Source organism: Gossypium arboreum, chromosome 13, assembly GCF_025698485.1.
Source record: "Gossypium arboreum isolate Shixiya-1 chromosome 13, ASM2569848v2, whole genome shotgun sequence".
Lineage (NCBI taxonomy): Eukaryota > Viridiplantae > Streptophyta > Magnoliopsida > Malvales > Malvaceae > Gossypium > Gossypium arboreum.
In genome coordinates this window covers 6,914,855-7,059,033 of record NC_069082.1, presented here as the reverse complement: position 1 = coordinate 7,059,033, position 144,179 = coordinate 6,914,855, and the positions used below count along the sequence as shown (strand labels likewise).

Below are 144,179 nucleotides of genomic sequence, written 5' to 3'. Positions count from 1 at the left end.
TCGGATGGCGAGGTCAATGAATGTAGAATTATATTCACGACGTCTTGAAACGTTTCGAGTTACGGAGACCATCGGTCGTCGACCCGGTGTATCACCTTGGTTCTATTTCACAAAAGGATTCTTATTGCTTCTAGGCCTAAAGCAACAAGCGTGTTTTGAATATTACTTTAAATTGCCTCTGAGAAATACAGGGATCTCTTACACAGTCTCAACTCCCAAGTATGTAAGGGTAGACGCTTGGAAAATTCTATCCTTGGTTCTCTCTTCGGATATGTCGTTAATGTTCAGATTCCCCAATATTCCTTCTAGGCATTTGATCTCTTCATAAAATTCAATTTCTTTATTATCCATCAGGTCTTGCACTAGGGCCCTGAACTTGATGCATTCTTGGATCTCATGCCCCTCTCTATTATGGAGCTCATAATAGTTCCTCATCCCTTCAGATCTTTCCTCTGAATCCAGTACGATTAATCCTTCTTCTACCATTTTTTTCCAAACCCCTCTCAATGGGGTTTTCACTTCTGCTATATTCATCTTGATTCTTGTAACACCCCTAACCCGAATCCGTCACCAGAATAGAGTTACAGAGCATTACCAGAGTTACCGATTTATTTATCAGATATTTCATTTCATCTAACGTTCATATTTGGAACCAATTAAAATCAAACATATTGTCCCTTAACGTATTTATTTTTCTCGATATGTTATACTTGAATTTATTACTCATCTTAATTTAATTAATTTCCTTGTATCAACGTATCAAAGATAATCACCTATTTACATGTCATGATAAATATTATTCTCTTGCCATTTCTTCATAAACATAAATCAGGTAATTCATTATATCGATATTTCATGCATTTAAAAATACAATTCAAGTTACACTAACTTACCTCGTTACTTGTTCATGTTTATAATTTCATTAATCCGATATCTTTTTTTTTTCACGTTCAAGTCTCGTATTCGAGTCATCCGGATCTTTATAAAGAAATTTGATCGTCATTTTCATTTATTTCATGTTCTAATACATTCAATGATGCTCTAAAAAAATTACCATTTTACCCTAAACTTTTTAATTAATGACAATTTTATCCTTAGGCTAAAAAAATAAAATTCTTGCAATTTAATCCTTATTTTCAGTAGTTATTCTCAAACAAATTGATAACAACCCATGAATTCTATAAAATATAAAAATTTTCTATAATTTCAATAATTTTCAATTTAATCCTTAAAATATTTACACTATTAGTCCTTTAACTTTTTATATTTACACTTTAATCCCTCAAATTTTGAGTATTTACTCTTGGGCCATAAAACTTTTCTCACTTTTACAATTTAGTCCTTTCTTGAATCAATATGTCATAATATACTTCCTAGTGACATAACTCAATTTTTCCTCTTCTTGTCACTTTATTTCCTTATTTTACTATATTAATGATAATATATTACTGTAGAAATTTTCAGGGTGTTACATTTCTCTCCCCCTTAAAAAAAATTTCGTACTCGAAATTTCCTTGTTTTCTTTTGATCATGAACTTCATTATTTCCATAATTCTATAGCTCTTTTGTGCACATATTTTTCTAGTTTATCATTTATATCCATTCCCTATCCTTTCATTTCACAAGCGAACATACTTTATAACGAAAATTGCTTACCTTTTTATAAGAAGCCCAATAGACTAAACAGAACACTTAGGATATACGGAACAAATATAGAAGTGTATTATTATGCACTATTAATCAGAGAGCACTTGGTGAGTACCAACGTGCTATTATCGGATAATGCGCTAAAGTCTCTTAATGGTATACCACTAATATCTTAGTAGATCTAATCTCGTCTACTTGGGCAAATTACATTATGCACGCATATCACTTTTACACTTTTAGCATAATGTTTTTACATACTTTACAATTTAATAATTGTGCTAATAACCTGTATGTTCATAGCTTCTCTTTCTTTAATACATGTAGTATATTTCAAAATTCACTAATAATCTTTATCATGTACTTCATATATCACTTTCTAATTCCAATTTCACTTTCAATTCATTCATAACTCAATTTAATTTCCATTCAATTCAACAATAACACTACCTCATACTTTGTAACGCCCCAATTTTCAGGAATTCTGTAAATGTTGGCATAGGTTTAATTATGTTTGTGGGCCTCTAGAAGGCCCAAGCTTAAGATAGAACCCGGTAATTTTAATTAATATTTGTTCCATAAGAAAAAGGGAGTGAAATTATGAAATAGGACCTATGTGAAAATGTTTGAAAATGCTATAGGCTAAATTGAAATGGCCAAATAAATAGGAGTGCAAAATAGGAGGATTTGCATGGCAAACCTCCCATTTTACATGAAGTGGCTAGCCATCATGTTGTTGTAGACAATATGAGCACTTGATATCCATAATTCATGGTACAAATTGATAATGGGTTAGGTAAATGTTCCATGATAATGGATTAGGTAAATATTCCATGATAATGGGTTAGGTAAATGTTCCATGATAATGGTTTAAGTAAATGTTCCATGATGGGCATTTCATGTCTTTTGTATTAAAGAATTAAATAGATGAAATATAAAATTTTATTAAAAGAAAAAGGGGTGAAAAGAACAAAGTTTTGTCCATCTTTGTTCATCATAGCCGAAAGTTAGAGAAGAGAAAGGAGAGGAGAAAGCTCTTGAATGTTTGGTCACTTGGGGAAGAAAATTGAAGGTAAGTTCATGGTAGTTTGCTTTTATTTTGAGGTTCATGAGTTCTTCTTGATTCTACCTTAACTCTTGAAGCATATTTTGGTTTTTAGTTGTGTTGTGAGCATTTGGTCATGAATTAAAATGAAGGAAATGGTTGTTGTTTCATGTTCTTTTGATGAAAAATGGAAGATAGGTGAAGTTGAGCCAAACAAATGAGCATGCATGTGCCTTAGATGCTAAGGGGAAAAATCGGCTAACATGTTGTGCTTTAAAATGATGAAATGGAGAATATACTTAAGTAAACTCATAGATATGTGATGATTGATTGGTGATATACATGTTTAAATAACATGCATGCAAGTTATGTGTGAAAGAGTGATTTGGTAATAAATCTGCTTGGGACAAAGCAGCGATAATGTGACTTTGGAAAATCACTATAAATTGTGAGAGATGAGTTAGAAGGTGAATAAATTATGTAATTAAAGCTTAATGAGTCTAGTTTCAAATGAAATAAACGAGAACATATTTTTAATTCTGTACAATGAGAAATTTGATTCGTAATGAGGAGTGGTCAGATTAGTCAAACAGTGAAACATGGGACACTTTAAGAAAAATCTGGTATTGATTGGCCAAACCAAAAATTCTGAAAATTTTATGGATAGAAGATATATGAGTCTATTTTCAAGGAAAATTAACGGCACTTGATTCGGAGTTTCGTAGTTCAGTTATAAATGATTTAGTGACTGTTACTTAGGAAGACAGCTTGCAGTGAAATTATGATTATGTGGTAAACATTGACAAAAATTTGTTAATGAGTTGCTTATTGATTTCTTATAAGCTTACTATGATCTGTAGGTGTGGTTGGCTGAATATTGTAAGGGATTAATACGTAGTTTGTATTTGAATAGTTAGATTAACGTGTTAGTAATCCAATTGTAGGCGGTTCGTGTGTGGATCTCGTCGACATATCGCCAAAGCAATGTGTGTAACTAACACCCTCTTTCTTAGTCTGGATCGGCAAAAGTTGAAAAGTCGAAATGCCGAAAATCGGTATTTTGTAGATTTGCGAGTGTCGAATGCTCGTGAGGTAAATCGATTAATGTTTTTGGTAAACTACAAAATTTGGACTGCAAAGTGCATGATTTACGTGCCTCGATATTTTTGGGCTTAATGGGCCAAAATTGGAATGATGGGCCAGCAGCCCAATTCGTAAGAACCCTCGATGCGTGATTCTGTTAGTACATGAAAAGTAGGAATATGCATGAAAAACCCTAAAATAGATAAATTACTGAAATACCTTTAAAAGTAGAAAATTTACGTTTTACCCTTAGTAGATAAATTACCGAAATACCCCAGGGTTAAATTGACCTAAATGCATGTTTGATTGTTGTTATTTATCGCATGCCATGTTGTTATTATCGATGCATGGGACTGGGATATTGACGGAGGAAGTATGAAAGTGGCTTGTCCACGTCTTGGAGGCTTTGCCTCAATTCTTTGATAATCGAGCAACAAGGTCAGCAATGTGGAATGTTGAATTTGGGTGGGTTGAGCTATTCCCACATGGAGTGTATGGCTGGTACAGGTGGAGTGTAGTGGTTGGTGGGTTAAGTAGTCTCCCAAATGGGCTTGCATATGTTTCTTGATGTTGCATGTATTTTGAAATGGGCCTATGGGCCATCTTTATCTCTGAATAAGGGGCTAAGGCCCGGTTTATTATGTCTGAAAAGGGCTAAGGCCCAGTACCACTGTTACCCAAATGGGCTTGCATATGTTTCTTGATGTTGCATGTATTGTGAAATGGGCCTATGGGCCATCTTGTTATCTGAATAAGGGGCTAAGGCCGGTTTATTATAATCTGAAAAGGGCTCGGCCCAGTACCACTATTACCCAAATGGGCTTGCATATGTTTCTTGATGTTGCATGTATTTTGACAAGCTGTTACTGAATGGGCTTAGGCCCAATGGGCTTGAGTGACTTGGGCTTTGAATGGGTTTTCCTTACACGAGTTTCCCAAACTCACCCTTTTATTTTCATCTCGCAGAAATCCCCAACCATAGTGGGCTTAGAGTGTGAGAGAATTGGAGTGGCCACCGTTCGAAAGTTTGATTTTCTTCGGTGAACTGGACATCCTTTTAATTACGTTTGAGGTTTTGGGCTTTTAAATGTAATAAGGCCGCTTATTTATTTTGATGGTTTTATATGTTTTATTAAGATAGGTAATATTTATATTTAATTGTTGAAATTGGATAGCTTTAAGTAGCGTTTTCAAAAGCGATAATTGTTTTCAAAATAACACGAAAACAAGCAAAGCTTCCATAATGAAGATATTTTCTAAAATTAATCACTTTTTCTAAAAGGACTTAATCAAATCAGTTTCCTAGAAATATACATGACGTTAAGGTATGGCAATGGTGGTTTGCATGTCTAGGATTGGATCCGAAGGAGTTTGGTACTTAGCGATCGATGGACTCACCTCCTCTTTTAGGTTTCCTACCGGTGCATGACTTCCATTCACTTTAACCTATAATGAAATTATCTTTTAAAACACTAAGTAAGTTTTTCTAGATCAACAATATAAAATGTTTTGAACGCTTCGATGTGGCATGTCGGATTCGGTCATAACGTCTGGGCCGGGTTTTGGGTGCTACATACTTCGCTTACCATATACATAATTTAAATTTAACATTTAATAATAAATAATTTGAATTATATTAATACAACCGTCATATTGAGTATGTCTATACTCGGTGGTATTACATAATTCAAATTATAAAACTATAATAAATAATAGACATCAAACATGTAACAATATAAGTCATATGTGTTAATTTATGCTTTAATTTCATATCTCAACAATAGTCTTTCATCAAATGGCATTATATATCATCTATATTATCTTTAATCAATTCATGAACCTTTGGTTCAAGCTTTCAATCTCATATCTCAAATTCAATTTACATTTCAATTCATAATTCCACTTTTTCATACTTTCAATAGTTCAATCGTTTAAATTCATTTGATTTTCTCATTTCATTTATTCAACTGATTTCAATATCAATAATTCAATATTTTAGCAAATTCATGAACCTTAAGTTCAAGCTCCAAATCTCACATTTCATTTCAATTGAGAATTCAACTCATAAATTCTTTCTCATATTTTTTTTAATAGTACGATCGATTAAATTTATTTAATTTTCTCATTTTAGTTATTCACCCTATTAACAATTCGGACTTTGACGGATACAGGGATTCCAACCCAAACACACCAATACGGCACATTGTGCCTAAAAGCAGTACATAGTACCGAGCGATGTCGATAATAGTAGCGATAATAGTAATAATAATGATAACGATATTCAACACACAAAGTGCTGAATCGATATGATATAATAATAATATTCGACACACAAAGTGTCGCATCGGTAACGGTAACAGTAACAATATTCGACACACAAAGTGCAGAATCGGTAACAATATCAGTAACAATATTCGAGACATAAAGTGCAGACTTGATAACGGCAACAGTAACAATATTCGACACACAAAGTGTCAAATCGGTAACAGTAACAGTAACAATATTCGACACACAAAGTGTCGAATCGGTAACAGTAGCAGTAGTGGTAACAGTAACTAGCACAGAAGTGCCTAAAATACGGCACATAAAGTGCCCGATTGGTAAAGTCGATAAATTCCATACTCTTCCAATCCTATGGCATGCCAATTATATCCGACTAGCCCGACAAGTTAATAGGGAATTTAATTCTTATTTCTATTTTACTTAATATTCCTATTTACCCTATTAACAAGACTAGGACTTTGGCGGATATCTGATTCAACCAAACACACCGGTATGGCACTCGTGCTGAACACTTCAAATCCTATGGCATGCCAACTATATCCGACTCGGTCCGACTAGTTAATAGGGTATTCAAATCATTTTTCTATTTCAAATTCGCTTTGAATTTAATCACAATTTCTCATATTTCAATATCCAACCAATACACATTTCAATTAATCATAATTCCATTCCATTCAATTTCAATTCAATTCAATTCAAATTCACTTTTCCACTTTCTAATCAGCATACAATTCAATTCCAATACATATTTCGATATTCACATATAATCATACTTGATTCAATTTTAACCACTTTTCAATCAATATACAATTCACATATTTACACATATTCATAATTTAATTTATTTTATTCAATTCATATTTTTTTTATTTATTGTCCAATCAAATTTAAAATCATTAATTTCTTTTCAATCAATATACATTTCAAATAACCACATTCAATTCAATTTGATTAAATTCCAATCACTTTTCACATTTCAAATCCATTCATTTCCATATCATCAAATCAAAGCCATTCCAATATTAACTTCTCATGTATTCTATTTGTTTCACTTTTCCAATCAATTTACATTTTAATTTCAATTTCAATTTTAATTCAATAACAATTCACTTCAAACTTCACTTTCCAACAACATACTATCAAATATTTATCTCAATTTCATTCAATTCAATATTGATACTTACCTTAAAATTTTTACTTACTATACACATAAATTTAAATATAACATTTATTCATACTTTTATGAGTTCGGACTCATCATAATCATCTTTTACTCATATACTTGAGTATCGCTTTCAACATTATCGGAATTAGCTCGGTTGGGAAACATATCTATCTTTAAGTAAAACAAATCTCATTAGAGTTATAAGATATCACACTATCACAGGTTATGCCAAGTATTTATAGACTTCACATGTGCTATATTCGGTCCGAGAATCGACTAAACTTTAGCTCTGATACCACTAACTGTAACACCCCTAACCCGAATCTGTCACCGGAATAGAGTTACAGAGCATTACCGGAGTTACCGATTTATTTATCAGATATTTCATTTCATCTAACGTTCATATTTGGAACCAATTAAAATCAAACATATTGTCCCTTAACGTATTTATTTTTCTCGATATGTTATACTTGAATTTATTACTCGTCTCAATTTAATTAATTTCCTTGTATCAACGTATCAAAGATAATCACCTATTTACATGTCATGATAAATATCATTCTCTTGTCATTTCTTCATAAACATAAATCAGGTAATTCATTATATCGATTCTTCATAAACATAAATCAGGTAATTCATTATATCGATATTTCATGCATTTAAAAATACAATTCAAGTTACACTAACTTACCTCGTTACTTGTTCATGTTTATAATTTCATTAATCTGATATCTTTTCTTTTTCACGTTCAAGTCTCGTATTCAAGTCATCCGGATCTTTATAAAGAAATTTGATCGTCATTTTCATTTATTTCATGTTCTAATACATTCAATTAATGCTCTAAACAAAATTACCATTTTACCCCTAAACTTTTTAATTAATGACGATTTTATCCTTAGGCTAAAAAAATAAAATTCTTGCAATTTAATCCTTATTTTCAGCCGTTATTCTCAAACAAATTGATAACAACCCATGAATTCTATAAAATATTAGAATTTTCCATAATTTCAACAATTTTCAATTTAATCCTTAAAATATTTGCACTATTAGTCCTTCAACTTTTCATATTTACACTTTAATCCCTTAAATTTTGAGTATTTACTCTTGGGCCATAAAACTTTTCTCACTTTTACAATTTAGTCCTTTCTTGAATCAATATGTCATAATATACTTCCTAGTGAAATAACTCAATTTTTCCTCTTCTTGTCACTTTATTTCCTTATTTTACTATATTAAAGATAATATATTACTGTAGAAATTTTCAGGGTGTTACAATTCTCTTCTCCGCATTCTCGATGATCGCATTTACCCCTTTCATCTGAATGGTTAGGTAATGAATTTTCTGCACCAGATGGATCATTGAATTTTACAATAGCCATTTTGATGAGTTTTTCGATTATCTTTTTGAAAGCGATGCAGTTCTCGATCGAGTGTTCCGTGATTCCCGCATGATATTTGCATTGGGCATTCGTGTCGTACCACTTGGGGAATGGAGGTTGCATTGGTTTTAGGTAGAAAGGGGATACTACATGTGTGTCAAAAAAAATTGGTACAATTCCCTATACGTGATTAGGATAGGTGCGAACTGGAGTTTTTCTGAGTTCGGTTTTGGATTGGGTTTTTGCCTTGGGGGACCTGATGGCTAATAGTTGCCGTCCTTAACTAGCTTACGGTAATTGGCTTTTAATAGCCCTTTTTATACATACTCGCATTATTCCCTTTATTTTCCCTCTTCGTCGGGGCCTTTAAAGTATTGATTTGGGAGCTCCACTTTCGTCTTTTCCGTTTGTAACGATCTTCAAATCATTTTGAGAGCTCCATTCTCGCCTTTTTTGTTTCCGCCAGTCTGATGTTAATGGACACCCTTTGTGGATACACGTTTGGTTGTGGTTGGGTGTTTGTTAGGGTAAAGCCTGGAGGATAAGGAGGGTCCTCGTTATTGTCTCTAGAATTGACCATAGGGCTCTTTCTTTTTTCTAACCCTCCAGCCAGCAACGGGGTTAACTGGCTCATCACATTTCTTTCTAATTCTAGTATTTGATCCCTCATATCTTGTTGAATTTTGGTCAATTGCTCTTGCATCTGTATTTGCATTTGCTCTAATCTCTTTAACTTTTGGTCCATGGTTTTTATTTTTCTTCGCAAGTACCGTAACGATGCTTAGTCGATAGACTTTTGTTGGTTTCCAGATTAACTGAAATAATTTTACTTAATTAGGGTTCTTTTGTGAAAATCTAATACATATGATGCAATGTAATGCAGATGCATGAGATGAATGCAAAAAGAAAGAGTGACATTGATTCTGAATTCAATTATATTAGAACAACTTTTCTAGAAAACAAATCTCTTTACATAAAGCGGAAACATATACAGCATTGCCATCATACTCTAGGCGAAGACATCGAGTTAAGATCAAATCTCGCGAACTTTTCAATGGATGCCTCTACTAGCTCCTTTTTGTTTGATTTAGGCTGCGACCCATTACTCACTCATCCCCGTGAGGCCTGTTAGTTTCTTTAAGAAAGTTGACGGCTCCCGAATAATATTTGTCGGGTTGAATTCTCGAGCAGTGAAGCGTAGTCGTATATTCCTCCACGGACTATCAGCCTTCTCTCGTTGACCGTATTATATTCTACTTTATCAAGAAATCTATTTTCCATGACAAGCTCTCTTTTTAGCAACTAAATGTGAATCAACACATCTTTTCTATGATGATGCAATACAATCATAAACAAAACACGTCAGTACAGAAGAAATAAACAACAAATAGAGCACCTATTCGGGTGACTACTAGGGTTTGGTGTGGTTCTACCTAGGCCAGGCTCTTAGGGCTTATTATATGGGGTTCGGTTCTAAGATAAGGGTACTTGAACCTGTAGATTACTCGTCCTCACCCATTATAGGCTCATACGGACCAAGTTCAGTTCAGAGGAATACATTTCCCTATAGCTGCACGGAGATGAAAATGTCACGAAGACATAAGTATGAGTGTATCCCGAAAGCAATCCACTATCCTGCACGGAGGTGAAGACCTCACGAAGGAATAGTTTCTCACTCCCGCTTAAAAGGTATAGCCGAGCAGATATGCAATATGATACACGAAAGTATACTGAGATACTCGAACCAAAAGTAAACATATCAAATGACACAAACCTCAAAAATGAAATGAAAAGATCGTAATTTTAAATCAAATTTCTAGTTTTCAACAAAAGGACCGAAAATAATCAATTTATGGCTTGACTCTCTTATTGGTCCCTAGCGGAGTCACCAAGCTATCGTAACCATTTTTTGAAAAGGTCGAATTTTTATTAAAAAAACGAGAATGAAAACAATTGCCACTAATCATTTTTTATGAGGTGTGATCGGATTACCTCCTAATTTGATTGTTTTAATAAAATGTTTTGATTTACTAAAACAACGATTTTGGTCTACGAAATTCAAGAAAAAATGGGTTCGGGAGTCGGTTACGCACGAGGAAGAGTTAACACCCTCGTAACGCTCAAAATTGGTACCTACTTGATTAATTAAAGTCTTAATGTCGAAAGTTGAAAACTAAAAAAAAAATCAAAATACGATCTCTCTTGGTATTAATGCTAATTTTTACAAAAAAATTGCTTGAATAAATCGAAATAAATGTTAAAGACCTTCCCGTCTCGAAGTAGCAAAATGCCATATCCCGTAAGTTAGGATACGACACCTTAAACTTTTGAGAATAAGCTCGCCTTTTATTTTTTACTTGAAATCTTATGTATTTTAATTTTCTTAAGGATATTCGATTATTCAAATTCAACGAGAAAATCGAAACCCCGTAAGTTAGGATACAATTTTTTCGAATCTTCTAAATATAGAACATTTCCTCATTTTGAAAATTTATTTTCATGCATTGAATAAAAATTAGTGTAACACTTACAATGGTTTACATGTTTAATTCGGGCATCGTCTAAAAAAGAGGACAAATGTATTTGAACATAGTGTATAATACAATGATGGTGAAATAATGCGATGGCTATAGGTAGGACATTTATATTAGAATGATAAATGACAAGTAAATGCACAAATACTATAGCAATAATAATATGAATACAATGATAATGAGAAAATCAATTTACGACATCACAACATAATAAGTAAGGTAACTAAAAAACGAAAATGAAGGGTGCTTGATGAATATAAATGATGTCCAATATTAATAAAAAAATATGATAAATTGATGGATAGGTAAAACAAATATCATTAAATCGAAGTATTAAGAAAAATAAATAAATAAATAAATTGATAAAACAAATGTAAATAATATCAATTTAAATTTTTAAGAGTAAAAAAATGAATAAATAGATAAAACGAATGTAAACAATATTAGACTTAAGCATTTGAAAAATGAAAGAATAGTGGATAAATAAGTAAAATGATAAATGAATATACATAATATTAAATTTAAATATTTTAGAAGTAGAAGAATGATAAATAAATGAGTAAATAAATAAAATATGTAATATTGAATTTGGATATTTAAAAGTAAAAAAAGAAAAGAAGAAGCTAATAAACAAATCCACAATCCAATTTTAAGCACATATAAAAAGGAGTAATAAAAGTAAAAATAATAAAGCAAAATGAATAAAATACCCAATAAAAGAAAATAATAAGAGAATAGTTTTAAATATAAACCTAAAAAAATAAAATAATAAGAGAATAGTTTTAAAAAGGAGTAATAAAAGTAAAAATAATAAAGCAAAATGAATAAAAATACCCAAAAAAAGAAAATAATAAGAGAATAGTTTTAAATATAAACCTAAAAAATAAAATAATACAAAATAAGCTAGCAAGTAAATAAATAAAGAGCTAAAATGAATAAAGGATCCGATTGCTACTCAAATTAAATTAACGGGATAAATTGAGATATAAAAAAACAATAAATGACTAATCCGAAAGGCACAATAACAAACAAGGACTAAATGGGCAAATAACTCGACTCCTTAGGATACGTGTCCTTTCCTTTGCAGGTTAACAAACTTGGGACTAAATTGAAATGCGCAAAAAATTACGGGGCAAAATTACAAAGCTAAAAGAAATTAACAGGATTTAATTAAAACATGGTGAAAAAGCGGAGGGACTTGTCGCATAAATATCCCATTTACAAAGAAAACACGTCGATCTTGGCTCAAGCTGGTTGAAAAAATAAAAAGTCCCATTTTTCGGGTTTTTCGGGTCCCCGAGCGTAAAGACGTCGTTTTTCATCTGAAACGACGAATCTGGGCCACCCTCGGTGGTGCAAAACGCCAGAAAAGGTGAGTTTTTGGCTCATTTTTACTCTTTGTTCATTTCTTTCAAAACTAAAAGCAAAAATCAAACGAGAAAAAAAAATAAAATAAAATAAAAAGGCAACCTTTAATATGTTGAATGTTTCTCTCTTATTTCGAAATCGTGTATCCCTATTACATTCTCTGCTTGTGGCTTTTATAGCCGCAAGAAATACAATGCTTTCTTTTTTTGCTACTGTTTTTCTCTTTCTCTGTGTTGGCCTTTGTTTTCGTGCAGTGCAGTGCAGGGCAAGGCGTGGACGCGTCTGAAGAAGTGCGGAGAGTCTTGTGGCGAGGAAGAGCGGCAGCGACAGGTAGGGTTAGGTTTTTAGTTCTCTAAAAAATTAATATTGTGGGTTTGTAATTTGGGCTTAGGTTTTTTAATTTGGGCCTGATATTTAAATGGTTTGTAAATGGACATTTGGACCTTTTTTATTTATTTGGTTTTTATTTGTTTTTGTATGGTTTATGGGCCAGAGTAGATTGGGCCTATTACACTATTGATTTCTCAATATGCAAATCCACATTACTTTTATGAATAATGAATTTGGATTTAGATATCCATTATCCAAATTAACTTTATTTTTTCGGATATCTAAACTCATTATCTACTCTCTTTTTTTCTCTTTTGCAGATATCCATTATCCAAGTGTTGGAAAAAATGGTAAACACATTGTAGTCTGCAGACCTTAGATACAACATTATTGAAAAAAACATAAATCATAAAACAAACATGAAAAAATTAAATATAAAAAATATAAAATTTACAGAAGCAACGAAGAAGTGGAATATAGAAGTTTTAGGTAATATTTTGAAGAAGAAACGTACAATTTTAGCTCGGCTCAGTGGAATCCAGAGGAGTATGGAGAACTATCGATCAAGGAAGCTTGTTAATCTCGAAAAAGAACTTCAGATTGTGTTGGAAAGGGTTCTTGATAATGAAGAACTGCTGTGGAAGCAGAAATCTCGTAGTAATTGGTTGACGCTAGGTGACCATAACACTAAGTACTTTCATTCTAAGCTAATAATAGGCGGCGTGTTAATCAATCAGATTAATGCTCTGAAGTTAGAAGATGGAATGTGGTGCTATGAAGAGGAGAGGTTAAAGTATGAAGCTATATCCTTTTATTCGGTAAGGCGAATGTTCCCTACAGTGGAAGTTGAAATTATTGAAGCACTTGATTGAAAAGTGACTAAATAAAAAGTTCATAACGCTTTATTTGATACGGCACCTCTTAAGGCCCCAGGAGTTGATGGTCTACATGCTCAATTTTATCAGTCACAGTGGAATGTGGTTGGGGAATCTTGAGTTTCACTAGTCAGGAAGGTATTTGAGAATGGTACGTTAGAGAGTTTTTTTAATAAAACTTTGCTTGTTCTTATTCAGAAAGTTGTGGGTTCGGAATCTATTACGCAGTTCAGACCTATAAGCTTATGCACGGTTCTGTATAAAATTATTACTAAAGTAATTGTGAATCGACTTAAACCTCTGATGCCAACTTTGATTGCTGGTAATCAAACCAGTTTTGATGGAGGACGAAATATTATGGACAATGTGGTTATCCTTCAAGAGGTGATACGCTCTATGAGGATTCGCAACGGGCAGAAGGGATGGATGGTGGTCAAAATAGATATGGAGAAAGCTTACAATCGATTATGGTGGGATTTTCTCAAAGACACTCTTGAAGATGTTCAACTGCCTAAGAAGTTTGTCCGTATTATTATAAAATGTGTTTCAACATCATCTATGCAGATTTTATGGAATGGAGGGCTAACTGATGAATTCTATCCTTCAAAGGGTGTACGACAAGGAGATCCAATCTCGCCTTATTTATTTGTTTTGGCAATGGAGAAGCTTGGTCATGCGATTAATTTGGCAGTCTCAGAAGGGACGTGGAAGCCTATTAAGTTGGGAAGGAATGGGCTGAGTCTCTCTCATTTATTTTTCAGTGACGACTTAGTATTATTTGGAGAAGCAAATGTGGATAATTCTCGATGTTTTAAGATGATTCTTGAGTAATTTTGTTTGTATTCTGGTCATAAATTCAATCCTAGTAAGTCAAAAGTTTGTTTTTCGGTTAATACGGAAGAACCAGTTCGTAATATGCTTACGACTGTTTTAGGATTTCAGGTGGAAGTTGACCTGGGCACATACTTAGGGGTACCACTATTCCATACAAGAACTACTAAGAGAACCTTTCAATTTGTCGTTGATAATGTTCAGAAAAGATTTAATGGTTCCGATGGTAAAATGTTGTCGTTTGCAGGAAGAGTGACGTTGGCGAAATCAGTATTGTTAGCTATTCCAGGGTATTTTATGCAGTTTGCTATGATTCCAATAGGGGTGTGTGAGAAGATTGAACAGATAGTCCGACAATTTGTTTGGGGATTGACGAGTAGTGGAAAGAAAGTGTCCTTAATTAAATTGGAAAAGTGTCCTTAATTAAATTGGACTATTGTTGTCAAGAGCCAATGAAATGAGGTATTGGTTTAAGGAAATTAGTGCCTAATAATATCTTTTATTTGATGAAGCTTGCGTATCAAATTGTGACAAAGTCGAATGAATTGTGGGTACGTGTGTTGCGTAGTAAGTATAAAATGGTGGAAACTTGTTCCCAGTCGATTAGTAGAAAAGTATGTTCTTACGTTTGGCGCTCGTTGGCAAAAGTATGGGAACAATTTTGCCAGAGACTGTATTGGAGTCTAGGAAATAGCAAATTTGTTAGCTTTATAAAGGATATTTAGATTCCTAGGTTAGGGCCACTGTTTGATCATTTGCTTCCTAATATAGAAGTGTCGGTACATATGAAGGTAGTTGACTTTGTTGATGTTAATGGTTGTTGGAAGTGGTCGAAATTAAATAACATGTTTTGTGCAGAGGTTAAGGAATACATAGCTGCTTGCCACCTACCTAATGATACATTTGGGAAAGATGTATGTCTATGGCAGGCCACTGACAATGGTAAGTTCACTGTTAAGTCTGCATATAATAGTATTGTTATGAATGATTCTTTGCATGAGCTCAATGGGTGGATGGAAATATGGGGAAATTTCTTGCTTCCTAGAATTAAGCATTTTCTTTGGCTTGCTAAGCATAGGAAAATTCTCACAAACTGTGAAAGGGTACGAAAACAGATGACTAATGACTGATAACTGATGATGCAAGTTGTTTAGTATGTGGGGATGTGCAAGATACTGGCCTACATGTTTTAAGAGATTGTCGAGCTACTGCTGAATTGTGGAAGAGGATACTTTCTATGGATAATGTTCCTAGCTTCTTTGGGAAGGAGATGAACGAGTGGTTGTCTGCTAACCTTAGAGATGAGTTTAGAATGGGAGTTGGAAGGGTTGAGACAGCAGCTATGTTTGGGGTAATGTGTTAGATGTTGTGGAAAAATAGGAACAATTTTGTTTTTCAACATGTGAGAAGCAAAGCTGAAGAGATAGTAAGGGCTGCTGAATACTTTACTGTTAATCTATGTTGTAGCGACGTAAAATTTTTGCTTCCAGCCGCTAGTTGAGGCGATGATTTGAAAATTTGAAAACTGACTTTTGATTTTATTAAAAAGGGGAGTCGCCACCGATATTTTTTCTAGGTGTGATCGGACACCTAATAAATCATCTTTTTTTAGAAGAGAAAATTTATTCTTGAACAAAAATGAAGGCCGAATTTGAGTTTACGCGAAAATCCAGAGAAAAATAGGGTTCGGGAGTCGGTTACGTACGAGGAAGGTATTAGCACCCTCGTGACGCCCAAAATTGGTATCAAATTAAACATGTGTTGTCTTGATTTTCAAAAATACGAATTCAATTTGACATTTAATCGTGATCCGATTGAAAAACGAGAATTTTTAATTTTTTATTTTTTTAGAAGGATGTTCCGTTTTTAATGCGAGCCGACAAATTTCACCCAACATAGCGATGAAATCGATGACTTAATGTTAAATCGGTTCATTGCCTTATTTATTGAAATTAGTAAAAAAAAAACATGAATAAAAAAAGTCTTTAAAGTATTGAATAACAAAATGATATAAAATGGGCGGGAAACAAAAAATAAAAGAGTTAGAAATACATCGAAGCACATAATAAATACGACAATAATATTAAAAACAATAACAATGCATGCGATATTAAAAGTAATAATAGTATCAAACACGAAATAAAAACAATGAATATATATACATAATAATGATATTAAGAGTATGTACGTAATATATATATATATATATATATAAATAGTAATAGTGTTAGAAATATACTATATATAGTATTTGAAATATATACATAAAATAGTAAAAATATATAACTAGTAATGTTAAAATATATACATAATAATATATATAAAAATAAATATTGAAAAATGTATGTACATAACATATATGAAAAATATATACATAATATAGTAGTAAAATATTTACATAATGTGTACATATTAAATAAAAAACGACTACTAATACTATATAAATATATACATATATATATTGAAAATTTATATATAATAATGATATTAAAAGTATGTACAAAATATATCATATACCAAATAGTACATTAAAATAAAATAATAACCAACAATAGTGAAAATAATAAGTATAATAATAAACATAATGATATATAAAAATAATACTATATATAAAAAGTATATATATACACGTATAATAAAATATATACTAATATTAATAATAAATATAATAGGGTAAAAAATAGATATAATAATAACATGTACATAATACGGTATTTAAAAAATATATATATAATATAGTATTAAAAAATGTATACATAGTATGTATACTAGGAATAATAATAATAGTAAAACAACCATTAATAATGCTACATAAATAGATATATAGTAATAGTATATACATAATATAGTTATTAAAATATATATGTAAGATAATATGAAAAATAAAAAATATATAAATAATATAGTATTAAAGATGTATACATAACATATAAAAATACAATATTAAATGATATATATACGTAATATATATAAAAAATGTATATATAATATAATATTAAAAATATTTACATAGTATATACATATTAGAGATAATAATAATGTTAAAAACAACTATTAATAATATTACATAAATATATACATATACTCATTAAAGATATATACATATAATAAAACACATGCTAATATTAATGATGATAATAAGGATAATATAAAAATATGTACATGAAATAGGATAAAAACATAAAACTAATAATTCTAACGATATATACATAATATATATAAAAGCATATACGATACACATATATATTAGAAATGATAATAATGTTAAAAACAATTATTAATAATATTACATAAATATATACATATATATATTAAAGATAAATACATAATAATATTAAAAGTATGTACATAATATATATATATATAATATATTAAAGATATGTACATAATATAATAAAATATATGAATAATAGGATATAAAAAATATATACATAATATATAAAAATATAATATTTAAAAAATAATATACATAATATAAGAGTATTTAAAATAATAAATAAAAAATAATGAAGAAATGAGTAAAAATAATATACAAAATAATATAGTAAGAAATTAATCTATTTATAATAAGTACTTAAAACATCTATATGTATATACGTATAATAATGATAAAAAAATAATAATAGTTGTAGCGACGAAAAATTTTGTGGATTCGGGCCGCTAAATGTGGCGATTAAAAACTTTGATTTAAAATAAACCGAGAGTTGCCACCGATCTTTTTTCTAGGTGTGATCGGACACCTATTAGATTTCTTTTTAAAAATCGAGGAAAGGGCCGAGTTAAGGTCTACGTTTAAAGCCAGAGAAAAAAAAATTAGGGTTCGGGAGTCGGTTACGCGCGAGGAAGGTATTAGCACCCTCGCGACGCCCAAAAATTGGCATCTCATAAACAAGTGTTGTCTTGATTTTCAAAAATATGAGTTCAAAGTAATATTTAATCGTGACTCGATAAAAAACGAGAAGTTTTCAATTTTTGATTTTTTTGAGAAGGGTATACCGTTTTAACACGAGTCGATTGACGTTCACCCAACATAGCGATGAAGTCGATGACTTAGTGTTAATTCGATATATTACCTTAATTATTGAAGTAAATGAGAAAAACATGGATAATTTTTCTAGATAATGTGAAGCAAGCTGATATGAAATAAACAAAATAAATGGAAGAACTATAAACATATTTAAAACAAATAACAAATATTACAATGATATTGAAGGACAATACTAACAATGCATACAAGATTAAATGTAATTATAGCATCAAACACGAGAAAATAATGAACATACATACATAAAAACATTAAGAACATGTACGTCAAAACACATATATATAAGCAATGATAACGTTAGAAAGATATCATGTATATTATTTGAACTATACATGAAGTGACAAAAATGTATATCTATTAATGTTAAAGTATATACATAATAATAGGAATAAGAGTATTTACGATAGTATTGAAAATATGTATATGGAAATGTATAAAAATATACATAACAAGTAATATTATTGAAAAATAGATATATAACTTATAAAGAACATATATACTACGTATGTACCCTTAGAAATGATAATAATAATAGGAAAGCTATTTTGTACCCTATATTATACCAGTACACATATATATATAAATGATGATATTAGAAATATGCAATATAATATTAGAAGTATACATGTAATAGTATATAAAAATATAACTAATAATATTAAAAATGTATAAAATATAATATAAAAAACTTATATGCATAACAAAGAAAATACATGTAATATAATATTAAGACATTTACATAATGTACATATTAGGAATAAATAACATCTAATAATGTTAATAATAATATTAAAAATAATAATGAAATATATAAAACAAATATGATATAACAATAATATTAAAATAAAGTAATTAAAATAGTACTATATAAATGTATGAATATAAACATATATAATATCCATATATTAATATTGAAAATAATGCTAAAAACTAGAAATGACAATCATTAGTAATAATAATACTAAAAATAATTAATATATTAACAAAAATAATAGTAACAATATTAGTAATATGTAAAAAGGAAAATAAACGAAAAAGGATTAAATCGAAATAAGAACAAATTTGTAGTAATTTAAAAGAAATAAAGACATAAAGGACCAAAATGAACACGCGTGAAAACAAGGGGGACCAAAAGCGCAATATTTTCTATTATCCAAAACGCAGCGCAGCACCGAGGGACTAAATTGATGAACGGGCAAAACTCTGGGGCCAAATTAAAATATTAAAAACCTGATTATAAAATCATAAGAAAGCGGAGGGGCTGAAAGCGCAATTAGCCCCTCCACTTAAAAACACGCGGATCTGAGTGGGTAGGGTCGGGTCGACCCGATCCAGGGGCTTAAACGGCGCCGTTTCAAGCTAAATGGGAGGGGGACCAAAACGCACCGTTTTGGTCCCCTATATAAGTTAAAAAATTTTGTTTTTTTATTTGGAACAGAAGAAAGAAAAAAAAAAAGGAAGAGGAGGGAGAGAAAAGAAAGAGCGGGGAAAGAAGAGAGGGAGGGGAGCTCGGCCACGGGCCGTCCACCGGACATTGCCGAGCTTCGCCACGCGCTGGCTGGCCACCACCACAGCGTCTTGATGGTGGAAAAGGTAAAAATTTTTACTTTTTTTTATTGTTTTATATATTATGCTTATGTGTTTTTTGTTTATAATATATATAGATAAAAAAAGGTTTAAAATGAAATAAAAAATAGAAAGGAAAATCACCTTATAACACTCGATGCACCGTATTCGTCATGGATTGTTACAATTTTCGTATTTTTCTTTATATTTCAATCTGTTTGTATATATTAGAATCTGTTCTTGTATTGATGAGAATCCAACAACCCTTTACAAAGTATTTTTCTCTGGTTTTTATAACCATTTGCGACTATTAATCTATTATTCTTGTCTTTGCGTTTCTTGCAGGGCATGGCAGATGGTGGAGTGCGTGGTGGCCGACATGGTGGCATGGGGAGCTGCGGCGCCAGGGCATGGGCTAATGTCAGAGGGGCGTGCGGCGCAAGTGGAATTAGGGTTTCTGAGTGCTGAGTGGGATTATTGGGCTGGGGTAGTTGGGCTTCGGGTTTAGTTGTTTAGGCTTAGTGGGCTTATTGGGTTAGGGGTTTTAAGGGGTTTAGTGTTTTGTAAATAGGGTTTTAGGGATTGGGTTTAATGGGCTTAAGTGGGTCTGATATTGTTGTTTGGGTTAGCTAAGTCTAATTGTAATGTATTTGGGCCTGAGTCTTATAAACGGCCCAAAATTGGCCTATAACAGCTGCCCCTCTTTGCTCATTGTCGTGTAACGGGAACAGAGCAAAGACATAAAGAAAGGCCAATTTTGCTCGGTCTTGCTTAGTCTTGACTTCATCGCTCTTCTTGTTCAAATAGTTTCCTTCTAGTCCATCTCATCTTGTAGCTTTGGTTCAATCCACCGCATTTTCTGATATATGTCTTGTAACTTCAATCTTCTCTAATGTAACTTTAAGGATATGAAATTTGCGGCTTCAATCTGCTCTTTTATCACTTCAGTGAGATGAGATTCGTGATCTTCTCTTCTGTAACTCTAGCGAGGCAAGATCTGATATCCTCGATCAGCTCTACTGCAACTTCAAGGAGACCAGACTTGCAACTTTGACCTACTTCACCGCACTTCAGGGTATCCAAATCTGGTGTTTTCCATCAGCTTCAATCTTTAGTCTTTGCTTGGCGTGTGATCTTGAGTTCAACTCATTTCTCGCAATATAAATTGACTCTTTAAAAACGGACATTAAAAACAAAAATTGAAAATACCTCAGCAGGTGAACAGAGGCTCAACTCATTTCTCGCAATATGAGTTGATTTTTTTTTGACAACGGAAATTGAAATTACCTCAGCGTGTCCTGAGGCTCAACTCACCTCTCGCCATATGAGTTGAAATTAAAAATGAAAATTGAAAATACCTCGTCGTGCCCCGAGCTCAACTCACCTCTCGCAATATGAGTTGATTTTAGATTTAATAGGAATTGAAATTACCTCAGCGTGCCCCTAGGTTCAACTCACTTCTCGCGATATGAGTTGATTTTTGAAACATAAATTGAAATTACCTCAACGTGTCTTGAGGCTCAACTCATTTCTCGCAATATGAGCTGATTTTATTGGAAAACATGAATTAAAAAGCAGAAATTGAAAATACCTCAGCGTACCCTGAGGCTCAACTCACTTCTCGTAATACGAGTTGATTTTTGAAACATAAATTGAAATTACCTCAACGTGTCTTGAGGCTCAACTCACTTCTCACAATATGAGCTGATTCTCTTGGAAAACATGAATTAAAAAGCAGAAATTGAAAATACCTCAGCGTGCCCTGAGGCTCAACTCACTTCTCGCAATATGAGTTGATTTTTGAAACATAAATTGAAATTACCTCAACGTGTCTTGAGGCTCAACTCACCTCTCGCAATATGAGTTGATTTTCTTGGAAAACATGAATTAAAAAGCGGAAATTGAAAATACCTCAACAGACTCGAGGCTCAACTCACTTCTCATAATACGAGTTGATTTTTGAAACATAAATTGAAATTACCTCAATGTGTCTTGAGGCTCAACTCACCTCTCTTAATATGAGCTGATTTTCTTGGAAAACATGAATTAAAAGCGAAATTGAAAATACCTCAACGTGCCACGAGGCTCAACTCACTTCTCGCATACGAGTTGATTTTGAAACATAAATTGAAATTACCTCAACGTGTCTTGAGGCTCAACTCACCTCTCGCAATATGAGCTGATTTTCTTGGAAAACATGAATTAAAAAGCGAATTGAAAATACCTCAGTAGACACGAGGCTCAACTCACTTCTCATAATATGAGTTGATTTTTGAAAAACAAAATTGGAGGACAGAAATTGAACATCAAAAATATCAAAACCTGTCATTTGGTAGAATTCAAGTGTCTTTTCATTTGATTCAATGCGACTCTCATTCCAGATTTCTTGCTCTGCTGGAGTACCTGTATATGCCATGCATGATGTTATCATGATATGCACATGTTTGTCTTAAATGCCTTTATGTCTACATGATTATGCAGTGCTCCTTAAGTGTGTTTGTCGTTTGTCTTTTTTCGTCTCGATTCTTGTGATGGTCCGTATTTATTACTTCGGCTCTTTACTTTCTCTTTACACCATGTACACGTCTTCAAGCTTCACGAGTAATCGACGTTTCTCAGATGTCACTCTTTTGCCCCTTGTTGAACTTTGTTATTGCTTTGAGGCTCTTTATCAAATTTTCATCCAGGTAATGCTTATCATTTCTTTTGTTTAGAGTATGTCATTTCACCATTTATCATTAAATAAACACATAATGAGATGCATGAAATTGGTTAGGTAGGGACAAAAGGATATCTCATATTCCTTTATTTCAAATGTGGCAAACAAAGAAAGTTAACCAATGATAGTACAAATGTGCAAAGAAGAGATCGTATTCAACGGATACAAGTGCTTTAGATATTCGACACATGAACTCTTCACGTTCCTCAATCAAGAATCTTTTAGAGTCTGGCTCCTTGCGTAGAAGATTTGAGCTTTCGAGATGCTTCAAATCTCGTAGTCTCACCGTTTGTCGTGACAGTTTAAAACGCCTTGCCTTGTAAGCCGAATATTTGCTTCATTAGAACGCCCTCTTGGGTTTTCATCCTAATCTTTTATGTTTAACCAAAGCGCCCTTTTTGGGTTTTCGCTCTGATCCCTTTTTTTTTTTTAGATGTCCTTTTCGGGTTTTCATCTTAAGCATAATATTTCTTCACTGCATCCGAGTTCATGGATTCGGTAGCTCCTTCCCATCCATCTCGGTAAGGATCAAAGCTCACTTTGAGAATGCCTTTTTTACAACGTATGGTCCTTCCCAATTTAGTGCCCATTTTCCTCGCAGGTCCTTTTGTATTGGGAGAATCTTTCTTAGCACCAGTTCTCCTTCATGGAATTCTCTTGGTCGTACCTTCTTGTCATGGGCTGCGATCATTCTCTTTTGGTACATTTGCCCGTGACAAATCGCCCTTAGACGTTTTTCTTCAATGAGGTTCAACTGATCATATCGAGCTTGAATCCATTCTGCTTCTTCTAACTCGATTCCATCAATACTGCAGAGAGGGATCTCAACCTCGATAGGTAGCACGACTTTCATTCCATAGACTAGAGAGAAGGAGTTGCTCCGTAGATGTTCGCAGATGTGCGATATGCAAACAAAGCAAATGGAAGTTTCTCGTGCCAATCTTTATATGTCTCAATCATTTTCCCAATGATCCTCTTGATGTTCTTGTTAGTCGCCTCAATGACCCGTTCATCTTTAGGCGATAGGGCGAGGAATTATGATGCTTTATTTGGAATCGCTTTCGCACATTTCTTTCATCATCTTATTGTTCAGATTCGTGGCATTATCTGAAATGATTCTTTCGAGCAAACCATACCGGCAAATGATTTCCTTTTTAAAACTTGCAAGCTGCAGTCTTAAATCACGTTGGCAAACGAAGCGCTTCTATCCATTTTGTGAAGTAATCGATAACCACAAAAATGAATCGATGTCCATTTGATGCTTTTAGAGAAATTGACCCTATAACATTCATGCCCCACATAGAAAAAGGCCACGGAGAAGTCATGACGTGAAGGGGCGAATGGGCTATATGAATTTTATCGCCATAGATTTGACATTTGTGACATTTTCTTGCAAAATTGATGCAGTCACTTTCCATCGTCAGCCAATAATAACCGAGTCTCATGATCTTTCTGACCATATTGAATCCATTGGCATGTGTTCCACAGATTCCCTCATGGACCTCTTCAAGTATTTTTCTAGCTTTAACATCATCCAAACATCTCAAAAGTACTTGATCCTTTCCTCTTTTATACAAGATATCCCCATCAAGAACAAATCCCGCTGCCATTCTTCTGATTGTTCTTTTGTCGTTCTCATTCGCTTGTTCGGGATAGCTTTGATTCTTGATATATTCTAAGATATCATGGAACCATGGCCGTCAAATGCGCCTATTTCTCAATGCTACAACAAAGGTGCGTGAACCTCATATATGCTTATTTTGAGGGCATTATTTCGCTTCTTTACTTGCTTTGAACATTGAAGCCAAAGTGGCGGGGCATCCGCCAGATTGGTTCTCTTCTCGTGGAAGTAATGAAAAGTTATTTCTTTGAATTCCGTGATTAATCTAGCCACTAAATCGCTGTACTTAATCAATTTTGAGTCCCTCACTTCCCATTCTCCACGGATTTGGTAAATCACTAGGGCTGAGTCCCCGTACACCTCCAAGATCTCGATGTTTTGTTCGATAGCTGCACGAAGCCCCATGATACAGGCCTCATATTCTGCGATATTATTGGTACAGAAAAAGTTCAGTCTTGCTGTGAACGGGTAATGATTCCCGTCTGGTGACACCAGGATTACTTCAATTCCATGCCCTATCGCATTCGACGCACCATCAAAGCACATCTTCCATGACTTCTCTTTTGATGACTCGGATTCTATTTCTGAGATGCATATTAAGTCTTTGTCTGGGAAATCGAATCTTAAAGGCTCATATTCTTCTGTTGTTCGAGTTGCTAGAAAATCAGCTATTGCGCTTCCTTTTATCGACTTCTGACTTACATAGGCAATGTCATATTCTGAGAGGAGAATCTGCCATCGCGCCATTCTTCCTGATAGTGCCGGTGATTCCATCATGTATTTTATCGGGTCCAGCTTTGAAATTAGCCATATCGTATGGTACAACATGTATTGTCTAAGTCTCCGAGCTACCCAAACCAGAGCGCAACAATATTTCTCAATGGACGAATATTTTGCCTCATATTCAGTGAACTTTTTGCTGAGGTAGTAGATCGCTTTTTCTTTCTTTCCTGACTCGTCGTGTTGCCCCAGTATGCAACCCATTGAACTTTCGAACACAGTCAAATACAATATCAATGGTCTTCCAGGAGTTGGCGGTACTAGCACTGGAGGACTAGACAAATATTGTTTTATCTTATCAAAGGCCACCTGGCATTCCTCGTTCCATTCTCCCGGGTTATGTTTTCGAAGAAGCCGAAAGATTGGGTCGCATTGGTTGGTAAGTTGAGCGATAAATCGGGCGATGTAGTTTAATCTCCCTAAAAATCCTCTAACTTCCTTTTGCGTGCGCGGAGGTGGTAATTCTTGGATGGCTTTTATTTTATCTGGTGATAATACACTAAAATGACGTATTTTTATAAATTAATCATGTGTTTATTTTGAGCTTAAGCCTACTAATTTGAGCTATTTATGTCTTTTTATCTTTTAGGGACTAAATTGGAGGCGAAAAGTAAATTCAAGGGAAAAAGCGTCAATTTGGAGATTAAATGGGCCAATATGCAACGTGGGACAAATATGGTGCCAAAAGTGCGAACATGGAAGGCACAAGGACTTAAAAGCAAATAGAAGAGATTTTATTTTTGGAAGACTCTATTTTCTTTTATTCTATTAGGATAATTAATATTAAGATAATTATTAGGATTATTCAAATTTAGGATTTTATTTTAATTATCTTTGTTTATCTTTAATTAAATGTATTTATCTTTTAGAATTTAAGTTCAATTAGACTATCTCCTAGCACTATAAATAGGGGTGAAGTGACTCTATTGGGAGGATCTTTTTCGTAAACACTCTCCCCAAAAGTCTTTTGTTCTTTCATATTTCTTTTCAATAAAATTTCTTTTCCATATTTTTATTTATTTTTTTCCCACAATTATCATGAGCCACTAAAACCCTTCTAGCCAAAAGTTGTCAATATTTCCCCAAAAAGGTTCTTGAGGCCTAGAATCCGTACTTAGCTTTCTCGCCAAGTATTCATCGTTTCTCACGCACTCGGTGACGCTTCATCTATGGCCCTTAAGAAGTAAGCTTTTCAGATATGCAAAGGCGGCCGTTTTGTATGTATTGGAAGGATTACATAGTCGGTTCGTTAACTTCTCGTCGAGAGGTTGGCGAGCCAAAGAGACAAAATGGCGGGATTCGCCATTGAGAAGCGTTGATCTAGCATAGATTCTTGGCTAGAGTCGGGTTCCTAAAAATCGTAAGTCTAATCTTTGGAGCTGGTGGTCGTGGCGTCCTCTTCCACTATAACTGGCTTACTCGAGTCGAGAAGAATCATCCAAAAGCCAAGGATTGAGCCCAAGGCGGAATGAGACAACCGGAGGCTGGAACTTTCCCAAAAGAATTTCTTTTCTCTTAAAACTCTCTTTATTATTTTATTATTTTCGTAATCATAATTTCAATAAACTTTAAATTCTGTTTTTATTTTATTTTCGCTTCCAAAATCAATTCTTAAATTCATTTTTTATTTTTTTCAAGAACGCAGTTTTCTTGAGCACGATTCGCCTTGATTTCGAGAGACAAGCATTCGTATAATCCGGTCCCGAGGATTCGACCCTACTTCCCATTTACTATTTTTTTTCATTATTTTACGAGGAATAGGATATTTTGGTGCTCTCAACGACGCATCAAATTTTGGCGCCGTTCTTGGGACCAAACAACATACCAATCTTGTTTTTCTTTGTTTTCTATGACCAGATCTGCTCCGGTACTCTTGCGTTTGACTCGAAATCGAAGAGATGCAAAGCTAATCGAAAGGAAACAAAACTAAGGAAAAGCGATCGGTGGTGGTTGGAACTCAAAGTAATCCACCGCCGTAAATTAGAATCGACGATGAAGTAGAGTCTAGGGTTAACGAAAACCCTACTCAAACGTTAGAAAGTAAAGAAGAAGAAGTCGATTCCCCTGAAGAAGTGCTGAACACTAGGGTTGACGAAAACCCTAATTTAACACCTCAACTTATGGCTCAGACAATTCGGCAACTGGCCGAAGCGCCGACAGAACAACCGCCACTATGGATCGCGTATCCTACTATAGATACTGATTTTGAATTAAAGTCGCTTGATTCACTCATCGCCAACTTTCCGTGGGTTACAAAATGAAAACCCCATAAGCATTTAAAAGAATTCCATATGGTTTGTTTGAGTAGGAAACCTCGGGGTAATCGAGGATCAAATTAAATTATGCTTTCCTTTTTCCCTAGTGAATCAAATAGGAATGGTTATTTTATTTACCTCCTGGATCCATTACAACTTGGGTGATCTATCTCGTTTATTTCTTAATGTGTTTTTCCACGCATCACGAGCGGTGAGTTAAGAAGAGAAATCGTGGGCATAAGGCAAAAAGACGCAGAGACTCTATCGACTATTGGGAGCGATTTAAGAAGTTATGTGCAAGTTGCCCACAACACGGTATAACGGAATAGTCTTTGCTCCAGTACTTTTATGAAGGCTTGAAACCCATGGAGATGAATATGGTAGATGCCATGAGTGGAGGAGCGTTAGTCAACATGACTCCACAATAAGCAAGAGACTTAATCTCCACAATGGCTGCGAATTCCCAGCAATTTCGAGCCAATCCTGAACCCCCTAGAAGGGTTCACCAGCTAAGTAATTCTACCATTGAAGATAAACTTGATAGACTTACTAATATTGTGATTCCCTTGTTACGAAAAAATTGAAACCAAATTTTAGTATGTGGAATATGTGCTACACCTGAACATACGACTGATGCGTGCCCTAGTCTGTGTGACGATTCTATGGCCCATTTAGATGCTGTGGGAAATTTTCTTGGGCCACCACAAAGACGATACGACCCTTACGCCAATGCCTACAACCCAGGATGGAGGGACCACCCTAATTTTAGTTATGGGGCTAATCCACGATATAACCAGCCATACCAAAATCGAGCCCCACAACAGTCGCAAGATTCAGGTAATTCTTTAGAAACTTTGGTCAATAAATTAGCAACTAATGTCCTTGATTTTCAACAGCAAGCTCTCAATTTCCAAAGAGAAATGAAGGGTTTTCAGCAGAAAACTGAAGCATCCATAAGGGAGTTGACTACATCAATTGAGAAATTAAACTCTCAAGGAAAACTGCCATCACAAACAGAACCAAACCCGAGGTAGAATGCGAATGCAGTAATGTTACGAAGCGGAAAGATCCTGGAACTAGTTCCTAGCAAGAATCTTGGTCAAGAAATCGCCCAAGAAACTCCAGGAAATGACGAACAGATCCGAGTGAAACCCCCACTGCCGAAAATCCAACCTCCATTCCCAGGACGATTAAATCAGTGTCGAAAAAGTAAGGAAGACAAGGAGATCCTCGAAACATTCAGGAATGTTAAGATCAACTTACCACTGTTAGATGCCGTTAGACAGATTCCGCGATATGCCAAGTTCCTCAAAGAACTTTGCACCAACAAATGAAAACTAACAGGTAATGAAAAGGTAAGTGTTGGTGAGAATGTTTCCGCAGTTCTACAGCGAAAAATGCCGGTTAAATGCGAAGATAGGGGTATGTTTGCTATTCCATGCAAAATTGGTCATTTGGGAATTAAGAAGGCTATGTGTGATCTAGGGGCCTCCATAAATGTAATGCCTTATTCTATTTATGAATCACTTAATGCGGGTTTTTTGACAAAGACAGGTGTTACCATTCAGTTGGCAGACAGGTCTATTGTGAATCCCGAAGAGGTCCTCGAGGACGTATTAGTCAAAGTCAATGGGCTTATCTTCCCGCAGATTTTATGTGATAAAATGGAGGAGGATAACACTCACGGTCTTCGAGACATCTTGTTAGGCGACCTTTCCTTAATCTTGCAAATACTAAGATTGATGTACTGGCGGAACCCTCACGATAGAGTTTGACGGGAGATTGTGAAGTTTAATGTTTATGGCACTATTAGTCACCCAAGTGAAGTCTTGGACGTAAACCGTGTCGACATAATTGACTTATCAGTAGAAAAAACTTTTGAGTCATCTTATGGAGATAAACCAAAAATGATGTTTGATGATTTTGAATCTGTTAATAAATTATTGGCTCTCATGAATACTAAACTTCTACCTCCTGTTGTGCAGGCACCAGATCTGAAATTAAATCCACTTCCTGAACATCTCAAATGCACATTTTTGGAGAATGATGAGACCATTGCCAACTTAAAAGGGATCAGCCCCTTGGAGGAAAATACGGAACCAAAGAAAGAGGCGCAAGGACAATTAAACCCAAACATGGTGGACGTGTTAAAAAATGAGAATTTCCAAGCTCATAAGAACAAAAGAATTCAGCTAGAACAGCCTCAATACTAGTTGAGGCGTCAAGCTAGCGACGTTAAACAAGCGCTTGTTGGGAGGCAACCCAATCTTTCTTTTTATTTTTATTTTTATTTTTATTTTTATTTATTATTTTCTTTTATTTTTATTTTATTTTAGTTAAATATTAATAAATTTCTCTTCTTCCATCTAGGTTAAATGGAGCGAAAATACGAAGAAAGACAGAAAGTGTGCACCAAAACAACCCTATCCATGGTACCAAACAGTTCTATTCCAGCCCAGAATGTCATATCTCTGCACCAAACAGTCTATTTCAGCCTTAGAATCCCAAAACCTGCAGCCAAACACCCTTTTCAGCAAATAAAACCCCAAACCTTACATTTTTTACCCCAAATTTCTCCATAACCGCCGACTCCTTTCTCTTCCACCACCCACCGATTTCTTAGCCACCATGGTGAGAACCCGGCCGAACCAACATTGCACACATCACTCACCCTGTCTCCACCTCTTGCCGCTTCGCCATCTTCTTCTCCACTGTAGCGCCAACCGACGGTAACTACATGGGGAGTTTTTCTAAACTTTTTTTTTTCTTTCTTTTTTTTCTCTCCACCTATTTGTTTTCCTTTTACTTTCACATCGAGGACTATGTGTTTTAAGTGGCGGGGAGGCATTCTTCGTTGTTACTGTTATTATCTGCTATTTTTGCTGTCATATTGTTGTTTGACTTTCATGCATGATTCTTACCTTCTAAGGAAGTTATGATTTTTCCCATAATTGATGCCATCTCCACTGTTTTATTTTTATTAGGCTAAAAATAATTGTGATTAATAGGGTTAATTCTATCTTGCTTTTCGTAAAATTGATCAAGTTTAATATAAAGTGAACACTTAAAATGATTGCATGCTTAATTAATGTTCATGGCTATTAGGTGATTATTAAAACTTATTTTTGACACTTAAATTTTTTTCTTTCCTGAGTTCTCAAGAATTTTAAATATCGTTTAATTTTTAATAAATGTTTTCCATGGTTATGAGTACACTTAAATCGTGGTATCGATCGAGTAACCGGGTAGGGTGCTTGGGTTGTCATTCTACTTGGCGTCAAAAGGTTGTGTGACGTGACAAGTAAAACTCCACTAGCCGAGGTTATGAGTATGGCTCAAATCGTGGATGATGAGTAACCGGGTAGGGTGCTTGGGTTGTCATTCTACTTGGCGTCAAAAGGTTGTGTGACGTGTTGGGTAAAACTCCGCTAACTGGAAATAAATAATTTTAGGAGTATGTTGAGCTGAGTAACCGGGGTGGGGTGCTTGGGTTGTCATCTCTCTTTGCGTCAAAAGGTTTAATATATTTCTAAGTAAATAAATAATAATAAAATTTAAAAAAAAAAGAAAAAAAAAGAAAAAAAGAAAAAAAAAGAAGAAAGAAGAAAAAAATAAGTACTAATAAAGTTGCACTTCGGGGACTAAAGGAGGAAATAATTAAGGTGTCTTAGTAGGTTTGGTAATTTACCTAAATGGCATAACTCAAGTCGATCTTAATTTTTGTGTGAAATAATTGGAATACTTTTTCTGTTTTACTTAAAGCAAGCTTAGAGGTCTCTTTATTTTTCATATGCGTTTTTAACTAATTTTTATGAAACTTTGGAGTGGTATTTCTTTTATGATGAATCTAGCTTTCACAGTTGATAGGAACCATACTTGAGGGCAAGATGGGCTAAGTAGGGGAATTTGATAATACTCTAAAATGACGTATTTTATATATTAATCATGTGTTTATTTTGAGCTTAAGCCTACTAATTTGAGCTATTTATGTCTTTTTATCTTTTAGGGACTAAATTGGAGGCGAAAAGTAAATTCAAGGAAAAAGCGTCAATTTGGAGATTAAATGGGCCAATATGCAACGTGGGACAAATATGGTGCCAAAAGTGCGAACATGGAAGGCACAAGGACTTAAAAGCAAATAGAAGAGATTTTATTTTGGAAGACTCTATTTTCTTTTATTCTATTAGGATAATTAATATTAAGATAATTATTAGGATTATTCAAATTTAGGATTTTATTTTAATTATCTTTGTTTATCTTTAATTAAATGTATTTATCTTTTAGAATTTAAGTTCAATTAGACTATCTCCCTAGCACTATAAATAGGGGGTGAAGTGACTCTATTGGGAGGATCTTTTTCTGTAAACACTCTCCCCCAAAAGTCTTTTGTTCTTTCATATTTCTTTTCAATAAAATTTCTTTTTCCATATTTTTATTTATTTTTTTCCCACAATTATCATGAGCCACTAAAACCCTTCTAGCCAAAAGTTGTCAATATTTCCCAAAAAGGTTCTTGAGGCCTAGAATCCGTACTTAGCTTTCTCCCAAGTATTCATCGTTTCTCACTTTTCTGGTGCCGACGCTTCATCCATGGCCCTTAAGTAAGCTTTTCAGCATATGCAAAGGCGGCCGCTTTGTATGTATTGGAAGGATTGCATAGTCGGTTCGTTAACTTACTGCGTCAGAGGTTAGCGAGCCAAAGAGACAAAATGACGTGGGATTCGACATTGAGAAGCGTTGATCTAGCATAGATTACTGGCTAGAGTCAGGTTCCCTAAAAATCGTAAGTCTAATCTTTGGAGCTGGTGGTCGTAGGCGTCCTCTTCCACTATAACTGGCTTACTCGAGTCGAGAAGGATCATCCAAAAGCCAAGGATTGAGCCCAAGGCGGAATGAGACAACCGGAGGCTGGAACTTTCCCAAAAGAATTTCTTTTCTCTTAAAACTCTCTTTATTATTTTTATTATTTTCGTAATCATAATTTCAATAAACTTTAAATTCTGTTTTTATTTTATTTTCGCTTCCAAAATCAATTCTTAAATTCTGTTTTTTATTTTTTTCCAAGAACGCAGGTTTTCTTGAGCACGATTCTGCCCAAGATTTCGAGAGACAAGCATTCGTATAATCCGGTCCCTGAGGATTCGACCCTACTTCCCATTTACTATTTCTTTTTCATTATTTTACAAGGAATAGGATATTTTTGGTGCTCTCAACGACCGCATCATCTGGATCAACTTCGATACCTCTTTCACTGACAATGAAGCCTAGCAGCTTTCCCGAGGTAGCCCCGAATGTACATTTGGCTGGATTAAGCTTTAGCTGAAATTTTCTCAGCCTTTCGAACAACTTCTTGAGGTTCACTACATGCTCTTCGTCTCCTCGAGATTTAGCAATCATATCATCGACATAGACCTCTATTTCTTTATGCATCATATCATGGAATAACGTTACCATAGCCCTCTGATATGTTGCCCCAACATTCTTTAACCCGAATGGCATCACCTTGTAGCAGAACGTTCCCCACATTGTTATGAAGGTAGTTTTCTCCATATCCTCAGGGGCCATCTTGATCTGATTATACCCCGAGAGTCCATCCATGAAAGAAAACAATGAATGTTTTGCTGTGTTGTCTACCAACGTGTCAATATGTGGCAAGGGAAAATTATCTTTTGGGCTTGCTCGATTCAGGTCACGGTAATCTATGCACATTCGTACTTTGCCATCTTTCTTTGGTACCGGGACTATGTTAGCCACCCATTCTGGATATTTGGAGGCTTGTAGGAAGCCAGCGTCAAACTGCTTCTTGACTTCCTCTTTTATTTTCAACAAGATTTGGTCTCATCCGTCTTAATTTTTGCTTGGATGGGCTTGCATTCGCATTAATGGGAACTTATGGACCACTAAATCTTCATCTAGCCCTGGCATGTCTGGTATGACCATGCGAAAACATCTTTGTATTCATGAGTAAGGTGATCAAACTATGCCTGGTACTCTCTGAAATAGAAGTCCCAATCTTCACTTCTTGTTTCCTCTCTTGATGCCCAAATTTATCGTTTCCACAGATTTTCATGAGGCGAAATCTGTTTATCCTCTTGTTCCACCATTCTTAACAATTCAGAGACGAGACATAATCTTGACATTTTCTTGACTTCAAATTCTCCTAAGCAAACAGCCTTCTCAAAATCAATTTCAAGATTCGTAATGGGCTTATTCATGTCGTCAATATCTGAGCACCTGAAAGTTGAATGGAAAACGAAGCTATAGGGGGACATCCAAGTATTGGAAACAACAAACAAAATGTTATGTCATGGCAATGAGGCAAATGTAAGGATAGGCTATGAAATGAGAAAATGATTATGAAATTAGTGATAACGAGAAAAATCGTGACAAAATGCATCTTCATCGATATTCATTTAAGTGATAAAGAGCGAATGCAAGCTCTTACAAAAGAATTCTATTATATCTAAGGACACAATAGAGGGTTAATGTTTAGCATTACTCTGAAGACTTATAAACTACAAGAAGCTCCTCAACAGTCCAATTGTTCAACATAACACCAGGAGGGCAAAGGCGTATTCTCGAGACATCTTTATTTGCACCAGCTTCTTTGTCAATGACACTTATACTGACGTTCTGAAAACCCCTTTCAATTAACCCCAGCATGTTTCGTGGATCATCTTGTCCAGGGTACAACATTCCCGCAGATGTAAATGTTTTTGACAAATGAAGGTACTCTATCGGTTCCCATTCTGGTTCTCGGCCTAAAGTTCTTGCAATTCTTCTCTCTTGATCCTTCTTCCATTGTCTTCTTCTTTGACGCATATCAGCCTGGAACCCCAAACTGTATCGGGCCTTGTGGTGCACTGGCTTTAAAGCCCTAACTATTCCTTGAAGATGTCTCCCTAAACCTTTTCTCGCACGAGCTCCTCTTCCTACGGTCAACTTGACACCCATTCTAGTATTTTTCGACAGTTTTGTCATCGGAATTCTATTTCCCTCAGCGACGAAAGTGGCATTGACGAATTCGAGGGATCGAAAGGAACATTCCACTGCGTCCTTACTTACTTCCAGGTATGGCGCATCAGCAGAGATAGATGCGACGATGTCTTCTTCACCTCGATCGTGACCAAACGACCATCCATGATAAATTTCAACTTTTGATGGAGGGATGATGGAACTGCTCCAGCAGAATGGATCCAAGGTCTTCCCAAAAGGCAGTTATAAGAGGGTGTAATGTCCATGACTTGGAACTCGACCTCATAGATGTAAGGGCCCACTTCCAAAGGGATTTCGATCTTTCCCATGACTTCACGCCTCGTCCCGTCGAATGCCCTTACCATGGAATGGCAGGGCCTTAAGTAGGACAAATCCATCGGTATTCGGGAAAGCGTAGCCAATGGCATAACATTTAATGCTGACCCATTATCGATGAGTACGTTCGGTATTATGTAGCCCTTGCAGCGAGTCGTGATATGCAGCGCCTTCACCGAGCCTCTACCATTTGGCGGTATCTCATCATCACTAAAAGAGATGAAATTGTCCGCATTCAGATTGTTTACCCATCTATCAAGCTTTTCGACAGATATGTTGTTGGCCACATAAGCTTGATTTAACACCTTCAATAAAGCATTCCGATGTGGTTCTGAATTTAACAGTAGAGATAGAACTGAGATTCGTGCTGGCTGCTTACTCAATTGTTCCACCACACTATACTCGCTGTGCTTAATAAATTTCAAGAATTCTTGAGCTTCTTCCTCATTCATAGGCTTTTTAGTTTCTTGCACGGGTGGAATTTCTTGCTCGACCTCGACTTCGTGCATCACTGCTTTCCCTTTTTGTTTCGAGTCGCTACTTTTCTTTACCGGTTCAACTTCTTTAGAATAGCATCGTCCATTTCGAGTAAAATGACCTACCTCCCCAACATCTTCAGTTGTGGCTTTGGACTTTTCAACTTCTGGTGTAACGATATTAACATCATATCTCCATGGTACTGCTTTGTTATCCTTATACGGGAAAGGAGACGGTACTTCAATTACCATCTGTGGTTTCAATGGCTCTCTCATCGTGTCGTAATAAATTACCAATGGTCGATCAGCACTATAAGGAGGCCCTGATGATTGGCTATCAGAGACGCATACTTCTCTTTCGTTGGCATCTTCCCTCATGTTAAGGACCTTGATCTCCTTATTATCCATCCGATCTTGAAGGAACCTTTTAAAGTCCTCACATGACTGAATGTCATGTCCAACAATCCCGTGAAAATTGCAAAAACTTTGACCTTCTCCTCCAAAAATTCTATCAGAGTGACTGAGCAATCCTTTCTTAACCAATACCTCCCAGATTTTTTGCAGAGGCGTCCTTATTTCTGAAACACATCTTCTGTCCTTCCATTCATCCTCTTTCCCCACTGTGCTCACATTCCCTTCGGTATGATTAGGGAACGGGTTCCCCGTGGCGTTACTGGCACTGTCGAATCGTAGGATACCCGCGTCAATGAGTCCTTGAACTCTTCTTTTGAAAGCAAGACAGTTATCAGTAGAGTGCCCCTGGTTCCCTGCATGGTATGCGCAACTAGCGTTTGGATCGTACCATTTCGGGTATGGAGGTTTAAGAGGTGCCATGTAATGGGGAGATATTAATTGCTTCTCCAGAAGTTTTGGGTACAGTTCCCCATATGATACAGGAATAGGGGTGAATTGCTGTCTCTCGGGATTATGCCTTCTTTGGTCTTGGTTCGCTTCGGTTCGCTTTGGTACCGTGTTCTGTGGGAAAGCGATGACGGGTCTTTGGTTGTTGGTGGCGTATACGGGGTAGGACGGATGTGGTACTTGGTAGTAAGGGGTTTGAGGGGGATAATAGAAATTTGGGGGTGGATAATTTCGAGGTCGGGGTTGGTTAGGATACTGAATTGGGAATGTAACGACTTTCGCCTCCCACCATGTGGGCTTCGCTCCTTCTTCCTTACGGGTGCTGCTTTTCTTGAGCCTTCTGATCCTTCCATTCTACCGCTCTTGACGGCATTCTCTATGAGTTCACCGGATATTACGATATCCGAAAAATCCTTCGTAGTACTTCCCACCACTTGTCATAGAATGGTGCTTTCGAGTATTGATGAAAAGGATCGTTATCTCGGTCTTAGTCGATGGAGGCTCCACTTGGGCCGAGATATCTCTCCATCTTTGCGCGTACTGTCTAAAGGATTCTGCTGGTTTCTTCTCTATCATTTGCAAGGTCATACGGTCTGGCACCATCTCCAATACGTGCTTGTACTGATCGCAAAATGCTGACGCCAAGTCCTTCCAGGATCGAATCTTTTCTCTACTAAGTTGATTGTACCACCGAAGAGCTGACCCTGTTAGACTATCTTGAAAGCAATGTATGAGTAGTTTATCCTCGTTCACATAACCAGTCATTTTTCGACAAAACATGACCAGATGCACCTTTGGACATCTTGTCCCATCATACTTCTCAAAATCAGGCACTTTAAACTTCGGGGGCAAAATAAGATCGGGTACCAAACTGAGTTCTTTGGCACCTAGTGCGGAGAAGACTTCAGTGCCTTCTATCGCTCTGAGTCTTTCCTCTAGACTCCTATATTTTGCGTCATGGTTATCCAATTTCAACTTGGCTACCTCTGTTGGGTCATCCAGATCTGGAACTAGTGGATCAGCAAGACTAGCCCCTGGGTTTGACGCGAATATTCCTTGCCCCAAATTAGTGGGTGGAACAGGTGGCATGGGTCGATGTTCCAAGCCAGTGGGTTCCCCTTGAGTATACCCTCTTTGTGTTGTATATGCGAGCGGTGGAGTGAATCCTGGGGGATAGAGTGGATCCTGATCGTGGTGAATTCTTGATCGAGATTCCTCAATGTCAGGGCTCCGCATGGGTCCTTTTCCTTTAACTAGAGCTGACATCATCTCCATCATCTTGGCCATTTGATCTCTTTGCTCGAGTGATTCCTCTCCAGATCTCACCATTAGGTCTCTCGTCTCTTGTTGCGATTTGGCCAGTTGCTCTTGTAATTCTTTTTGAGCCTTTTCCATCCTTTCAATTCTCTCATTGAATTCAGCTTCCATCACTCTAGCTTGTCGGCGCGTTTTATACTGATGACGTGGTTCCAGTCTTGTGGTATTACACTGCGAATTATATATTTTGTCTTCAGCGACCGAGTATGGGATATGCTATGTATGGATGAATGCACGAATGTCAAAATATTAATATGTTAATTATGCAAGGAATGCAAAAAAATGGTGTTAATTTCAAGGTAGCCCCATATTTAGGCATTTCATTTATCAATATAGTCTATTACACAAAGTTTTCGTTTTTCCAACGGTTACACAAATTTCCTAGCCACATTGCCTTGTTTCTTCACTTGCTCTAAAAACTCTGATATGCTCGATCTTCGACTCGGAGGGAATTGGCAACTGAGAACTTCGGCTTCATCTGATAATTGAACAACTTGCATAGCCGCTTTGCGAATTTCATTGATCAAGAAGTCGAGTTACATTTCTTTTTCTTTGAGAGTTCCTTCATACGAGTGAATGTCCCTATCGTACTGCTCACTCTTTTCTTCTAGAGCCTTCAGGAGGTTATCTAATTATTGTTGACGAGATTGCAGCATATTTTCTAAATCTCGTGTTTTCCTTTTTAATTCTTGATGTTCAGACTGACTATTCGCCAATTCTGCAGTCACATACTCAGCGTTTTCCCTTCTTAACTCTATCACAGCCCGCGCAGCCTTTTCCTCCTCTTTCTTTGCTTTTCCCTTCCAAAACTCCATTCCTCCCTTGATATTGCTAATTTCTTCCTTCCATTCTACTGTCGACTTGCCTAACCCGCTATTCTTTATAGTGTTTCTTAATTTTTTATTTTCCAAATGAAGGTCCCTTAAGTCGTTTCTCACAATCTCGGCTTCTCTTTGTACTTTTTCAGTTCTAGACCTTTCAACCTGAACTTCAATCTTCAGTTGATAGTTTTCTTCTTGAAGGGCACTAAGGTCTCGAGACATCTTGGCCTTTTCTCGTTCGAATTCTTGTCTTGCCACTTCTAGCTCAGACGGCGTTTCCTTCGAGAAAGGATTCTGGATGGGGTGGTTTGTTGACGAGATTTGCTGACTATTTACCCGTTGCTTCCTCCATACGTCGTAATCTTGGGTAAGGGTATCAGCATACAAAGTTAATTCCATGAAATGAATTTCCTTCCAAGACTTTGCAAGGTCTCGGACTCTCTTCATATATCCTTCACCCGCGAAAGTTTAACTCGAATCTATGCTAATCCTCCGCTTATGGGAGGAATTGTCGCAAGAAAATTGCCTTTGGACCAATAGCGGAGCATATCCAACTCCTCCCCATAACCCGAGTACAGGTACCCAATCTTGGCTTCCATATTTGTATAGCAGAACTGAAGGACGGATCCAGAGTGCTCTCCATGTTATATTCTCTGCGCGAAGATTCTGAAAGACTGATACCCAATGTTGCTCGGTGACTTCCTTCGGCCATTCTTTCTTGAGGAAAGCTTCTAGCGGGGAGAATGTTTTAGAAAACATATGGAATGGAGTGCGCTCTACCTTCCAGAAGTGACTCAAAATCCAAACATTGAGCAACTGCGCGCATCCGATAAATCGTCCTTCCCCTTTTCTTCGACAACTACTCAGGGACCTGAAGGTCTCGGCTAGGATGGTCGGGACAGGGTTGATTCCTTGTTTTAACCTTTCGAAGAAATCAACTACTGCCACTTCGAGATGTCCGAGAACCTTTGGGAAAATGACCAAACCATAAATGGCCAAAGCGAATAGATTTACCCTTTTCAGCATGTCGGGATGGTTCAGAGTCAAATCTCGTAGGGAGGACCATGGAATGCAAATGGTTTCGTTCTTCTTCTTTATCTGTTTTTCAGCCCATGCATCGGCCATGTCTGTCAGTCTTACTAACTTTTTCTTGAAGGTCATCGGCTTAGGCTCCTTCACATATATTTTGCCGAATTGTACATTGTCGATGCGGAGTAAAGCAGCATACTCTTCTATGGTCAGAGTCATGTCTTCTTGATTGAAGGTGAAACACTGATAAGCTGGGTCCCAAAACCGAACCATGGCTTGAATCAACTGTTCATCTACACGGATGGTGATCAGGTTAGCTATATCTCCATACCTCTCAGTGAAAATGTCTCTAGTGTCTGAATCCCACTGATTCCAAATTTGAACCAAATCTTCGATGTTATTTTGGCGAACATTCACAGTTATTTGTTCGGGCAAATTGGCAGCACACCTTTCCACAAGACTGTCCCCCTTGTCCCTCTGAGTTTTTAGAGACCAGTCCCGCACCACGGCATTCTTCTCGGTGATTTGTGTAATTGACTCCTCCATCAGAAACCCATTTTTTTGGCAACCAACCTTTAATCAACACCTTCCTAATATGATGCCTATGATGCATGATAAAAATAAAAACAAGCAAACTTGGTTAGTAGACGCAACAAATATAATTTGAAAAACAAATCAAACTACCCAATCCAACAGTGTAAATGAAAGGCAAAGGGCATTTTCCCCGTGTACTCATTTTGGAGACTATAAGCGGACAGAGGTTCGGCACGGCTCTAGTTAGGTGGCTCGTATGGTTCACTATATGCGATTTTGGTTCTAGAACAGGTACTCGAATTGCTCGTATTATCGTTTGCTAAGATCAACACGAAGCCTCGGTCATAACCCATCACAGGCTCACGAGTTCAATTCGAGGGATTACATTTACTTATGCCTATGCGGAGGGACAAGTTAACTCACGAAAGCATAAGTCATATGTAACCCGAAAGTATTCACTAGCCTGTGCGGAGGGACGAGTTAACTCACGAAGGCATAGCGTTTACTTTCACTTAAATGGACAGAGCCCGGGTAGAGAGCTTTATGTTATGCAAAATGCAAGTGCACGGTGTGTGGGAGAAACTTGCAATCCTTCCGTTTATTTTAAAACTACAAAACTGAAACGAAAGATAAAACGAATTAGGAGATACGTATGTATGATTTTTTTAAAAAAACAAAACTTAAGGATCATGATTAAATATTAATTTAAACATGGAAATTTGAAAATTTTGACAACACGCGCTTAATTCCAGACACGACTCTCAAAAAGGGTCCCCAGTGGAGTCGCCAGCTGTAGCGACGTAAAAATTTTGTGGATTCGGGCCGCTAAATGTGGCGATTAAAAACTTTGATTTAAAATAAACTGGGAGTCGCCACCGATCTTTTTTCTAGGTGTGATCGGACACCTATTAGATTTCTTTTTAAAAATCGAGGAAAGGGCCGAGTTAAGGTCTACGTTTAAAGCCAGAAAAAAAAAAATTAGGGTTCGGGAGTCGGTTACGTGCGAGGAAGGTATTAGCACCCTCGCGACGCCCAAAAATTGGCATCTCATAAACAAGTGTTGTCTTGATTTTCAAAAATATGAGTTCAAAGTAATATTTAATTGTGACTCGATAAAAAACGAGAAGTTTTCAATTTTTGATTTTTTTGAGAAGGGTATACCGTTTTAACACGAGTCGATTGACGTTCACCCAACATAGCGATGAAGTCGATAACTTAGTGTTAATTCGATATATTACCTTAATTATTGAAGTAAATGAGAAAAACATGGATAATTTTTCTAGATAATGTGAAGCAAGTGATATGAAATAAACAAAATAAATGGAAGAACTATAAACATATTTAAAACAAATAACAAATATTACAATGATATTGAAGGACAATACTAACAATGCATACAAGATTAAATGTAATTATAGCATCAAACACGAGAAAATAATGAATATACATACATAAAAACATTAAGAACATGTACGTCAAAACACATATATATAAGCAATGATAACGTTAGAAAGATATCATGTATATTATTTGAACTATACATGAAGTGACAAAATGTATATCTATTAATGTTAAAGTATATACATAATAATAGGAATAAGAGTATTTACACGATAGTATTGAAAATATGTATATGGAAATGTATAAAATATACATAATAAGTAATATTATTGAAAAATAGATATATAACTTATAAAGAACATATATACTACGTATGTACCCTTAGAAATGATAATAATAATAGGAAAGCTATTTTGTACGCTATAATTATACCAAGACACATATATATATAAATGATGATATTAGAAATATGCAATATAATATTAGAAGTATACATGTAATAGTATATAAAAATATAACTAATAATATTAAAATGTATAAAATATAATATAAAAAACTTATATGCATAACAAAGAAAATACATGTAATATAATATTAAGACATTTACATAATGTACATATTAGGAATAAATAACATCTAATAATGTTAATAATAATATTAAAAATAATAATGAAATATATAAAACAAATATGATATAACAATAATATTAAAATAAAGTAATTAAAATAGTACTATATAAATGTATGAATATATACATATATAATATCCATATATTAATATTGATAATAATGCTAAAAACTAGAAATGACAATCATTAGTAATAATAATACTAAAAATAATTAATATATTAACAAAATAATAGTAACAATATTAGTAATATGTAAAAAGGAAAATAAACAAAAAAGGATTAAATCGAAATAAGAACAGAATTTCAGGGCGAATTTAAAAAGAAATAAAGACATAAAGGACCAAAATGAACACGCGTGAAAACAAGGGGGACCAAAAGCGCAATATTCTCTATTATCCAAAACGCAACGCAGCACCGAGGGATTAAATTGATGAACGGGCAAAACTCTGGGGCCAAATTAAAATATTAAAAACCTGATTATAAAATCATAAGAAAGCAGAGGGGCTGAAAGCGCAATTAGCCCCTCCACTTAAAAAACACGCGGATCCTGAGTGGGTAGGGTCGGGTTGACCCGATCCAGGGGCTTAAACAGCGCCGTTTCAAGCTAAATGGGGGGGGGACCAAAACGCACCGTTTTGGTCCCCTATATAAGTTAAAAAATTTTGTTTTTTTATTTGGAACAGAAGAAAGAAAAAAAAAAGGAAGAGGAGGGAGAGAAAAGAAAGAGCGGGGAAAGAAGAGAGGGGAGGGGGAGCTCCGGCCACGGGGCCGAAATTGGTTGTGGTCTTGCATATGTTGCGGACACACATAGCTCGAAAGAGTGTCTCATTATAAGCTCTCATGAGCATCCCGAAGTATAGCCCTCTCGAGCTTCCCGTTATATAGTTCTTCCGAGCTTCCCATTAATAGCTCTTCGGAGCATCTCGATCGATCGTGATCCTGCATGTGTTGTGGGCACATCGCAGCTCTTATGAAGGTTCCGTTATATGGCTCTTCGTGAGCTTCCCAATTAAAGGCTCTATTATGAGCTTCACGATATGATTTGCTTGAACTTCCCGATTTATGGCTATCCAGAACTTTCCGTTTATGGTTCTTCGGAGCTACCCATTATTGGCTCGCATGAGCTTCCTGATTATGGCTCTTATGAGCTTCTCATTATACTGACCTAGATATGCTTCCGTTATATGACTCACATGAGCTTCTGTTATATAGATCAAGAGAGCTTTCGTTTATGTGCTCGTATGAGCATTCTCGAATATGAATTGACGGATTATAGTTTTGTACACTTCGAGTGTACTACTTATGTATCCATCGTTATTTTAAATAGATTTAACGGGCAAAGTTTTGACATGGGATAATTAGAACTTGAGATGAACTATTATGGAAATGTACATGTTATATGAAAATATGATGTGGAAATCATATATATATGGAAATAGTTACATGGTGAGCTCATCCTTATTTCTTGATATTTACATGAAGTATATGACTAACATGTTTCTTGAGATTATATATGTTTAGGCAAATTGCCAAATTTCTTTGGATAAATATTTGTATGCTTATTATATGTGTGAAATAATGGTAAGTTAAATTCCATGTTATATTTAACTTACTAAGCATTAAATGCTTACTCTATTTCATTTCCTCTGCTTTTATAATAATTCTAAGCTCGTTGGAGTAGAAGCTTGGGGAGATATCTCACACTATCTATCGACTCGTTTGGTTTATATAGTAAAATACATTTTGGTTATGATGGCATGTAAATATTGAGTTGAATCCAGCCATTGGCATGACTTGTGGTTGATATAGTTTGGTATATATATATATATATAAGGCACTAATATGTTTGATAGGGATTGAAATGGATGAATGATAGAAATTCACATAGGCATATTAAGGAGTGATTTGAGATAACATGATTGATGAAATATGCATATTTGTTTATATAAACAATTAGGTAAGATTGAGTACTTGGACATATGGGGTGTTATGACATGTATTAAACTTGAGTTTGGCTTGATTTGAGTGTTTGGAATTGGTTTGTAAATGTGTTAAAGTGTTAATGTAGGTGGAAAACAAATTTGGGTGAGAAATATGGCTTGAAATAGCCTATTTCGTCCACACACACGCAGAGACAGGCATGTGTCTTAGCAGTGTGTGACACATGGCCTAGCAAATAGACGTGTGACTTGGCCATGTGACCCCTGCACCTATACATGACCTAGCACACAGGCATGTGACTTGGCCGTGTGACCCAAGTCAGAGAGTTACAGTGCATGCACACATCGGGACATGACCGTGTTCTCCATTTCGAATGTCCACACAGCCTAACCACATGGGTGTATGTACCCTGCACCTTGGAAAAATTTTGAAATTTCGTGAAAAATTCTCTAAGTACCCGGTTTAGTCCTGACTTGTTTCTAATGTATGTTTTGGGCATCGAGGGATCATATAAGGGACTTTATGAATAATATCTAACATGAATTAATGTTAAATAATTTGAAATGACTGTATTTAATCTGTTTATTTCAGTAATGTTTCGTAACCTTGTTCTGGCAACAAATACAGGTTAAGGGTGTTACAAGTTGCATCTTTCTATATTTGCACGAATTTGACGAAACTGAAAATTTGTAGAATAGTCTGGACAACCTCCTTCCACAATATTGAGCAATTTTCACACCAATCTTTTTTTTGATTTCGTCAAGTTTTACTCCCTTATTAAACCTCATTCCTATTTGATGGCAAAACCAACATATGTATAGCAAATTACCTATCGAAATAGATGAATACAAATAATTGATTATTCATCTTCTATATCGAACATGTAAAAAACAAAATTAGTTGCTATTAAAACAATTTATACCATATTAAAACAATAAAAAAATTGTACATCAAACAAAATAAATTACATGTCATAGTAGAAATTATCATCACCATATAGAAAAATAAAATGAAACAACATCAACAATAACTAGAAACTAACATTATCAACTTAAACTTGATTTAAAATGAAAACAATTATTATTGATATTTAATATTGATTTTAATAGTTGTAGGGACCCAAATTTAAGACTTTTGTAACTATTTAGAATCTCGATTTCTCTAAATTAGTTTTAACAACTCAATTTTTTCTCTCTTAATTTGTTTTAAAAATCCCAAACAACCATAAAAAAAGAAAAAAATTGGAAAAAAAAACAATAAACATTTCTGGAATGGCTATTAAGAAAAGTAGGCGGAGGGAGGAGGAGCCATCAGATACTGGAGGAGATGTAGAAACGGTGAGCACTGAGGAAGGTAAACAAGGCTCATTTTGGGATGCTGTTTTGAAATCAGACTCCATAAATTCTTTATCAGACGTTGACTAGAGAGTTGATGATCTTATGTTAAGTGAAAAGAATATGAGGAAAGAAGTAGTTGATGGAATGCCTTCAATAGACTTCTCGGATAGGGTATATGCACTTATTGAAGAAAGTATATCTACGACCTTAGTTGTGAAACTATTGGGGAGAAGAATTGGCTATAATGCTCTGTGGAACAAGGTGTGTTCTTTGTGGAAACCTATGATGAGATTTCATTTGATGGATATTGATAATGATTAGTATCTGGCGAAGTTTGAATCTGCATTGGATTAAAACAATGTTATCTCTGACGGTCCTTGGGTTGTCTTCGGTCATTATCTTACTGTTCAGCCTTGGTCGACTCAATTTTCCACCATGGAAGATTTTCCTAAGAACTTGGTGACTTGGGTTCGCATTTTTGGGTTGTCTAGGTGTTTTTATAAAAGGAGTATTCTTCATGAGATTGGAACATGATTGGAAAGGTTATTAAGATTGACCTTTAGACTAATAAAGGATCAAGAGGTCAATTCGCTAGTTTTGCGGTTCAGATGAATCTCTCACTACCCCTGGTTTCAAATATCAGAATTGCAAACCGAATCCATCAGATAGAGTATGAATCTCTTCCCTCAATATGTTTCTAATGTGGAAGGTTTGGACATATGAAGGATAATTGTCCCCATGCTCCTACAGAGAACGTGATGGATGGTGAAGAAAGGAAGAATCATGGAAAATCGAATCTGATCAGGGAATGAACAACATGGAAGTCCAGGAGAAAGTTGAGAAGGAAAACTATGGTGAATGGATGGTGATTGATCACCGCCAGCAACGTCAGCCACGGCGCGATTTATCAAGTTTGGGAATAGTCAAAGAAAATATTCAGAGTGGATCTCGGTTTAATGTTCTTTCCATGTCTGGTGAGAATAAGAAAGAATCTCAGGCAACAAATCTGGAATCCTCTTGATTTGGGAAACAGAATATTGTTAGAGAAATGGAGGCTGATTTGTTGGAGGTTGATAAAAGAGAAAAATGTGTCTAGAACTAAAAATAATAAGGGGAAGAGACTGAGAGTTTCGAATAAGGCCAGGAAATGAAAAAAGAATGATGTTTATGGGTTGGTGAGCCCGAGAAAGGATGAAGTAAGGAATGATTCAGGGATACTAAAGGAGGCTACTATGGATGGGCCAGGTAAGAGTGATGGTGGAAGGTTAAGTGGGCAGAGGCTACTTGACCCAATGCATTATATAGTGGTGAACTTGAAAGAAAATAGGAGCCCAAATCTTGAGACTGGTAGGATGTTAATCAAACAGAAAATTTGGGGCTTTTCAACCTAATTACACCAAGCTCTCTACAAACACTTGTTGAAAAACTTTTGACAAAAGACTTGTTAGAAGTTGGCGAATCGAGCAAAGATTTCAATAAAGGAAATATGGGTGAGTTGATACCGTTAAACAATCGATGGAAGGATTAGTGGAAAGTTTGGATATGGTGAATGGAGAGTTGGGATTCAACCGGAACAAAATCGGGGGAATTCTAATAAAGCTGTTCAGGTTGTGGATATTAGTACAGATGGAATGGACGACTCTTAAGAATGAGTTCTTGGCTCAGGTATGTTGGTATTCCATCTTTATGAAGTCAGATATTATTGTATGGAATTGTCAGGGTGTAGGGCATCCAAATTTTCATAGGTTTCTCAAAGAATATCTAAGAGAGTTTGATCCTGAGTTGTTGTTCGTTGAAACCGAGTTAATGGGGTAAGGCGATAAAGTGATAAAGAGCATTGGTATGGCGAATTCTCATAGGGTGGAATCTTGTGGGTTTTCTAGGGGAATTTGGATACTATAGAAGGATACAATTACTTTTTGGTAGAGGTGAACCATTTTCAATTTATTTATTTGAAGTTGAAATTACCAGAATTGAATGAGTGGATTTATTTTACTAGTGTTTATGGTAGTCCTCGATGGTCAATTAGGAAAGAGTTATGGAAGGAACTTGACTTGATTGCTAAGAATATTAAGTTACCTTGGCTGGTTGCAGGTGACTTTAATGTTATGTTTAGTGAGGATGATAAACAAGGGGGTTGAAGAAAACTAAAAGTAGTTGCCCGTTGTTCTAATAGTTTTGTGATATGTCTGGGCTAAAAGATCTTGGATTTAAAGGTCCGAAATATACTTGAAATAGAGGGCAAGTGTTTGAACGTATTGACCGATCATTGGGTAATTCTCAATGGGAAAGGTTGATGCCGGATACAATAGTCTATCATCTCCAAAGAGTTAAATCTGATCACTGTCCATTGGCTATCTGGTGGGGCAAAGATAAAGTTAGTAAACCTTGCCGTCCTTTTCGGTTCTTGAGCAGTTGGTTGTCGCATTATGGATTTGGGCAGTTTGTTAATGACAATTGGAGGAATTATGCAATGGTAGAAGAGTCTGTTAAAAAATTTATAGAAACATCGAATAAGTGGAATAGAGAAGTTTTTGGTAATATTTTGAAGAAGAAACGAACAATTTTAGCTCGGCTCAGTGGAATCCAAAAGAGTATGGAGAACTATCGATCAAGGAAGCTTGTTGATCTCGAAAGAAAACTTCAGGTTAAAATGGAAAGGGTTCTTGATAATGAAGAAATGCTGTGGAAGCAGAAATCTCATTGTAATTGGTTAATGCTTGGTGACCGTAACACTAAGTACTTTCATTCTCAAGCTAATAATAGGCGACGTGTTAATCAGATTAATGCTCTGAAGTTAGAAGATGGGATGTGATGCTATGAAGAGGAGAGGTTAAAGTATGAAGCTATATCCTTCTATCAGAGATTGTACACTGAAGAGAAGGGTAACATGGGCAACTTTCCAGTAAGGCGAATGGTCCCTACAGTGGAAGCTGAAATTATTGAAGCACTTGATCGAAAAGTGACTATACAAGAAGTTCATGACACTTTATTTGGTATGGCACCTCTTAAGGCCCCGGGAGTTGATGGTTTACATGCTCAATTTTATCAGTCACAGTGGAATGTGGTTGGCGAATCTTTAGTTTCACTGGTCAGGAAGGTATTTGAGAATGGTACATTAGAGAGTTTTTTTAATAAAACTTTGTTTGTTCTTATTCAGAAAGTTGTGGGTTCGGAATCTATTACGTAGTTCAGACCTATAAGTTTATGCACGATTCCATATAAAATTATTACTAAAGTAATTGTGAATCGACTTAAACCTCTGATGCCAACTTTGATTATTGGTAATCAAACCAGTTTTGTTGGAGGACGAAATATTATGGACAATATGGTTCTCGTTCAAGAGGTGATACACTCTATGAGGATTCGTAAAGGGTAGAAGGGATGGATGGTGGTTAAAATAGATATGGAGAAAGCTTACGATCGATTATGGTGGGATTTTCTCAAAGACACTCTCGAAGATGCTCAGCTGCCTGAGAAGTTTGTCCATATTATTATAAAGTGTTTTCAACATCATCTATGCAGATTTTGTGGAATGGAGGGCTAACTGATGAATTCTATCCTTCAAGGGGTGTACGACAATGAGACCCAATCTCGTCTTATTTTTTTTTTTGGAAATGGAGAAGCCTGGTCATGCGATTAATTTGGCTATCTCAGTAGGAAAGTGGAAGCCTATTAAGTTGGAAAGGATTAGGCCGAGTCTCTCTCATTTATTTTTCACTAACGACTTAGTATTATTTGGAGAAGTAAATGTGGATAATGCTTGATGTTTTAAGATGATTCTTGAGCAATTTTGTTTATATTCTGGTTATAAATTCAATCCTAGTAGGTCGAAAGTTTGTTTTACGGCTAATACGGAGGAACCAGTTCGTAATATGCTTGCGGCTGTTTTAGGATTTCAGGTATAAGTTAACCTGGGCACATACGTAGGGGTACCACTATTCCATACAAGAACTACTAAGAGAACTTTTCAATTTGTCGTTGATAATGTTCAGAAAAGATTGAATGGTTTCGATGGTAAAATGTTGTCATTTGCAGGAAGAGTAACGTTGGTAAATTAGTATTGCTAGCTATTCCAGGGTATTTTATGCAGTCTGCTATAATTCCAATAGGGGTGTGCGAGAAGATTGAACAGATAGTCTGACAATTTGTTTGGGGATTGACGAGTAGTGGAAAGAAAGTGTCCTTGATTAAATGGGACTATTGTTGTAAAGATCCAATGAAAGGAGGTATTAGTTTAAGGAAATTAGTGCCTAATAATATCTTCTATTTGATGAAGCTTGCGTATTAGATTCTGACAAAGCCGAACGATTTGTGGATACGTATGTTGCGTAGCAAGTATAAAATGATGGAAACTTGTCCTCAATCGATTAGTAGAAACGTATGTTCTTACGTTTGGTGCTCGTTGGCCAAAGTATGGGAAAAATTTCGCCAAAAACTGTACTGGAGTCTAAGAAATAGCAAATCTATTAGCTTTATAAAGGATATTTGGATTCCTAGGTTGGGGCCATTGTTTGATCATTTGCTTCCTAATATAGAAGTCTCAGTACCTATGAAGGTAGCTGACTTTGTTGATGTTAATGGTTGTTGGAAGTGGTCAGAATTAAATAAAATGTTCTGTGCAGAGGTTAAGGAATGCATAGCTGCTTGCCACCAACCTAATGATGCCTTTGGGGAAGATGTATGTCTATGGCAGGCCATTGACAACTGTAAGTTCTTATTAAGTCCACATATAATAGTATTGTTATGAATGATTCTCTTTGAACTCAATGGGTGGAAGGAAATATAGGGAAATTTCTTGCCTCCTAGAATTAAGCATTTTCTTTGGCTTGTTAAGCATAGGAAAATTCTCACAAACTGTGAGAGGGTACGGAGACGGATGACTGATGACTGATGATGCAAGTTGTTTAGTATGTGGAGATGTGCAAGATACTGGTTTACATGTTTTAAGAGATTGCCGATCTGCTGCTGAAGTAAGAGGATACTTTGGATGATGTTCCTAGCTTCTTTGGGAAAGAGATGAGCAAGTGGTTGTCTGCTAACCTTAGAGGTGAGTTTAAAATGGGAGTTGGAAGGGTTGAGACAACAACTATGTTTGGGGTAATGTGTTGGATGTTGTGGAAAAATAGGAACAATTTTATTTTTCAACATGTGAGAAGCAGAGCTAAGGAGATACCAAGGGCTGCTGAATGCTTCACTATTAATCTATGTGATACAACTAAAAACAATAATGCTGCTGGAAACTTTAGAAGTAGCTTGACTAAATGGCGTCCGGCCAGTAGTGGATGGATCAAGATTAATATGGATGGAACGGCAAACTTAAATGGGAGTTGGTCAGCTGTTGGGGGTGTTTTGAGAGACTCTGTTAGGAATTGGATTGAAGGATTTCAAAGGTTCATTGGAAGGGGGTCATCGATGAATGCAGAGTTGTGGGCAATCTTTTATGGTCTTGAAATGGCACAGAGCAGAAGATACGATAAGGTTATTCTAGAAACAGATTGTATGACGGCAGTGGAGATGATTAAGGAAGGTTTAAGGAGTACGACTACAACGAACGATGATAAGGAAAATAAATATGATGCAACGACAGTTTGCTGATGTTAAATTCGAATTTGTGAGTGGGGAAGGGAACATGGTTACAGACTGGTTAGCAAGGTATTGCTCCTCTAATGCAGAAAGTTTAGTCAAGATAGAATTTCCTCCATTTTATGTTAAGAAATTACTTCTAGAAGATAAGCTAGGAGATGATATTGTAAGAACAAATTGAAATAAGGTATTATGACGCTTTCTTTTCTTCTATAAAAAAAAATCCCAAACAACCAAACTTATGTTTTTTTTTGGGGAAGAGGGTTATAATGATAATTCGGGTGTTGTCAACAACCAATGTGACACCATTCAAATTTTATTTACTATTTTTCCAGGTAAGCGTGCATGCGTGTAAGGCTCAAAAAAGTGGTGTTGCCACCTGAAACAACTACACCAACATTTTTATACCATAATATACAATAAGTAAAATAGAAAATAAATGAGGAAATTAATTTTTTGACATCGCCCATTAGAATAGTGACACTAGTTAATTTTATTCTCATTATTATCATTTAATAATGATGGGTGTACTTTTTAAGAAGTGTTATTTGACAACATAACCGCATCATATTTTACTATTTAAAATAATTTATTCTTGTAAAAATCTGTATTACACTTCATTTTCATAATTTTTTTTTTGTATTATTGTTGTAAAAATCCTGAATTAATGCGAATATAAAATTGGAAGAAATTTAGGGATTCCAAATTGAATTTCATGAAAATTGGATTGACCTTAGTGGAGCAAGCAGCGGAGGATCCTTAGACTTTATTATTTGCATATATATGGGAACAAATGCAAAAAAGACCTTGTTGCCCATTCCATCTTGAACGAAAAAGAAATGATTGCTTAATCAAAATTAACATTAAAAGGGTTTAAATATATAAAACAATTTTTTAAATATGTTATATATATCTAATCCAACGTTTCATAAATATAATAATTGAAAAGGTGTAAAAACTTTATATAATTTTAAATGGTAATAAAATGTTATCAATGTTTTATATCGGCTAAATTAATCGTATATATAAAAAAATTTAATTGACTAAATAGATCAATTTTTAAAAAATTTAGGGAGATAAATTGTTTTTAGATAGAGAATGTAAAAAATCGTCTAGTTGGGCACTTTTTCTCTACAATTAGTAGGAAAATTTGTCCAATTGAGCACACTTTCACTCACTCTATCCAAAATGATTTATTTCTCTAAATTTTAAAAATTTCGCCTATAAAACCAATCATACCATTAGAAATGCTTTGATTTGTGGTTGAGTGAGCGACTTTCCTGTATTTTGATCTTTGAACTCCAACAAGAAATCTAGGAAGTCCTTACTAGTAATTTTCGTACCTTGTCCTATAAGATCACAATTATTTTTATTTCTTTCATCTATCACAAAATCGAAAATTTGTTCTATCAATCGTGATGCCATTTTCATATCTCTTTGTACCCCTTGAATGTCAAAGTAAGCCAGAAATGGGAAAAATTCCGAAATATTTGGTTTCCCCCATATAACAAGGAGTCCCGATACTGCATCTCAGAACTGAGCATTGATGTTAGCTCCAATGTCTCCTTCAAGTGTGCCACCCTAGAACATGTTCGTTGTCATGTTTATAACAGTTGAAAACGCTAGCAACCCGACGTCAATGGCTGTTCCATTCTTGCCATACACACCTCCAAAGCTTTTCTTAACTTGGTTTCTCCGAAGAGCATAAAACGCATCGAGGTTGGCATCACTTTGCATCTCATGGACGAAGATCCGACCCAGCATGCGCCACTTGGGGCCGTAAGGAGTGAATGCGATATGCTTTCCACCGAAAGAGAAAGCCAAGGCTGCAATAATCGGGTTACAGTTGGCGAACGTCATGTCTTGGTCACGTACTACTTGTTTTGCCAAGGTGGGGGAGCTTATTAAGATGAATAGTTTGACCTATAGAAAGTTTGTAGATTGGACTGTAGATGTTGGCCTATTCCATGAAGGTTTGGTAGATGTTTTTGCTGAGAAATGGGAGGTAACCGAGGGGCGATACCCCGTAGGGGCCGGGTGGCAACTTAACCTTTGAGCTCCTCAGATTATTGAATGACAGTGAAAGCAAATACACGGCTACTACTATTGCTATCAAAGCAGTATAAAGAGTTAGTACTGCCATTGCAAAATTGAATTGTATGCAACATGGCAATCACTAAAGAAAACTTGAATATTTTGAAATTGATTTCTTGTAAAATTTTACATAAATAATAAAAATTGTTTCACCGTTTTTTAAATGTTTTGTAGAACAATTGAAAACAGAATTTTAATTCACCATGATTTAAACTCATTAAGTATAATTTTATTTTTCAATATTTTTTTTAATATCGAATTTCTTACTCTCATCCAACCATTTTTCTATTTTTGTTATTGCAAACAAAATTTTACAACTTTTTAGAAAATGAAAATTAATTTTACAAATAAAATATTTTTCAAAATCAATGGAAGGATTTTGATTTTGGAGATTTTAAATTTTATTCATAAATTTACAGATATGGTTTTCTTTTATGAATTTAGATATTGCTGATCGAGATAGTATTATTTTGAATATTTTGATTATTATGCATAACTATTGATTTTCTCAATAAGCGAATCCATGTTACTTTTATGAATAATGAATTTGGATTTAGATATCCATTATACTGAATTAACTTTATTTTTATGCATATCTAAACTCATTATCTACTTACTTTTATTGAGAAAAACATAAATTGTAAAACAAACATGAAAAATAAATATAAAAAATATAAAATCAAACTTTATTATGGCAGATATGCAAACAAATACAAAAATCTTACTTGCCATTCATATCAAGAATGAAAGAATAAATAAAAAAAAATAAAGAAAAAATAACTAGTGAATGCCTCCTAAACAAGTATCGCAATGATCATCCTCTAATCAAAGCTATAATTTAAAAAATGCTGCAGCCTGCAAGAATAAATTGCATCAACATAACCTCAACTCATCAGTAGTCAAAGCAATCAAACTCTCTCTCCTGCATATGAAAAAAAAAGGCATATTCAAACAATCAGTTAAGGAGGAGAACATTATTCAAAGAAAAATATTGTGATATTACAACTTTGGAACAGATATTCATAGGTTGTCTTGACGTGGTAAGCTGTTAATGGCAGTTATTACACCTTTTTTCTGGTAATTCAGTTATGTTAAATTTGCATATTGCCTAGCTTCACAGTGACCAGCTTTTTAACAAATTGCAGTAAAGCATCATAAAGAGATTACCTTTAATGATAAGTCTCGCTGTTTTTTAAGTAATTGAGTCCTTGCCTTGCTCAAGTGGGAATTGGGAGACATGGTCTTCTTCTGTTAGGGTGTGAAAGATTCAAAAAAAATTAGTACAAAACTCAAATCTCTTCATTCATTGAATAATTGCAGAGGTGAATACATCAGAGTAATAACAATAATGAGACAACAAAACCCACCTTTGCTAACTGCTTGTCTCTGGTTAGGGATGGTAGCAGAGAGCAATCATTGTGTCTAGCAACCATAGGTCGGAAAAGCAAAATAGTAACCTGTAAATCACCAAGAATTAGGATGATGGATATCAAAGCAAAAGCAGTATACATGCACATGGAGTTGTATGAACCATTCAAATGAAAACAAGTAAACTAACCTCTTCTCTTTCGGGCACATATAGTACATTGCCCCAATCATTCCTTCTTTTCGGATGGAAGTCGAAAACATTATGGAAGTTTTCATTTTCCTGTTCATGAAACAAAAAAGTTAAAAGCATAAAAAGAGATGAATTTAAAATCATTAAACCTACCATCATATGCTTCACGAATCCATCATTTCTTAGAAAATGCTTCAAAAACTTTAGCTGCAATAGGAAGCAAACAGTTTAGCTTCTTTGCAAGATATTGAGATAATAAAATAAATTATTAAACCAATTATCGATGAAATTCAAAGGAAACTAAATACCTGTACTTTTTGAGACCATGTTGATAAAATGAGTTTCTGCCCACCAATTGTCACATGAGTATTTGCACATTTCCTATCCTGAAAGTTATTAAGACTATTATGACAGCTCAAGATACAATCTATTAAATATATGCATAAAACAAAGTCAAATCAGAACCTCTAGGAAATCTAAAGCAGCCGAAGCAGAATTGAACCCTGTTCTTGGATCTTGACTAGAAATTCTTTCATTGCCTGTTTCTGACAACCGGCTTCTGAGTTGCTTTATAATGTTGTCCTTAAGTTCTTTGTTTGAATCCTTGGTTGCACTTGAGAATTTCTCCAAACAGTTGGATTCAAATACTAAAGCAAGAGCCTCACATGCTGCTGCACATAGTTCTTCATCGTCACTGTCTATTATGTTGGAGAAATATGTAATTGCCCTGCATCCAAATTTGCAAATCTATCAATGACATTTCAAGTTTGTTTGTAGATGGAAAACAAAAAGAAAGACGATAACTATATAGAGGTTGAAATTGTTAAAATTTACAATAAATGAGACTTTTTAATTAAAAGGCTCACCCTTGCCAATTTTTGTGACTTAGCCTCCACCCATCAATGGTAGAAAGAAGAAAGGACCAAGCGGATATCATGGCAGTTAAAACGGCTGGTGAATCTTTCCTTTCAATCTGATGAGACATAAAAGGAAACCTATCCTTTTAGGCTCCAATTTACAGTTAACTAAGTTTAGGAATTGACTAAAAAATTACAGAATATATAGATAAAAATATCAGTTAAAATTCATACACTAGAGTCAGTTCCAGGATTAATTAAGTCCCAAAGTAGCTTCATTACTGATTCAGTCTCATCCGAGTTGCTTGCACCGAAAAATGTAACAACAGTCAAGCAACCAAGAATCTGTGCAAGACAATAAACTTATAACAAAAATCCATGAAGCATAATCATGAAAGAGCTATCCAAAAAATCAAATTGCGATTAATTATCTTATCACTAGTGTTACCTCCAAGGTTTTAAGCTTAGGTTTTAGTCCTCCTGGGAAAGTGCAGTCAACACATCTTCATATGCTTCGTGCACCTTCTCAACAGTAGTAGTAATCATTGACAGCAATCCTACAAGAAGAATACGTACCAAAACCATAAGCTAAATTTTAAAGTTGAACAAATGACATCGAATAATATTTGCACTTCATGAAGGATGAACCTACCAATAATATGTGCTGCTTGCTTCATCTCTGTAGGAGAACCCTTTTTAATGAAATGCAAGCATTGATACACTAGTGTTACAAAACTGCAACAAGACAATTATAATTGTGAGCATTACCTGGTTAAAATGTATTATTAGAAAAGAAGATTGAATTTGCAAGTCTTAGAGACAATGGTTAGGTACTTCTTGAAAATGAAGTTCTGACTACTAAATTCTTTAATGTAAAGTTATTTATCAATTACACATTTATATAAAAACCCTGAAAAGGAAGTAATGCTTACTTCAGTTCTACAAATTTTTGCTCTATGTTGAGAGTTAAAGCCTTGAGAATTGTTGAAAGTGCTTCCGCTCTCACCGATGCCCTGCATTTTAGAAATAAACCAGAAATAGTTTTAAATCGAGTTGGGATGCAGTGTTAGTATCACGTTGAAACAATGTAAACAATTTGAATCTAATGAGTTACTAAAAGTAATTCCGAAACACCAATTTCAGACAAGAGACGTATGATATACCTTTTTCCTGACAAATCTATGAAGTAATCATGAAGAGTCCTGCATGGACCCCAGAAATTCTGCGAATCACCTCTAGCATCATCATCATCATCAAGTAGAATGCCTCTTCTTGATCGTTGGCCGCCTTTACCTACAATTAATGATATCCATAATATAAAATTGATTAAGATCAATGAAAAAAATTGTAAAACTAAACCATATATCCAATGCATATGCATAACTCTGCTATATGCATATATATATATTCAATGCATAACTGTTGGACTTCATTCATTCAAACACCTAGCATTAGTTTTCAACATATTTTCACAAAATTTCCCTCTTATCACATTATCATATAATTTCATGGAAAACATTAACAAGTATCCCTCTAGATATTCATATAATAAAACATAATTATCACTTATCACATTAATCAAATACATAGGGTTCGGATGCTAGCCGCAGTATAGAAGCAATATTTGAAAATGAAATTTCATCATTTTTCCTACTGAAAACATGAAACACCATCAAAATACATCTAAAAACACAAATTACAATTGCAGGTTCATATTGCTTACAAGCTTCTGATTTGATGTAGTCAGGAAAAAGCAAAGATAGGAATGACAGCTTTATGATGTTGGAAATCTATGAGAACTCGAAAAAAGATAATGAAACTTACTATTTCTCCTCTTGTCCATTATCTTCTTTGACTGAAAGAGATCAAGTAAAACCCCAAACTTTTATAATTGCTGCAAAGTAAACGTTAACTACTGCATAAACTCTAAACTTTTACTTATGCACTTCTGGAAAACTTCAAGTTCTGACTGAAACAAATAGAAAACCCAACCTCACTTTTATACTTAGCTGCAGAAGTTAACCACCGGCTTAAGGATTTTTTTTTTTTCCTTTTTGCCAAAGGTATGAAGTGTTCTAATATATATATCTATCACTACAAATAACCATTCAATTAAAAAAATTAGTTTTTAATTCAGTTTTTAGTTTTAATTTATTTATAAAATCTTTTTTAAAATTTTTTTTTGCCCTTTTTCCAAAAGTATTTAAGACTTTTAATAAATATCTATCACTACAAATAACCATTCAATGCAAAAAATCACTTTTTAGTTTTAATTTATTTATAAAATCTTTTATAAGATTCTTTTCCTTTTGCCAAAGGTATTTAAGAGTCGCAATAAATATCTATCACCACAAATAACCATTCAATTAAAAAAATCACTTTTTAGTTTTAATTTCTTTATAAATAATAAATTATGATTTTTTACTCAAAGTACGTAGGATGAATTCTAATTTGATGAATGCAGAAGACAACGAAAATTGCAATAGAAAATTGTATACACTCCAATCAAAGAAGCTGAAAAATCTATGAAAAAACTCAAGAAAGATTTAATGAAACTTACGCTTTCTCCTCTTGTCCGTGCTGTTTAGGAAAAAAATAAAAACTTCAACTTCTGAATGAAATAGGACTCCCAAACTTTTCTACTAGCTGAAGAGATAATTACTACCTTGATGAAGCTCTAAACCAATAAACCCAGAAACTCATTTTTTTATTTGTAACCTTGTTGCCCACTTTATCACCAAAGCCAAGTCTCCATCTTTCTATCACTTTCATCTCAGTTGTGAATTTGAGATCGTAAGCTCTTTTGATCTTCTTCTCGAATTGTAATGTGATTTTTTTTTTCTCTCGTGATTGTAATCTTGCCGTTGAGAGGATCATCCAGCTTCCTGCCCGCTTAGTTGTGTTTTTTTTTTCTAGACAATGCTCATGAGATGTTCGGCAAAATGCTTCTAAGGAAGATTGCAGCCTATTTTGGGGATTGTTCTACTGTAGAATAATGTGGGTTAAAAGGTATCGATGGGGGCTATATCTTAACATATTGGACCCTGGATTTTAGGTAACTGGTTTTAAATAGGCTGCTCCTAAGTCAAAATCAAATGCAAATATTTGGTTGGAATTTAAAAATTCATGATGTAATTGGAAATATGCACTTTATGCGAAATTGTTATTCGTGGATTTAGTCTAATGGATGGAATTCGTTCAAGTTATTCTGGTTTTCTGTTCGTTTCTGGTTTAATTTTAATTTGTAGGTGCTTCAACATGTTTTGTACTTGTAATTATATTGTACTTATAACTACACTATATTTGTGCTTGTAAATTATCAATTTGATATTAAATCTAAAAAATTTATTAAATTTAGTTATTAATATTTACAAAATTTATCAATTTAATTTAAATTTTAAAAATTCAATAAACTTAGCCATCAACATTTATAAATTTTATCAATTTAGTTCTAATTCTAAAATATTCAAAAAAAATATTCATTAGCGTACCTTCAAAACTCACTAAACAAGAAGAATATTTAACCTAATTCATATTTTGCTTGTCATAAACTAATGTCACCTTCGCGAATGTGGTTAAAAAAATCAAGTTGGCCTAAATTCGATTATTTAACTCTCATATTTTAGATTAAAATATCATATTAATTAATCAAAACAAATACAAATTAATTATTTTGAATGTTTTTCTTATTTTAAAATATATAGAAACCTAATCTTCGAGTAGAGAAAACAATTTGCAATGTAAAATCTGTTGAAAAAAATATCGACATCACATATATAGTAATAATTATAATTATTCACTATCATAAAAGGTTACTCCAAATGAAAAGTGATCTAATTTGGTGAATGCTTATTGGGCTTCAGTTATTACATAAAGTATGGCTCGAATATGTGTAAATACTCCAATAACTTGTTTTCAATTGATGATGGGCTGATTAGTAATTAAGACTAATGTATAAAAACTATATGTTAGGGTTATAGTCTCAAATTACACGGACATTAACTTTTTTTAATATTTTATCTTAAAAAGAGAGAAAGACGCAATATGTGTGTTTATTTGGAAGATCAAAACCACAAAATCTCAATATTTCAATAGATTCAGGTACGGTTTTATATTTAGTTTTATTCTTGAATATTTGACATGACAGATCCCGATTTATTAAGTTTCAGATTAAAATTTTGATTTTAACAAGTAGTATTAGAGTCTTGTTATGTCGAATCATTAAGAATAAATTATTTGTTATTATAAATTAATTCGTTCTTAAAATTTTATGAATTTGATATATGTATTTGATGTTTTGGTCATACACATATTAAATCTTTTAGATTTATATAGAAAGACTTAGGGTTTTAATTTTTAATTTGGTATTTTTTCCATGGGCATAAGCATTTTTATTTTTAATTTTTATGTTAAATCATGATGTTTTGAGTTAAAATTTCATCTATTTATCTAAATTTATATAAAAATACAAAAACATGCGTAATATATTTGTGGTTAAAAAGAAAAATTATAAAGTTTTAAGGACTTTATTATTATTTTAGGCCATCATATTTCCTATTAAATAATATTCAGAGGGTTTACACTGATAACAGGAGGAAAAACTACAGAATATGACGAGAAATATAGACTTGTCAAATCTATAAATTGATTTGATATAAACTCCAAAATAATGTGGTAGCTGTTTTTTTTTTGTTTCTTTATGTCTTTGGAACCTTCCATTTGATACCATAATCAAGATAGATACAAATGCTATAAGCACTTACTTGATTTTCAAATTTCAATTAAAATTCTATTCCATTATTAATATTAATAATTTAAAATCACTACAATACAATTATAATTAAAAGTTTTTTAGAGAGATTAAATATAAATTTTTATTTAACCAATAACTAAAAATGCTTAAATTGAATAGTTGAATTTAATTAAAATCGTCCATGCATCAGGTCTTAATAAAATTTTAAGCTCGTTTGATAGGTCAGGTTTGGCCCGACTCTACTTGACCCGTATTAATTTTTTAAAAATTATTTTATTATATAAAATAAGGGCAAACTTTAAAAAAAGTTACTTATGTTTGAAATCTTACGTTTTAGTCATTTACGTTATTGTGTTGTAATATTTTAGTCACTGAGCATTAATTGCTGTTAACAGTGTAACAATAAGCTGATGTGGCATGTTAAATCATCATTTCAAGTAAAAATTTTAGGTTAAATTATACAATTGGTCCCTATATTTTTTTTTGTTTTGAGCAATTTAATTTTTTCTTTTACGTTAAAATAGATGGAGAAAAAAAGGAAAATAGAGGGAGAGAAGTAGAAAAGAATGGAATGAAAAATAAATAAAAAAGAAAGAAAAGTTAAAAGAACGTAAAAGAAAAAAATAAATTGCTCAAAAAGAAAAAAATTTATGGGGACTAATTGTATAATTTAACCTAAAATTTTTGTATGAAATGATAATTTAACGTGTCACGTCAGCTTACCCTTACACCGTTTACGACAATTAATAGCTTAATGACTAAAATGTTACAACACGTTCACGTAAGTGACTAAAACGTAACGTTTCAAATATAAATGACTAAAATATAACATGAGGAAAACAAAAGTGACTGTTTTGATGATTTACCCTAAAAAAAAATTTAAAATATAATATATCAAATATACTAAAAACATTGAAACAAATGTTTCCTGATAATTTGAAAATACATTAAAAAGATTGAAACAAATATTTCTCTCTAAATTTTAAAAAGACATATATCCGAGTTTGGGCAAAAAAAGTTTACCTGAGGTCCAACCTGTTATGGGCTTCATTTTTGTCCAAATCCATAATTTAGACCTGTATTTTTGTCCAAACTCTCTTATTTTCGAATGCCTTCGAGCCTAATTGGATGATTTGGTCTATAAACAACTATACATTTAATCAAGAGGCATTAAACCCCTCTTTACCTTTGTTGAACTTACTAACTTTAAACCCTATAATTTAAACTGAAAATAAACTTAAATTAAAAATAACTCGAATTAAATATAAAACTTGAATCACAAAATTTTAAATAATTCAAACTTTAAAACTGTTAACTAAACTTAAAACGGCTCAAACAAAAAAATACCTAAACCTAAAATCATCCAAATTTAAAATAATTTAAAATTTTTAAAATTAAAATTCATTCAAACCCAAAATCAAACTCAATTCACCAATTAACATATTAGCTAACATAAGAGTTGTAATTATCTCTTCAATCCCGCTTGCTTTTGACCAAATAACTAAAACTAGTTTCCAAGAACGAGAAGCGCATTGTTTTGGGATGGGAACTAATGATGAAACTTGCTGCGTAGAGCCGCCCCATTGCCCATGAAATCGGTCTTTCAAAACATATCCACAATGCCATTTTCGAACCAAATCTGCTCAGCTGTCCCCAACTTCCTACGATTTGACAAATTCAAGAAAAAAAGAAACATTATTTCCTTAATATTCTCAACATTTTCCGGAATTTCAAACTACGATTGGTCTATCCCGTCGCTCGTTCATTGATTTTTCAAACGAAAAATCTAACCATTAAAAGTTGATTATATTACATTGAATTAATCATTGGTGAAATAATAAAATACTTATATTCGAGTTTTTTTATTTATATCAGTCTCTAGTTCCCTACCCATACTTCTTATAATACATACATATTTAGGGTTAATTTTTAAGGAGCGGTTAATTAAATTGAATTAATATTAATTGAATTAATTGGACTGTATAATTTTTAATCGTTAACCGAATTGAATTTTTTAAAAATTAATCGAACCGAAATATTTCGGATCTAATTAACCAAAATTTATATATTTTTATTTTTGGTTAAAACAAGTATAAAATATATAAAAAAATATATTGATAATGTTTATTTGTTTTGAAAAATTAACCCAATTAATCGAAATTTTAAGTTTTGAAACACTACATAATTAAGTTCGGTTAATTCAATTAGTTTGGCTAGTTCGGTTAATAATCGAATTAACCGATAACCCAACTTTTAAAAAATCATTAACCAACTTTCAACTGAATTAAATCGGTTAATTCGGTTTTAACCAAAATTTGAACACCCCTATTTCGGTCCCCTTAAAAATATAAAATTTTACTTTACCCTTTAAATTTTACAAAACTTTAATTTAATAAAAATAAATTACACTTTAGCCTCCTAAAAATAATAAAATTTTAATTTAATTATTTAAAATTATATATACAAACTATTAATTTCTAACTTCACCCTTACTTTACCACGAGATTACCATCTAGGGAAAAAGAAATCCCATATTGATAAGAACATAATCCATTGATTAAAAGCTAGTGTATGTGTGAGTGTGTTTGTGTTTTTATTTAATATTTTTTATGTAGATAAGTATAACCTAACTACCAAAACAAAATGAAAATGAAAGCATCGGTCCATAAAATTTTGACAATGTCCTTAACACACGTATTCAATACCCTTACCATTTCCTCCATTAATGTCAACTTTCTCAACAACGACAACCTTTTGCTATAAATATATCTTGTTCCATTTTATTGCATTTCACACACATTTAGAAGGAAATTAAAAGAGTTGATAAAGTAGTATCCATGGAAGGTTTAATCCCTTATTTGATCCATGCCATGAAGAAGCAAAATCCCAGCAACCGTTACCGGTCCATGTCCGTTGGGTCTAGCCGTGGTTACCATTTGTTGATGGAACAGTCACCGGCGGAATCCGTCGAGGGGTCGTCGCATAGGCGGACGAGGTCGGAGTTTCAGCCACCAACGACTGTGGAGTTTTCTGAGCAAAGGTCTGGTCTTGGTTTGGTTAGCTCAAAGGGCGACAACTATAGTTCTTATTTAAACTACCCTTCTTCAATGGCTGGAAGCTCGAAAGCTGGTTCTTATTACCAGCAAAACTCGAAGGTGAATAGCGTTCAGGTTTCTGATGTTCGACCACGATGATGATCATCTGTTTACATTTTCTTTCTGTAGAATATGAAGAAAAAAACTGTTTGGTGTTGAAGATTTGTTTGTTGCTTTTGTTTTGAAAATCGGAAAATTGATGATTTTTGTATTTAATTGTAAATTTAAACAGTTTTACATTGCTGTGATTAGTGATTAATGTATGGTTTTGATTTTTGTGTGTGTTTGTCGGTGATTATTTGTCATATTCTAGGGATTTTTGGAATTTGTAAATTGGTTAAATCATTAAAATAGTCACTTTTATTTGATTCAAGTTACATTTTAGTCGCTTATGTTTGAAATGTTACATTTTAGTCACTTATATTATCTTGTTGTAATATTTTAGTTACTGAGCCGTTAATTGCCGTTAATGGTGTAACGTTAAGCTGACGTGACTCGTTAAATCATCATTTCAAACAAAATTTTAGCTTAAATTTTACAATTGGTCCCTATATTTTTTTCATTTTGAGCAATTTAATTTTTTTTCCTTTTATGTTCCTTTAACTTTTTTTTTCCATTCTCTTCTGCTTTTCCCTTTGTTTTCCTTCCTTCTTCATTTCTTTTAACGTGGTTTTTCTATATTTTTTATTTGTTAAAACTAGTCCACAAGCTCGCCTCACTCGAAAAAAATAAAAGTATAATGACTATTTTTAACAAATGGAAAACATAAAAAAACTACGTTAAAAGAAATAGAGAAGGAAGGAAAACAAAGAGAGAAGTAGAAGAAAATCGAAAATAGAGAAAAAAAAAGGAAAGTTAAAAGATCACATAAAAGAAAAAAACTAAATAGTTCAAAACGAAAAAATATGGGGACCAATTGTATAAATTTATCGAATTTTTTATTTGAAATGTTGATTTAACATGTCACATCAGCTTACCGTTACATAGTTAACGGAAATTAACGGCTCAGTAACTAAAATGTTACAACGTGATAACATAAATGACTAAAATATAACATTTCAAACATAAATGATTAAAATATAACCTGAAGTAAGCAAATGTGACTATTTTAATAGTTTACCCTAAAATTTTAAAGTAAATAAAAAAAACAATTAACTGGTATTTTTTGGACAAAATTTTATTTTAAATATAAAATACATTTTTACATCATAAAAAATATAGATTAAATAAAAATAAAAATCGTTTGAATTCAATAAAAACACCCCCACGGTGATGTTTTGTCAAAAAGCAAGTGTGAAACCACTAGTAGCTTTGGCATAAACGCGTTTGCAAATTCAACGAAAACGTTTTAAAAATAAAGGAAAGTAGAAGAATCCAAGATCAACTGCAACTACACCTATATATTAATTCCAGTTATGAAATTTTCCATTTTTCTTTTAAATTTAAATTAAGATAATCAGGGTTTTAATTTTTTTAAAGAAAAATTGTTTTCTCAAATTCGAGTTGCTTTTTAATTTACAAATGTTGAGATTTCCTTAGTGAGTGGTTATGGACATTTATATTATCCACGTTCTTAGATACGTGATGAAACACTCTCGTTTTGTAAACCCGTTATCTTTTTCATTAGAGGTAAATATCATCTCTTTTAATATCCATCGACTCTCGACAGATAATATTTTGTAGACTTCTTCTAACAAAACCGATCTCCCCTCAATAAATTCGAGTTTGATGATTTCTTTTTTTATCAAAATTAGATGAATCAATAAGTTGGAAACAAAATTTGGTTTGACATAAACTTATCAAAGGCTCAAAGCTCCCCCTTAACAGCCTTGTCTGGCTTTATATGGCGAAATTTTTCCACCAAATTGTTTGACCCAATAATTATGTATAGAAAATTTTTTGAACATCATATTATTAAATATACGTTTAAAAATAATTATAATATTTAATTTATAATTATTAGTTAAAATTAAATAAATAAATATTGTGATAATTATACATTTAAAATAATTAGAATTTAAATTACAATTATTAGTTGAAAAATTGTGCTAATTTTAAAATAAAATTACTGCTTGAATAAAAGTCTAAGTACTTAATTGATACTAGAGTTATTAATTATGTTAATTAGTTATTATTTTGAACAATTGCTTTGCATTAATCACATAAAGAAAAACTATATTGTAGTTGAATATATTAAAATATATTAATTATTATTTAAAAATTATATTATAATATTTGAATTGAAAAGTCAATATATTTTAATTATATCAATAATTCAAATAAAATAATATTGTACACTAATTAGTGTAATTAAAATATAATATTTAAAAATAACTAACTATTAATTGCGTAAAAGCACGAGTTTGAAAAAACTTTTGAGCCGATTTAGACTATCCTTTATTTCTATCATATAACTAAATTAAATTTTTAAAAATATAATTTAATTCAAAAGTATTAGTTAGAAAAAAACCAAGAAAAAATATAAAAATTTAGCCAACTTTGAATTTTCAAAATAATTTGTATATATTAATTTTGTCAACTAATTATTATTTTTAATAATGTTGCTTTGCATTAATTATATGAAGTAAAATTATATTATATTTTTAATATGTAAAATTATTTTAATTATAATTTTAATTTTTTATTATAATATTTAAATTGATGAATAAGTTAATATATTTTAACTATATTTAACAATTCAATTAAAAATATTATTTTACATTAATTACATTAATTAAAATACGATATTTAAAAGAATAATTAAAAATTAAATGAATAAAATTAAACGTAACGCATGTGATAGTAGAAATTCTTCTTTTTTTTATAAATAAGGTTACTATAATTTTATAAGTTAAATAATAATATAAAATATGTGACGTAGTTATCATTATGTTTGCAAAATATATAAATATTTTTAATAATATGAAATATAAAAATTATAATGGAATTAAATAAAATTACATTTTTGAAGTTTAAAATTTTCATTTTATAATAGGACCATATATATTAAATGAAAATAATTTTGAAAAACACCTTTTAGGTGAAATTTAAATAGAGAATTTGAATTACTCACAACCCATTTTTGAATTTTTATTATATACATCTAAATAAATAAAATTTAAAATTTCTATAAAATAAAAAAAATTTAAATTTTTATCCAAACATATTCTAAGAGAAACTCGACAAATTTAGGTCTTGGTGGACCAAACAAAGTCACTCATGGTCCTTAATTAATGAAGACCTTTGAAGATATGATGAAAAAAGGAAACTTGCCAAACTTAGGTCCCAATCCACTTAACAAGCCGCTCATGTAAAAGTTCTAAGATTAGGTTTATGAGTGTCTTGAGCGAAGATGATTAATGAAAGGATGCTTTTATCATATGATTTAGGTTCTTTTCTAGTTGTTTTGTGAATGGGAATTAGTAGTTAAGTTATAATAGAGTTTTTGTAAGAGTTGATGTGGTTTGGTGTTTATATAAATACAATCCATATTGAAGACAAGTTTCAATGGAAGCTATAATCTAGATATTATAAATATGGTGCCTATATGTTATTTGGCGAGATAGATTCTTGATTGTATGTTTGGACGAATCTCTCTTTATCCTTTTCAAATGAAAGGAATTTGTCTCCACTCCATTAATTTTTTAATTTATTCGTTTTGATATATGTATATATATTTTTTTTTTCTATCACTGACACTATTTGACATATGACTAAAATATAATTAGCACATTAATTTTTTTTTTAAAAAAAGAGAAGGACAATGAAAATGGTTGACTAAATTTTAAAGAAATAATTGTATGAAACTGGAATATCATATCATTTGTATCAATTTTCAATAAGAGCATGTCATTTTAGTATTTTCATCCCGAAAAAAATCAAATCCAACATGATCTTCTCAAATTTAAAATGAAAATGCTGAAATAGGATACTCTTATTGGAAAGGAATATAAATAATATGGTATCCTAGTTTCATATAATTTCTCATAAATTTTATGAGTTGAAGAGTATGGTAAGAGAATTGAGTAATTAATTTTGTTATTAAAGCTGGAATTAGATGAGGCTATTAGGGGTTTTTTCGGTTAAAAATAAATTTGGGTTATTTAATCTTAAGTCCTTTCATATTTTGAAATTAAAAAACATATGGTATAAGTGACACATGTTATTATTTAAGTGGGTCATGTGTCAGGTCAAAAAAATAACATGGTTAGAGGAAAAATTATTTTATGAACCCTTCTTATCATATCATCCATGACCCCTATCAATTAAAAATAAACACATCATCCATGATCTTTTTTTACCAATAGTACATATGATGTAGAAAAAATAATGTATTTATTTTTAATTGGTAGAGACCATGGATGATGTGGTAAAGACGATTCAGAAAATAATTTTTCCTATTAGAGAGATGTACCACAATGATAGACAGAATTAAAAGTGTAGGTACCACATTAAAAAAATTAAAAAAAGAAGTACCACACTGAAAATTTTGTTAAAGTACAATGGTAGAACTTGCCATTATTTCTTAAATATTTATGTGATGATGTGACACAATCTCACAGTATCATATTATCATATTTTGGTGAAATTCAAGTCCATAGACGAAATTGAGAAAAATTGTTAAGTTCCAAAATTCACATGGACAAAAATTTCAGGTACTAAAATGGAGTTATTTTCCAAACTTAGGGGCAAAAAAATTATTTTAAGCATGGATTATTCATTAATTAATTTGGAATTTACCGATAATTGTTAGAGGTGCATTGATAAAATATATTGCACTCTCAAAAGAAAACACAAGTTCGAACTTCAGAAATTACATTGTTAGGAGAGGTAATCCCAAATCCTAAACAACTATAAATGGATATGAAGAATATCAAAATAAAATTAATAAAAAAATATTATGTTTTCAATCCATTCACTCGTTTTCTTTCTTTTGGGATATTTTTTTTGGATCGCTAAAATCATTTGATTTTTTATTGAATGGATTGAAATGATTGATCTTATCAAACGTTTTACATTCTTATTGTTAATATATAAAATTACAAAAGGTTAAAATATATTTTAAGTATACTTTTAGAAATTTAATTTCTCCACTTTTTAAATTTTAAAATTTAAATCTATTTGTTAATATCATTAAAATATTTTATTAAATTTATGGATATGACTCTTTAAAATAAAAATAAAATTTTATTTTTAAATTCAATAAATAAAGGAATTAAATTCTTTAAAATTAAAATTAAAAAAAACTAATTTTAAATATGCAAAGACATACAAACTTGAAGTATATTTTAATGAGTAAATTGTATCAAAGGTCCTCGAACTATGATTCTTATTTTAAATTGGTCTATAAATTTTAAAACGTTTTAATTGCATCAAATTCACTGTTAACACATCAAATTCTATATGACATAATTTAAAATTTAAAAGGTGTGGTTCGTATTTTAATATGACTCTTGTATGCAAGCAAGGGTGGAGATTCTTTTCTATGCCTCAGACGCTTACGAGTAGAACTGTTGAAGGCAAGGATTTAAATAGCGGTTCGATATTGGTATAGCAGCCGCTATATAACGATAGCGACGTCGTCCGAAACTGCTACTACCGAAACCACTATTATGTTTTACAATAAGTTGTGCAAATTTAAAAAAAAAAATCACAACCGCGATACCCTCAGTGACGGCAATAACATCTGTTATGTCCGCAACCGCGATAAACGCAATGTTACTGAAAACGAGGCCGCGACTGCAATTTAAATCCTCGGTTGAGGGATCTAACTCCTCTTTCATTTGGAGGAGTCTCTTTAGAAGGTATGAGATGAAGATTTGGTGATGATTCAGCTTTTGCATGACCCTTGGCTGAAAGAAGAGGCTAATTTTTATGTTAATATTGAAGGTACTCCAGGTCTTGAAGATATACGTGTCAGTGATTTGTTACAGGTGGATAGTATGGATTGGGAAAATGATCTCCTAAATGGCCTGCTCGCTCCCATGGATGTTGAATGTGTCAGATGTGTTCCCATTAGTCTCCTAAAGCCTAGTGACGACCTCATTTGGCATTTCTCTAAACCAGGCAGTTATGATGTTAAATCCGATTATGTGTTGGCTGAACCCGCAGATTTCTTGATCCTCACCCATTATAGGCTCATACGGACCAAGTTCAGTTCAGGGGAATACATTTCCCTATGGCCATGCAGAGGTGAAAACCTCATGAAGACATAGGTACGGATGTATTCCGGAAGCGATCCCCTAGCCCCTGCGGAGGTGAAAACCTCACGAAGGCATAGTTTCTCACTCCCACTTAAGAGATGCGACCCCAACGGTCATGCAATATGGTGCGAAAGCATATCAAAAGTAAATTCAACAAGGACACAGAAGATACAATGCGAAGATCGTGGATTTTTAGAAAAACAAATTTCAAATTTCGACAAGACGACAGAAAATAATCAATTTACAGCTCGACTCTCTTTATAGGTCCCCAGCGGAGTCGCCAAGCTGTCGAAACTATTTTTTTTTAAAAAAACGGAGATCGACTTTAAAACGAAAATGGAGTCGCCACTAATCCTTTTTGTGGTGTGATTGGGCCACCTTATAAAACATTTTGGTCACGAATTTTGAGAAAATAGGCTCGGGAGTCAGTTACGTATGAGGAAGGATTAGCACCCCCAATACGCCTAAAATCGGTACTTTATTGATTAATTTATGTCTTAATATCGAAAATTAAAGATTTGAAAATATTTTAAAGTACGATCCTCCTTTTTGAAACATTTGAGTAAATTAAACGTGAGTTAAAGACCATCTCGCTTCAAGGTAAAACGTCACGTCCAGTACGGTAGGACACAACGTTTTTGACCCCCGATTATGAGCTTGTCTTTTATTTTAAAAAAAATTCGTGCACTTTATTCTTTTAAAAAAAAGGGTATTCGGATATTTAAATCAAACGTAAAGCCACAACCTAGTATGGTAGGGCATGATTTTTCGAATTTTTTAAATACAGAACACTGCCTCCCCTTTTCAAAACTTGGAGAAATTCAATAAGAAGGATATCGAACAAAAACCGAAATCCAATATGATAGGGCACAATTTTCCGAGCTTTCAAATATCGAAAATTGCCTTTGTTTAGGAGAAAATTTGGAGAATAAATCGATTAAGAAGGATATTCGAATACTTAAATCGAATAAAAAACGAAGCCCAGTACGGTAGGGCACATTTTTTAAAATGATTAAGTATAGAAAATTGCCCTTATTAAAAACTATTTGGGAATAAAATGTTGAATAAAATACTTAAATCGAATATAAAAAAAAACGAACCCAATACGGTAGGGCACGTTTTTTAAAACGATTAAGTATAGAAAATTGTCTTCATGTTAAAAACAAATTGAGAATACATTGTGGAATAAAAGAATTAAAACGATTAAAATTTGGGGAGGAAAAAAAATGATATGCAACATAATAATAATACAATTAATAACTCAATCAATATAAATAAAAAAATAAATATAGAGAAAATTAGCAACAGCAATAATAATGATAAAAATATTAAAATATGATAAATATAGCAATAATAATATTAATAGTAAAATAAAAACATAATGATAAAATAATATATATTAATGACGATATTAAATATAATGATAAAAGTGAAAATTAAAATAATAACTATACTAAAATAACATAATAATATAGTATGTAAAAACAATTTGATAATTTTAAAAGAAATAATAGATATAATATAATAAATATAATAATGAGTCGAAGAATTATCACATTTAAAATAATTAACCTTTAATAAAAATATAATGAATATATAATATTAAATAATTAATATAATAATATGAAATCAAAACTCAAATTAATTAGTTTTAATAGAAAATAATAATAATGTAATAATAATAATATGCGTATTAAAAGTAATATTAAATGACTAATAAAAATGGTAAAAATAAATAGTAAAAATAATAGAAATAATAATAATATAATAGTGCGAATAACATTGAAAAGCATGTACAGTGTAAAATAATAAACAAAAAACAAAATAATAATAATGTGAATAATATAATAGGTGAATATAATATTTTAAAAAAACTGAAAGTAATTAGAGCAAGAAAAGGCTTGGGATTTAATTATAATCAAAGCGAAACATGGGGTGCGAATTATACAATACAAAGAAATAACAAATCATGAACTGGATCAAAGTAGACATGCGTGCAAAGGGAAGGATCAAGACATAAATATTCCCTTCAAAGCACAAAAGCACGGGTCCCATCCCTCCCAAACAACACCATTTTATTTGCTATTTAAAAAACTAAAGGGGCCAAACAAGACAAAAAAGAAAAAAATTCAACGGTAGTTTGCCAATTTTAAAAGAAACCATAGCCCTTTTATTTTTCTTTGCTGGGATTTGATGACCAAGAATCAAGCCAACTTGGGACCACCACCATTGCTTGGTCACCGCATACAAGAATCAAGTTTAAAAGATAAGTTCTTTTTATCTTTTTTATCCTCTTTAATAGATGAACGAACAACAAAATGGTTAGTTTCGAAAACACAAAGGAAAAAAAATGAAAAAAAGAAGAAACAAACAACAACCTTGGTGGTTTTCGGTTTGCCAGATCTGTTTTGCTCTCAATCGATGGTGTAGGCTTTTTGTTTGTCTAATCGGTGGTTATTTCCCTATATTCGAATGCTTGTATTTTGGTAAAATTCTTGCTCTTTGATTTTTAGATGCCACTATTTGTATCAAATCTGCGTTTTTATTGAATAATCCTCCAAAAAAAAACATTGTTACACTCTCATGACTTTATAGCCTAAATTCTAACAGTTTCTGCCTCTTTTTGCTGTAGGTGAAGGCAAAACGTGGGAATGGAGGCATGGAGGCAGAGAACGTGGGTAGTGGAAGCATGAAGGCAGTTGGAGGCTAGGGTTTTGGCTGAAAATGTTTTGGGGTTTGTGGGCTAGGGTTAAGTATTTGGGCTTCAAAATTGGGTCTGTTTTTATTTTTTGTTTTTTTTGTTGTTGAATTCTATTTTGGACTTGGTTTTGTGCTTTATGTAATTTGGGCCGGGCAAAAATTGGGTTTTACAGCTGCCCCTCTTTGCTCGTTGTTGTGTAACGAGAACGAAACAAAGACTTTAGAAAGACCAATTTTGCCCGGTCTTGTTGAATCCTGACTCCTTGTTGCTCATCTTGCTCAAGTAGCCACATTCCATCCCACTGCATCTTCAGGGGTATAGAAATTAACATTTCGATCCACTCCAATAGGTTTCAGAGAGAAGAGATTTGTAGCTTCAATCTACTCTACTGGCACTTGAAGGAGATAATAACTGGTAACTTCAACCTATTCCACTACTGCTTAGGGACACGAGGTTTGTATCTTCAACTCACTCTCTGCAACTTCAAAGAAATAAGGTTTGGTATCTTCGATCTGCTTCACCACTACTTAGGATGATAAGATCTGCTATCTTCAGTCTGCCTCGCTGCAACTTCAGGGAGATAAGACTTGTAATTTCAACATGCTCTCTGAAACTTCAGAGAGATAAGGTTTATTATCTTCGATCTGCTCCACTACTGCTTAAGGAGATAAGATCTGTAATCTTCAGCCTGTTACCCTACTGCTTAGGGAGTTAAAGCCTGTTCATCGTCTTCGATAAAGCCTGTTCATCGTCTTTGATCTGCTCCACTACTGCTTAGGGAGATAAGATCTGTAATTTTTTAGCCTATTACCCTACTGTTTAGGGGGTTAAAGCTAGTGGCTTGAATCTGCTCCGCTCTTGCTCGGCAAATATAAGATCTGCTGAAAATTGATCTGCTCCGCTCTTATTTAGCGAAGATAAGATCTGCTTAAAACTTGTAGTTTCAATCTTGCTATATGACCACTGGGGAATATATCTGTAAAATTGATTTCCTGAGGTTTATGCCTACGTCAAATGATTAAGATGCCATGATTAACATGAATCAAATGCTCCTAACTAAATGTGTCATGAATGACATTTGTATGAATGCAGAATGTCATGAAAATGATCCCCTTTTTAGGTTATTACTATTCGTCATTTATCAAAATTTTATCACTGTCATATAATCCTATCCTCTTTACTCAACTGGTATCCTTGATAGAAAATCCTCTTCTTAAATCCATTCCACTGCGACTCAGGCGTATAGGATTTGTACCATCTTTTCAATCAAATGGTCTATTAAACCCTCTCTAGGGAATATGACCAGATGCAAAATCTTAATCTCTTTTCCAAGCATGATTTCACTTTAATACTTGAGTGGACATTGCTTATTATTCGTCGAGGTACCTCTGACAAACAAAATCCTGAGAAGTACACTAAACTAGACCCCTTTTTTCAACATTTCCAACCCTTAGGCTTGAGGAGTTCTGAACAATAATCCTGTTTTCGATTCTCGCAACATTAGAAATTTCCGAAGTAATATGTAAAACCTCCTTTGTGAAAGTATTATTAGTCCATTAATCGTTAGTTCAATGCAAAAAATGCTCGAAAAAGAAAAAAAGAGAGAGAAGAAGAGGAGGAAAAAAATAATAATAATAATAGGCTAACAGGAAATTATTTGAGAGCATAGCTCAAAAAACGTTAATCAAAGATGGCAAATACCATAAGAAGGAAAATTTATTGAGAGCATAGCTTAGAACAAATAGAAAAGCAAAACAAATACAACATAGGTGAGATGTGAACTAGGTGCCCCAGATATCACCGTCTGAGCTTCCCGATACAAATTTCTTGAAGACCATTCTGAGCTTATCATATGCCTAGGAGATCTAACGTATTTTGTCGATGCCCCAAGACATGTGTGCTTTCTCTTCATTAATTCCAGCACAGCAAGATTACCGCATGCCCCATCCTTGGTCAAAATTTGAATTGCCCTTTTCGGGTTTTCAATTTAAAACCCCTTTAGTCTCAAGGCGCCCTTTGCGGGTTTTCACCTTGGCCTCACCTTTTTGTTTTTTTAGGTGCCCTTTTCGGGTTTTCAATTCAAAACCTCTTTGGTCTCAAGGCGTCCTTTGCGGGTTTTCACCTTGGCCTCACCCCCTTTTTTTTTTAAGTGCCCTTTACGGGTTTTCACCTCTTAAGCGAAATACTTCTTGACTGAATCTGAATTTACTGGGTTAGGCAAGCTCCTACTATCCATCTCAGTTAATATCAGTGCTCCTCCAGAAAAAGCCTTATTTACCACGTAAGGTCCTTCCCAGTTTGGCATCTATTTCCCTCTAAAATCTTTTTGCATAGGGAGAATTTGTTTCAACACCAAATCCCCCTCACAGAATACTCTAGGGCGAACTTTTTTGTTATAAGCTCGCATCATTCGCCTTTGGTACATTTGACTATGATGAATAGCCTTCAGTCTCTTTTCTTCAATCAAATTCAGCTGATCATACCGGGACTGAATCCATTCTGCTTCGTCTAGCTTCAACTCTGATAAAACCCGAAGAGAAGGAATTTTGACTTCAATGGGCAAAACTGCCTCCATCCCATAAACTAATGAGTAAGGTGTTGCCTCGGTAGAAGTTTTGACAGATGTTCGATAGGCATAAAGAGCAAATGGCAACTTTTCATGCCAATCCTTGTAGGTTTCAGTCATTTTTCCCACGATCCTTTTGATATTCTTATTAGCTGGCTCAACCGCACCATTCATTTTTGGACGATAAGGTGACGAGTTATGGTGCTTAATCTTGAACTGCCTGCAAACCTCTACTATCACGCTATTATTCAAATTCAACGCGTTGTCTGATATGATCCTTTCTGACATACCATATCGACATATGATTTCTTTTTTCAAGAACTTACTGACTGCCGACTTTGTAACGTTGGTATATGAAGCAGCCTCTACCCACTTAGTGAAGTAATCGATAACCACAAAGATGAATCGATGCCCATTAGAAACTTTCAGTGAAATCGACCCAATAAGGTTCATGCCCCACATTGAGAAAGGCCACGGAGAAGTCACGACATGAAGGGGTGAATGAGACACGTGGATCTTGTCACCATAAATCTGGCACTTATAGCATTTCTTGGCATAGCTAATACAATCTCCTTCCATTGTGGACCAGTAGTACCCGAATCTCATAATTTGCCTGGCCATTGTGAACCCATTAGCATGCGTCCTGCAGACACCCTCATGGACCTCTTCCAGGATTTTCTTAGCTTCAACAGTATCAACACACCTTAACAGTACCTGATCTTTCCTCCTTTTATACAGGACTTTTCCATCCAAGACATAGTCATTGGCTAGCCTTCTCAACGTTCTTTTATCATTTTCCATTGCCTGGTCAGGGTATTCACGACTCTTCACGTATCGCAGAATGTCATGATACTAAGGATGGTTATTTCTTTCTTCTTTTTCGTCTATATTGCAGCAATGAGCTGGAGCATCGCAAATACTCATCTGGATTGGCTTCATATCTCCTTGTTCATTTATTCTAATCATAGAAGCTAATGTAGCCAGGGCATCGGCCATCTGATTTTCATTACGCAGGAGATAAAAGAAAGTGACGTCATCAAACTGCTCAATTAATTTCAGAACTAACTTTCGATAACTGATCAATTTGGGATCTCTCATCTCCCATTCACCTTTGAGCTGATAGATCACCAATGCAGAGTCTCCATATACCTCTAGCGCTTTGATTTTTCGATCTATGGCCACACGAATTCCCATGATACATGCCTCGTACTCTGCCATATTGTTTGTGCAGTCAAAATCCAACTTGCAAGTGAATGGATAGTGATCTCCACTTGGGGATATCAAAACTGCCCCAATTCCATTACCAACGGCATTTAATGGCCCATCAAAATTTAGTTTCCAAGAAAAATTTTCGGACGTGCCTTCCTCGGTAGTTGCCACATACATTAAATTTTCATTGAAAAAATCAAAGTTCAGAGGCTCATAATCTTTTAAGGCTCTACTGGTCAGAAAATCTGCTATGGCAGTCCCTTTAATGGCTTTCTGGTTTACGTAGACTATGTCAAACTCGGAAAGCAAAATTTGCCATCGGGTCATTCTTCCACTCAACGCAGTTGATTCCATCATGTACTTTAAAGGATCTAGTTTCGAAATTAACCACGTCGTATGGTACAACATGTATTGCCTCAATCTCCGGGTGGTCCAAACCAAAGCGCAACATAAATTTTCAATTGACGAATATCTCATTTCACACTCAGTGAATTTTTTACTGAGGTAATATATCGCATTTTCCTTCCTTCTGGTCTCATCATGTTGGCCAAGCACACATCCCATTGAATTGTCAAATACTATTAAATACAATATCAATGGCCTATCAGGACTAGGCGGCGTCAGCACTGGATGGTTGGACAAGTAATGTTTAACTTTGTCGAAGGCTTTTTGGCACTCATCATCCCATACACCTAGATTATGTTTCTTGAGGAGACAAAATATGGGGTCACATTTCTCTGTTAGTTGTGAAATGAACCGAGCAATGTAGTTTAATCTTCCTAGGAAACCACGAATTTCTTTTTGAGTACGGGGTGGAGGCAGTTCCTGTATAGCTCTGACTTTATCCGGGTCAACTATAACTCTTTTTTCACTGACGACAAAACCCAGTAATTTTTCTGACCTGGCTCTAAAAGTACATTTTGTCGGATTGAGTTTAAGCTGAAATTTCCTCAACTTCAAAAATAACCTCCTTAAGACTTGTAAGTGTTCATTTTTTGTTCGAGACTTTGCGATCATGTCGTCAACGTAAACCTCGATTTCTTTATGCATCATGTCATGAAAGAGGGTTACCATAGCCCTTTGATACGTTGCTCCCGTGTTCTTCAAACCGAATGACATCACCTTATAGCAAAATGTTTCCCATAAGGTTATGAACGTAGTCTTTTCCATGTCTTCAGGATGCATCTTAATCTGATTATACCCCGAGAATCCATCCATAAAAAAGAACAGTGAATAGCCCGCCGTATTATCTACTAGGGTATCAATATGAGGCAACGGGAAGTTGTCCTTTGGACTAGCTTTGTTTAGGTCTCTGTAATCCACACACATCCGCACTTTTCCATCTTTTTTAGGGACAGGGACAACATTAGCTACCCATTCTGGGTAATTAACCGCTTGTAAGAAACCAGCATCAAATTGCTTCTTGACCTCTTCCTTTACTTTCACTGCCATATCGGGTCTCATCCTTCAGAGTTTCTGCTGTACCGGCTTGCACTCCTTCTTTGTGGGAACACGGTGTACCGCAATATTGGGGTTTAAACCTAGCATACCTTGATATGTCCACGCAAGGACATCCTTGAACTCTCGCAATAATTCAATAAGGTCCTGTCTTGTCTTCTAATTGATGCAAGTGCCAATTTTCACCTCCTTTCCTTCTTCCAGGGTCACGCTCTCAATTGTCTCATGGTGAGGCAGAATCTGTTTCTCTTCCCGCTCTACCATCCTTAACAAGTCCGGAGATAAACTATAATCCTCGTTATCTTTAAAATCCTGAGATCCCTCTAAGCGCAAATTTTGCTCAAAAGGAAATTCAGGGTCCATATCAGTACTACTCGTGTCATTGATATCTGGGGACCTGTTACAGATATGAAAGAATGTCCAAAAAGGAATCTAAGAATAGCTTATTTGTAACATGAAAATGAATGAAAATAGAACAAAATATTTGCTCGAAAAGTGAGGAAAATGCATTTCTTTATTGAAATAATGATATTTAAACATGAGCCTATTTCACAAAAGATTCTTATTGTTCTAGGCTGAAAACAATAAGTATATACTGAACATTACTTTGAATTTGCTCTAAAAACTATAGGAATCTCTTCTGCAGTCTAATTTTCAGCACACTTCTAGGCTCATAAGGGAGAATACTCGATAAGTTTCCTTCTTCCACTCATTCTCCAAGTACAGCATTAATGCTCAGGCTATCGCACATATCTTCAAAATATTCTTCCCTTGTCATCACGCTCTCAAGATGAATCATTCCTTCTGACACAAAAGTTTTGGATATGTGGGGAAAGCTCATTGGCTCCCATTTGACTTCTGCCCCACTTAACTGTGCTCTTCGTTTCTCTTGTCTCTTCTCTACTTCCTTCCTTCTTTGTTTTGCATCCGGCTTATATCTCAAGCCAAAGTAATCCCGCTTATCAATCAAGACCGGTACCTCAACCCTTCCATGCAGATACTTTTCGAGTCTCCTTCCGGACAATGCTCCGCTTCCAACCATCAGTTGTAAACCCATTTTCATAGCACTGGACACTTTGGGTATCAGGATCTTACTTCCCTCCATAACAAAAGTAGCATTCACAAATTCCAACGAACGAAAAGAATACTCCAACGCCCCATCATCCTTCTCAATGTATGGTGCATCACTCACAGATGCAATAATATCCTCTTTCGCGTTTATTGTTATCAATCGGCCCTCCATTATCAATTTCAACTTTTGATGCAATGATGACGGTACTGCCCCTGCCGCATGAATCCAATGCCTCCCTAACAGGCAATTATAGGAGGGCTTAATGTCCATCACTAAGAAATCTACCTCATATGTATTCGGACCAATTAAAAGAGGTACTTCGATCCTTTCCATCACCTTTCTTTTAGTCCCGTCAAATGCTCTCACCATGTTCTGACACGTCTTCATGTGAGAGCTGTCTATTGGTAGCCTATTTAATGTAGATAAGGGCAAAACATTCAGTGCTGACTCATTATCAATTAGAACCCCCGGCACAGTATACCCCTTACAACGGGTAGTAATGTGTAAGGCCTTAGTAGATCCCCTACCCCCTGATGGTATTTCATCGTCGCTAAATGAGATGAAATTGTCTGCGCTTATGTTATTGATAAGGCGGTTTAGCTTGTTTACTGTGATGTCATTTGCAACATAGGTCTCATTTAACACCTTCATTAACGCGTTACGGTGTATCTCCAAGCTTAAAAGTAAGGTCAGCACCGAGATGCGAGCTGACTGTTTGTGTAGCCGCTCCACGACACTATATTCACTGTGTTTTAAGAATTTCATAAATTTCTTTGCCTCATTCTCAGCTATTGGCTCCTTAACCGGTAGCTCCTCCCCTTGCTTCATTAAAGATTTCCCTTTTACTAAATCGGCTTTCGTATGGAAACCTACATCTTGGGCTTTCCCTTGGGTGTTGACCTAGTTCTTTCCTCCCGGAATTGTCACATTACAATTATAACTCCAAGGTACCCTCTTGCTATCCTTATAAGGGAAAGCAACGGGTTTCTGTATCACTATTCTTGGTGCCATTTTCAATCCAACTTCATTAATCTTTGGCTGTGAAATAATTACTCTTGGGCGATTAATCTCACAGTCTTTTCCTAACGACCCTCCTTCCGAGGTGCATACATCTCTCTCTTCTACATATTCAAAGAATTCCTGCTCTTTTTTGTCCATTAGTTCCTTTATTAGGGCCCTAAATTCATCACATTCTTGGATCTCATGATCTTCCTCATCATGGAACTCGCAATAGTTCCCTATTTTCTGGGGTCTGTTTCCCAAACTCTGTGCGATTAACCCTTTCTTCATTATTTCCTTCCAAACCTCTCTCAATGGTGTTCTTACTTCAGCCACAGTCATTCTAACTCTCTTCCCGGTATTCTCAATTACTGCATTTACCTCCTTGTCGGCATGATTGGGTAACGGATTTTCCCCGCCAGATGACTTATCGAATTTTATGATGCCCATTTCATGGAGCTTTTCCACTAACCTCTTAAATGCGGTGTAATTTTCTATCGCATGTCCTGTGATTACTGCATGGTATTCGCATTGGACATTTTCGTTATACCACTTGGGATACGGAGGTTGCATCGGTTTCAGGTAAACCGGGGATACAACATGTGCATTAAATAAAGTTTGATATAACTCCTTATACGTCACTGGAATGGACGTAAACTGGAGTTTCTCCGTATTTCGCTTTATATCAGACTCTTGCTTTGATGAGGCTTGCTGACTCGCGTTTACTATTCTCGGTTGATTCACAGTGATCGGTTTTGCATAACTCCTACTTACATTGTTTATTTCATTTTCTCTCTTTCGTGGGACCAACTTCTTGGTGCTTTCCCCAACTTCTATCTTTCCGCACCTTATTGCATTTTCTATCATCTCACCGGATATTACAATATCTGAAAAGCTCTTGGTTGCGCCTCCTAGCAAGTGATTGATGAAATGTGCTTTCAGGGTATTGATAAACAACATGGTCGTTTCCTTCTCAAGCAGTGGCAGTTGAACCTGCGTAGCAATTTCTCTCCATCTCTGGGCATATTGCCTAAAACTTTCGTTCAGCTTTTTTTCCATATTTTGTAAAGTGATTCTATCAGGCGCTATATCCGTCACGTAGCCATATTGCTTCATAAAAGCTTGTGCCAAGTCTTTCCATGAACTAATTTGGCCCCGATTCAACTGGTTATACCATTTGGCCGCTTCCCCAATTAGGCTATCTTGGAAGCAGTGGATTAATAACTGATCATTATGGATATATCCTGTCATCCTTCGACAGAATATTGTGATGTGAGCCTCAGGACAACTGGTCTCGTTGTATTTCTCAAACTCCGGCATCTTGAACTTTGGAGGAAGTACTAGGTCTGGGACCAGGCTCAGATCCTTAGCATCAATCCCACCGTGATAATCAACATTCTCCAACGCTTTGAACTTCTCCTCAAGCCATTTGCAACGATCCTCTAGGTGCTTTGGGATCTCCATTCTCGTCTTTTCCACCTCTACTGCCTCATCAAAATCAGGGACCGTGGGATTCACCAAATTATCCTCAGGGTTAGAGCTTGATCCCATTGGAAAATTTATCGGGGCTGAAGTACCAGTTTGTCACGGAGGTTTAATGTTAACAGATACCCTTGGTTGTGGCATTTGAATGCCCACTGGAGTAAAGCCTGGGGGAATAGAAGGATCCTCATCATCGTTTCCGGTACCAATCATAGGGCTCTTTCATTTATCCGAAGCTCTAGCCAACATTTGTGCAAATTGATTTATCATGTTTTTCTGGGATTCTAACATCTGATCCCTCATGTCCTATTGTATTTTGGCCAACTGCTCTTGCATCTGTAAATGCAGTTGCTCTTGCATTTCCTTTTGCATCTGTTCTAATTTCTCTAATCTTTGGTCCATGGCTCTCGTTTTCCTTTGCGTACTATAGTGGTGCTTAATCGGTGAACTTTCACGAGCTTCCAGATTTAACTAAAATAAATTTTAATCATTTAGGGATCTTTTTATGAAATTTAATGTATATGATATGATATAAATGCAAATGTACGAGATGAATGCAAAAAAGATGACGTCGAATCTGATTCAATTCCATTTAGAAAACTTTACTTAAAAACAAAATCCCTTACATAAAACGGATTACATATATGGCTTAGCCCTAACGCTAAAAACTTTCACTTTCCTAAGAAGGGAGGCTAACTCCTGCCCTCGATCTGACACTAACTCATATTTGGTACTCAGCACATCTGCCTGAACTACAAGAGTCTGTAAGTAATCAGCCACTTCTCGTATTTGGGCTATAGCTTGGCCCATGAGGTAATCTCTATCCCGGACCTGATCTTGAGATCGATGAAGCTGCTCGCTTAACTGACAGTTATTTGCTTCCAGTCGTTCAATTTGAAGCTCATAATTCTGAAGTGTAGACTCAAGCTCTTCTACTTTTCTTTTCAGATCCTCGATCTTGCTTAAACTGGCTTTTAATTCAATCACCGAGTTACGAATCCGATGCTGGTGTAGTGCTTTCTCTAACTCAGCTACCCGGGCCCTTAACACTTCCTTTTCTTCTTGAATTTCTTGCCTCTACTATTCAGATGTCTTACCAAAACCAGCATTTTTTACTGAAGCTCGACACTTCTTGTAATATTCCTTCAAGCTAGCAAGACCCTCTTCAACTTTTCTCTTTCCTTTTCTTAAATTCTTGGCCTCCGACTTCTGGACATCAACATCTAACTTCAAGTACACATTTTCCTCCTCCAACCGTTTTATTTTCTTTTCTAACTCCGAACTTTTCTTTTCGAAGTCTTGCCTTATAATTTCCAACTCAGAGGGAACCACTCGTAGATATTCCTCTATCAGTCGAGCATCTTCTAGGTTTGGCCTCAGAATGTTATCATTAACCCTTCTTCTCCGCCACTCGTTATACCCAATGGTCACTATCGGGTTTACAGCAACTCCTTCCATCCGGTAGGTTCGGTTCCAAGCGTTACAAATCTCTCTGACCTTTTTCTTGTAATTATCCCCTTATAACAAAACTCGCTCTGAGCCAGCCCCTGTGTTGCAGGTATGAATTGCCTCGACCTGTATTGCCTCGATACGAGGAAAGGGGCATAACCAATGCCTCCCCAAATCCTTAACAAAGGAACCCAATAATAATCTCCACACCTGAAAAGAATCTCACCGGGAACCATCCAATGGGCTCTCCACTCGATATCATCCTCTTGAAGATTTTGCAGTATCGCCATCCATCTTTCCTCTGATATATCGTCCCTCCTCGACGTAGCCGCAATTTCCTTCAAAGGAGAGAAATTTTGGAGGAAGGGTTGATAAGAGACCTTCTCCGTCTTTTAGAAATGGCTATTGAACCAAACTAATAAAATCTGTGCACATCCAATAAATCTGCCTTCGCCCGCTCTTCGGCATGCATTCAAAGATCTGAAAGTCTCAGCTAATATTGTAAGAACAGGTGTGATCCCCTTACCAAGCTGGTCAAATAAATTGGTAACTGCTTCGTCTATATGCCTTAAAGCTTTAGGGAAAACCACCAACCCATAAACACTCAAAGCAAAGACGTCTACTCTTCTCTTCATATCAGGATGCGTCAGAATCAGCTCTCTCAAACTTACCCAAGGGATACACTTCCCATCACCCTTCTGCTGGACTCGAGCCACAACCCACTGCTCACTCATCCCGATAATATTCATCAATCTCTTGACGAAAGTTGAGACATTGACAATTCTAGAATAAATCTTGTCAGTTTGAAATTTCAGACATCGCAGCAAAGCCGTATATTCTTCTATAGTAGGTGTTAAATCCACCTTTCCGAAAGTAAAATAGCTGTAAGCAGAATTCCAGAATTGAGCCACGGCTCGGAACAAATGCTTATCTACCTTAATATCAAGAAGATATTACATATCATCACAATTATGATAGAATAAAGGCTTCATCTCACCATCCCAATGACTCCATATCTCTTTCAGCTACCTAAAATCATTTTGTGCCACACTAATACGGGTAAAGTCCCATAACTCCGATGTATACCCCTCCGCCAAACTGTCACCCTTCTCTAATTGTGTATTCTCTGACCATTTCTGGGTAAACGCATTATATTCCACTTTATCAGAGAATTAGCTCTCCATGGAAAAACTTTCTATTAGTAACCGAACCGTAAATCCACACATCCTTTTATGAAGAAAATAATATGCAATCACTATTTAAGAAAAAAATAAAAATAAAAAACAAGTCAGAATCATGTATATAAAATAAAAATCAAAGCAATCAAGCACCTACTTCGGCAACCACTAAGTCTCGGTGTAGTTCTACCTGAGGCAGGCTCTTAAGGCGTACTATATGTGGGTTGGTTCTAGAGTAAAGGTACCTAAACCCGCAGATTCCTTGATTCTCACCCATTATAGGCTCATACGGACCAAGTTCAGTTCAGGGGAATACATTTCCCTATGGCCATGCAGAGGTGAAAACCTCACGAAGACATAGGTACGGATGTATTCCGGAAGCGATCCCCTAGCCCCTGCGGAGGTGAAAACCTCACGAAGGCATAGTTTCTCACTCCTACTTAAGAGGTGCGACCCCAACGTTCATGCAATATGGTGCGAAAGCATATCAAAAGTAAATTCAACAAGGACACAGAAGATGCAATGCGAAGATCGTGGATTTTTAGAAAAACAAACTTCAAATTTCGACAAGACGACAGAAAATAATCAATTTACAGCTCGACTCTCTTTATGGGTCCCCAGCGGAGTCGCCAAGCTGTCGAAACCATTTTTTTTTAAAAAACGGAGATCGACTTTAAAACAAAAATGGAGTCGCCACCAATCCTTTTTGTGGTGTGATTGGGCCACCTTATAAAACATTTTGGTCTACGAATTTTGAGAAAATAGGCTCGGAAGTCAGTTACATATGAGGAAGGATTAGCACCCCCAATACGCCCAAAATCGGTACTTTATTGATTAATTTATGTCTTAATGTCGAAAATTAAAGATTTGAAAATATTTTAAAGTACGATCCTCCTTTTTGAAACATTTGAGTAAATTAAACGTGAGTTAAAGACCACCTCGCTTCAAGGTAAAACGTCACGTCTAGTACGGTAAGACATAACGTTTTTGACCCCCGATTATGAGCTTGTCTTTTATTTTAAAAAAAAATTCGTGTACTTTATTCTTTTAAAAAAAGGGTATTCAGATATTTAAATCAAACGTAAAGCCACAACCCAGTACGGTAGGGCATGATTTTTCGAATTTTTTAAATACAGAACACTGCCTCCCCTTTTCAAAACTTGGAGAAATTCAATAAGAAGGATATTTGAATATTTGGATCGAACAAAAACCGAAACCCAATGTGATAGGGCACAATTTTTCGAGCTTTCAAATATCGAAAATTGCCTTTGTTTAGGAGAAAATTTGGAGAATAAATCGATTAAGAAGGATATTCGAATACTTAAATCGAATAAAAAACGAAGCCCAGTACGGTAAGGCACGTTTTTTAAAATGATTAAGTATAGAAAATTGCCCTTATTAAAAACTATTTGGGAATAAAATGTTGAATAAAATACTTAAATCGAATATAAAAAAAAAATGAATCCAATTCGGTAGGGCACGTTTTTTAAAACGATTAAGTATAGAAGATTGTCTTCATGTTAAAAACAAATTGAGAATACATTGTGGAATAAAAGAATTAAAATGATTAAAATTTGGGGAGGAAAAAAAATGATATGCAACATAATAATAATACAATTAATAACTCAATCAATATAAATAAAAATAAATAAATATAGAGAAAATTAGCAACAGCAATAATAATGATAAAAATATAATAATATGATAAATATAGCAATAATAATATTAATAGTAAAATAAAAACATAATGATAAAATAATATATATTAATGACGATATTAAATATAATGATAAAAGTGAAAATTAAAATAATAACTATACTAAAATAACATAATAATATAGTATGTAAAAACAATTTGATAATTTTAAAAGAAATAATAGATATAATATAATAAATATAATAATGAGTAAAAGAGTTATCATATTTAAAATAATTAACCTTTAATAAAAATATAATGAATATATAATATTAAATAATTAATATAATAATATGAAATCAAAACTCAAATTAATTAGTTTTAATAGAAAATAATAATAATGTAATAATAATAATATGCGTATAAAAGTAATATTAAATGACTAATAAAAATGGTAAAATAAATAATAAAAATAATAGAAATAATAATAATATAATAGTGCGAATAACATTGAAAAGCATGTACAGGTGTAAAATAATAAACAAAAAGACAAAATAATAATAATGTGAATAATATAATAGGTGAATATAATATTTTAAAAAAAACTGAAAGTAATTAGAGCAGTAAAAGGCTTGGGATTTAATTATAATCAAAGCGAAACATGGGGTGCGAATTATACAATACAAAGAAATAACAAATCATGAACTGGGATCAAAGTAGACATGCGTGCAAAGGGGAAGGATCAGCAGCATAAATATTCCCTTCAAAGCACAAAGGACGGGTCCCATCCCTTCCAAACGACACTATTTTGTTTGCTATTTAAAAAACTAAAGGGCCAAACAAGACAGAAAAGAAAAAAAATTGAACGGTAGTCTGCCATTTTTGAAAGAAACCATAGCCCTTTTATTTTTCTTTGCTGGGATTTGATGACCAAGAATCAAGCTACTGCAGGACCACCACCATTGCCGGTCACGGCATACAGTAACCGAAGTTTAAAATGATAAGTTCTTTTTATCTTTTTTATCCTCTTTAATAGATGAACGAACAACAAAATGGTTAGTTTCGAAAACACAAAGGAAAAATAAATGAAAAAAAGAAGAAACAAATAACAACCTTGGTGGTTTTCGGTTTGCCAGATCTGTTTTGCTCTCAATCGATGGTGTAGGCTTTCTGTTTGTCTGATCGGTGGTTATTTCCCTATATTCGAATGCTTGTATTTTGGTAAAATTCTTGCTCTTTAATTTTTAGATGCCACTATTTGTATCAAATCTGAGTTTTTATTGAATAATCCCCCCAAAAAAAAACATTGTTACACTCTCATGGCTTTATAGCCTAAATTCTAACTGTTTCTGCCTCTTTTTGCTACAGGTGAAGGCAAAACGTGGGAATGGAGGCATGGAGGCAGAGAACATGGGTAGTGAAAGCATGGAGGCAGTTGGAGGCTAGGGTTTTGGCTGAAAATATTTTGGGGTTTGTGGGCTAGGGTTAAGTATTTAGGCTTCAAAATTGGGTCTGTTTTTATTTTTTGTTTTTTTATTGTTGAATTCTATTTTGGACTTAGTTTTGTGCTTTATGTAATTTGGGCCAGGCAAAAAATGGGTTTTACAGCCATAAAGAAATTCACTAGCCTCGGGAGATCTTTGTTAATGGTCCTTGGTTGAGAATATGGAATAGCTCCCTTCTGTCGAAAGTCAAGGATTTTCTTTGGCGTGGCTTGAAAGTATTTATTCCTTGTATATATTGTGCTCTTGTGTCTTCGGTGTGGTCAAATTGAGTCTCTCAACCATGTTTTATTTGAATGCCCACTTGCAGTCCAAGTTTGGCAGCGAGGTAATATTGATTTATCCAGTGTTAATGAGACCGAGTTATTGATTTATCTGCCGAATATTGCGGATTATGACAAGTTCGAAACAAGGGCAGCTGCTCACATCATCTAATTTGCGTTGTCTAACAAGCAGGACTGGAAGGTTTCAAAATGGCGTTTGCGTAGAGTTCAAGCACCTATTATGGCAGACCAGAATGTTCATGGAACTAATGCTGTTGTTATGGCAGTAGTAGCATTCGCTACAACAGTGCCTAAATATTTCTCCATGGGTTTTCTCCAAAGAGAGTCATGAAATGTGCTACATTTTTAAAAGTCGGAATCGAACTCTTAACTACATAATTAATAGACGAAATGAACAACCTCCACACCTCACCAAATAGTTATTCATAGCTCTTTATTACTTAAAAAGAAAAAAAAAAGACTGACTTCATAAATAATTATTGTTACCATACAAATTGCTTTAAGTCAACGTCTTTGGCTTTACATATACATTAATGATTGGATTTCCATTTAAAACATAAGAAACGACAGTGAGTGAGGCCGATGAACATGACATGAAATTTCCTAACCATTGCCATGCATTTGTTAAATCAAAACCAGTAGACCAATAGGTCCTTTTTTTTAATACATAATTTTCCTTTCTGCAACCTGACCGAATGTGAAAAGCTCGGAACTCGGAGGTTCTCCTGTGGCCGCCACTTGCTACTTGGCTGCGCCACTGATACTTCGCAACCATGGCCAACAACAGCCACCAGAGGAAAAAGAAGAGAAGCAAAACAAGCAAAAGACACAAGCAGCAAGAACCAGCTGGACCAAGACGTTTCTCTGAGTTTGGGAAGTTTGCCAATGGTTTGTCTCCTTGATTCTAACTATACCTTTTGTTTTATAGAAAAGAGTTCCATAGGCTTCCAAACAGGGTCGAAGTCAAAAAGTTTTGGGATTCAAAATCAAATTATAATTTTTTTATAAGTCAAATATGTAATTTCATCATTATATTAACTAGTAATTTTATAATTTTTAGAGGGAATAAACTATAATTCCACCATTTTTGGAAGCAAACTATCATAAACCCATTGTCTACAACAACAATGATACCAGATAAGCTAACACTTGAGAGATAACATCTCGATTATATTTCTTTTATCAAAGGGCAAATCATGACGCAAACTTTGTTATTGTTCATCTTCTAGACTTGCTTACAAAGGGCTACATCCATGATCAAACCCTGAGTATCTCCACCCGCAGTTGTAATGAAGTGGTATGTTGTGCAACTTTAATCTATGATTTGATATTTCAATCCATTGTTTATTGAAACTATCTTGGTCGTTTCATATTCACCCAAATTTTCTTTAGTGATATCGAAATAGTTAATAAGATTTCTTGTTAATCAAATAATAGATTCGAGTATGATTGGTTTGTAGCTTTATTTGTGGAGTGATTTTTATCATTTTTTAATCATGGACATAAGTTAGAAGGGTCAAACACGTTGAATACTCTCTAGTTAGTACGGTTAGCTATGTGTTGATCTCGTATGGATTAGGTGTTCACTCACAAATTTCCCAACAAACGTTTGCAGATCATAACTTCAAGGGCTTCTAGACAGGGAAGGCGATCGACCGCAAACGTTGGAGCACAGTATAAGTATAAAAATGCTGCAGTTGAAGTGAACTTTGATACAAAATCAAGTGTGCGTTGTTTATCATTAACTTACGTGCTTATGAGTTTTCAGATTTTATGAAACTGATATCAATTCTAAGCATTTTTTAATGACAGATTGCAACAACACTCTCCTTTGGGGGAGAGATTTTGCCATCCACGAATGTCAATGCGTCGTTGAGATTACCCGAGTACGGTTCCAGCCAGGTACGATAGGGACTAATGAGTTAACCAGAAAGCTTCGGACCATTTTCAATACGATTTTTGACTGCAAAATTATGTTGGTTTTCATTTTTTTTGTTATCAGCTCAACCTCAAATTCCAGCAATCCTTTAGAAATGCTGCTTTATCCATCTCTGTTGGCCTAAACCAATCCCCTGACATATTGCTTTCAGCAACTATTGGCACTTCAAGCATTGCATTCGGCATTGAGTCGAAGTATAAGACCACTTCTCGTAGTTTCGGTCGGTTGGATGCAGGCATTTCCGTCACTAACCCGAGTCGTGACGCTTCAATCATACTGTATGTTTGCCTGACATAACATTTGCTAAACTTTACTTGTGGAAACTTCAGTGCTTGAGTCTTTGACGTATAATTTTCAGTGCCGAAAAGGGTGACCTTCTAAGACTAGCATATGCGCATCGTTTCGGCCAGTCGAGGAAGATTTCCGCCGTTGCGGAGGTCACTAGGAGGTTATCCAACAACAAGAATTCCCTTGCTGTCGGAGTGTCGTGCATTGCGGATAAACTAACAACAGTGAAAGCAACGCTAAACAACCGGGGAAAGCTTCAAGCCCTCCTTGTTCATAAAATCAACCCGAACTCGAGTCTGAATATTTCGGCCGAATTCAATATGAAAGCTTTAGACAAGATCCCCAGAATAGGATTGGCTCTTGCCCTCAGGCTGTGACATAGGTCTATTAGAGCATCAATAATTCCATTATACAGTTTTTTTTTTCTAATATAATCTGTAAGGGTGAGGAAACAATGATTAAACCGAAATCTGGTACTAAGAAACAACCTCAGACATGCACTAACTATTGTTTTCGGAGGATCGGAAATTTTGGGTTCAATATTATGATCCTAGCATATTATAATTTCATGAAGGTTAAATTCTATAAAAAGTCCTTGTACCTTGGGGTTAAATTCTATAAAAAGTCCTTGTACTTTGTGTTTTTGGAGGATTTAATACATCTACTATAATTTATCATTTCTAACCCTTTATTCTTCCAAAGGTATATTTTTAATTTTAAGATCAACATTTTTTTTCCATTAATTAGGTCAAATAATTTGAATTATAGTAATTTAAAAAAAAACCATATGCTCATGCATAGACTTGTGCTTAGCCCGAAAGCCTACCCGAAAAGTGAGAGGGTTTAAATAAACATATAAGCCTGAAAAATGGGTTCGGAAAAAATGGGCTCAAGCCCATCCCGAATATGCAAAAAAAATATTGTTGTTTCATTTTTCATTGTTTTCTTTTTTTTTTATTGTTTTGTTGTTATTTTCTTGTTATTTTTTCACTATTTTGTTACCATTTCATTATTATGTTGTTACTATTTTGATGTTATTATTTGGATATTGTATAACTCTTGTTTTTATTATTTTAGAGGCATTTGCTTGTTAAGTTGCACTTATCTTAGTGTTATTTAAGTATACATATTTTTAAAATTTATTTTCAATTTGTTAGGAAATATTTATTTCAATATTTTTGTATTTTTGATGTATTATGTATTCTTTTTTAAATTATATAAAAATAATAATATTAAAAAATTAATACAATGATCGAGTCTAATTTTAACAATTTTATCCAAATCAGGCTTGGTCAAAATTTTAGGCCCATTTTTCGAACCCAAACTTAGGAAATGAACCTAAAATTTTGATTGGATCCAACTTAAACCCAGCTCAACCCATAAATACCTCTAGATTGATTCATAATATGTATATATCACGTGATCACATATGTAAATAAAACAAGCCAATTATTTGAGAAGGCTACTCAAAACTGAAGATACACGTTTGAAGTAGTAGGGGGACTTCATCCACCTAAAGTATGTAATATAAAGACCTCTAGAATGACTTTTCATGAGGTTGTCTTTGCTCAAATTAAGGATTAATCTTTCTTTTAAGGGTTATTTATATAAAGGTTAATTTTTTAAAAATGATTATATAAAAGTTAATCTCTTACAAGACTGCTCAAATAAGGCTTTTTATGTGGTTTATCTCGTCTAATTAAAAAGTTTTAAGTGAAATTAGACTTATTTGAAACAAAATACATGACAATTGAATCAGATATTACTTTAAAAGAAAAGAAAAAAGCAAAACATAATTTGAAACTTATGACCCTTTTGGATGGGCGGTGCGTTTATTTGTGGTTAGTGGTGATTGTGAGATTAAATACTATAGCGTGAGACAAAAAGAAAGTTAAATGCATTACATTGGAGGTAAACGTCCATCTAAAGGAGGGCTTAATATAAGACATTTGAAAAACTCTTACTTGAACACTTTAAAATATGTTTGACCCTAATTTGATCGTTTTGAAGATTTTGACTTCCATCTAAGTACTTTTGTAAAGGTTTGACCCTAATACAAAAGGTTGTACCTCAATTTGAGCTTTTAGCCATTCAAGTACTTTAAAACAAAATCTATTGCAACAAAAGGGAGCCAACATAATTAACAATATTTTAGATAATTGTTAGGGGGCTAAATAGCAATATTACAAAATTTTGAGGGACTGAAGTGTTCATGGACTGAGTTAGGTTAAGCATTATATTAACACACTATTTTTTTTCAATTCGGCCCGAAGTGCGGGCCTAAAATTTTCTTTAAGTTCACTCATATTTGTAAATGGTTAATCCAAACCCATTTTAGATAGTTGCCCATATTATTTTTTTAACTTTTTAAAAATATATTATATTATTTTTAACTTAAAATTTAATAATTATATATTTTTATTTATTACGATTTTATATATAGGTAACTTATATTTTTTAATGTTTACAATAAAGTATTATACATAAGTATAGATTTAAGTTTTATTTGTGTTATAAATTATGTAATATATAAAATTAACATAATATAATATAGGGTAAACTACAAAAATAGTCACTTTTGTTTGCCTCATGTTACATTTTAGTCACTTATGTTTGAAATATTATGTTTTAGTCACTTATGTTATTATTTTGTTACGAAGTGATCACTTTTCCGTTAAGTTTCGTTATCTCCCTAACGGTAATCTTACGTGGCAGTCCAACTAGACTTTAAATTCATCCGGCTAGTACATACTTCATCCGACTAAATTATGCATTTGATTTACAATTATAATTACGTTCTTCAACTGGGGGAAGGATGACTATCCTTTGTAATATACATCAATGAAACTTTTAATATCGTACAGTTGTTATTAATACTCGGATTTATAACAAGCCATATGGAATGTTTAGTTCTGTTTTATTTTAATAACACATGAACGATGTTGACATTAATATTTAAGGCAAACTCGTGGATTATATAGTCAATGAAAGTTGGTAATACTGTAAAGTTGTTTTTAATACTCGGTTTTATAACAAGCAAACACCTAGAACAAGAACGTCTAAAATTCGCCCTCAACGTTTGCACATTTTTGCATGAAAGTCTTTATACAATTTACATTCGTAAACCAGAGGACGTATGAGTATATCTGTTAATACATACTTCATTCAGCTAAATTATGCATTTGATTTACTATTATAATTACGTTCTTCAACCGGGGGAAAGATGACTATCCTTTGTAATATACGTTAATGAAACTTTTTAATATTGTACAATTGTTATTAATACTGAGATTTATAACAAGTCATACGGTATGTTCATCCTCACACTAATATATATAGATAAACTAAAATATATATCTTGTAGAGCAAACTTATAAAGTAAAATTTTCATAAATTATGCGTAAGGTACTCATGGAAAAGACAACCACATATGAAATTAAAATTGATTACTATCATTTTGCAGACCAAATCAGCAACCACTTGAAGCAAAAAAAATGTATAAATACACGATCAAAAAAATGTCGTGCCTGTATATTTCTTTCTCTCCTTTTTACAATGCCAATTGAGTGAAAATAATTGTTAACTACGAGACAAAAGATTCTGATTTTTCTAGCATGAAATTGCTCATATTATTTGGTAATTAATTTCAAATTTACATGTCTGTTTCATATTTTATTTACACCCATGATTTTAACCTCGTCCTCTTCGACCTTGTTAGCTTCTTCTAACCAGCTCTTAGTAGGAGTGGATTGACAACGCATAAGCAAAAAAGCATTTGTAGGTGGGACTACAGTAGCTTGATCATCAACATGATCGAGGGAGCATTTACGAGAAATCACAATTTTTAATATGAATCTAGAAGCTTGAGAAGATTGCATATTTCAAAAACTTAATATCAATCAACATGATTTTGTCGCATGTCTAAAAGAACATTGAAATAAATAACTTATGGAATAGAGGTAAATTTGAGCAGAATATGACCAATCCTCAAAGAAAATTAAGGTGCACATAGCATAGAAGGGGAGACGCAGGGATCATAGTGTAGCTAATAAGGATGAATCAGACTAAAGCATTAAAATGATTTTTGGAACAAATTAGACAGAAGGGATATACAATTCAGATATAAAACTTAACTAAATCTATAGCATAGATCTTATGTCTCAATGGAAGCAGTGAAACTGAGCCAAGACACTATTAAAACAATCGAGTTTTGACACCTTTTAGACTATTTCATGCAGAAAAGAAATGCCTCATTGTAATCACTTACTTATCTGGACATGCTTTGTGCATCCTTCTCCTAACAAAACTCCTAACATTTGCAATCATGTTTACCAACTAGTTTGATGCAAAAACAGTAACAAGCTGATTTCAATGACTGCAATCTCCTAATCATATATTTCATGTTGAGCTCCATGTTGGGAATATCTTGAAAGTTAGATTACTAAGAAGAACAAAGATACAAACGTTGGACAAAAGAATTGAGTGGAACCAACCTAACATAATTAAACAAATTGTTAGAAATTTTAGACTATTCTAAATAACACAATATCAGAAAGCAACAAAGAAATAAGGCAAAGAGCAATAGTATGTAACTGTAAAAATTCAAAAACATACTTGATGATGTCTCCAAAACAACTCTCTATGATTGATACAATTGAAGCAAGGAACTTGATGTTTGACTTGATGCTTGAAGTCTCTGCTGCATATTTTGTTGTACTTGATTGGGTTGCTTTTACAAACCTAACTGTTGTTACAACTGAGTAGACTGTGATTGCATCTAAGGCATCAGTTGCTGCTACTGTTGTGGCTGCTGGGATGTCTGTCCTCTATTCATTAATAAGAAAGATTTTCATTTTTTGAATAAAGTATACAACTTGAATCCATTTTATATCAACAACAACGATAGTACAAATGATAGAGTGATAGATTATGAGTTTCCATACAAGATTCCGCACATACAAGAAAGGATGACTATCCTTTGTAATATACGTCAATGAAATTTTTTAATATCCTATAGTTGTTATTATACTCGGATTTACAACAAGCCATATGAAATGTTTAGTTTTCTTTTATTTTAATAACACGTGAATGATGTCGACATTAGTATTTAAGGCAATGAAAGGTGGCAATATTGCAAAGTTGGTTTTAATACACAGTTTTAATATCGTATAATTTTTTTAATACTCAGTTTTATAACAAGCAAACACCCAGAACAAGAAACTCCAAAATTTGCCCTCAATGTTTGCACATTTTAGCATGTAAGTCCTTATACAATTTACATTTTTTGGAACCCGGAGGACATTTGAGTATATCTATTAATACATACTTCATACAGCTAAATTATGCATTGGACTTACTATAATAATTACGTTTGACTATCCTTTGTAATATACGTCAATGAAAGTTTTTAATATCGTAGAGTTGTTATTAAACTCAAATTTACAATAAGCCATATGGAATGTTCAGTTCTGTTTTATTTTAATAACACATGAACGATGTCGACATTAATATTTAAGGCAATGAAAGTTGGAAATATCGCAAAGTTGTTTTTAATACTCGGTTTTATAATAAGCAAACACCCGGAACAAGAAACTCCAAAATTTGCCCTCAACGTTAATTTGCACATTTTTGCATGTAAGTCCTTATAGAATTAACTTCTGTAACCCAGAGGGCGTATGATTAGATCTGTTAATAGGTACTTCATCTGGCTGAATTATGCATTTGATTTAGTTATGTTCTTCAACCGGAGGAAAGATGACTATCCTTTGTAATATACGTCAATGAAACTTTTTAATATCATATAGTTGTTATTAATACTCGGATTTACGGTAAGCTCGTGGATTACATACGTCAATGAAAGTTGATAATATCATAAAAACTATCTAATTGTTTATCCAAAAGAAGTTAGCATTATCCAAATGAAGTTATGGAATTAATTATTGTGGTTTGTTATTTGTCATTCAAGTAAATCAGTCATACTAATTACAAATCAGTCATTCAAAAATTTAGTTAATTTAATTCAGAATTCAGTTTTCTCTAGCTTCTTTCTCCCATCACAGACCTATTTAGTCTTTGGTCTGGTTGAATCAATAAAGGATTCTAGAAAGTGGGTTAAATCTCTTTTTTCCTGCCACTCCCGGAATAGGGGTTCATCCTCCAAAAGTCTTCTTCCAACGATTTCACTTAACACTGAACTGGCAGCAGCAATTGTGCATGTTTTAGTTGCAATCCAAGGAGGAGTGTTGAAAGGTAGCCACAATGCAATAGCATGTAAGTGACCAAACAGTCCAGCAGTAGCACGCAAATGTCCATTATGTAATCCGGATGAAATACCTTTTTTTGTAATAGTTGACTTCTGTTAGTTTGGTTGCAATCCTTTTATGTTATGATAGGTTAGAATTAATCATGTTCTTAGATGATTTAGTAGTCATTTAGGCTGTCTTTAAGCTGATTTAACAGCTTGGATACTTGCACAAGCAAGTTTTATGTTGAAAATTGGCCTACCATGCTACTGTGATATTTTTGGTTAAAGTGCATGCAGCGCATGAAGCTGCTATAATATCTCCGAATGAAATACGTGCTAGCAATTGTGCATGCTACAGCACGAATGCTTACTGTAACAGCAAGGTTGTTTAGTTACTTTGTTAAGTTACTTAGTTCAAAATGAACTAAGTTGGTATTATTTTAATATTTTTAGGTGCTGATTAACATAATCAGCTTTTGTGCAAGTTAACTTTTTATAGTCCCAATGTTGACTAGTTTAGGTGGCTTGTTTGTGTGTACAAGCAATGTTTTTAAAGTTACTAGGCTGCTTCTGGTAGGTAGCAATAACTGATGTAGTTGGCTATAAATGTATTGTTTTTTTTATTGAAAAATTAAGCATACCAGATTGCTTCCTTGCTGCACATTTGTGAGCAAGTAAATTTTTCTTGCTTCCTCATTCCGTGTCCTATATTTCTTCATCTGCTCTATTTTCTTTCTTGTTGCTATAAAAAATCCCAACATTTTAATAATCCCAATGCTAATTAGTGAGGTTAGTTGAATTTTTTGTGATGATTTTGATTATAAATGTATTATTTTTCTGGTTGAAAATAGAGCAAAATGAGCTATCAGCCATAAGCTCCCTTGCTGCACATTTGTGTTGTTCTGTGTTCTCTGTTTTTTTTTTACTGCTGTTAAAAACCCAACAAATTCAGAATTCAGTTTTCTCTAGCCTCTTTCTCCTATCAACCACCTCTTTGGTCTTTGGTCTAGTTGAATCAATGAAGGATTGTAGAAAGTGGGTTAAATCTCTTTTTTGCTGCCACTCCCGGAACAGGGGGTCATCCTCCAGAAGTCTCCTTCCAACGATTTCAATTAACACTGAACTGACAGTAGCAATAATACATCCAACTGTAAAAGATTTCAGATCTGTTCAATATAGTTGGGTTTCTTCTATAAGAATTCAAGTTGCTGTAAGAATTCAAGCTGTTATTCGTGGCTATTTTGTAAGTTTTAATACTCTTTAGCTCTTTCACTTGTTGTCTAAGAATTCAAACAGCTCAAATGAAATTCAGTTTTAGCTTTTTGATTCATTGAACTTAGTCTAAATTTTGCACCTACATTAGTTGTCAAATGAAACAGTAAGTTACTTAGTAACAATTTATTTGTAGGTGTTAGGATTTCGACCCGATTAAGCAACGAACAAGAAAATAGCAGAATAAATTGAGAAATTGAACACACAAATTTAACGTGGAAAAACCCCTCCAAAGAAGATAAAAAACCACGGGAAAAGATAATTTTACTATAATGGCAAAAGAACGAAGAGTACAAAAGATGGAGATAAAAACTAAAACCCGAAAGCCAAAAAACAAAGAACCCACAAAACGTAAACACAAAATTCTCTAAATGTGTTATGAGTTTTAATATCTAATGGGTATATTTTCTAAGGTTGTAAAAGAGCCTATTTATAGGCTAAATTCATAGATCAAATAATAATAAAATAATCTAAACTAATCAGTGTTTGATTGAAACAAGTAAACAGAGTTTAACTGAAATATTATTTTTCAAATTTGACTGAAAATAATAGTCATATTTAACAGTAGGCAAGAAAGGCTCTTTGGGCTTTAAAAGTAGTTGTGAGGGTTCAAGCCTTATTTCATGGTGGACACGTGAGGGAAAAGGCTAACAAGGTGTTCAGGTGCATAGAAGCTATGATTAATATTCGAATTATTCATAATAATATAAAAAATGTACTACCTATCACCACCGGGATGCATGTTGGCAAAATGAAGTCTAAGTTTCAGTCTAGAACTGAAAAGTGCAGCAATAGCAGACCAAACTACATGAAATTAACGAAGTCTGCCGCGGCAAAACAAATAGTTCGCAGTCATTATTGTAAGTTGTAACTGCTGCTAGTTCTAATCAAGGGCATATGATTAATTTATAAAAAATTCTTTTAATATTTGGTTCTAATATAAATATATTATTAAAAATATATATTTAGAACTTGTTTGAAATATTCTTTTTGGCCTTTAGTTACCCAAAGTTAAAAAAATGAGAGGAAAGAAATTGAAAAGAGACCGAGAGAGAGAATTGGTAAAGAAATGGAGGAGATTTGGAATATACGTGATATATCTGTTAATACGTACTTCATCTGGTAAAATTATGCATTTGATTTACTATTGTAATTATGTTCTTCAACTGGGGGAAGGATTAAACAAAATACGTTAATTGAAGAAAATGTAAATCAATCAATCTATCCAGACTGGTTCAGTGTTAAGTGAAATCATTGGAAGGAGACTTCTGGAGGATGACCCCCTGTTCTGGGAGTGGTAGGAAAAAAGAGATTTAACCTACTTTCTAGAATCCTTTATTGATTCAACCAGACCAAAGACTAAAGAGGTCTGTGATGGGAGAAAGAGGCTGGAGAAAACCGAATTCTGAATTAAATTAATTAAATCTTTGAATGACTGATTTGTAATTAGTATGACTAATTTTCTTGAATGACAAATAACAAACCACAACAATTAATTCCATAACTTCATTTGGATAATGCTAAGTTGGTTTGGATAATGCTAACTTCTTTGGGATAAACAATTAGATAGTTTTTATGATATTACCAACTTTCATTGACGTATGTAATCCACGAGTTTGCCATAAATCCGAGTATTAATACCAACTATACGATATTAAAAAGTTTCATTGATGTATATTACAAAGGATAGTCATCCTTCCCCCGGTTGAAGAACATAACTAAATTAAATGCATAATTTAGTCGGATGAAATACCTATTAACAGATCTAATCATACGTCCTCCGGGTTACAAAAGTAAATTCTATAAGGACTTACATGCAAAAATGTTGAAACGTTGAGGGCAAATTTTAGAGTTTCTTGTTCCGGGTGTTTGCTTGTTATAAAACCAAGTATTAAAAACAACTTTGCAATATTGCCAACTTTTATTGCCTTAAATATTATTGTTGACATCGTTCACGTGTTATTAAAATAAAAGAGAACTGAACATTTCATATGGCTTGTTGTAAATCCGAGTATACTAATAACTATACGATATTAAAAAGTTTCATTGACGTATATTACAAAGGATAGTCATCTTTTCTTGTATATGCGAAATCTTGTATGAAAACTCGTAATCTATCACTCTATCATTTGTACTATCGTTGTTGTTGATATAAAATGGATTCAAGTTGTATACTTTATTCAAAAAATAAAAATCTTTCTTATTAATGAATACGAGGACTGACATCCCAGCAGCCACAACAACAGCAGCAACTGATGTCTTCGATGCAATCACAGCCTACTCAGTTGTAGCAACAGTTAAGTTTGCAAAAGAAGCCCAATCAAGTACAACAAAATATGCAGCGGAGACTTTAAGCATCAGGTTAAACATCAAGTTCCTTGCTTCAATTGTATCAATCATAGAGAGTTGTTTTGGAGACATCATCAAGTATGTTTTTAAATTTTTACAGTTACATACTGTTGCTCTTTGCCTTATTTCTTTGTTGCTTTCTGATATTGTGTTATTTAGAATAGTCTGAAATTTCTAACAATTTGTTTGATTATGTCAGGTTGGTTCGACTCAATTCCTTTGTCCAACGTTTATATCTTTATTCTTCCTAGTAATCTAACTTTCAAGATATTCCCAACATGGAGCTCAACATGAAATATATGATTAGAAGATTGCAGTCCTTGAAATCAACTTGTTACTGTTTTTACATCAAACTAGATGGTAAACATGATTGCAAATGTTAGGAGTTTTGTTTGGAGAATGATGCACAAAGCATGTCTAGATAAGCAAGTGATTACAGAGAGGCATTTCTTTTCTGCATGAAATGGTCTAAAGGGTGTCAAAACTCGATTGTTTTAGTGGTGTCTTGGTTCAGTTTCACTGCTTCCGTTGAGACATGAGATTTGTGCTATAGATTTAGCTAAGTTTTATATCTGAATTGTACATCCCTTGTGTCTAATTTGTTCCACAAATAATTTTAATGCTTTAGTCTAATTTATCCTTATTAGCTACATTATGATCCCTGCGTCTCCCCTTCTATGCTATGTGCACCTTAATTTTCTTTGAGAATTGGTCATATTCTGCTCAAATTTACCTCTATTCCATAAGTTATTTATTTCAATGTTCTTTTAGACATGCGACAAAATCATGTTGATTGATATTATGTTTTTGAAATATGCAATCTTCTCAGGCTTGCAAATTCATATTAAGAATTGTGATTTCTCGTAAATGCTCCCTCGATCATGTTGATGATCAAGCTACTGTAGTCCCACCTACAAATGTTTTTTTGCTTATGCGTTGTCAATCTACTCCTATTAAAAGCTGGTTAAAAGAAGCTAATAGGGTCGAAGAGGATGAGGATGAAATCATGGGTGCAAATAAAATATGAAAATGTAAATTTGAAATTAATTACCAAATAATATGAGCAATTTCATGCTAGAAAAATCAGAATCTTTTGTCTCGTAGTTAATAATTATTTTCACTCAATTGGCATTGTAAAAATGAGAGAAAGAAATAAACAAGCACTGCATTACTTTGATCGTGTATTTATACATTTTTTTTTTACTTCAAGTGGTTGTTGATTTGGTCTGCAAAATGAAAGTAATCAATTTTAATTTTACATGTGGTTGTCTTTACCATGAATACCTTACGCATAATTTGTGAAAATTTTACTTTATAAGTTTGCTCCACAAGATATATATATTTTAGTTTATCTATATATATTAGTGTGAGGATGAACATTCCATGTGGCTTGTTATAAATCCGAGTATTAATAACAATTGTACAATATTAAAAAGTTTCATTAACGTATATTACAAAAGATAGTCATCTTTCCCCCGGTTGAAGAACGTAATTATAATAGTAAATCAAATACATAATTTAGCCGGATGAAGTATGTATTAACAGATATACCCATACGTCCTCCGGGTTACGAATGTAAATTGTATAATGACTTACATGCAAAAATGTGCAAACGTTGAGGGCGAATTTTAGACGTTCTTGTCTAGGTGTTTGCTTGTTATAAAACCGAGTATTAAAAACAACTTTACAATATTACCAACTTTTATTGACTATATAATCCACGAGTTTGCCTTAAATATTAATGTCGACATCGTTCATGTGTTATTAAAATAAAACAGAACTAAACATTCCATATGGCTTGTTATAAATCCTAGTATTAATAACAACTGTACGATATTAAAAGTTTCATTGATGTATATTACAAAGGATAGTCATCCTTCCCCCGGTTGAAGAACGTAATTATAATAGTAAATCAAATGCATAATTTAGCCGGATAAAGTATGTATTAGCCGGATGAATTTAAAATTTAGTTGGATTGCCGCGTAAGATTACCGTTAGGGAGATAACAGAACTTAACGGAAAAGTGATCACTTCGTAACAAAATAATAACATAAGTGACTAAAACATAACATTTCAAATATAAGTGACTAAAATGTAACATGAGGCAAACAAAAGTAACTATTTTTATAGTTTACCCTATAATATATTACAAAATTAAAAAATAGGTCGGGACGAGCCTTAAATGTAAGTTTGAACCCAATTTATATTTTAATCAGTCATAATTTTTTTGTTTTGTCTAATCTCATTCAAACTTCTCAAATTTCGCACTGAGCTTTGGGATTGGACTGGTAACTTGGTGCTTGAACAGGTCCGCCGAGCACCCTGCCACTCGCCTTGAATCCGCTTCCCAGCGGCCTAGACTTAGCAAGCATGACCAATAGCCGCCGGATGAAAAAGAAGAGACACAAGACGCTAGCAGCAGGTGGACCAAGCAAGGCTAACTCTCTCTGTTTTAAACTATTCGCTTGCTTTTGTTTTACAGAAAAGAGTTAGTTCCATAGGGTTCCAATGTCCTGCGATACCCAAGATTTTATAATATGTATTCTTTAGTTGTATAAAGTCTTGATCAAAAGGGAATCACCAATTACCTATTTGAATCTTACTGCAAAATCATGATGCATGATTTCCATTATTGTTCATTTTCCTAGATTTGCTTACAAAGGGCTATACTGTATGTCTTGATCAAAGGGCAATCACCAAATTACCTGTTTGAATCATTACTGCAAAATCATGATGCATAACTTTTGTCATTGTTCATCTTCTAGATTTGCTTTCAAAGGGCTACTGCCACGATGAGTCACTCGACATCTCCACACAAAGTTGTAATGGAGTGGTGTGTTATGAAACTTTATATATGATCTAACATTTCAATCCCCATGTGTTTTTATTGAAACTATATTCAATACTAAAATTGTTCCCAGAACGGAACTTTGACGGCAAGGAGACATGGAAGACGACCGGCTGCAAACATTGGAGCAAGATATGATCATAACAATGCTGCAATTGCAGTAAACTTTTTTTACAGTAACTTTGTCGCTTCAACGGTAGCTATCTCGGCTAATTAAAGTAAGTTCTGACACAAAATCATCAATTCTAAGCATCTGGGTGTTTTTTTTTTCCTTTTGTAATGACAGATTTCAACAACAATTGACTTTGGGAGAGAGTATTTTCCATCTACAAATATCAATGCTTCACTGAGATTTCCCGAGTATGGTTCGAGCAAGGTAAGAGGCTCACATGATAGGGATCACTACCGAGTGACCGAATATTTCGGGCCATTTCGACATAATTTTGACACTGCAAAGTTGTTTTGGTTTTCAATTTCTGTTTCCGCTCAACCTCAAATTCCAGCAATCCTTTAGAAATGCTGCTTTATCCATCTCTGTAGGCCTAAACCAATCCCCTGACATATTGCTTTCAGCGGCTATTGCCACTTCTAGCATTGCATGTGGCACCGAGTCGAAGTATAAGACCGCTGCTCATTGTTTCACTCGGTATGGTGCAGGCATTTCCATCATTAACCCAAGTCACGATGCTTCAATAATACTGTATGTTTGCTGACATAACATTGCTAAGCTCTGCTTTGCTTTGATGCATAAATTTCAGGGCTGAGAGGGGTGACCTTCTGAGACTAGCATACACGCATCATTTTGGCCGGTTGAGGAAGATTTCCGCCTTCGCAGAGGTCACTAGAAGGTTGTCCAACAACAAGAGTTCCCTTGCTGTTGGAGTTTCATGCATTATGGATAATCTAACAACAGCAAAGACAACACTTAACGATCGAGGAAAGCTTCGACCCCTCCTTCTCCATAAAATTAAACCGAACTCGAGCTTGAACATTTCGGCCGAATTCAATATGAAAGCTTTAGACAAGATCCCAAGAATAGGATTGGCTCTTTGTAATCTAATCTGCAACAAAATTGTTATTACTAAGTTTAGATGTTACCAATCAAAATTTTCATATACCAATTTACTCCATTGCAGATGTTCACTGATCTCATTATTCGTTTAAGTTTAAAGGTTTACTTGATATATGAGAATGTTCTAACAAAAAATTCCATTACAAGATCATAATATTTCTTGGGACAATCTTGAAATGCCAGAGTTTTCATAGGGAATGTTGATTGAAGGGATCTTGTTTAAATCCTGCAGTCGAAGGGATTATCATTTTCGGAGAACCGGATTCAATGATTTCCACCCTATCAGACTGAGAGGGACTAAACAAGCTGATCAATGAGTGGAAAATCTAAGACTAGACAAACTTAGACCAGATAATAAAAGATGGTCTGGAAGTTTCAGTCTTTCATGGAGATTACTAGGTAAACTACCTAAGAAAGCAATCGTAATGAAATTTATTAGCCCATCGTTACGATAACACAAAGATATTATCTTTCATTTAGCGTGCAGACTCCGGCTCGAACAAAGTCCAATGGCGCTTCTCAATGCTTGAATAGGCAAAACCATAACCGCTGAGAAGTTTTGAGCACGAGAAGACTTGAACCCGGGACAAGGATGATAACACTTGAACTAGCTAGTTGTCTTCCATAGGAAACTAGACAACTTTTAGGCCAGCTAGTCTTTCATGGAGATTAGTTGGTAAACAAAAAGAAACCCAACATCATGGAACTGTCTTGTGCCTGGTAAAAACAAAAATGGAATGCAATCTTCAAACTCCAAGATCAAAAGATTCAGGACTATATAAGCCATGGCAATAGCATATAAGCATATGCAAGTACATTAACAAATGATAAATTCAACAAATTATGATAAAGAAAACAAAAGGCTCTCTCATATCTTCAATTACTTTTTGCAACAAAAAGATTTATTGCAATGTTAAGTGTAAGTTTTTCCCATCAAATTACAAGAAAACAAACGGAAACCACAATGTATTTGCAGTAATTGAAGCATTTTTTTTTTTTCATTTTCAACTTCTCATAGCTATGAAACAGGAGACGGCGGTGACAAAAAGCGCGAAAGTTAAAGAGCTGGCATCATCAAAAATGGCTGCAAATCGCAGTTCCTGCAAATCCCAAAGCGTGGAAACTATGAAACGTACACCATCAATAATCAGAAACAAGATAGCCATTCCCCTGCCCCAAAATATGAAAAACCAAATAAAAAACAAAAAACCAAGTACCAAATGCCTTCACTTTAAATCAAAGCATTGTTTCACCTTTTTCTTTTTTTGGTTTTTGGAGAATATGATTCTTGGTAGTTGTGTTTATAACTCTATATATTTTTGCCTTTAGAGATGAATGGACAATCATCATCAAGCTTTTACTACATGGATTTTTTTGGGGAGAGAAACTGTGGAGTGATAATTCAGTGTTGAAAATGCAGCCATGGGTTTTTGCCCGTTTTTTTTTTTTTTTTTTGTAATTTACATGCTGCTTCCAGGATGCTTCCTTTTTTTTAGTACACCGTACGTTAGTTCCGACACTAGTTGCAATAAAAATCCGTTATAATTTTGGATAAATTAATATTTAGTCCCTAAACTTGGTAACTTTTTTTTCTTGACCTCTGCAACATTTTTTATCTATATTAATCTTGGAATTTCACGGTTTTTCCTACCTTAATCTCTAAACTTAGATATCATTAAACTATAATAATTTTTCGTTTTGAGATTATGTTATGCCATCACTTTTTTTTAAATTTTTAAATTATATATATTGGGTAAACTATCAAAATAGTCACTTTTGTTTGTCTCAGGTTATATTTTAGTCACTTATGTTTGAAATATTACGCTTTAGTCACTTATGTTATCGTCTTGTAACATTTTAGTCATTGAGCGTTAATTGCATTTAACGGTGTAACGGTAAGCTGACGTGGCACGTTAAATAACCATTTAAAACAAAATTTTAGGTTAAATTATACAATTGGTCTCTATTTTTTTTATTTTATGTTCTTCAAACTTTCCTCTCTTTTTTTCCTTTTTTTTTTTCATTCTCTTCTCCTTCTCCATCTGTTTTCCTCCCTTCTCTATTTTTTAACATAGTTTTTCTATGTTTTTCATTTGTTAAAACTAGTCCCTATACTTTTATTTTTTTTTAACAATTTAATTTTTCTTTATTTTTCTTTTCTTCTTCCCCTTTATTTTTCTCTCTTATCATATTCTTTATTGCAGAAACATAATCTTGGCCCACCAAATAAACCAAGTCGTTGTTTCTTTCACATGATTCCTAAATTGAATTTTACTCAAAATCGAATATCAATCATTCTTAATCAAATCTCGATTTGGATATAACTTAAGTTTGAAACTAAAATTGGATCTGACTAATCAATATAAAAAAATTATATCATTAATCAAATCTAAACATAAATTGAATTCTTTATATTCAAAACAAAATTTTCCCGTTTCAAAACTTTTATAGAATTGTGTAGATTATTCCTTTCCTTTTCTTTTATTTTCTGCTGAAAAAATTAAGCAAATGATAAAATCAATCTAAACCTATTGGATATTCCAAAGCAAGCTTGATTGAAAGTCGAGCATTGACGAACTGAAGAGAGAAAGGGAGCAAGGAACCAAACCGGTTTGGGTAAAGTTGAGGGTAAGTTTCGCATGGTGGTCATTTTAGTCATTAAGAATGTAGAGTTCATTTGAAGAATCCATGAAACAACGTAGTTTCAAGAGGGTAAAAACGTTGTAGGTAAGATAGATAAGGTGGTCGTAGGGGTGGTTAGGAGGTTTAAAGGAATAGGCTCGGGAAACTTTGTTGAGGGTGGACTGTCATAAGTCACAATTGGTGATGTCTTCGAGTGAGGTGAGCTTGTGGACTAGGTCATTGAGAGATCCAAATTTGTTAGTTAAAGCGATTATGGACGATGGGGGTTTGTAATTGTAGGGTGAGAATATGTGAAGCAGGTTTTATTTTGGTTTTAGTTTTCGCCTTTTCTTTTTTCATAAACAAAAAAAAGTTTAAACAAATGGAAAACATGGAAAAATATGTTAAAAGGGATGAAGAATAGAGAAAAACAAAGGGAGAAGTAGGGAAGAAAGAAAAATAAAGAGAGAAAAAAAAGTTAAAAGAACATAAAAGAAAAAAATTAAATTACTCAAAACGAAAAAATATAGGGACCAATTGTGTAATTTAACCTAAAATTTTTATTTGAAATGACGACTTAACATGACACATCAGCTTACTATTACATCGTTAATGGCAATTAACGGCTCAATGACTAGAATGTTACAACACGTTAACGTAAGTGATTAAAATGTAACATTTCAAACATAAGTGACTAAAATGTAACCTGAGATAAAAAAATTACTATTTTAATATTTTACCCTATATATGTATTTGAACTTTTAGATGATGATGTGACACTATAAATCATTACATACCTTAACAAAAGTTTAGAAATTAAATTTAAAAATTGTTAAATTCTTAGATTAAATATTGCTTTATCCTTCAAAATTAAGTGCTCTGGGTATAAAAAGTATGCTCTGGGTATCCATACTTTTTCTAATTTGAATTTAGCTTTTTTTTATTCCATAAAATTAACTTTTTTTCAAGATTAGAAAATGTAAATTCAAGTATTAACATTGATAAAATTCTTATGTTAAATTTGGGTTAATTATGTCATTTTTACATGGTTAGTAAGTAGATATTATTTTATTTCAAAATATCACATAAGCGAATTTAACATAACAATTTTAATAGCATTAACAATTGGACCTAAATTTTATAATTTAAATGAAAAATATATAAACTTGGAGCATATTTTAATTATAATATATTAGATCATAGCCCACTCAAAAATAAAAATCAAAGCAAATAAGGCCTAATCTCAATGATAGGATTGAGGTTCTGGGAATTTTGGTTCTTGTGTTTGAGTCTACCTTCTGTAAATTATGTGTGGGTTTTAATTTAGATTTTATGTTATTTTAATTTATTTTAATTTAAGTCACACTGTATTTGAATCATAACTAGATTTATTATGGTTTAAGTTATTAGTCCAATTAGACTTTAAAATGGTTAATTCTATTAATAGTTATTTATATTTGTATTCTTTATATATGTAATTAACACTTTAAAAATAGAAGTAAAAATCATGTTTTGAAAAATATAAAAAAAATATGAGTAGGGTTTTTAAAAGTAAATGGAGATTTATATTTTAAATTTTAAAATCTTGAAATAAAATTTTGCATTTTTGAAATTAATTCCCAATTAAATAGTAAACCAACAAAGCAAAATTAGAATAAACCTAAAATCTCAAAATTCCTTTGCCATTAAATTAAAGCTTCAAAAATATCATATATAAATTTTATATCTAAAAATATTTTACATATAAAATTAATTTTCCTCAAAAGTTAGAGTTGTTTAATTTAGAATTTAATTTTGCAAATTAAATAACTCTAAAATTTGAAAATTATTTATAAAAATATTTAAAATTTTATATTAAATAATATTTATATTTTTTTATGAATTATAATAACAAGGTGAAGCCCAAACAATAAACATAACTCAAACCTAAACCACACTTGAAGCGGTGAATATCCTTGACCATCATACCATCACATGAAATTCAATATTTATACTGTTTTTAAGTTTTTCTTTTCAAAATTATATTTTTATTAATTTAATTACTCAGGCATCAAATTCAATCAATAAATTTATATAATAAATGTAAATGAATTCAACATAATATATTAAATTAATAAATACTTGTCCCATTTTCTAAAACCGCGAATATAAAAAAGAAATAAAAGAAAATCTTTTATTTGATTATTTGATTATTCAATTTGTACCCTAAAGATGCGTCTTTAGCTTTTAATCAAATTCACCCAAATTCTCGTAAATGGAGATTTAGCTCGATTAGTATAGTTATCATTGTCAATACAGGAGAATGTGAGTTCAAATACGTTGAAACGTATTATCTTCCTATTTATAGGTTGAGTAAGAGTTATGAATAATTCTAAACATGATATATGATTAGAACTTATAATAAAATTGTTAAAAAAAATTCACCCAAATTCTCAGCCATATTTCTTTTTAATTAATTGATTAAATTATTTATTTACGAATTTTGTCCATCATCCACTTTTAGTCAAACTCCACCCACCAAACCGGCCAAATGTTAAAAAGATGTAAAAGATGGAGGAGGAGAATAATTCAACTTTAAAATGTAAGCAAGGAATTTCATTTTATTTTCTTTTTAACTATGAGTAAATTAAATGATTATACATATTTAAAAATAAATTTAAATGAATTTCATTTATTGATAATATATAATAATTTGATTTATTAATGATACATAAAATTTTATGTTGTCAATACGTCAAATATTAAATTTTAATTAATAGATTTAATTTGTAAATTAGTAACTAAATTACGATATTTTTCTTTTCATTCGGTATGGTATCTAGACATTCTTTTGATCACAAGTGGTACCTAAATAATTTTTTTTCCCTAAGTTGATACCTATGATAGTTCAACCATTAGTCAAACCATTAAGTCTATTTAAAATCGATAACTAATTAAAATTTGTCATCGTCAAAAATAAGAAGAAAAATTTTATTTTCGCTTTATATATATTGTTGTAAATCCATGGGTAAATAGATATCCATAAAACTTTCAAACCTTGAAGAATTTATTCTTTTGTAACCCCTAAAGAATTTATAGGGTACCTTAATTCTTTTATTTATGTTTTTGTAACGTATGGTAATTGAGATTTTAAAAATCAAGGGCATGTATAAACTTTTTAGTATCCCAAGTGAACGTTGAATTATTCTTTCTTTTTCTACTCTTCTCTCTTATTATTTTAAAATTCTCTTAGTTTATAATACGTTATTAGTATGAATTTACTTAAGATTTTTGTTAGAATTAAATTTCATTTCTATTTTGATTCAAACTTAAATAATTTCAAATCTTACCAAACTTGAAGTTGCAAATCTTGATATATCAGGCAAAAATTATTTGCCATAGGCATTAGATGCCAAAATTCACCTAGATGCTAAAGGTCTAAAGAACACTATTTTAGCAAATGAGAGGCATCTAATCAAGATAAGGCAAAAGTAATGATTTTTATTTGGCATCATCTACATGAAAGATTAAAAGTAGAATATATAACTCTAAAAGACCCTTGTGAATTGTGGAATAATCTGACAAAACGATTTGACAATAATTAATGTAATACTCTTTAAAACTTGTTATGATTGGATGCACTTATGATTTTAATACTTTAATACTATAAGTGAATACAATTCAGAAATTTTCAAAATTACTTAATTAAAATAATGTGGAGAAAAAATAACTAACGAAAACTTGTTAAAGAAAATATTTCAACTTTTCATGCAACTAATGTGCTCTTGTAGCAGCAATATCCTGAAAAATGTTTTAAAAAGTATTCTAATTTGATCTCATGCCTTCTGATAGCTACGCAAAATAATGAGTTATTGATAAAAAAAGTCATTGAATCTGCCCCACTAGTTTTACTCCATTCCTTAATGTGAATATAGCAATACATAACAATTATGAAATTAGAAATTACAAAGGCCGTGGTTATTGCTGTGGTTGGGTACGTGGTCATACTAGTAACTAGTATCACGGTGGTCATAATGGTGGTACTTCTAACCACACACAAAAAAAAAACAGTGAAGGGAAATAAAAAGGTGGCCAAAATAACCCTTCAAAGATAATTGAAAAATTATGCTATCGATGAGATATGAAGGGACATTTGTAACAGCCTAATTTTCAGTGGTATCAGGAATAGAGATTTGAGATCACTAAATCCGACGGGTGAGTTAAAAATTTAATAAATTAATACCTATGAGTCGAATGCGAATATAAAAGCATTTTTGAATTAGTGAATTTGGTGATTTAAAAGAATTAATTAGGTAAATTGGGTCGAGAATGAGGTATCAAGACCTCAACTTCATAAATCGAGCCGTAAATATTTTTAGAAATATTTATGGAGTGTTGGTGAGGTAGTATTAAAATTTAGTCAGAAAATTTTTACGTTTGGGTGGTTAATTAAATAAAAAGGACTAAATTAAAAAGGGTGTAAAAGTTGCCAGAAGGATTAAATAGCTCAATTGTCAAATGGGAAGGACCTAAAGTGAAAATAGTCCTAAAGGAGATATTTTGGGCGGCAATAGCTGAGAAAAATCAGGAAATGGATGAAATAAGGGCAAAATTGGAAAATTGCCAAAATTGACTAAATAAAAATGGGACTAAATTGGAATATCTAGAATTCTCTTCATTTATCTTCATATTCATCAGCTGAAAAACATCCATGGAGGAGGGTTCAAGCTGGTTTTCATACTCTAGCTGCTTTCTCCTTGAAATTTTTATGTTTTTGTGACTTTTACAACTAGGTCCACTTGTTGAATTCATTAGTTTTTTATTCTATGAAAGAAATTGAAAGTTGTTATGAACATGTGCTGGAAGTATATGATGATTTGGCATGGAATTAGAGCTTTAAATTATTTATATGCTGATTTTATTGAAAGAATTGAATAGAAAGTGAATGTTTGGGACCTAATTGTAAAAGAGTTTGAAGTTAAAGTTTCATATGGAAATTCTGAATTTCAATAGTTATGAAATAACTTATAATGTCTAGAAAAATTGTTAATTGAGAAAATTATCTTAAGTGAGGGGTTAATTGAGCAAGGACTGAATTGTATGAATTGTGAAATTTGGGGCAAAATGGAAATAAACATTTTGCACTAAAACTGTTTTAGACAGCAGCAGTAGTCTAACTTTGAAAAATCACTAAAAATTATATAAATCGAATTAGAGGATGAATAAAATATTAAATTAAAGCTTATTGAGTCTAGTTTCTTATAAAAGAAATTATGTAAGCAATGGAATTGTAAATCATCAGATACAATAACTTTTGTGAGACAAGATCAGAATGATTTCGAGTTCCCCTATTCTAAATTTGGAAAATCATAAAAAATTGTATAAAAATAATTAGAGGCTTAAATTTATATGTTTAGAATCATGAATGAGTCTATTTTCAATAGAAATAAACGAGGACATCATTCGAATCCTGTATGAGAAGATAATTAATTTTTAGTGAAGAAGGGTCGGAACTGTTAGACAGCAGAACAGGGGAGACTTCAATGAATAAACTGTATTAATTGGCCCAACCAAAAATTATGAAATTTTTATGGTAAGAAGGTATATGAGTCTAGTTTCATAGAAAATTAGCGGATCTTAATTTGGAGTTCTGTAGCTCAAGATAAAAATAATTTAGTGACTATGACACAGATAGATAGCTTGAATATTCACATAAGTAAATAATGAAAATTGGATAATGTTACTTACAAGTGTGTTGTTTATACTAAGGATGTGGATGGAGAGGAGGAGGAGGAAAAATATACATATATATGAATGACTCGTGTATAAATTGATCACATGCCCGGTTATAATCGATGAGTGTTGGATTAGATATGATATAATGTTTTATTTGGAATATTTATTATGAAATTATGATTATCGTTATAATACAAAAATTGAACTTGTGAGTTTATATGGCTAAATTTTAGTGATTATTTGTTAATTTTATAAATTTTATGATGAGTTATTTCATATGTATTGATGATAAAATTGTGAATAATGTAAAAGCATGAAAATTGAATAAATGATCAAATTGAGCATTTCATTCAAGGACAAGATGAATTGAAGGAAAAGACCATGGTTGGACCATGAAAACAAGTGATAAGTGATAGCTTGGCTACACTTATCCGATCAAGGACAAATGAAAGTGATAAGTAATAACTTGGCTACACTTATCTGATTAAGGACAAGTGAAAGTGATAAGTGATAGCTTCGCTACACTTATCCGATCAATGGCAAATGACAACTGAAAAGTGGTAGCCTGCTACCGATCGGTGAAAAGTGGTAGCTCGGCCACCGATCGATGAAAATGGTAGCACCAGCTACGATCGATGAAAATGGTAGCACCACTACCGATCGATGAATAGTGGTAGCTTTGGCTACAAGTGACAAGTGACAAGTGACAAGTGATTTACAGATAAGACCATATCTGGGATATGGCATCGGTGTGATATATGCTACTGTATAAGACCATATCTAGGATATGACATCAGTGAGATATGTGATTACGTGTAAGACCATAGCTGGGCTATGGCATCATTATGTAAAGATGTGTAAGACCATAGTTGAACTATAGCATCGAAAAAAACGAAGTACTCAATTCCGTAAGATGTTCACTAATTTGAAGAAGTTTGGTAAGTATTACATGGAATTATGTGACATAAGGAAATACGAGTTGATGAGACATGAGCATAAAACTTGGTTGATGGATGAATTCATTTGTGATTATATATTTCTACGCCTTGAGTGTATTATCCGTATGAATTGGTACTCCAAATGAGTTAATGAGAAAACTTCTAGTATGAAATAATCTGAGTTCGAAATGAAATATCATGAAAACGTACTTGAAATACATTGGTATGTATTGTATATGCTATTTGAATTCATAAATGTGTAAAGCAAATGTATGTGGAAATATAAGATGATGATATTTGTACATGGAATTTATTGATGAATACGTACATCAAAATTTATATGATAAATTTTAGTGAACATTGAAATTGGGCTCAATAAGTGATTTGGCAATTTAAATCGTAATTGGTAGGAAGAGTTAATGAATTGCATATTTATGAATTGTTACACGATTTGTCTGAAATACGAGGAAGTGATGGTAATTGATACATGGAAATATGAAACTATGATATATATAAAACATGGAATATGTTTGATAAATGTGTTCATTCATAATTATAGAATTATGTACCTCATGTGTGCTATTTGCATAAAGATGATATTTCAAATACTTTAGTGAATAAAGCTTAAATATGAAATAGTATGAAATCGAAACAAATTGTTATGAAAATGTATTTAAACTATCTGTAAGTGTTTCGTGCTTCTCGGTAATGCCTCGTACTCTATTCCGGCGACAGATACGGGTAGGGGGTGTTACAACATTAGTCACACATACGCCTGAGCATCTAGTGAAACTTTATCAAGCATTACATTTAAAGGAAGAGAAATAATATTGAGACAAATTTTATACCCCAAAATGATGAAATAAAAGCTAATTTTTTTGCAAAAGATGAAGATTTTTACTATGACGCTAAAGCCAACCATGCTTGCAAAGATTATGGTTTTTATGGCCTAAATGATATAACTCATTTGAATGTGGCAGGTTTCTTTGAGAATTATGATACAACATAGGGATATGCTATTTTGCATACAATAGTATTTGTGTGCATCAAGTCAACAAATTATAGTAATTATTCCCCTTTACAATTGGCTTTTGGTCAAGAGCCAAATATTATCCATATTAGAATTTTTTGATGTGCGGTATATGTTTCAATTACTCTACCACAACGCATAAATATGGGCCCCCAAAGAAGGTTGAGAATATATGTTGGTTATGAATATCCTTTTATAATTAAGTATCTTGAACAATAAACTAGAGATTTATTTATTGCTCGATTTGTTGATTGTCATTTTAATGAAACAACATTCTCAACATCAAAGAGAGAGAAAAAATTGGTAAAAGAAATTACATGGAATGAGTTATCATTATCTCAATTAGATCCCCATATAAGTCAATGTGAACATGCAGTTAAGTAAGTTGTCCACATCAGCTTTGGGACATGATTAACTTAGCTTTCCTCAAGACCCAATTATATGCCCTAAGTCCAAACATATTAAAGCCCAATTGAATGTATCGATCCAAGAGTTTGTGACGAGAGGCCTTTAAGGAAGTGTTTTTGAGGGCTTAAACATTGAAGACTCCATTTTGAGACAAACTTGGCTCATGAACATAAGCCTAGAAGTTGGACCTAATTCGAAGATATTTTTAAGCTTGAAAGAGTTAAAGTCTTAAAGTGAGCAGCCCAAATCCTCACACCTTTGAAGATTAACTCATTTGAAGCTCGTTTAGATCACTTGAAAACTTAATTATTTTATTTTTGGCTTAATTTTTCAATTGCCCAACTAAAAAGTTTATTTTTAAGCCAAAGTTACTTTATTTTCTTGTAGATTTGGTTCATGCACAATTCCCATAAAGCTGGTCAAATTCACTTAATCTTTTCTTTCCTTCTTTAAGTTTCTTAAGAAGAAAATGTTATCTTTCTTAGTTGCCCACCTTTTTAGGCTAGCTTTCAAAGGATTTGTTTTTCCTTAGTCGCCCACATTTTTAGACTAGTTTTTAGGGATTTGTTTCTCTTTTTTTTTTGGGGGAACTACCCAAATAGTGACTTTTGTTTATCTCAAGTTACATTTTAATCACTTATATTTGAAGTGTTATTTTTTAGTCACTTATGTTAACGTGTTGTAACGTTTTAGTCACTGAGTTGTTAATTGTCGTTAATGGTGTAACGGTAAGCTGACGTGGCAAGTTAAATCATCATTTCAAACAAAAATTTTAGGTTAAATTATAAAATTGGTCCCCATATTTTTTCATTTTGAATAATTTAATATTTTTCTTTTATGTTCTTTTAACTTTTTTTTCTTTAGTTTCCATTCACTTCTACTTCTCTTTTTATTTTCCTCCCTTCTCTATCTCTTTTAACGTAGTTTTTCTATATTTTTCATTTTGTTAAACTTTTTTATGTTTATGAAAAAAGAACAGGCAAAAGCTAAAACTAAAGTAATACGTGCTTCACATATTCTCACCCCACAATTACTAACCCTCATTGTCTATCATCACTTTAATGAACCAATTTGGATCTCTCAATAACCACCTTATTTATCTTACCTACAACATTCTCACCCTATCAAAACTACGTTGTTTCACAAATTCTTCAAACGAGCTCTACACTCTCACTGACTAAAACAACCACTATACGAAACTTACCCTCAATTTTACCCAAACCAGTTTGGTACCATGCTCTCTTTCTCTCTTCGGTTCATCTATGCTCAGCTTCCAATCAAGTTTGCTTGGGAATATCCAAGAAGGTTTAGATCAATTTTATTATTTGCTTAAATTTATTCGTCAGAAAATAAAAGAAAAGGAAATGAATAATCTACATGATTCTGTAAAAGTTTAGAAATAGAAAAAAAATTGTTTTGAATATAAAGAATTCAATTTATGTGTAGATTTGATTAAGAATATGAATTTTTATACTGATTAGTTAGATCTATCTTTGGTTTCAAAATTAGGTTATATTCAAATCGAGATTTGATTAAGAATGATTGATATTCGATCTTGAGTGAAATATTGATATTCGATTTTGAGTGAAATTCAATTTAGGAATCATATGAAATAAACAAGGACTTAGTTTTTTGGTGAGCAATGATTATGTTTTTGTAATGAAGAATATGAGAAGAGAGAAAAATAAAGGGAAGAAAAAAGGAAAATAAAGAAATAAAAAGAAAAAAATTAAATTGTTAAAAAAATAAAAGTATAGGGAGTAGTTTTAACAAAAGGAAAATATAAAAAAAACTACGTTAAAATAAATGGAGAATGGAGGAAAACAAAGGGAGAATGAGAAGAGAATGAAAAACAAAGAAAAAAAAAAGTAAGTTCAAAGAACATAAAAAGAAGAAAAATTAAATTGCTCAAAACAAAAAGAAATATAAGGACCAACTGTATAATTTAACCTAAAATTTTCATTTCAAATGATGATTTAACTTGTGACAATTAACACTCAATGACTAAAATGTTACAACACGATAACGTAAGCGACTAAAACGTAACATTTCAAACATAAATGACTAAGATGTAACCTGAGACAAACAAAAATAATTATTTTGATAGTTTACATTTTTTTTTCTAGCTCCATTTTTATATAAAAGGGGGTAGTCACTGGCCATAAAGGTCACCCAACTTTGATATGAATAAAAATGAGTAGCTCCATTCTTCTCACTTGCAAGAAATATTTTCTTATTTGTTTTAGAAAAGTTTTCAACTTAATCTTCTTCAAGATTGTTCGTGGGAGTTCTTCATCCTTCGATTTACCAAGTTATCTAACTTGGAGGGGTGATTAAAATCATTAGTAGAATTTACTGAAGCTTATTGTTCAAGGAATTCCATTGGATATTCGTTTCGATTTTGAATTTAATTTCTTTGATCCATGATATGAAATGAGTCAATAAAGTATTTCATAAATGAAATTCAAATAAAACAAGGGATAAATGTCTAAAATGTGACTACACTAAGACAATATCTTATTAAATAAAAAAAAGACTTTTTTTTTCTCTTTGAACACTAAAGAGGGACGGAAATAAAAACAAGCAAATACAGAAAACAAAGGGGGTTCCTTGTCCCTCATTGTCCGTTTATCACGCCATCATCATTTTTATCATTCTTCCATTTTCTTTTCAAATTATGTTTTATTTTCATTCTTTCTAATAATTTATTTTTATTATTTTCAAATTTGGTTCTAAACATTTCAAGTTGCCCTCTATCATTAAACATTGTAATATATATTAAATATAATATAAAATAATTATAATTATAATTAATTATAATCATAACCATTTTATTAATAATGTTTCTATTAAATTTTGAATATAAAATTAAGTTCATAAAAATTATTAATATAATAATTATAATTATTTTGTTAATTTTATTTTCATTATCAATATAATAGTTATTATCACTAAATTAGATTTTAATCCATATTAAATTTCACTTATTAATTTTTATTAATTATCACTTAATTAGTGTTACAATATTTAACACTATAAATATATGCATTAGTAGGACATTTTCATTCAAAATAACATCTAAAGAATTAATGAAAAAAATCATATTTAATACTATTGGTCCTTCTCATCATTACTTTTAAAAAGTTATTTTATTCCCTTAATTATTTTTAAAATTAATAGAATTTTATTATAAATTTATCGATTCTCATTTAATCAGTAAATATATTTTTAAAAAAATTATAAAAAATATATATACGATTTAATAAATATGTAAAATCACATACAACTACACCCGTCAATGGAGCTCGAAAAGTAAAAGGGTTTAGATAAAAATATAGGCCTAAAAATGGGCTTAGAAAAAAAAGCCCATTTAAAAAATGGGCTAGGCCTTAAGTAAGGCTTTTTTGCTCCGACCCAGCTCAAATATGTAAAAAAAAAAAAACCAATTGTTCCTTCTTGCTATTTTTTTACTATTTTGTTACTATTTCACTATTATGTTGCTACTATTTTGTTGTTATTATTTGGATATTGTATAACTATTGTTTTATTGTTAATTTTATTACTATTTTAGAGGCATTTACTATTAAGTTAAATCTATCTTAGTGTTATTTAAGTATACATATTTTTTAATTTATTTTCAATTTATTGAGAAATATTAATTTTAATATTTTATTATTTTTGATATATTATATATATTAAAATTATATAAAAAATTTAATATGGGTGGGTTGAACCGAATTTTAGTATTTTTATCCAGACTGTATTTTGACAAAATTTTACTCGTTTTTCGGGCCAAACTCAGGCTTAGCAAACAAGCCCTAAAATTTTAATTGGGCCCGACGTATAGGCCTAACAAACAGACCTTAACTTTTGACTAGGTCCGACCTTACGTATGGACACCCCTGCGTACAACATAAGTGACATAGAACTTGGCGCAAAATGATTCACTAGTAATTTTTAAAAAAGCTAACTTAAAATAAAAAATAAAAAATAAAAAATACACTTTATCTTAAATTCAAGCATTGGACTATGGACTTGTAAGCGACAACCTGGAGATTGCAACTAAAGAGCTGGACCGTATAGCCCTCATCTGACAAATAAAAAAAGCACAAGTGTAGCCCAGAACGACGCCGTTCTACCACTTCCCAAAAGTACTTTTGTTTTCATCTAATAACTCATCACCCACTCCGCATCTAATCGTGTAAACGACTCACCACTTATATGTCGCCAAGTGTAAAATACAAGGTTCAGTATTGGCTTAAATTCCCACTCTGCTTTTCTGGCGCGTGAAGACCAGAAGGGAACATTCTTTGTAATCATTTCATGGTTCAATTTTTATTTTCTTTTTATTGATTTAAACAGAGAGGGAATTCAATTCAATCGTTGAAAAAAAAAATTAGAGATCCTTTTCAGCTAAAAAATTCAAACCCTAATTTCTTGAAAATTTTCTCTTACGGAAAAAAAATGGGATTATGGGAAGCTTTCCTCAATTGGCTTCGAAGGTAAGTTGTTTTGTTTGGTTACTGAGAAAACAAAGGAATTAAATAGAAAGTTTGAAATTTTAATATCTGTGTTCATTTTAAAGTTGTAATCTAAGCGAGGGTAATGTTTAAAAAAGAAAGATTCTTTATTCAATTCATCTTTCCTGGAAAATCTTTTTCTTGTTTATTATTGACATTTGAAAGTTGGATTGAGTATATAAACGTATGGAATCAATCTATTGTGACTGGGGTTTTTTTTTTAATTCCCTTTTAATGTTGTTTTTTTTCTGGATGCTAAAAATATGCAATTTTTTGTTTCTCTATATGTAAAAGTTATCAATGTAATAAATAATAATTGCCCTTTTAAGAAAAATTATAAATTACTATAATGATGACTAGATTTTAAGCGATTTTTATGGTGCTAATTGGATGATGGGTAGTTAAGTTGATTACACACATGGTTGCCCTTTGATGCTTTCATGGTTTGTTGACCATTCTATTGAAGTGCTTGATGTTGGTAACTTTTAAAAGATAAGAGGGGACTGGCCAAGGAAGCGTTGGCTGTAATGGCAAAAGGCCTTGGGACCTTGAGCGCTCAGGTCCGAGTCCCAACTATTCAAATCATTTGTTGGCAAGTTAGTTTGAGTTGAGTTAATTATTCAATTCAGGGATTGTAATGATTAGCTTTGACAATAACCATTAGCATCGTTGTAAGTAGTAACTTAAAAAAAAAGATAGAGAAGATTGGAGAGGAATTTCTTTTTTCATATCTATTCTCAAGGGGCTTGTTTTTTATACTTCAATTATGTGTACGTGGCTTTGTAGAGGTATTTAAGCAAACAATGTTGATTGTCGCTTGAGGTCCAGCTTGTTCAGTTTTGCAGTTAAGAGTAATAGGATTATCTTGCTGAAGTACTTGAGAATTGAGATAAGGATGGCTTGTTATTCTGGGATAATCTAGATGGTGATGAATGGACCATAATGTTATGGTAGCAATGGTGTTCATGAGGGAAGTGCTGACTGCTGATGTGGACAATGCTCAGTTAGGAATTAGACTGGAGAGGATGTTTATCTCATCTATGCTCAAGTCGCTTTTTTTTTTTTAATGTTTGAATTTCTAGTACTTGGCTTTGTGGAGGTATTTAAGCAAACAACATAGATTGTTGCTTGAAGTCCTGTTTCTTCTATATTGCAGTTAAGAAAATCATAGTTGCAACTGGTGGCAGCAGCTATAGTTAGAGGCCATTGAGAGTAATAGGGCTATCTCGATGAAATACTTGAAGATAGGATCGCTTGTTATACTGGGATCATCTAGATGATTGACCAATTTACCATAGTGTAATGGTAGCTACGGTGTTTGTGATGGAAATGCTGTTGTGGTCGACGCTAAATTAAGAGAATTAGACAAGTTACTTTACAGGGTTCTTGTGGATCAGTTCTCGATTAAGGACTAACAGGTTTTGTAGCATATATCTTTCCTAATGGTGTATTGAACTACAATAGCATCATTCGGTGCCCTCCTACTCTTTCTTTTCTTCTCAAGCCAAATTGGCCAGCTGCCGAAGAGCAGTATCTGTTATCTATTACTCAAACAAGAAGGAATTATATAACCTATGGTAACAAAGGAAGGTTTTGGTTATTGGCTCATAAAACCCAAAACTTATCTTGTTTCCTTTGGCCATTTTATTCTTTGCATGCATTATATGTAATACTTGGGGAATGCCATACAATTTTCAAAGAGCTCCCAATGCATGTTTGTGATTGACCATTTTCCGGCATATTAATCTGATATATATTTGTATCTTCTTACATAGTGATTCTTATTATCTTTCTCCTCTTGTAGTCTGTTCTTCAAGCAAGAAATGGAATTATCCTTAATAGGCCTCCAGAATGCTGGAAAAACATCCCTAGTTAATGTCATTGCCGTAAGTGAATATTTATTTGAGTTATAACATTGTTTTGTTTGTTATTGTTTTTCTCTTTTTAGCTTGGTTCTGACTGCTAGACTTATTCTTCTGTATCTTTTTTCAAGACTGGTGGATATAGTGAAGATATGATACCAACGGTAAGTCATATGGAAAAAAATCAGATTCAAACACTGATTCTTGAAAATTTGGCATGCAACATGTTTTTTCTGGTTCGGTATTGGGGTTGTTCCCTGAAATTTCCATATCTCTTCTGTTTGCAGGTAGGATTTAATATGAGGAAGGTAACTAAAGGAAATGTCACGATAAAGTTGTGGGATCTTGGTGGTCAACCAAGGTTTCGGAGCATGTGGGAGAGATACTGCCGTGCTGTTTCAGCTATTGTGTATGTTGTTCATGCCTTGAAGCTTTTATATGTCTCTGTATGATATATATTACCTTGCAACATGTTACATTGTTTGATATTACCTTGCAACATGTTACATTGTTTGATGTTACCATGTTCATTTAAGACATTCCTTTCTCTGTCTTGTTTCGAGTGTTGAACTAAGTTGGTTTTCTTATATACCTCCTCATTTTTCTCCATACTGCCACCATCTGAATTTTCGGTCATTTAAGTTCCTTTCACGTACCTTGAACACAGTTAAAAAAATCGGGAAAGGATCTATGTAATTCTTATTGACAAGTACGTTATGCATTCCCTGAACAGTTGTGAATATGATTTGATCTTTATTTTCCACAAATTTTACAGTTAGCAACCCTGGCAGCACCCCATCTTACCTGTTTCCTTGTCTTAATTACCAAAAGAGAAATTTTAAAATAGCTTTTTTATTTTTATGACCTGCAAATCACTCATGTAAGAAGGATATATTGATACATGCTCTCTGCCTAGGCGAACATGCATGTGTTATTGCCCTCTTTGTGTAGGTAACTTTTTACTAGTATATTGTTGTCCAGATTGATGATCAACTAGTTCTTCGATTTTCACAATTTGCAGTTATGTTGTGGATGCTGCCGATAACGATAACCTATCTGTCTCGAGAAGAGAACTCCATGACCTGTTAAGTAAATCCTCACTGAATGGTATTCCCGTGCTGGTACTCGGAAACAAGATTGACAAACCAGAAGCCTTATCTAAAGAGGATTTGACAGAGCAAATGTAAGTGGAAGCTATCGGATAAGAAAGCTCTGAAACCATTTCTTCTTTCTCCATATTTCTCAAAAGAAAAACCAGATTTATGTTGTTAATTGTTGCATTGCATGATAATATTCATTCATGGTGCCGGCATATATATGCAGGGGGCTCAAATCCATTACTGACAGAGAAGTGTGTTGCTATATGATTTCATGCAAGAATTCCACCAACATTGATGCAGTCATTGATTGGCTTGTGAAGCATTCAAAATCAAAGAATTGAAGTCTCAAAGTTGCTGTAACATTGTTTTTTTGTTTTTTCAGTTTGTGATTATAATCAGTTAGAGTTTGCTTCTTCTTGTTCTCTTGGTCCAAGGTGGTCAAATATGGCTTTGCTGTTGGGTCTGTCTTTGTGTCTAACAGGGTTTTGTCTATGTCTGACACCATTGTCTTGATTTTTAAACTTAGCTGGTATCATAAGGTATTTATATAATATATTTGTTTGGTGGATGAGTGGGGCATAAAATTTGTTTTGATCCTCTATATGTACATATATTGGGTTGTAAACATGGTTAATGTGTTGTGGTTTTGAATCAAATAAAAGGCTATTGATACATTTTTAGTTCCACTCTTATGGATCTCATGTTTATGCAAAAAAAGGGTTAAATTCTATATGAAGTTCATATAGTATGCATCTTTTTGCAGATTTAATCCTACTTTTCAAAATATGTATTTTCAGTCTTGAAAAAGGGTTAAATATGTATATATATTGATACAACTACTTATAATTTTTTCTAATTTTTAAATAAGAGGATAAATGCGATTTAGTGCATTTGATATTACGCCTTCTTATATTAGTAATAATATTGATATCAACTAAATTAAAACTCAGTCAGTGATGTAGTATATTTTTAAAATATATGGCCCCATGACATATATTTTGATGCTTTTATAGGATTGGATGATATTTGTCCAAATGTATAAAAGATGTTGAAATTAGGTTTTGGTTTAGTTAATTTTATTAATTACTTTTAAAATACTATGTTGACATCATCCAACAAATTGAGTATTACAGTATATACCTTAAAACTAGTAAATTACACAAAATGTCACCTTAAAATAGCGCCGTTCTTATTTTGGTCACTTTAATTATTTTTTGTTAATTTAGTCACTTTAATTAAGATAATTGATCGAATTAGTCTTTGCCATTAAAAAAATCCACTAATCCACTAATGTATTGCTAACATGATTTTTTTTTTTATACTTTCGACTAAAGTTAAGAGTATCTCTATAATTAGTTCAAAATACTTTTTTTAGATTTATTTGCAACATGAAAATTAAATGATAAAATTATCAACATTTATGTCCTGTTTAAGAAGGTAATCTCAATATCATTTCTTCCAAGACAGCAAAGTGCGGAGCTTCCTTGAATCATTGATTGTTGGAAGGTTAAAAAGAAGATTCATATCATTGTTTCTACTTCAAATAGTTTCTGGTTTTCAAAACCATCTGTAAAAAGCCCAATATGCATGGTAGTGGATGTAAAAATAGCAATTTTTAGCCAAAATCCAATCTTCAAAACAATGTAGCTGAGCCATCCAAAATTGGCAAACTCCATGGTCGACCAAACATAACATTATTAAGGCTTAAAAACTTTTAATAATTACAACTAGATGGTACTAGAACTATTCATCGCTCTAGTCTTAAAGGTTGGGCAAAAATATTAGGCCCATTTAAAATATGGCTCGGGCTCGATCTTGAACATTCAAGGTCCGAGCCCGGCTCGACCTATTTTAAGTTTATAATACTTTATATTATGTTATTTTTATATATTATATAATTTATAACAAATTAAAAAATAAACCTATACTAAACATATAATACTACTCTAATATAAACATTAAAATAATGTTAAGATCACTATGAAATAAAAAATATATAAAATTATTAAATATTAAAATAAAATAAAATAAATATTTTAAAAAATAAAAAATAATAATATGGACATGCCTAAAATGAGTTTGGGTTAGTCTTTTATAAATATGAGCGAGTTTAAGTAAAATTTTAAGGCCAGATTTCGTACCTGGCCAGACTTAGGCAAATATAAAATATGTTAACATTATGGTTATACCTAACCCATGAGCACCTCTAGATGGTTCAATAACAAGTCAAATCATCTAACTGATGCCAACCTTTCCAAATCATCATCTTTCAGCTTAACCTGGTTGACCTCAGTGGGGAAGCCAAGGGGGCTGGCAGGGCCCTGGCCTCCCCAAAATGAAAAAATTTTCATTTGTGTCTTTTATAATTTATCAAATTTTAAATTAGTAATGGTAAAATTATATTTTGGCCCCCTAAAAATAATAAAAAATTGATTAAAACTTTTAAAAATTATAAAGATATAGACTATTAAAATGGTGAAATTGTATTTTTACTATCGTAAAAATATACAATTTAATTTCGGCCCTCCAAAAAAAAAATTTCTGGCACTGCTACTGGTTGGCCGTACTGTTTGTTTTTATCTACAATAAACAACAATAAAGAGTTTTTTTAAACTAAAAATCAATCACCCTAAATTTGCAATATATACTTCCTATTTCGAACTATTCATTGGTTTCTTCAAAATCCTCGTATCCATGTTTGTTCATGCATCTAATCAATTTTTTTTCTTTTGGTTTTGCGTTGTGATGTTTGTTTGCTAAGAAAATGAGAAGTAATTCAAGCAAGGGGCAAGTGAGTTACTCATGTTGACTGGTTCAGGCCATGGGGTTTGACCATGAACTCAGAGACTCAACAAAAAGCCATATAAAAGGAACCTGAAGCATAATTTCTAGTTTATTTTCCTTCAGGAATCTGATTATAATCGTGGTAGTCAGCGGCGATAGGGTGGCCGTTGGTGTTATGCCGGTAGGTGGGAGGATTCTCTTTTTTTAAAAAGGATTCAAATGTTGATGATGCTAATATTGAAATTTTCACATTGCAAATAAATAAATAAAAGTTTTTGACTAATTATAAAGAAATCCTTAACTTTAGTGAAAAGTAAAAAAATTTCCATGCCAACAATCTGTTAGTGAATTAACGGAAATTTTAACGGAGCGACCAATTAGAACAATTATCTTAACCAAAGTGACTAAATTGACAAAATAAAATTAAGTAACTAAAATAAGAGTAATTATTTTAGGGAGACCTACGGTGTAATTTACCCCATACTTTGGGTGAATAACCATAACATAACCCTTTAGTATTTTAAATGTCAAATTTTAGTTTGGTCCTCAACTATATTTAAATTCATGATTTAATATTTTTACTTTTTAATATTAATATTCACTGTAATTTTACATGATTTAGTCTCTCTATTTTTATAAAGTCATCAATTAACCCAAATAATTATTGTCGCTAATTATTTCTATTAAAATAATTGTGTGGATTTTTTCTTAAAAACTTTGAAATGCAAAAGAGAAAAGAAAAATCTTGCCACCTTGATGAGTTAAAATTATATTTTTTAAAAAGTTCACCTAAGCGTTTTAACTAGAATAACTAACAAACTTAACTATTTGTGATAGCTAATGATATTATAAAACCAGATGGACCAAATTGCATCAAATTGAAATATAAAGATAAATCTAAAATTTAAGCATAATAGAAGGAGTAAAACCATAATTGAGCCACTTTAAAAATTAATTTAATTTGCGAGGGCATGAAATATTAAATTTTGGCATTTACTGCCCAGAGGAATGTTTGCTAATAAATAATTTGAAAATTATTTCGAACCCCATATCCCAAACGAAAAAACCGGTTTTCCGTTGGCGGCTCCATTTGAGTTTGAACCCGAGTCTTCATTCTTCGCTCCCTTTCCTTGCCGGTCCGGTTCCGGCGAACAGCCAAGGAAATGACCCGCCGACTCCTCGGAAACTAAGCGGTAACCGCTTATATGTTGATGCTATGTTGCTTGACGAGTTCTCATGTTTTTTTTTTGTCTGAACTGTTTGCTAATTTGTGGTGAATTTTTTGCTTAATGGTAAGTGAAAGTTTCTCGATCGATGATTTCTCAAATTCTCCATATGTATTTTTTTAGAGTTTTACATGAATTATTTGTTTTCTTTAACCTCTTGGAGCCTAGCCTAGGGTTACGCTAACTCTTATAATTTGTATATTATGATAGAAAGGAGTTTTTTCTTCACGAATTTCTACAGTGGTGCACTCTTAATTAAAGTTGAGTTGAAGCTGGATACTGATGATTAATTGAATAAATTTGTTTTTAATTATTATCTCTTTCCTTCAAATCTTGTAAATTTGGATTTTTATCCGCTAACTTGTTTGAAATTTGAATGCTGGTAGAATTATAGTAAATGCCCAACCTTTGATGTTTAACGTAAATTCTTTTAGTCATTAGCTCTTTTTCTTCAATAATCTGATAAATTTGGATGTCTGTCTCTTGAATGATGTAGAAGAATGGTTTAAAGATGAGCTTATTGGACAATTAGGCTGTTAGTGACTGTTCCATTAAATGCTGTGTCCCTAATCCTTTTATTTCGGGGGCTCTGCAAACTGAATGGCAAAGTCTTTTACTGAGGCAGTAGGTGGAGGTGCCATTAAAGTCTTTTAAGCTTGCTCCGTAAATGTAGGTTATTAGGTGCTAATTTTATTCCTTTTGTGGCAGGGTTATGGCCAATATCTTTCATCTGAATACATTAAAATTACAATTATGTAAAATAACTTACTATTAAAAGATATTACATATAGATTTGTTCCTGATTGTATTTAATTTTGCAACTAGTTTTTGAAATATCTGGTCAGAAAACAATTAATGCATTAAAAGATGACTATGCAACACATTCTTCTTGCGTAAAGTTTCAAATGGATAAAAGATGGTTGAAAAGGAGTTGGGCATTATGAGAATCGGGGCCTCTCGCACACAAACTTAGAATTGGACCACTAGACCGAATACTCATTTGTTGTCTATAATTTACTGTTATTACATTTACAGGTAGTATTTTTCAAGAAATGGTGCATACCTTTTATTTATTGATAAACTTTCTCTGATCGGAAATAGATTGTTTTTGATCCTTTTTGCTATTGGAACTAACACTTATCATCACATCCCAAAAACGGGTTAGTAGAATCTGGTTTGTGAATCGAGAGTGGTCACGTCCCAATTTTTAAAATTATTTTTTTGCATTTAATAAATAAATGAGTTATTGGTGTAATAATTAAGTATTAGTTACATTGTCCTTGTAACCCAAGTTCGATTCCTTTCCCATGAGTTAGACTTAGTGGTTAAGAAGTAGTGGTATCGGATTATTGTTCGCAATCCCATTATAAGCCAAATAGGGTAAGCATTGATCTCCAAAACCAGATTCGAAAAGCCACTCTCTTTCCTCTGTTATGGTCGAACCCTACAGGGTGGTTAAGGACTTAATTTTAGTTCATTCTTTGTGTTGGGTACAGATCTGAATTGGATCTAGTTATATCTAAAACGTAGGAGTTGCAGAATAGCAATAGAGTTTCCGTTTTGCGTTAATCAAGTGTGGGTCTTACCTTTGGGTGTTTTGGTGATAATTGTAAATTACGTGATATGCATGTTGGTTAATTGTACATGTTGATTTTTGTGCTTAGCCGAATAGCCTTGTGTTAGATAAGGGATTGTCGATTATGGTAAGTGCTAAAAGGCGATAGCCGAATGTGCAAAGCCTCTATTTGGGATTAATTGAATGTGTAAGTGTTGATTGTAATTACTGATTGTCTGCTATGGCTGAGTATGCATAGACTGCTAATGTATGATATGGTATTGTTATCACATGTTTCCTGAATGCATGAGAAAATGCCTACTATTCTGTATTTACTGATTGCATGTAAAGCATGCCACTGTTACTGAATTACTGATCGTATGTTAAAACATGTCACTATTCTGTATTGTACCTATTCTATCATGCATGTTATGTGATTCTGATGTATGGGGTTGGAAAGATTGATGATTGTGTAGTTCTGGCTGTTTATTCGCAAATATGAGAGTTATGGCGGATAATCCGCAAATATTGCAGTTCTGGCAGTATAGCTGCAACATTGGAGTATTCTTTGGAGTTCTAGTAGTTCGTCTGCAAACTTTTTACTGGCGGTTTAACCATAACTTACTGTCAGTTTATCTGCAAATATTTATTGTTACTGGTGATTTATCGACAATGAGTTATGACTCTTATTGTTATGGTGTGTACGGATAGATGAGTTCTAGGGAACTCATGGTGTGTAGCGGATGGATGGATAGGAAATTACACTGACATCCATGAACATGTACATACATTCTGAGAACTCTGTGATTCTGTATATTTTGTAACACTGTGATCTGTGACACTGTTATTACTATTATCTCTATTTACTTGCATGCTTTTGTGATCTTTGGTACACTGATTTCTTATGATTAAGACTCATACTGAACTTTCAAGTTCACCCATTTAATTTACTCCTTGCAGATAACCCTCAAGGTTAGGATTAGATTCGTCATACGGAGGTCTCGTCTCAGATTTTCAGTTAATAAAGTATTTTTAATTTTACTTTATTTATTTTGGTTTTATTTTTGGGATTGTAAATTTTATTAATAATGAACTGTGGTATGGGTTGTTTTTATTTGGGATTTTGCATGCATGAAATTTTTTGTGAAAACCAAACGAATTTAATAACTGGCTTAATATGATTTAAAACACGAATTTTATTACAAAATCAAGGACATCACATTTTTCCGCTGCATAGTGATGAAACGTAATTTTTAAATGTTTACTGATGAAATCAATTGAGTTTTTTTTTTTTCAAACAACACGATTTTCTAATAAATTGAACTTAAATTATAGACAACCTAACAATCTGATGTTCTAAATAAATCTAAGGCAACCACGCTAAGTTTTTTTGGAAATTGATCAAAATAGTGATTTTTTTAAAACGAAACGGATTTATTTGACTAGGATGCTAACTAATAGCTGTAAAGTCATTCTGTAATTTCGTTGACCTGGGTTTGAATCCTATTTTGACCTTTGGTTGGAGGCATTTTGGTGCAGGAGGAGCAGCTAAATGTAAGAGGCCTATAGCATGGAGTATAGCTTGGTGCTCCGTCAGGATAACATATGGACATGCTTCTTACCCAGAAGAAGAAAGAGGCATATTTGCTTTCTATTGCCCATCCCTCTCTCCTCTATTTTTTTGGCTAAACAGGTTATTGTCGATTAACAGCTTTATTCCTTTATTTTGACAGGGTTAAGGTAGAATTCCATTTACTAATGACCGTTATTCCAGGAATGAGCTAACTTGCCTACATGCAAAGATAATACATACAGTCTACTTTCTTTGTTTTTCGATTTATTTCTCAAGACTTATTCAAAAATGGATCAATCTCTCTAAAGTTCTGTATTATGCTCTTGAAGTTGACTTCAATACAGATTCTTCTAATAAAATATTTTAGGATATGGGAACCAAAAGGAGAAAAAAGCAGGGTATTGGGGCATTCCGAGAATCGAACTCGGGACCTCTCGCACCCAAAGCGAGAATCATACCACTAGACCAAATGCCCAATTTTTGGTATCTTTCATGTCTGGTTTTTACTTATCAGATCTTTTTCTCATAGGACTCCTATGAATCTTCAACGGGGTCATTCTTGGAAGACCAAAATCTTCCAATTTCTCATTTTTGATGTGGTTCAATGTATCATTTGCCTTCTACAATTGGATGCTAAGGACTTTTGCATTAGCAACAGGTTACAGATTCCATTTATATTTTAATCCCAGACTCCCAGTTTAAAGTTTTAATTCATAATATGGATCCCTTAGAGGCCAAAACATCTATGGGTTATGAAATTACCAAATCTTATAAATTTCTTTTAACCATGAAGAGTCTGGCGGCTAAATCAATAGTTTGCATTTAGAAATTAGAACATTTTGAATTATACTTCAAAAAAAATTTAAAAATGAAATTGCAGAACAACTAGGTAGCTAGTAGAATAAACCTAATCACCGTATATTGTCCCGATAAAATTTTCAAGCTGGTTATCAAAGTCTTTAGGTGTTAATTTAGTTGATAAAGTTGTTTGGTTACTGCTTGAGGATGTAGGTCTGAACCCCACCTTCATCAAAGGATAAGGGAGTGGGGGTTGAGGGAAGGGAGAGAGCTAAATCCGCATAATGTAGCCTGGCAGTTGGATCAGGAAGAAGGAAATGAAAGCAGTCTTAGCAGATAGAGAAGACAGAGACTCACTCAGAAGGAGGGAAAATACCTGGCAGTTGAACTATGAATTTTGATAATTTGTTTGTATTTTTATTTCTTTATTTGTTAAAATGCTTGACTTAATAGGTTGATGGCTAGTGAGCTCTTAAAAATATTACATACAGATTTGTTGCATCTAATTTTGTTACTCGTTTTTGAAAAATCTTGTTGGACAACAATTGATACTTAGAAAGATGACTTCGGATGTATAAAAGATAATGAATAGAAAGCAGCTTGGGCATTCTGAGAATTGAATTGAAACCTCTCACACCCAAAGAATCATATCACTAGACCAAATATTCATTTGTTGTCTAAATTTATTGCTATTACATTTAGAGGTAGTAGTTTTCAAGAAATGGTGCATATCTTTATTAATTGATGAAATCTTTGACCCTCTGATCAGAACTAGATTGTCTATTATCCTTTTTGCTATTGGAATTAGCAATTATGCGAAGTGTTCTATTCGAACAAGAATGGTAACTACTTTAGCTGTAAACCCTTTCTGTAATTCTGTCCACTGGGGTTTGAATCCTATTGTAACCTTTGGTTGAAGGCATATTGGTTCTAAAGGAGAAGCTAAATGTAGGAGGTCCATAGCATGGAGTGTAGCATGGTTCTTGGTCAGAATGATGGATGGACTTCTTACTCGGGAAGAAAAGGCATATTTCTCTTCTGTTGATCTTTTTGTTTTTTGTCTAAACTGGTTATTGTTGATTAACCTGTTTATTCCTTTATTTTCTCAGGGGTAACACAGAATTCCATTTTCTAATAACCATTATTCCAGGTATGAGCCTAGCTGTCCTACATGCAAAGATCATTCATACAGCCTAGTTTATTTATTTTTCCCTTTTTTCCTATGACTATTAGAAAATGGATCGATTATAAAGTTCTTTATTTAAAAGTTGACTTCAGTGCAGAGCTATAATAAAATATTTTAGGATAAGATATAGGGAACCAAAAGGAAAAAAGAAAGGTATTTGGGGCATTCCGAGAATCGAACTCGAGACCTCTCGCACCCAAAGCGAGAATCATACCACTAGACCAAATGCCCAACTTTTGGTATCTATCATGTCTGGTTTTTACTTATCAATCTTTTCTCCTAAAAGTCCTATTAATTTTCAATGGACTCACTCTTGGAAGACCTAAAGTTTCCCAGTCTCTCACTTTTTATGTGGCTCAGTTTATCATTAGCCTACTAAAATTGATTGGATGCTAAGGGCTTTTTAAATTGCATCAGCAGTTCAGCACCAGGTTATAACTTTTATCTATATTTTAAACCCAGTATATAGTTATCAATTCAGAATATGGATTCCCTAGAAAACATCTATAGGGTATGGATCTCCCAAATTTTATAAATTTCTTTTAACCATGAAGAGTCTGATGGGCAATGGCCAAATCAATGATTTGCTAGTTAATGTACTCAGAAACTAGAATTTTGGGTTTATACTTGCAAGAATTAAAAAAGTGAAATTACTGAACAACTAGGCAGCTAGTAGAAACCTAATCACTATTAATGTCCTAATAAACTTTTCAATCTGGTTATCAAAATGTTTGTCATCTTAATTTAGATGGTAAATTTGTTTGGTTATTCCATAAGGATGTAGATCTGAATCCTTTCTTCACTAAGGGTAAGAGAGTGGGGGCCGAGGGAAGGGGACAGCTAGCCAGGCTGGTAGTTGGATCTGGAAAAAAGAATGGGAATAAAATATGTCTTAGCAGATAGAGAAGATAAAAATTATCTCAGACGGTGGGGCATTCCGAGAATTGAACTCGGGACCTCTCGCACCCTAAGCGAGAATCATACCACTAGACCAAATGCCCACGTTTGCTGTTGTTTATGATGTTCAGTATATTTCATCAGTCTTTAATGTCCTATTAACTCTAAATGAAAGGAAGTAACAGTTGGGGCATTCCGAGTTGTATATAGTACCTACAACCTAATTTATTGAGGATGAATACAAGTCTTTTATGCGTGCAAGGGATGCTAACTACTTTAGCTGTGAAGTCTTTCTGAAATTTTGTTGAGCTAGCTTGAATCCTGTTTTGACCTTTGGATGACGGCTTATTGGTGAAAGATAAAAGAGGCTAAATGGAGGAGGCCCGTAATATGGAGGGTGGCTTGGTGATTGATCAGAAAGATATGATTGTCATAGTTCATACTCAGGATGAAAAAGGCATGGTTCTTTTCTTTGGGCCATTTTTTTTGTCTTTTTGGCTAAATTGGTTGTTGTTGATTGACTTTTTATCCCTTTGTTTTGCAGGGTTAATTCAGATTAAAGGTATGTGGCTGGCTAGCCCAGTTGCAAAGATAGTACCTACAACCTAATTTATTATTGTTTCTCTTTGTCAGAGGTCTTAAAAGAAAACAGATCAATCCAAGTCTATAAACTTCTCTCTTGTGCACTTAAAGTTGACTTTAGGTTAGAATATTTTAGGATATGATATAGGGAATCAAAAAGCCAAAGCTAAAATACTTTGGGTTAGAAAAAAAAAGGCAGCAGCAATGCATCAAGGCATTCTGAAAATCGAGTTCAGAACCTTTTGTAACCAAAGTTAAAATCATACCACAAGACCAAGTGCCCAAATTTTTGTATTTACAATTCCTGGTTTATAACTATTGGATCTTTATCTCAAAGGGCTCCTGTTAATTTTCAGAGGACTCATTCCTAGACGACTATATATCATTTGCCTTGGATATCCTTTTTTGGTACATTACAACTTAGGGGAAGAGGATTACATCACAGGCGTTGAGGTATCGGCTTAACTGCTGCTCTCTTATGCTGTTGGCCATTGGTCCTCTATAAGTGGATGCTAGAGGATTTGAAATTGCATAAGAAGCTTGAGCTTTCTTCTATACTGCGATGCCATTCTGTATTTTATATTTTATTGTGATGCCAAATTCTTTTAACAAATGAGGGGTCCGACTGCTAAATAGATGGTTTACCAGAACAATTAGGCAGCTATGCTGGAAGCTAATCACAGTATGTAATGTTGAAATAACCCTTTTCAAGTGGAACATCTGAAGTCTTTGGATGTTATTTTTGCTTATAAATTGTTTGTCTTTTGCATAAAGGTAGTGGGGATTGTGGCCATGGGGATAGCTAGCCCCAATTAAATCTGATTATGAGTCGGGATGATGTAAACTTTAAAGCCCGTTTTTTAAGTTCGAGTCCAGTCAAAAAATTAGACTTAAAATTTTATTCATGTTCGGCTCAAATTAAAAATGCTAAACTTGAGCCTAACTCGACTTATCTGTATTAAATTTTTATATTATTTTTATATAAAAACAAATTTAAAAAATATAATACATCAAATACACTAAAAATATTAAAATAAATGTTTACTAACAAATTAAAAATACATTTAAAAAGTAGCAAAATTAATAACAAAATAAGAGTTATACAATATCAAAACAGTAACAATAAAGAAAGTTTAAATTGATTTAGGCCGCATTAAAGAAATCTTAGTCGAGACTGGACCTATTTAAAAAATGGGTTTTAATTTCTGTTCAAGTTTGTTTTTTAAATTTATATATTTTTTAAATTCTTTCACGTTTGAACGAGCCTTCAAGTCCAGAATGATAGTATAGACTGGAATTTTTGTTTATTTGTTGTTGATCTTGATTTTTGGGATGATAATAAGATTAAGGGCATGGAAATTAACTTTCGAAATAGAATAATTTATTTGTTTTTAATTTACTCACTGCAAAGAATGTTGTCGGAAAACAAATGGATCTAAAGTTATTCTACCAATAGAGTTGACTCAATGGCCTATTCTTTGTTGCCATAATTCGTAACCTCTGGCACCCTAAGCGAGAAACATACCAAATGCTTGGTTTTGATTTTTATCAAATGCAGACAATTTTTTTTTCAATAAATTATTTACATATGTAAAATTCAATCATGATTTGGTAAAATTCAAGTATTTATACATAATATAATTAAGAATTTATCGTACTATAAGATTTTAGTGCAGGTTTATTTCCACAATTCTTTATTGGAATAATAGCTGATTAAAAGCTAAATGGAGATTAGTTAAGCATAAAATTAATCATACTTGATTGGATTATGAATCGATTTCAATGAAAAATAATAAGTGAAGAAGGGAGGATACTAAAAGAGGAATTACACTAAAATATAAAAAGAGGAAAGATATGGCGGAATACTTTGGGCAAGAATATGCTAATTTCCCCTCAAAAGCATTTATATCACTCTTAAAAAAATAAATTTCACGTGATTTACCCTTAGAATCATGTTTAATAACCAACCACAATATTAGTTTTTTTAAATATAGAATTTGTCGAAGTAAAAATATAATTTTTTATTATCTAAAAATAATTCTATAATTTTCAATTCAAACCCAACTTGCTTTTTATTTCAATTTAGCCCGATTTTTTTTGTTTTTGAATTTTAACACTCCAATTACGTCCCTGATAAAAATTAAGCAAGAAATCACAAGCTTAATATCATTCTATTCAAAAATTAACAAAAATTAAATATATTAAACACATAAAATTAACTTGCTATTAGAACTTAATTGTTTTTCTATATCCATAGGAATATTATGCATTTATGGTTTTTAAAATCATTAACAATCTAATTGTTGGCATATTGCTTAGAAATGCTACTATAAATGCATTTGATTCATGAAAGGATAGGGGAAGAAAAAGTTCTTGAACTTCACCACTTTCTTTGAAGTCCTCATGCTACCTTCTCCATATGCTGTTCCTAATATGCACTCAGGCAATGGGGATTGGCATGAATCCAATCCCAATGCCTCAAGGCCTTCATCATCATCATCACTTGTGGGCAAAATAGTATATGAGGATTTGCATGTAAAATTTGAAAAATATCTTGGGCATTTCGATTTTCAAGTATCCCATCAGAAGATATTACCAAATAGCTTATCATTTTTGCTCAAAGGTTCCCAATCACTCACTTCAGGTACTCATTGCTATAACAGCCAACCTGTATATTTAGTGCCACGAAAATATAATAATTACTAATTAATGAAGAAAAATAGAAAATATATATGTACGGAATTGTTCAAGCGTCTGGCTTTAGCCAAGAGTTTTAAGTTTGGAAATAAAAATGTCCAAAACAACTTCCATGCCACATTTGATTTAAAAAAACATTTCTATTCTGCCGATTGAGTTTTAACACGAATGGCATGAGAATTGTTGTTAATGCAAGAGGATATAAATTCGAGCACGCTAAAACACATTATTTTTCTATTTATAAGTTGGGAGTTATTGTAATAGTGTCGCCTCTTATGTTAGTTCCCATGCCATGTTTATATTCATGTTTTATAATTACATTTTTACATGCTAATAGTTTAGTTATATAGATTTTTATGCGTTTTTAAAATCAACATCTTATTTGTGTTATATTATGTATAAATTTATCTCATGTTTTGTATAATTTTTTAAAAGCTATTTAATTTAGAAAAAATTAATTTTTTTGTGTTTTTCAATTTTTTATAAAATTTTACATGTTAATAATTTTTAATAGGTGAAATTTGACACATTTTATATATTTATGTAGCTTTCATATTATGTTGTATTTTAATTATTCCATATCATTTTCATATTATTTCTTAGTTTATTTCATATATTTTCACAATTTATTACATTCATTTTATTTTAATTCCAAATTCATTTTTGAGAATTAAGTAAAGCTTTTATATACTCATATTCTTTAATATATATTGATAAAAGACTTTAGTTTTAATAAGTTAGCATTGTTTGATGATATGAAATTTAATTTAAAAAAAATACATGGGAACTGTTTACTAAATTGCACAAACATATAAATTTAAAGAACTTTTATTTTATTTGTTACAAATATATTGATTGCAAAAGGTTGAATATTAACTATACAATTAAGAGGTTGATTAAGTCTTAATTCGATTGGTATTGACATTATTGTCAATACAGGAGGTGATAGGTTCAGGTGCGCTAAAGTACATTATCCTCTTATTTATGGGTTATGAGAGTGCTATGAAATAGTTCTAGATATTGTATCAAAAAGAGTAGATATAATTAAAATCTATAATGATATTGTTAAAAAAAAAGAAGACTATACAATCAACTGTATTTATATTATTAAAATTATTTAACTTAATAAATTTAAAAAATTGCAAAATATAAAAAAAATCATTTTAAACATCTTTTAAACACATTAACTTGTTTTCATCAGTTTTATAAATCCTTTAGTAACAGCTTTAAACAATTTCATTGGCCCAAAAAAAATTTTTAAACAAATTTGCATTTTGTATTTTATATTTTACTTTTTGTTTTAAAATTTAATTAGATTAAAATAGTTTAATAATTTCCATTTGATTATAAATGTTCATATTAATTTTTCCACAATCAATTGATTCACGATAATCTTATAAATATATATTAATGAGAAAAAGGTTAACTTTTTTACTCGTGTTTATCTAAATAATTTATATGAACTTTTATCAATTTAAATATATAAATCATTAAATAATTTATTTATTTATCTTTATATAACTACCGTGGAAAGGAAAATGACTTATGGTCATTTTAGCATTGCTTCTTATAAGCATTTTTGACATAAAATATTACTAAACAATATGCTCTTGAGCTTTTTAAAAATAATTTTGAGATAAAAAATACTTTGCAAAAGCATATTTTAGCCAAAAACAAAAGTAGGAAATTTTAACTTTTACTCAAAAGTATATTTTAATCCAAAAATACTTCTAAGGAACAATATTAAACTGGACTTAATCAACCCACCATTGTAACAGTCTGATTTAGGGCCTAAACAGAACGATGGTTTTAGAACCACGAATTCGAAGTCAAAAAATTTATTCCGATTAATTTTTAAGGTTTATTTATTGATTAAAATATTGTGTAAAAATATCGTTATTACTGATAAAGTGCTTAATTGGACTTTTAGGACTAAATTGCAAAAGTTACAAAATATGTGTTCTAATTCATAAGTACTTGATTGAAATGGGGTTTTAAAGAGGAGGTCCTTAAATGGAATTAGACCATTATATTTTTTTTGGACAAAAATGGGCATGAATAGGACAAAATTTTAAGGAAAGGCCTTAAGGGCATTTTAGTCATTTGGTAATTAAAAGAAATAAAAAGGGAAAATAAAGCCAAAATTGACTCATCTTTCTCATGGAGGCCGAAATTAGCATGGGGGAAGCCATGGCTAGGGTTTTCAAGCTTTCCAAGCTCAATAGTGAGTCTATTCTAGCCCCGTTTTTCAAGTTCTTTATGTTTTTGGAATCTCGATAACTTGATTAAGCTTATTCTAGCAATAATTTAAGCTAGGGTTCATATTTGGAAAAATAATCATAGGTGAAATGTGTTTATTTTGATGTTTTATGGTAGAATATGAAGGCTGAAATTATGTTAAACAACTTTTGCTAAGCGATTTTAAGCAAAAATGAGTAAAACGGCTTAATCGGTAAAAGTTGTTATTGTTCATAACTATGTGTTAGAGTGAGAATTTGATGTTGACATAGAAGGGAAAAATGATCAGAATGTCATAAAACATAAGAATAGGGATGAAGTTTAATTCCCGAGCCTAGGGAAAAAGTGTAAATATGCAAAAGTTTAGGGGCAAAATTGTAATTTTTCCAAAGTTTGAGTTAAAGACTGTTTTGAATAGTAAATTAATTAAATAAGTAAAATATGATGTTTTAGATTCCCGAAAAACAAGATTTGAACCTAGAATGGGAGAAAAATCAAAAATCGGGAAAGTTGGTAAAATGGCCGTTTTAGTATCGAGGTAAGTTCATATGTATAATAAGAATTAATTTATGCATGTTTCAATGTAAAATTAATATATTTACTATGATTGCCGAGGTGTTGAAAGTAAGTATAATTATGATGATTTAAATGTTCAATATTAATTCGACATGGAAATGAGAAAGTATGTAAGTTTGTATGTAAATAATACATTATCTTTATTACGTTTTTATATTTCAGCATATTTTATGTATTGTAGCTGATTTTTGAATCATAATTGACTATTGGAAGAATGGAAGAAAGTATTAGAAAGTGAGATACTTCCCGTTTGAACCTTCGGAATCGAAAGATACAGATGGTATGTAGCTAGGTCACATGTGTAATACGGGATGTATACCATGTGTTCAAGAGAGCTACGAGACATTATGAGGTAGCTAGGTCGCATGGGTGATACTATGTGTACACCATATAGACAAGAGAGCTACGAGATAGATGTAGCTAGGTTGCATGTGTGGTTCCAAGTGAAGGACACCATGTAAACAAGAGAGCTACAAGATAAAGTGGCTAGGTCACATGGGTGATACTATGTGTACACCATGTGTACAAGAGAGCCAAATTATGTGTACGAACGAGTTAGGTCACTTGAGTGGTGCTAAGTGAAGGCCACCATGTGTACAAGAGAGCTTCGATTTTAAAGGTGGACTGTGTGCGATACCATCGTGTATCTGTTATTATTCCGAAGTGTTCAACTGGGAAATTGATTAAATGAAATTGTGTATGACTTTGTGAAGATAAGTGTAAGTATATACGTGTGTAACTTATGAGTAATATGCTTGATATGTGATTGGAAATTGGAAAGATTGTTATGGGTAAGTGATGAATACAATTGAAGTGTGAAAGATCAGAATTGACAATAAAACTGTTCTGGATAGTTGCAGTGTCGAGAATCTAAAAATTTATTAAAAATAGTAGAAATTGAATCAGAGACTAAATGAGATATAAAATTAAAGCTTAATGAGTCTATTTTCATTTAACAGAAACAGAGCAAGAAAAGGAATTCTATATTCTGAGATATTTAAGTTTCTATGAGACTGGTTCAGAATGACTACGTGATCCCCTGTTCTGACTTTGAAAAATCATTAAAAATTGTACAAAAATAATTACGGGATATAATTTATATGTTTGAAATCCTTAATAAGTCTAGTTTCAAATAAAATAAACAATAACATCATATGAGTTCTGTACGAAGAGAAAATTTATTTGCAGTGAAGAGTGGTAAGGGAAGTTAAGCAGTGAAACAGGGGTAACTTCAATGAATAAACTGTACTAATTGGCTAGACGAAAATTCTGAAAATTTTATGGTAAGAATATACGTGAATATAGTTTCAAGGAAAATTAACGGTTTGTAATTTGGAGTTTTTTAGCTCCAGAAATAAATAATTTAGCTGCTGGTACTCTGCTAGACAGCTTATTTTGAACCTGTTTATAATTGTAATAGTGAAAGTATGTGTGTTTATGATGGTAATGTTCCGGGAACATATTTTGACTTTGTTTAATGTATGATAATGTATTTTTTTATTAATATTTACATATTTACTTACTAAGCCATAATGCTTACTCCCTTCCTTTCCTTTTTCCTATAGTATCGCAGATGTTAGCTCGAGTTGGAGGTCACTGGAGGTTAAATCGCACTATCAAACTATTGATCGATATATAAAGGTTTTAAAGTATTTTTAAGTCTTTGGTATGTATGGGGACTCGTTTAATTATTATTAAGTTGCTAGGAGTTGGCCTAAAATACTAACCTATGTTATTTGAAGGTCTCTATTGTATAAAGTCATTTAATGTAGATAGTCTTGAATATGTTTGAAAAGTTTAAAATTGATGAAATTTTATGTCTCGGTTTTAAATGATTACAAGTACTCAAGTCCAGTAATACCTCGTACCTTGTTCCGGCGTTAGCAACTTCTGCAAATAAGCCCTAATAGGCAAATTAAAGATGCAATCTATAAAATTTCTTATCAATACTCTAACACATTCATCTAATCACTCGGTAAATCATAAAAAAAAATTAATCAAAATAAACTTTTCTATCTCAAATTTGTGGTTTCGCAACCACTATTCCATTTAGGCCCTATTTCGAGATGTTACAACCACACTCAAAATATCCCATTGCTAAGTTGTTTTAAAATTAAAGCAATAAAAATCCTAATTCTTCCTTCTCATGGGATAACTTTAATATAATGTTATAGATTTTAGTCATAGATTTCAATAAATAGAATTAGTTTCTAAATCTAATTTACTAGTAATATTTAAGCATTGGTGGTTACCAACTCTGTTATAACATTACATCCATTTTTAAGTTATAATTAATATTATTATGATCATACTTTTGTCTTTTATACTTTTATATTATCTTTAAATAAAATAATTAAAAATTACAAATCCAATAATCAAACACGTGTTCAATACCAATAAAATACAAGCTTGTAACCATATCGTAGGTGGGGCCTAGACCTATCCACGGGCCAGATAGTTTGCCCGACCTAATTTGGGTTGCTTGGACAAAGATTTTTGTACCTAGAGTTGGTCGAACCTGAATTCAATTCAAATAAAAAATTTAGATTTAATTTTAATTAAAAATATTTCTTTTATATATTTTATTAATTTTTAAATAATAAAATGGGCTTTTGGACAGGTTTGAGCACCAAACCTCCGTCCGGCCCAAGCGAAAATATAGGTCTAAAATTTCACCCAAGCCAGCCCATTTTTGTAATGGCTAACCCAAAACTATCTTAGGTTTGCACATATTTTTTAAAATATATATATTATATTCTTTTTTAATTTAAAATTTAATAATTATATATATTTCATTTATTACATTTATTACATTTTTAAAAAAAATAAAATTCATTAATTCATTCCATGAACAAGACTATATAATTGGAGGGGAAAAAAAACACCTGTCATAGGCGGTGAAGGACAAGCTCCATCAGCACAAAAAAGGCTTCAGCCTCAACATTTGACTCTGTCATAACTCAAGCATTACATATCTGGAGTGATTGTAAACACTTAATACGATAAGAAAATCAACCTTAGATGGTCCAAAGCAGCGGACAAAAATCGACAAAAAAATCAAGCATCCACCAAATTGCAAAGGGCAATGATAAAACCATCCCAAAAATCAATTGTAAAAGCAATACTATATGCATAAGCAAGACTAAAGAAACGTGCTACAAGAAAAAACAAAAACTTATAAAAGTGAAACTTATAAATAATGAAAAACATATAAAACTTAAGATAACATGGGTCCTAACTAACTCATGATATCATTTATTATTTTGAAATACTAAAAAAATAGAAACAAATAAGAAGTCAATGAAGAACCACCTACTTTCAAAGAGAAGCTGCTGGTGGTCGTAGAGTTTCAAAGACAACATACACTATCATTTGTTCATCACAACTTGTGAAGATAACAAATATACCAACAAAATCTGCAAAGTAAAAGGAGAGAATATATATGGAGTGAATAAGGAAAAGAAAGAAAGAGAGAGTTTATGGGAGAGAGAAAAAGGCAAGCAATAGCCAGCCATAGATGAGAAAAACAAAAGAGAAAAAACAAACGACTTAGAAACCTTATTTATTACAATTTTAAATATGTGAATAAATTATATTAATATGATCTTAAAAGTATAATTTTAGGCACCAATAAAATAGTGCCACATCATTAAATTTTAAAGATAACAAAATATTATTATACACTTATCTATATCTAATATATGCTCCAACTTAATTTAACTTTAATTAAATTACTTAAAATAATTATTTTTTTAAATTATAAACAAACATATTTTCTTCTTTTAAAAAATTTAATTATTTTGTTTTTTTAATAAGTTAATATTTTTTATTTTTGAGCAATCAATTTTAAAAATAATTAGTAATTGTTGTGTAATTTTTTTATGTCATTGACACATAATTTTGGTAATTATTTTACCTAGAATCCCGAACCTTGAACTCAAACCCTAAACCTCAAGATTTTGGGTTTGGTTCAAGATTTAATGTTCAAGGTTCGGGTTCATGTTTGGGGTTCAAGGTTCATGGTTCGGGTTTAGGTTTAGGTTTTGGGTTCGGGGTTCAAGTGTTTGGAGTTACAGGTTCAAGTTCAAGGTTTAAGGGTTCAGGGTTATGAGTTGAGTTCATGGTTTAAAGGTTCGAGTTTGGGATTAGGGTTTGAAATTCTAGGTTTAGGGTTTAGGGTTCATGATTCTAGATTCAAGATTTAGGGTTTGGGGTTTGGGGTTTAAGGTAAAAAAAATTTATCAAAATTATGTGTTAATGAGATGATTTTTTTGAAATGTCACTAAATAATTAAAAAAGACTATGAATAATGTGATGGGAAGGGTTCATAAAATAATTTCTCTATGGATGAGTGTATAATAATAATTTCATGTATCTAAATTCTAAAATTTGATGATGTGGTAAAAATTTTTATTGGTGCCTAAAAATCTTAGTTTTTAGCATAATCCTAATGTAAGTTATTCCTTTAAATATAGGTAACTTAATATTTTTAATCTTTACATTACAATATTATTTATTACTATAGGTTTAATTTTTTGTGTTATAAATTACATATATAATATATGACAAAACTAGAAAATAGGTCGGGTCGTGCCTTAATTGGCCTGAGCGCGACCCATGTTTTTTATATAGTCTAATCTTTTTGCCCGAGGCCAATTTTCAAGCCTAATATTTTTGCCTCGACCCTCCCAAATTTCAGGCAAACTTTCAGGCTTGAGTAGGTAGCTCAACCATTGAATAGGTCTGATAGTGAGATAAATTTGTATTTTTAATATATATTTATTTTGAGCTAATTATCGAATAGAATGCTATTAAACTTGGATTTTTCTTATCAGGAATGAAGTTTGTGTGCTAAAATTCAAAATCATACAAAAATAGGCTAAATTGGAACAAAAAGCAAAAATAAGGGGTAGATTGAAAGATTAAAAATTTGAAGTTGACTGGATAAAGATTGAAGGATTGAAGATAAAAAAATTGATTGGATAAGTATCAAATTATATTTTGATATTGTCAAAATCTTATAATTAGTTTGAATTTAATTTTTAAATTCAAATTTTAAGATTTGATTTTTAGTTAATTTTTTTTTAGATAAACATGCTAAATTTAAGCACGAGTGATGTATGTAAATAACTAGTGTTGGTGACACTAGACGACAGACTTGACTTTTGAATATAAAAAATTTCATTTCTTTCTCTTCATTTATGCGTCAGTAAGCACTTGGCATTCTACCATTCTTTTTCCCTATTTCAATATTTTGCCTAATTTGCCTTTCAAGTCTCTTCACTTTTCACTTTCCACTATTTCCACTGAAACCATTTCTAGACTCCGTTTAGCATGATTCATTTCATATTTAACTAAGTCCATTTTAGGCTTAGTTCGGTTATCACTCCGATGAAGTGATCGTGAGATATGAACCTACATTAAATACTTTGTAATTCGGTATTCGCTATCTCTTTAGTATATGAGATAGTACAAATTTGTCCCTTAAAGTTGATTTGATTTCAATTCAAAAACCGCGCATTGGGTTGGATTTGTTTGGCGTACAGTTTGGAAGTTGAGTCGGCCGTGCTATATTCAAAATCCCGCGAATAAATTGGCGTGTTCAATTGAGAAAAGCTAGTTAGATTCTGTTAAGGGAGATAGTGATCAGATTTAAACGACCCACACAGTTGAGGCCGTCGATTCGAGTTGGGTTTTTCAAATCGCAAGGCTGTCGAAGTCTTAAATTACGGGCACATGTCACGTGGTTAGAAATTCGACAATGGTCGATTTGCAGGTCGTACCAGAACCGACTATAAGAGGAAAAGTTGGTGGTTTGAGACGTTCTCGATCGTTATAACCAACTTATTGGTTAGAAGGAAAAACCTTCTTTCAAGGATCAGTTCAAATTCAGGGTGTACTGAGGCTAAGGCTAAGCTTTAAAATATTTTATTTGCCCATTTATTTTATTTACTTAAATTTGTTTTTTGCAATTTTGAATATGTTTCATTTTATTACATTGCATATTTATTTATTTTATTTTCTCTATAAATTTAAGCCTCGTTTTTATTTTTCAGCTTTCAACGCACAGGTCATGGGCACTACTGTACCGCGACAATAATTTTGGTCACGAGAAAAAGGTTAAATTGGATAACCAGTCCATGTGGATTTGACCCTACTGCTCTATACTGCTATTTAGTATTATTTTGTCGTAGAAATTTATATTTGGTGGTTTCGACGCCCTTTAAATTTTGGCGTCATTGTCGGGATTGGAAAAAAATTCTAATTTTTGTTTGTTTTCTTTATGACTAGGTCAGAACGGGGATTGGAAAATAGAGAAGTTGGCTCGAACATTGTGAAGAGAACCTATTAGAGGCGGTAAACGACCACATCCTAACTTCGAAGTAGGGTCTTATATCAAAGATATTTTCTCATTCAACGAACTAGACAAAATTGCATATCAAACTATATACCGACTTGTAGCAACACCAGATGAACAACAGTCACTATGCATAACTTATCCGGTAGGTGAAACATCGTTCGAATTAAAATCGGGCTTAATTAATTTATTTGCTTAAATTTATTTTTGCAATTTCGAATATGTTTTCATTTTATTACATTACATATTTATTTTATTTTATTTTATTTTCTCTATCAACTTAAACCATGTATTAGCCGATCCTGCTAAAGAATGACTATTTTATTTAAAAAACCATGTATTAACAGATCCTGGTGGTAAATAAAATAGTCATCTCTAGTAGAGTCGACTAATGAAAAAGGAAAAGCTCGGAGTTTAATTTGATTCTCGGTTATTCCCTCTGGTTTCATGCTTAAACAAACCATGTGGAATTCCTTTAAATGAGTGTAGGGTTCTCATTTTTCAAACCACGGAAAGTGGGCAATAAATGAATTAAGCCCAATTTCAATTTGAATGGTATTTCACTTGCTAGATAAGTTATACATAGTGGTTGTTTACCACATCGAATAGCTTCTCTTCGCAATTTAAGAGTCAATTTCTCTATTTTCGGTTCAAATTCTAGAATCCTTGGTTTTGACCTAGTCATAAAAAAAAATTCATTT

The 144,179-nt window shown here is 33.0% G+C and overlaps 7 protein-coding genes, 4 long non-coding RNA genes and 3 other non-coding genes across 16 annotated transcripts; 7 read left to right on the top strand and 7 right to left on the bottom strand.

The window, feature by feature from the left end:
• Positions 1-53,465: 53,465 nt before the first annotated feature.
• Positions 53,466-56,233, bottom strand: LOC108465745 (uncharacterized). The gene is made up of 11 exons (XM_053024490.1): positions 56,124-56,233; positions 55,663-55,717; positions 55,449-55,559; positions 55,224-55,330; positions 54,823-55,084; positions 54,666-54,743; positions 54,511-54,564; positions 54,358-54,447; positions 54,167-54,256; positions 53,967-54,047; positions 53,466-53,721 (listed from the first exon to the last, which is right to left on the bottom strand). Exons 1-11 carry the CDS (start codon positions 56,231-56,233, stop codon positions 53,692-53,694), a joined length of 1,068 nt encoding a protein of 355 aa, XP_052880450.1. The 3' UTR covers positions 53,466-53,691.
• A 6,492-nt stretch (positions 56,234-62,725) lies between these two features.
• On the top strand, positions 62,726-63,435 carry LOC108463487 (uncharacterized). Its single transcript, XM_017763419.2, has one exon. It carries the CDS (start codon positions 62,805-62,807, stop codon positions 63,159-63,161), a length of 357 nt encoding a protein of 118 aa, XP_017618908.1. The 5' UTR covers positions 62,726-62,804; the 3' UTR covers positions 63,162-63,435.
• A 15,736-nt stretch (positions 63,436-79,171) lies between these two features.
• Positions 79,172-80,821, bottom strand: LOC108462636 (uncharacterized). Its single transcript, XM_017762562.1, has 2 exons — positions 80,229-80,821; positions 79,172-80,117 (listed from the first exon to the last, which is right to left on the bottom strand). The coding sequence occupies exons 1-2, from the start codon at positions 80,819-80,821 to the stop codon at positions 79,172-79,174; spliced, it is 1,539 nt and encodes a 512-aa protein (XP_017618051.1).
• Positions 80,822-81,388: 567 nt separating this feature from the next.
• Positions 81,389-82,210, bottom strand: LOC108462635 (uncharacterized). The gene is made up of 2 exons (XM_017762560.1): positions 81,850-82,210; positions 81,389-81,723 (listed from the first exon to the last, which is right to left on the bottom strand). The coding sequence occupies exons 1-2, from the start codon at positions 82,208-82,210 to the stop codon at positions 81,389-81,391; spliced, it is 696 nt and encodes a 231-aa protein (XP_017618049.1).
• Positions 82,211-85,691: 3,481 nt separating this feature from the next.
• On the top strand, positions 85,692-86,873 carry LOC108463340 (uncharacterized). Its single transcript, XR_001868058.2, has 2 exons — positions 85,692-86,236; positions 86,384-86,873. It is a non-coding gene; the product is annotated as an uncharacterized LOC108463340 (long non-coding RNA).
• Positions 86,874-87,312: 439 nt separating this feature from the next.
• Positions 87,313-89,712, top strand: LOC108462634 (mitochondrial outer membrane protein porin 2-like). Its single transcript, XM_053023802.1, has 6 exons — positions 87,313-87,689; positions 88,031-88,098; positions 88,417-88,527; positions 88,614-88,703; positions 88,804-89,018; positions 89,099-89,712. Exons 1-6 carry the CDS (start codon positions 87,575-87,577, stop codon positions 89,403-89,405), a joined length of 906 nt encoding a protein of 301 aa, XP_052879762.1. The 5' UTR covers positions 87,313-87,574; the 3' UTR covers positions 89,406-89,712.
• An 11,397-nt stretch (positions 89,713-101,109) lies between these two features.
• Positions 101,110-102,282, top strand: LOC128286517 (uncharacterized). Its single transcript, XM_053023847.1, has 4 exons — positions 101,110-101,315; positions 101,659-101,726; positions 101,815-101,937; positions 102,028-102,282. The coding sequence occupies exons 1-4, from the start codon at positions 101,264-101,266 to the stop codon at positions 102,253-102,255; spliced, it is 471 nt and encodes a 156-aa protein (XP_052879807.1). The 5' UTR covers positions 101,110-101,263; the 3' UTR covers positions 102,256-102,282.
• A 1,378-nt stretch (positions 102,283-103,660) lies between these two features.
• LOC108463705 (uncharacterized) lies at positions 103,661-104,421 on the bottom strand. The gene is made up of 2 exons (XR_001868132.2): positions 104,067-104,421; positions 103,661-103,983 (listed from the first exon to the last, which is right to left on the bottom strand). It is a non-coding gene; the product is annotated as an uncharacterized LOC108463705 (long non-coding RNA).
• Positions 104,422-117,818: 13,397 nt separating this feature from the next.
• On the top strand, positions 117,819-121,694 carry LOC108461583 (ADP-ribosylation factor-like protein 8a). Its single transcript, XM_017761468.2, has 6 exons — positions 117,819-118,028; positions 119,851-119,932; positions 120,040-120,072; positions 120,196-120,317; positions 120,930-121,091; positions 121,232-121,694. The coding sequence occupies exons 1-6, from the start codon at positions 117,991-117,993 to the stop codon at positions 121,347-121,349; spliced, it is 555 nt and encodes a 184-aa protein (XP_017616957.1). The 5' UTR covers positions 117,819-117,990; the 3' UTR covers positions 121,350-121,694.
• Positions 121,695-124,786: 3,092 nt separating this feature from the next.
• On the top strand, positions 124,787-129,970 carry LOC108463899 (uncharacterized). Of its 3 annotated transcripts, none has more exons than XR_008277361.1 (4): positions 124,787-124,985; positions 127,534-128,804; positions 129,158-129,786; positions 129,864-129,970. It is a non-coding gene; the product is annotated as an uncharacterized LOC108463899 (long non-coding RNA). The 3 variants fall into 3 exon arrangements; XR_001868197.2 differs by lacking the exon at positions 129,864-129,970 and having other exon boundaries at positions 127,534-127,590; positions 128,113-128,266; positions 129,158-129,571; XR_008277360.1 differs by lacking the exon at positions 129,864-129,970 and having other exon boundaries at positions 127,534-127,590; positions 128,113-128,804; positions 129,158-129,571.
• On the bottom strand, positions 128,550-128,621 carry TRNAP-UGG (transfer RNA proline (anticodon UGG)). The gene has a single exon. It is a non-coding gene; the product is annotated as a tRNA-Pro (tRNA).
• Positions 129,971-130,289: 319 nt separating the features above from the next.
• Positions 130,290-130,361, bottom strand: TRNAP-UGG (transfer RNA proline (anticodon UGG)). The gene has a single exon. It is a non-coding gene; the product is annotated as a tRNA-Pro (tRNA).
• Positions 130,362-131,059: 698 nt separating this feature from the next.
• Positions 131,060-131,131, bottom strand: TRNAP-AGG (transfer RNA proline (anticodon AGG)). The gene has a single exon. It is a non-coding gene; the product is annotated as a tRNA-Pro (tRNA).
• A 5,321-nt stretch (positions 131,132-136,452) lies between these two features.
• LOC128286498 (uncharacterized) lies at positions 136,453-138,952 on the top strand. The gene is made up of 2 exons (XR_008277079.1): positions 136,453-136,530; positions 138,686-138,952. It is a non-coding gene; the product is annotated as an uncharacterized LOC128286498 (long non-coding RNA).
• Positions 138,953-144,179: the final 5,227 nt, after the last annotated feature.

Bases quoted from the DNA above. Each gene is read 5' to 3' on its own strand.
- LOC108462634 (XM_053023802.1), top strand. From the start codon at position 87,575: ATGGCCAACAACAGCCACCAGAGGAAAAAGAAGAGAAGCAAAACAAGC. The intron at 88,528-88,613 runs GTGCGTTGTTTA...TTTTAATGACAG, and splicing joins ACTTTGATACAAAATCAAGT to ATTGCAACAACACTCTCCTT. The intron at 89,019-89,098 runs GTATGTTTGCCT...TATAATTTTCAG, and splicing joins CGTGACGCTTCAATCATACT to TGCCGAAAAGGGTGACCTTC.
- LOC128286517 (XM_053023847.1), top strand. From the start codon at position 101,264: ATGACCAATAGCCGCCGGATGAAAAAGAAGAGACACAAGACGCTAGCA. The intron at 101,316-101,658 runs GTGGACCAAGCA...TTCATCTTCTAG, and splicing joins ACACAAGACGCTAGCAGCAG to ATTTGCTTTCAAAGGGCTAC. The intron at 101,938-102,027 runs GTAGCTATCTCG...TTGTAATGACAG, and splicing joins GTAACTTTGTCGCTTCAACG to ATTTCAACAACAATTGACTT.
- LOC108461583 (XM_017761468.2), top strand. From the start codon at position 117,991: ATGGGATTATGGGAAGCTTTCCTCAATTGGCTTCGAAG. The intron at 119,933-120,039 runs GTAAGTGAATAT...TCTTTTTTCAAG, and splicing joins CCCTAGTTAATGTCATTGCC to ACTGGTGGATATAGTGAAGA. The intron at 120,318-120,929 runs GTATGTTGTTCA...CACAATTTGCAG, and splicing joins CGTGCTGTTTCAGCTATTGT to TTATGTTGTGGATGCTGCCG.
- LOC108462636 (XM_017762562.1), bottom strand. From the start codon at position 80,821: ATGGGATCAAGCTCTAACCCTGAGGATAATTTGGTGAATCCCACGGTC. The intron at 80,118-80,228 runs GTTGTTTATCAA...AAATGCAATAAG, and splicing joins CTTGAGAAGGAAACGACCAT to GTGCGGAAAGATAGAAGTTG.
- LOC108463487 (XM_017763419.2), top strand. From the start codon at position 62,805: ATGGAAGGTTTAATCCCTTATTTGATCCATGCCATGAAGAAGCAAAAT.
- LOC108465745 (XM_053024490.1), bottom strand. From the start codon at position 56,233: ATGCAGGGCATCGGTGAGAGCGGAAGCACTTTCAACAATTCTCAAGGC. The intron at 55,718-56,123 runs GTTTTTATATAA...AAGCATATGAAG, and splicing joins AGCATTACTTCCTTTTCAGG to ATGTGTTGACTGCACTTTCC. The intron at 55,560-55,662 runs GTAACACTAGTG...TGTCTTGCACAG, and splicing joins CTAAGCTTAAAACCTTGGAG to ATTCTTGGTTGCTTGACTGT.
- LOC108462635 (XM_017762560.1), bottom strand. From the start codon at position 82,210: ATGGAAGGAGTTGCTGTAAACCCGATAGTGACCATTGGGTATAACGAG. The intron at 81,724-81,849 runs GTAAGACATCTG...TTGAATTAAAAG, and splicing joins AGTAAAAAATGCTGGTTTTG to CCAGTTTAAGCAAGATCGAG.